This window comes from Spermophilus citellus, assembly GCF_964194105.1.
Source record: "Spermophilus citellus genome assembly, chromosome: 3".
Lineage (NCBI taxonomy): Eukaryota > Metazoa > Chordata > Mammalia > Rodentia > Sciuridae > Spermophilus > Spermophilus citellus.
The window spans coordinates 117,177,651-117,313,343 of NC_138184.1; the positions used below are offsets into that span (position 1 = coordinate 117,177,651).

Below are 135,693 nucleotides of genomic sequence, written 5' to 3' on the forward strand. Positions count from 1 at the left end.
AAGTTACAGGATCCCTAGGGCATTTTAGACACTTTCAAAGTATATTGGTTTGTTAATTCTGGCTGTAAAGGGAAAGTCTAGGAGTACAGAACTAGAAGTCTTAAATGCTTTTGAAAATAAATTTCTACTTTTTGTTCTTTTCAACAGGGTTTTACCTATTCTTGTTCTTTTGGTTTTTCTATGCAAGTGTCAGAATTAGCTAGTCAATTTTCCCAAAAGTATCTATTTGGAACTCATTTATATTTTATTTAAATTGAGATCTATATGGAGATAATTAACATTTCTTGAATCTTCTAATCCAAGCAGACATAAAATTTTCCATTTGTTTTGTCTCGTTTTCTATCAATTCTACATTGTAGCTCACTGCATAATGTTATTTCACTTCTGAAATTTATTCCCAACTTTTAAAATAAATTGTTGCTATTGTAAATGGTTTCTTAGAAATTATGAATTAACACTGTTTCTGCTTTACATAACTGCAATTGATTTCTTTACTGACACTGCGTACCTAGCAAACTTGATAATGTTTTATTCATTCTAGTAATTTATTCCTTTCATCTTCTTGATATAAACGTGCATCATCCATTGATAATGACAATTTCACTTTTCTTTTGTCTTTTTTCCCCTGTTTTATTGGTAAAACTTCCAAAACACCATTAAATCTAACTACTAATGTAAATCATCTGTTTCAATATTTCTTTATTTCTAAATATACCTTATTGTTTTATATATAAAATATTGCTTTGCTTTTATTTCTTTATTTTCTGAGAGAGATATAATAATAACAATGCCTTAGTTTTTATATGACAGAAATTGCATTTCTTTTTCTCTCAAACATCAAAGTAACTTGGAATTATAATTTCAGTTTTCTAATCTCTGTTTTATCTAACTTATGCTCTATTTCTTCATAGCATTAACTCTTTATTGATTTAAAAAAAAAACTAGTGTAAATCTGGTTGTCATTTTCTTGGATATACCTTTTTCTTCCTGGCAGTTACATGTCTGTATGTGTGTGTATATGTTTTCAGTGATATTCAGAAATTTTATGAATTGTATGCTATTATGGTTACCTTTTTTCCATGTGAATGGAGCAATCAAGTTTTTATTCCATCAGTGAAATCATCTTTGGATGATCATTATTCTTTAATATTCCTCTTTAATTTCTTACCAAAATCTATTTACACATTATGGGAACATCTAGATTTGATCTTCATGTCCTTTATATTCATTCTCATGGGTTTAATCCTTCAGCTGCTTTCAATCTGAAAAAGCTGGTGTTTGCATTACTTTGATGATTGGTATTATCTTTTTGTATACATTAACAACCTAAGAGGAGATCATGTACCCCAATATCTTGCCTAGGGCTACAGAGGCTGTGCCTATGCCTGGTGATTATTTTCTTACAAAGGTCTCATTTTGTCTTAGTGAATGGTAGTCAAATTCCATCATGAATTGTGTCACCTCCTGATCAGTGTATTTCTGATGACTTCTATCCTTTATCATGGGGACAGAAGGACAGGATCTTTATTTAGACTGTGCTTCTAGTTTGGTGAATTGTGAAGGCTTGGCTCCTGACACACCTTCCCACTGGTCCCATAATGGCTGCCCTGTTCTTCTGAAGCTTGACAAGTCATTTCAGGCATCCAGATTCTAATTAAGGCATGTGGACAAAGCACGCAGAGGGCTCTTGTACACATCTGGATGAAAATAAAGCCAGGGGTGGGAATAGGGATCTGACAATAAACTCTGCTTTAGAGTGGGGAGTTACAGACAGAGGAATGAGCTTTCTATCCTGCTTCTGTGTTTTCCTCAAAATTCTCAGATTTTAGGCATTTGGAAGAAGTTCCTTTTTAATTAATGCAATCCACCCCTAGGTATTTGGAAATGAATACCCATGGCTGTGTTGTATTCAAACTTATTTGCTAACTTCAGAGTTAATGATTCCTTGACCTAATCTAAAGAAATAAAAAGAAAAAACAAAAACAACAAAAAATTGCCCCAACCATCGGAAAAAATTAAATTTTCTAGAGAAAACCCAATGAAGTCATAGAATTAAAAAGCAATTCAAAATAACCAGGATTAAGATTGTTGAATATCAAAAAGTAAAGAAAAATCAACATTCTGCTGATCAATAAAAACTAAGGAGGCCATATGAGTTTTTTAAAGCCTCACTCAGAGTAGCAACCTACCGTTAAGATTTTGAAGATTAAATCTAATAAATGAACATGGCGGCCAGCGAGGAGGCAGCACTTTCAATGCCTCTGCGGTAATGGGATCAGAAAGACTCATCAATACACCTACATGCGTCCTGCTGAGAAACTCCTAGCAAAATTCCGCTGAAAGGAGACCTGCCTGGAACTAGTAAGTTTAATTGGAGGTGTCAGCTTGTCCCAGACGACTGAATCTCGGCAACGCAGAGCAGGGGCACAGTCCCGCCGGCTGCTGCCAAATGGCTGCAGCCCACACTTTGCAGCGAGCTTGGGAGCCGGCGCTGCCTGCCTGGGCCCACGCTGGCCCAGCTCTGTGAACCGCCGCCGGCCGCTGCCCACACGTTGAAGCGAGCTTAGGAGCGGGAGCTGCCTGCTTGGAACCCGCCGGCCCGGCTCTGTGAACCAGCGATGGCCGCTGCCCACACGTTGCAACGATCTTGGGAGTGGGCGCTGCCTGCCTGGGCCCCCGCCGGCCCAGCTCTGTGAATCGCCGCCAGCAGCTGCCCACACGTTGCAGCGAACTTGGGAACGGGCTCTGCCTGCCTGGGCCCACGCCGGCCCGGCTCTGTGAACCAGCGACGGCCGCTGCCCACACGTTCCAGCGAACTTAGGAACGGGCGCTACCTGCCTGGGCCCACGCCGGCCCGGCTCTGTGAACCGCCGCCGGCCGCTGCCCACACGTTGAAGCGAGCTTAGGAGCGGGAGCTGCCTGCTTAGGCCCCCGCTGGCCCGGCTCTGAGAACCGCCGCAGGCCGCTGCCCACACATTGCAGCGATCTAGGGAGCAGGCGCTGCCTGCCTGGGCCCACGCCGGCCCGGCTCTGTGAACCGCCGCTGGCAGCTGCCCACACATTGCAGCGATCATGGGAGCGGGCGCTGCCTGCCTGGGCCCACGCCGGCCCGGCTCTGTGAACCGCCGCTGGCAGCTGCCCACACATTGCAGCGATCTTGGGAGCGGGCGCTGCCTGCCTGGGCCCACGCCGGCCCGGCTCTGTGAACCGCCACCGGCCGCCGCCGGACGGCTGCGGCCCACACGTTGCAGCGAACATGGGGACGGGCGCTGCCTGCCTGGGCCCCCGCCCGTCTGGTTCTGTGAACTGCCACCGGCCGCCGCCAGGTAGCCGCTGCCCACATGTTGCAGTGAGTGTGGGAACGGGCGCTGCCTGCCCAGCCCCTGCCGGCCCGGCTCTGTGAACCGCCTCTGGCGGTTCGGGGCTCCAGACGACCACCCTCACCTACCAGCCGGGTGCTGCAAACGACCCCCGACGGGCTCTGCGAAAGGCCCCGCCCACACCACGAACAGCAGGAGTGGAGACCCGCCCAGTCCGGGAGGAAGAACTGCTGCACAGAGATTGACTCCCGCCTACTGAGAGGAGAAACTTGGCCCGGTGGGCATAGCTCCATCTACTGGAAGAACAGATAATCGATCTCTAGGACTGCATTTATAAATTTTTTTTTTGCTGTCTTTTTAAATGTTTTTTTAATCCATTTTATTTTATTTTATTTTATTCCATTTTTTTAATTTCATTTTTCATTTCTATTATTATTATTTTTCTTTAAATTCTTTTTAATTTTCTTTTTTCTCTTTCCTTCTTTTCTTCTGTCTTTACATTTTTTTTCAATTTTCTAATTCCCCCTTCCTTGAATTCTACCTGCTTACTCTCATTCTCTTTAGTGACTTCCTCCCTTCCCTTCTAATACCTTTCCTCCCAAGCATCAAATAAATTTATAGGAGTAAACAGTAACTCAGCAGTCAAACAGAACAAGAAGCAACATGAGCAGCATGAAAAAGCAAGGAAGAAAAGGAGTGCAAACAATGCAGGGCAGCCTAAATATTCAGGAGGATATAGAGTCATCAGAAAAATGGTCATATAAAGAACTCAAGGAACACCTTAGACAGATGGAATGGAACCTTAAAGAGGATACGAGACAGCAAATTCAAGCAGCGAAAGAACACATTGAGAATGAATTACATAAACAGATAAAAGAAGAAGTTAAGCATCTTTATCAGAAGATAGAGATTATAAAAAAGAATCAAACGATAATCTTAGAAATGAAGGAAATTATAAACCAAATTAAAAACTCAAAGGAGAGTATCACTAATAGAGTGGAGCAAATAGAAGCCAGAACGTCAGATAATGAAGACAAAATATATCATCTTGAAAAGAGTCTAGCCAACTCAGATAGGCTGGTTGAAAATCACGAGAGAAACATCCAAGAGATATGTGATAACATAAAAAAACCAAATTTAAGAGTCATCGGGATAGAGGAAGGGATAGAGATTCAAACCAAGGGAATGAGTAACCTGCTAAAAGAAATAATTACAGAAAACTTCCCAGAAATAAAAAAGGAAACAGACATACAAATTGTAGATGCATACAGGACACCGAGCATACAAAATTACAGTAGACCAACGCCAAGACACATTGTTATGAAGATATCCAATATACATAACAAAGAGAAAATATTAAAAGCTACAAGAGAAAAGAGGCAGATTACATTCAGGGGTAAACCAATAAGGTTAACAACGGATTTTTTATCACAGACGCTGAAAGCGAGAAGATCCTGGAACAACGTATTTCAAACACTGAAAGACAATGGATGCCAACCAAGAATTCTGTATCCAGCAAAATTAAGCTTCAGGTACGACAATGAAATAAAAATCATTCATGATAAACAAAAGCTAAAAGAATTTGCAGCCAGAAAACCAGCATAGCAAAGCATCTTGAACAAAACACTACTCGAGGAAGAAATGAATAACAATAACCAAAGCCAACAGTGGGAAGTACCTCAGTAAGGACAGACGGTGGGGGGAAAGCTAACCATGGAGAAACAAACTAAATTAAAAAAAAAGAGATAAATAATCAAACATGGCTGGAAGTACAAAACATACATCAATAGTAACTCTAAACGTTAATGGTTTAAACTCTCCAATAAAGCGACATAGACTAGTAACATGGATTAAAAACACAAATCCAACAATATGCTGCCTCCAGGAGACACATCTGATTGGAAAAGACATACACAGGCTGAAGGTGAAAAAATGGGAAAAAATATACCACGCACACGGTCCTCGTAAGCAAGCAGGGGTGGCCATCCTCATATCGAATAAAATCGACTTCAAGACTAAATTAACCCAAAGGGATAAGGAAGGACATTATATACTGTTAAAAGGAACCATCCACCAACAAGATATAACAATTATCAATATTTATGCACCAAATAATGGTGCTGCGACGTTCATAAAACAAATTCTCCTCAAGTTCAAGAATCAAATAAACCACAACACAATAATTATGGGTGACTTCAACACACCTCTCTCACCATTGGACAGATCCTCCAAACAAAAGTTGAATAAAGAAACTATAGAACTCAATATCACAATTAATAACCTAGACTTAACTGACATATACAGAATATATCAACCATCTTCAAGTGGATATACGTTTTTCTCAGCAGCACATGGATCCTTCTCAAAAATAGACCATATATTATGCCATAGGGGAACCCTTAGTAAATATAAAGGGGTGGAGATAATACCATGCACTTTATCCGATCATAGTGGAATGAAACTGGAAATTAATGATAAAAGAAGGAAGGGAATATCCTATATCACATGGAAAATGAACAATATGTTACTGAATGATCAAAGGGTTACAGAAGACATAAAGGAGGAAATCAAAAAATTCTTAGAGATAAATGAAAATACAGACACAACATATCGGAATCTATGGGAAACAATGAAAGCAGTTTTAAGAGGAAAATTCATCGCCTGGTGGTCATTCCTCAAAAAAAAGAAAAAACCAACAAATAAATGAGCTCACACTTCATCTCAAAGCCCTAGAAAAGGAAGAGCAAAACAACAGCAAATGTAGCAGAAGGCAAGAAATAATTAAAATCAGAGCGGAAATCAATGAAATGGAAACAAAAGAAACTATTGAAAAAATTAACAAAACTAAAAGTTGGTTCTTCGAAAAAATAAATAAGATCGACAGACCTTTAGCCATGCTAACGAAGAGAAGAAGAGAGAGAACAAAATTACTAACATACGGGATGAAAAAGGCAATATCACAACAGATGCTACAGAAATACAGAAGACAATTAGAAATTATTTTGAAAACCTATATTCCAATAAAATAGAAGATAGTGAAGACATCGATAAATTTTTAAGTCATATGATTTGCCCAGACTGAGTCAGGAGGATACACACAATTTGAACAGACCAATATCAATGGATGAAATTGAAGAAGCCATCAAAAGACTACCAACCAGGAAAAGCCCAGGACCGGATGGGTATACAGCGGAGTTTTACAAAACCTTTAAAGAAGAATTAATACCAATCATTTTTAAAACTTATGGTGCCATTCTCAACTCTGAATTTCTTTACTCCTGTGGTGGGTATGTGCTCAAGGACAGATAACTGGACAAAAAGTAATCCTGTTCCCCCCCAGATAAGGTATGGGGAGAGGAAGATGAAATAAAAAATGTTGATTTTAAAATAAACTTCAGTGGCAGAGCATCATGCTGGGGTTTTTCATGTTAAGTTTTTAATTTAATTTATACTTAACTGAACTTTATTTGTCCATGGTGGGTGGGTTGTATTGTTTAAAAGGGCATCACTTTTATACCAGTTAATATAGACAATCATATATTAAATCTGTAGAACATTATATTTTCCACTTATACAAACTTATAGTAAAACTTATAGTAAAACCAATTTGTTTCAAATTCATCCACTTCAGAGTTCTAGAAATTTGGAAATCAACTGAAAGGACTCTTTGTGTCAGAGTTGGGGAGTTGACCACCTGGGAGGATAAGGAGGTGTGGAAAACAGTATATGATGAATGGGGAGGGAGATGAAGCTGGAAACAGAAGCAGGATCCCATATGGGGGAGCTCCCATGGGACCTGATGATGCTCAAAAAACACTTGAAGAAACAAAAGAGAAATGGTAGGAGCAAAAGTAGGGCTCTTCTGAGCCCTTTTGTTCCCTGACAACTAGGTAAGACACTTCTTGAGGGTAAGGATGTCCAATGCTCACTGTCCTCCCTGCCCCACTCCCCACTGAAAAATGGCTCCCTAACAACTGCAGACAAAAATAGAAGTTCCTGAGGGTGTAAGGGCCTTTCCTGGGGGCTGCCCTGTGAGTTCACCACACAAAGTTGGGAACAGACAATTCAATGGTGGACCAGTCTTTCATGGAAAACAACATGCTCATGAGATGTCACATGATGGAGTCCCTTATTCCATCAACTGCCAACCACTCTACAAGCACCAGCCCAAGAATTCCTGATGCTCAGAACCTGGTGACCTCATCTTTAGAGAACAATGGGACTGGGCCTTCTGGGGACTCCCATTGGTGGGCAGAGTAGTGGGTGAGTTCACTCTTTCCAGAGCCATAGTCCTGGTAACCAGAGTGAAACTTACAGATTCACAAAAGGAGGACATGGGCCTTCCAGGCAGTAAGTAAACCCAGACCTTTGAGTGTGGGGGACAAACTTTCAGGGAAGACCCTTTGAATGAATGGGGGTGGTGGCTGCCTGAATGGAGTGCTATTTAATTAAGAGACAGACTCCTCTAGGAAACTAAGGACTCCTCGAAGGCAGAGACCATGTTCTGCCCAAGCAGAAAAGATACACTTGAGGTCCTTGCCCTTAGTGAGGCTTCTGGGTCTGAGTGACTGTATGGGTCCTGGACTGGGAGCCTGTTAGAGTCTGTAAACAAGTCTGGATGGCGCTTGGCATTTTGCCAGAGGGAGTGGTTTGTGAAGTAACGCCAGGGAGCCATTAAGTGTGGAGATTTCTTATTGGTTGACTGCTGCATCTAGTTTATGTTAATTAAGATAAGCTGTGTGGAATGTATAAATACCTCTGTTGTCCTACAATAAACGGCTCCCACTCCTGCTGTATCAATGTACACAAGTTCTTCATCACCCCCTGGTTATTTTGCTGCAGCCAGACTGCGGCAGGAGCCAGAAGGCCTGACTTGAGTCTGGGCAGATCATGGCCCCTCGACACCTAGTGTTCCTTATCTGTAAAAGGCTAATGGGGTCGCTTACATGCCCTGCAAATATAGCTTTGACTGAATGAGGAAATTATTAGGCATGTCTTTGAGAAAGGTGGGAGGGAATGAGAGGATGAATGAGCCAATGAGATACAGTTCAGGTCCCAAGCTAGAGCTGTCAGTCAGCTTGCCTCTTTTCTTTTTTTTACTGCCTCAGAGTGGGTGCCCTGGTACTTTGGATTGTTGGGGCTCTGCACCGTGATAACTGTTGGCTGCATCCTCTTACTGCACTGGAGGAAGAACCTGCGGAGGAGGCAGCGTGCCCAGCAGTGGGTGGAGGTGATGAGAGCTGCCACCTTCAGTTACAGCCCACTGCTGTACTGGGTCAACAAACTACGCAGACATGGCATGACGGCCACCATCAGAATAGACCCTCCCCGGCCTGTTGCCTGTACGGATATTGAACTCCAGATTCCGGTTCTTCCATCGGATCCACTCCCCCATGAAGACATGCGTCACACCTTCAGAGGTGGAAGCCCCAAGGAGGAAGCCGCTGTTCCCCTCCAACCTGCTCTGGTGGTTTCACAGGAGCCCTCACCTAAGGGGATGCCAGAGCGCCAGACCCCATCGCCCTTCCCGATTGTCTTTGCAGAGATCCCCTCTTTCCCTCCCCTCCGCACCCTGAACTTTCCTCCCATGCTGTCCCACTCTGCCTCCTACCCCTTTCTCGAGGCTCCTGAAAGGCAGGTCCACTACTATTCCCTTCCTGCACTGGCCCAAGGGGTGAACTGCCCCAATATGTAGACTTTGACTACAGGGTTGAAGCCTCCTCTCACTGAAAGGAAGAGCTTCAGGGGCCAGGTATTAGAAAAAGGAGTCAAAGACTGTGATCCTGATACACAGGTCATAACCTTTATAGATGTTACATAGTAAAGTTTTGTTTTAAAAGTCATAGTCATTTGCGTCTCATTTGCCAGTAGGAAGGCAATGTCCTTCCCCTGTGTGATGGTGCACAAGTCTCACCAATACAATGAGAACTGGAGGCTGGCTCTGAAGAGACACATTGAGCCAATACTTGTGGATGAGCTCAATTCCCTCCATCAAGTATTCAATGTGTTCAAGACCCTGGGCTAGGTCCCCAAAGGCACTGCTCTTCTGCAGGATGGGAAGTAAAATTGCCACAAGAGTAACAGTTGCCAATGGCACAGGGCTACGGCAGTCCACAGTGGCTATGCCACTGGCCAAGCAAGTCATCATGAGGTCAGTGAACCACACCACACTATGTGCTGACTGGGTGATATCTATGATGTGTCGATTCTTAGCTGGTTGTTTCTCTACATTATTTCTAACAGAACAAGACTGCAAAGTGATTATTATGATTTTTCTTTTACTGATGAGGAGACAGGTTCCAAGGGCATATGCCATTTCTTTTTTGATGTTATTTTTGCTGAGTCTCTTCTCCCATGTACATCTGTCTGGCATTACAGGTCCTGGTCTTTCCACCCCATGGTACCCTTCCTTAATCATATCTTCTTAAAACATCCTTGGTGAATGAATGCTTCACTGTGTGTAGAGTGTCATCAGCTTGGCCTACAGATTTGCTTACTGGAAGGGCACCTAATATTATATGCAGTAACACATCCAAAGAGTGTATCCTAAGATATCCATGGCTGCACAAAATTGAGTCCCCTGTCATTCTACTACATGAGAATATTAATAATTTTTATACTTTCTGGATAAGGTCCAAAAAGGAGACACAAAGATAACTATGAGATATTTGCCCCAGTTTAAAGATAAGAAAGCCTGATTCTGTCCCACAAATTTGTCCCATTTACTCTGAAAATGAGCAAACCACTTAACCATATTTCATCTAAACTTTAAATGTACATGGCCCTGAGAGAAGTGCCTGTTTTTGCCTATTTTGTGGTGTATGGTGTGTGTGATTGTGATTTTCAGAAGTTAGTAAACATGTAGCTAATGTTTTCTTTTTTTCCCCCATGTCTGGTCTCAAGGGCTTACATCCAGCAATGCGAAGAAAGCCTGAGTCCTATCTCTATGACCTCTGGCAATATATTTTAAGCCATTTTCTTTTATTTTTTTAAAGTTAAGTGGAACCATTTCTTCCTTGTGTAAACATGATCTTATGCTGTTTCTCAAAATACAAAACAGGACTAAGCAGATCTTCTCTGGAGAACAGGGGCAGAGGTTCACTTCTCCCTCACCTTGCCCCCTCTTCACCTTGCCCCCTTCAACCCTGCAGATATCTAAAGCCCACGACCTATAGTCTTCACTTCTTCTCACCCAATAATACTCTAATTCTGAAGGTAGATTCTAGAACACTAATTTGTGTCAATGATCAGTTAGACCCTGCTTTCAAAGGAGGATAGAATCCATAAACACAAATCAAAGATTTTCTTTCTCTTAAGAACCAGGGGAGTGGGGGGAATCTTTGTAACACACAGTGACAGAAAACAAAAATGTTTTATTCAGATAAGTTAAAATGGCTGTCACTAATATGAAATGAAGCTCAATCTGAGTTATAAAAACCTTGAATTCACCCCCTATACTGAACCAAAATTGCTTACATGCTACCAAAATAGCTCCACTAGAACAAAAGTAGATTTGCATTACCTCATATGAGAATACAAGTTAGGTTAGGTTCATATAACAAAAAATACATGCTCTATAAAATCTCAGGATACCCAAATGTGTTCTGGTTTGGGTATGAAAGAAACCAAATCTACTTGGTGTTGGTAAGCAAGCCAAGGAGATGCATAGCAAACAAAAAGCTGTCAATAAAAAGTGCTTGACAGGACATTGACCCCATGGGAGTCAAAATTCTCCACTGTGATCAGCAGGGCCAGCACAGGAGGTTGGAGGGGTTATGTGTAGCAATGCAAAGAAAGGAAACTGCAGTAGAATGCAACACAGCCAGCAGCAGAGGAAGGGTGTCCACTCCTCAGCTTTGTTGTCTCAGACCCATTCCTGGGTACTAGGAAAGTTACAGCATCTTGAAGCCAGGCACTCTATTCCTCTGGGAATTCTACAAGATCTGTTGCCTCTCTTAATAATAGAGAGGCTCTTTAAGTAAACATTATGATGCCAGTATATGTGTGTGTGTGTGTGTGTGTGTGTGTTTATATATATATATATGTATATATATATATATATATATATATATATACATAAATCTTTATATATATATAAATAAACATAAATCTTTATATATATAAAAGGGTCAGGAAGCAAGCAGTGCTTTGGGAAACTGAAGAAAGAAGATTAGGAGCTGCCACACAGAATAGCTAAAGGATTGCAAATGAAAGCCAAACTCAGATCACTACCCAATCTTTCTCAGAGAGCTGAGGATATGGCAGGTGAGGCTTGACTACAGCTCAACACACACTAGGCTCAGTAAGTGAGGACCCTATACAGATATAAATCCCACATTAACACTAAGTAATTGGTTTCTGGGGGTTGTAAGCTAATATTCTAGTCTAGAACAAAGGAAGTTGAGATAATGACCTGTGTCTGCAAGACATGGTAGTTTCTCAGGCAGGATGACAAGGGATCACAGGCCTGAGCACAGAATGGGTGCATGTGGCAATGACCCAGCGATTCTATTCCTAGACATATATTGGGGGAATAAAACATATCTACAAAACCCTAAACAATAATATTCACAGCAGTATAATTCCTAAAATTCCAAATGTGGAAACAATAACCAACACATGAATGGATAAATAAAATGGGTTGTGTCCATACAATGGAATATTACTCAGTCAAAAAAGAAATGTATTGCTACATGCTACAACATGAACAGACAAGGATAACATTACACTACAAGAAGCACACACAAGGCCACATATTATGATTTTGTTCCTAGGAAACATCCCCAAACCAGCATCACTCCTAAAAGACACTCCAGTCCCATTAGTCATCACTCTCACTCTCTTCTACTCTCAGCCCCCAGTAACCACTAATCTACCTTTCATCTCTATGGATTTTCCCATTTTGAACAGTTCTTATAAATTATATAAGATGTGGCACTTTTTGTCACAGTATGGAAACAAAAGAGTGGCTCCATATTTGCTGAACTAGTGGAGAAGCAGTATAGAAAGAAAGAATTTATGATCTAAAAAAGGTCACACAATTTTAGAGGTAGGAGAAAATTTGAATGTCATCTAGTCCACATATCTAATTTTCTAGGTGAGAAAATCTAGATCCCCCAAAATCCTGGGCTGACCCAGGGATAGTCAGACATAGAGTGACAGAAGTGAGAATTAAAACACAAAGGGTTTAGTTTACAATGTAGGAGTTTTTGTAGACTGATTCTCCAAAATAAAATCCTCTTTTTCTTTCACTTCATCTAATATGATGCAGTGATCAGTACCTCCTTAGGTGTAGGGCTTGCTACTTGCTTGTATCTAAACATGGTTGGGTCTATTTCTCGAGTTTTAGGCCAAACTTGTTTCAAGAAAAAGACCTAAATTATTTTCTCAATATAACCAGGCGCCTTTCAACCTCTAGTATTTGGTTTCTACCATTGTTTCTCCCTTTGAGCATGTGTTTTGTGGACATTTCCTACTAAAGTACAAGCTCTCTTAATTTTGAAAGCTCACAAGCTGGCAGCCCCAGGAAGTATGACTCTAGAGCTCACCCATTCTCAGAGAATAGCTCTGACATGTATTGTATCCCCTTGTTCTGATTCATTACCTAAAAACTAAAAAGATATTTCACAACTATGGACTTTAGGAACAGAACTCTAAAATGTCTTTTGCTTATATATTTGTTTACATACTGGATACACAAAAATGTGAATCTCCACAGGGCATCCATATCATTCACTCTTGTTTGATATGTTTTCTCTGTGACGAGGAGTGATGATCTTTTTGAGAATAAAGATTTCTGTGATCCTTTGAGGGAAAAAATTGACTCCAGCCTTACCTCTTGATCTCCACCTCACTCTATTTTATAATAAAAAATAAAGATTAAAAAAAATTCTCTCTCTCTCTCTCTCTCTCTCACTCTCTCTTTAAAAAAAAAAGTGAAAAAACAAAAACGATACATCATTTTATTAACTGACTAGTAGTGATCAGCAGGATAAAGGAAGTTTAACCTTTGTTTCTAAAGTCCCTTAGTATACTGCAAATTAAATATGCAACTGCTGACCTCACTATATTAGATGTAGTGAAGCAATGAATTTGCTATATCATCAACATATTCACATCAAAATATATACCGAAGAGTTGCAAAGGAAAACTGTCGCGTCTACCCGCCAGCAGGAATGACGACAACAACAGGATTCTTCTTTAACACGCTTTATTGGGAGCATCCATTAGGTATAGATGAGAGGAAAGACCCCGAGCCCGAAAAAACCACCCCTTATATACTTCAACTGCAGCCCTGCTCGTACACCATTGGACAAAGAGCGCATAGCAACACAGCAGCAGCCAATAGAATGATAGACCCAGCACTTGCACACAAGGCAAGAGACACCCAGTTCCAGCTTGTGCAAAACAACAAGCACTTCTTGAAAACAGTTTGTTCCAGGAGCTGGACAATTGATACATTCCATTCTAGGGAGTGGCTGAAAACAAAGAACTGGGTCTCAGCCCAAGAATTAGGCTCACGCCCACACAAGGCAGCACAGCAAAATAGCTCACCACAGAAAACAAAGTTAATCTATTAGTTTATCAACTATAAGAAAATGACTACGATGTGCAACTGAAGTCTTCCTCGTACAAAAATGCAAACATGTTTCACTTTCAGTAAGATGGACAGGAGAAAAACATATTTAGTTTATGTGTTGTAGAAAAGATACCAATTTTAAAAAAAGTATAATATAATAGTTGAAAAGATCAGTAGAATAAAGAGAAGAGAACAGAGGGAAGGAGTAGGAGAAGGAAAAAGGAAGTACTGGGGACTAAATTAGAACAAATTACATTCCACACTTTTATGACTATGTCAAAATGAATCCTAATGTTGGGTATAACCAAATAGAACCAAATAAAAAGAAAAAACAGAGAAAGCCTAATACTGAGAAAGCAGTTTCAGGTGCCATTAGATTCAAATGGAGCAGTATAAATAGACTCTCAAATAATGTTGATCTATATGTTGACATCTTGAATTAAACAATATGTCTAACCCATGAAGCAATGTGGTTAGACATTCTAAACTGTAGCAGGAACCTGACTTCCTTTATTCCTCTCCCCATCTCACTCTCATTTCTGCCCAACTTTATTAAGAATTAGGGCCTATCATCTTAGTCAAGGACAACCTGGGTTCCAAGGTCACAATAAGGTCACAAGGTAGAGGGAGTACATTTTGTAGAGCAGGAATAGTGAGATTATAAATAGAATTGGACTAAGGAAACTGCTTTCTCATGGTGTTTCTCATGCTGGAAAGGTTGGGCCCTGCCTTGGTCATGGGAGGTTTGGTAAAATATGGTTTGAGAACAACTGCATAACCTCTGAAATGACACCACTTAAGAGATAACTTTGTGCTGAAAGCAGAAATGAAGAGGCTGAAATATTAATCACAAAATTGTTAGCAAGAAAATCTAAAATATGTTTATATTAGTTTGTTTCATAGTTGAAATAGAAATAAAATTAAGCAAACAACAACAACAAAAATCTTCTACATTTGTGAGTCAGTCCCTGGACTTAAGCAGCAGGCAGAGAAACTGGGGGAAGCAGGAGGGAGGAGAAGAAATAAAGCCCTTACTAGCTGTTGGCATAATTCATAGTAAATTCTGAGTTAAGAGAAAAAAGGTCACTCCATTAATGAGCTCCAAGAAGCCTCCCTGGGGGAGGGATGGTGCTGTCAGCTGCCTGTTCCTGCTTAGAGCTCTGCCCAGATGTATGTTCAGGATGAGCACACAACCCAGGTTTCCTGAGACAGTACTGTTGATGTCTCCTATTCAGGCACAATTACAAACAATCAATATCCAATTTCACTCTCCAAAGTGTCATGATTTAAATTATAGGGTCCCTCAATGAAAGGGTGACTGAGTTTCTAGCAGGGATTTTGCTGCTTTACCTGTAAATTAGGTCACGAACCTCTCCCAATCCACTACTGACCTGGGGTTACACAATGTGCAAATTCCTGCATGTCCCCATGTAGACAGAGTATGGAAGAAGCAGCAAATATCATGGTGAAGGCACAGACTGGAGCCAGACTCTCAGGGTTTACAGCTCTAACCCCTTATACTTAAAAGCAGTGAAACTTGGGACTAGTTATTTAACATCTCCCATTTGAAACAAGGATGAGGATGAAAGTAAGTGCCAGAAAGGATTAATGAGTTAACATTTGTAAAGTGCTTAGAACAGTGCCTGGCACCAGGTAATCATTCTATGAATATTTACCAAATAAAAATAAGTATGCAGTTTTGTCTAAGAGGGAAATAATTTTATACAAAGAAATGGTGATGCAAGGCAGAAAGGCTCTTTTCAAAACTTTTTAGATCCCCTCCCTATTCAGATACCCCTCACTGACATAAAAACCCCATGCTTTATCTGGGGTTGTTGCTCAATGGCAGAGTGCTTGCCTAGTATCTGTGAGGCACTGGGTTCGATTCTCAGCACCATATATCAATAAATAAAATAAAGGAATATTGACACTAAAAAAAAATAATAAACAAAACAAAACAAAACAAAAAAACATGCTTGATCCTGGATGAAGACAGCTGGCGACAGGGTTACAGGGTTCCAGAGGGTGGAAATAGAACACTCACTGCCACAAGGCCTCCCTTATTACCTTATGATCAACTACACACTAAATTTCTACATTGAAATTGGCTCAAATAGAACAAAGAAACAAAGACAAATGTCCCAGGTTGTAGCTAGCAGTCAGAAAGAAGCCTGAAGCCAACAAATACCTCTCTCAATTATTTTAAAACACTCAACATGAAGAGTACCCTTTGCTCCCCAAACACTCCATAATCGCACATTTATGTATGTGATTCAGGACTTCAAAAGCATCAAAAGTATGCCAATAAAACACATTTAGAGCAATCAATTTAAGATGAGAAATCACAGATATAAGTCTCACATATAAAATTCCATGTGATAAACTATAAAGAAATCTCCTTAATTCCTCCACCATACATTAGGTACCCAGGATAATCACTGCATGCAAATAGGGTACCCCACACCATCCCACAAACAAAAAAAATTACTAGTTGTATATCTGTATGTCCGGATATACAACTCTATGAAAGCATCCTCTTAGTCATTTAGGTTTTAGTTTTATGTCATGGTTCTGCTTTTAATGATGTTTCAACCTTCAGAAAGATTAGAACTCCTGATTAAGATGATAAATTCCTACACAACAAAACAGCTGTTTGGAAAGAACCAAGTCTCCAAGGCTCTTTAGGATACACACAGACACAAAACCACAGAGAAAAAAAGGCCTGGGAGACAAGGGTGGCACAAATGCAGAGGAAAGGGAAGGCTAGTTAATTATATTAAGCAGCGATTAAAAACAAAAAGGATTACAAATGTAGACACCCATGCATTAAGGTACACACATGTTTGTTTTGTTTGTTTTTATGTAAATAGCGGTCTCTGATTCATTTCTCTGTTGTTCTCTATGTTGAGTCACCAAGGGGATGTGATTCCTAAGGTTTTAAAATTCTAAACTAACGGAAAGATTTGGAGCAGGGAGGCATTCCACAAAAAACATTAAATACTAAACGAAAGAGATATTTCAAACAAAAACAGGAAGTCTGCTATGGTAGAGCCTGGAGCAAGGAAAAACTTTTCCATCAACCTTCTTTTCCAGAGAACTAAGACTTGCCCTCTAACATTTTCTAACAATTTCTTTTTAATACACGGAAAAAACAAAGTCGTCATTTCCAGTATCACTCAACTATTAAGGGAGAGTTTTTACAACTGTCTAAACTAGGACATTAAAAAAAGTATGTTAATCATTTCTCATTTACATTGACTTCATTAATGTAACACAGATTTCTTTCCAAATAAACAGGCTCAGTAGGGAGTTAAGTCCTAATTCAGATCCTCCACACTGGAATTCCACCATGGCCCATTTTAAAGAACCCGCTTTAGCTAGAAGGGGGTGGCCCCTGTCACAGGATGCAACTTTTCAGGCAGGAGGAGCCGCAGTCCCCACGAGGGTTGTGGTCACTGGGCGCCGCTTCCACCCTCTAGCAGTTCAACAAGTTCCCTAGGCTTCTGATCAGCACCCACCACCCGAGCTCTCGGTGGAATTTTCTTGTCACACCTGAAGACTCTGCGCTTCACTTTCAAAAGCACTGATGTTTCTTCCTGCTGCTCATCTCGGCTATTTTCTCTGGCATTTGCGTGACATTTCTCACCACTTCCCTTCCGCCTACTAGCAACTCTCCCCCTCTCCCGCCCCAGTCGTCCCACCACAACCCCGAACCGCTTCGCGTCCCGGACTCTCCGCGCCTGCGCTGCTCTGCTCGCGGGGACCCCCGCCCCCCCAACTCCCACCGATCTCCGGCCCTCCGCAGCAGGGAGGGTGGGCAGACAGGGCACAAAGGTCACTCCCGAGTGCTGAAAACCGGAGCAAGAAGCGGAAGAAATAAGCTTTCCAAGAGGGGGCTGGGGATAGGGGACAAGGATAGAAGGAGGAGGACAGGGAGAAGCAGCGTAAGGGTCAGGAGAGCTTCCCTGTCACCGGGGTTCCTCCACCTTCCCGCACCCGGACATATGCAGGTCCGTGGGGCTGTAGTTCTCGGCCGCTCGACAATTCGACTCCCCCAGGAAGTCTCCCGGGGTAGAGAAGCCTCGTAACTGCGTCCCCCCTTCTGTCCTAGCATTGTCCGCGCCACACCAGCGCTTCGGGAGGCGCCGGGATCGGCTCGGTCCCTACCTCCACCAGCAGCCCCAACAGCAGCGCCGCCACCCTAACGGGCAAGCGGCTCATGGCTCCTCCTTGTCCTCTCCGGGTGCGCCCGGCTGCCGGCTCGCAGGCGGGTCAGGGGCAAGTCCCCAGAGCGGTGGGCAGATGGGCTGACTCCAGCCGGGAGCCGGCGCGCGCAGGCTGGGCCAGCAGCAAGCTACCCCGGAGGTGGGACGCGCGGCGCAGATCTCGCAGCGCTCCGCCCCCGGCCGGCGCGCGCTCCCGACCTACCCGGATTCCTTTTCTTTCTGCACGCCCCCTCTCCGCCCCCTGGTTTCTACCTTCTTCTCTCCCTTCCTTTTCTGCCTACAGCAGGGTGGGGGGTCGAGCACCCCGCCCAAGTGTGATGGGGAGGACAAAGGGCAAGGAAGGTTGACTGTGGAATAAAGGCTCCCTGCACCTCACCTCTCACTTAGATGTTGATATTTTTCTTCCAGCATATCTTCCTGCCCTGACACCATTGACCCCACCTTGAAGTACCCCTCAAAGCCGTTGGATTTTTTCACAGCACAATTCAGTTGCCATTTATTTGTAAAGATATTCAATGAACATTTGTTGAGATTTGTAAGATGTATTAAATCCTGAGCTTACGGCAGATTGTGTAGAGGTGGACAAGAAAAACGCTCCTGTAGTCTAGAGGGAGAAACACTTAACTATCAGGGTGCTGAGTGTAGAGTACAGGATAATAGAAGAGCATAAAGGTCAAGGACTACCCATAACTAGCGATGGAAGGAGGAGGATTCATGGAAATAAATGGCACTTGAGGCAAATACCCTTTACCTCACTTTTCCAGTCTTCTGTGCACCACCAGACTGTCCCTATTAGAACTTAAAAGTGAGGCAGAAAAGAACTATACCACAAGGCTGCCAAGGGTCAGTCAGTATATTGTAGTGACTTGGTCTTAATTACAATTCTTTTTAGGGCAGAAGTAGGACTGAGGATGTACCCCAGTGGCAGCGCACAGTTTCCGCATGCACAAACCTCTGGGTTGGTTCCCCAGCACCACAGTTAAAAAAAAAAAAAAAATTAAGGTCAGAAATTAATTTGCAGAAAATAGCCAAAAGTGTGTTGTATGAAAGAGACCCAAGTGTTCCCATTTACCCCATGGCAATGTAAATGATCAGTGTCCTGTAAAAATTCAGTGTGCCTTGCTGGGGTTAGAACTTTAATTTTCTAATGTTTCATTCTCTTTCCAAGAATTTCCTTCCCCCAACTTTTCAACTGGCTATATACTAAGGAGACGGGTTTTCTTCTCTGAAGGAGTTTGCTATCCTACTGGTTTAACAGTGGTCCACTTTATGCTTGGACTGTAGCCCTTGCTGCTTTGCCACTGAAACTTATTTTTTTTAAAGGACATGTTTCTTTCTCCTCTCCTTGCTTGTCCCTAATCTCCCCTCCCCAATCTCATGGGAAATAGGATTACCTTTGTTCCTCATTTTGGGTGGATTTATCTGTCCTTGAATACATACCCACCATAAGAATAAAGTAATCCAGACTTTGGGTATGGTACCAGAAGATCTCAGAAATGACTATTACAACTCCAACACAGAACATGTGGAATGTAGCCTTTGAATCACTTCTTTAAAAGCCCCTGTTCCTACTGATGGGCAGAATCAGTCTCTAGGACAGGAGTCCCCTGTGTTTCTCCTTTGCCAGCAAAGCAATAAATCTTCTTTTTCTTTTTTTCCCAAAGCTGGCCATGTCTTCATTATTGGATTAGCATTGAGGACAAGGCCCGACCTTTCAGCAACACTGGTTCCTTCATTAATGGGTTAAGATGGAACTTTGACCTGTGTTCACCATGTGTTTATATGCATGTTATGTTTCTATTACATTTTGAATAATATACTAATACCTGATCCAATCCACTTCCTACATCTGTGTTAGTCAGTTTTTCCTCACTGTGACCAAAATACCTCACAAGAACAACTTTGAGGAGCAAAGATTTATTTTGGCTTATGGATCTCAGAGGTGTCAGTCTGTGATTGGCAGCTTCACTGCATTAGCCTGAGATGAGCAGAATGTCATGGTGGCAGGGCATGGAGGATGAAAGCTGCTCAGCCCAAGGCATCCTGGAAGTAAAGAGGGAGTGGGAGAAAGAAGCCTGAGAGAAGATAAACCTTTCCCAGGGCATGACCCCAATGACCTACTTCCTCCGACTAGGTGCCACCTCCCAGTAATCCATTGAGCATCAGTGGATTAGTCCCAGAATGAGGTCAGAGGCCTCATAATCCAATCACTTCCCCGAAGCCCCACATCTGAACACAGGAGACTTTGGATGGTGGGGGTGGTGGGGGCAGTATTTCAGATACAAACCAAGAATACTCTTTATCTCCACCTTGAGAAGATTGTTTTGATGAGTTCAACTTAATATAATTTGAATAAAAATATCCAGAGTGTGAATTTAGAATGCTAACTATGCTTTCCCCCATTCTGATACCCTTCATGTGTCTTTTCTGTCTAGTTTTGAAGGACATGGTGATTGCTTGGTATTGGTGGAGTAAGAGAGTGAGAGGTAAGCCAGGCTGTTTCCTGTTGCACAAATTGTAAGGGCATCAAGTATCACTGAAAAAGTAACAAGACAAGAGAACTGTATTTACCAGAACAACTTTCAGAGCAATAAATTCTCTGATCAGTTGTTTGGGGGTAGGACTGGACACACCTCAGGTAAGAGCTAGCAAGACAGGACCTAGAAGCTGAGACATTTGTGTTACCAAAGGAAGGGAATAACAGACTGAACTTGACCTGCAGCTGCCCTGCAAAACTTTCTGGGGTCTACATGAATGGTGATTAACAGGTGATGAATTTTAAATAACAAAGATTTATCTACATCTACTTTGATCAGAACACTAGTCTAGATGTTGATACACTTGAGCAAGATAGATAATGCAGTGGGGGAAAAACTGGCAGAGTGCCTGCGCTCGTGTAGACATCAATCTAAGGAGGGATGACAAATAATAGAATAAGTAAATAAAAGTGTGTGTCAGATGGAATTAAGTACCAGGAAGAAAAATAAATTAAATAAAGCATTTGGGAAGTAGGACTGAGTGTTACTAAACATAGGGGTGTCAAGCCAGATCCCTGTGGCAAGTTGCCAGGAGCAGAGACATTCAGGTAGGAAAGGAAACCTAACAAGATTATCAATCAAAGACTCTGGGATAGGATCAGAGGGGCTGGATACCTAGACTCTCATAAAGATAGTGAGACCTGAATTCAAAGATGAAGTAAGGCAGGACTTGGTGGCATACACCTTAATCTCAGCAGCTCAAGAGGCTGAGGCAGGAGGATCGTGAGTTCAAAGTCAGCCTCAGCAAAAGTAGAGGTGCTAAGCAACTCAGTGAGACCCTGTCTCTAAATAAAATACAAAATAGGGCTGGGGATGTGGCTCAGTGGTCCAGTGCCCCTGAATTCAATCCCTGGTACTCACCCAACCCCCACAAAAAAAGATGAAGTGGGGGCCTATATTTGTAGTCCATTATAAAGACTTAGGATTTAGTTCTGAGAAAAATGGAATATAATTTTAGTGTTTTAAACTGAAAAGGAATATGAGCTAGCTTAAGCTTTAAAAAGATCATTCTGTGTACTATGTAGAAGGGTTGGAAAAGGTTGAGTGAAGGGCAGAGACTGCAAGAGCGGTAAGGAGATTGATATGATTAATGTGAGGTCATCATCAAATTCCCTGGTCTCTGCCCTCAGCATTCTGTATCATAGTGGTTTAAGTGACTATCTCTTCATCTAGGCTCCAGACAAGAGATGAAGGGACTTATAATAGAGAATGGGAGAAGAGATTAGATTCTATCCATACTGTATCTGAAGGCTGACACATGGCATTTTTGATTTTTAAAAAAACTACAAAATGTTCAGTGAGATGTCCAGTACAACATACCTGCAGGATATTGTTATCAAGAATCAGATTTCAGAGGCTGGGGTGGTAGCTCAATGGTAGAACACCCACCTAGCACATGCAAGGCCCTGGGTTTGAGCCTCAGTACCACATAAAAATAAATAAATTAAATAAAGACATTGTGTCCAAATACACCTAAAAAATAAATATTAAAAAAAGAATCATATTTCAGGAGCCCTATTCTAGGTGAACTGCAAGAAAAGGGTGATCCATTTAGGTAACTACAGTTATAAACTCAGAATATACCTTAATAAAAATGAGTAATGCTGCCTGAACAGGATTGGTAAGGGTCATCTGAAATGCCTTCCAAAGTCATGTAGTGGGGGATGAGGACAGGAAGAGAAGCATTCAGGCATTATTTCTAATTTGAACACATGTAGAAGTTGCCTTCTCAGAGGTCTCCTTATCTGACTAAAAGCGGCAACTTCTGGCAAATGAGTATGCTATACATTTTCTTTTCAGTCAAGTCTACTCCCAAGAAGAAACCCAAAATAAATTTATCATAACTCCCCTCTCAGATGTAGTTTCTTGGCAATAAATAAGATGGAAAGAACACATGGTTTTGGCATAAATGTGTATTAATGAAAAGTTTTCAAATCTTCTTTATTCTCCCCAAATCCCATTTATTTTTCCTTTTTCCTTTTCTTTTTTTTAAATTTATTTTTTAAACTTTTATTTATTTTTTTAGTCATACATGACAGTAGAATGTAATTTGACATATAATACATACATGGAATGTACATACATCAATCATATTGTCTTTTCTTTTTCTTAAGAGGAGGAAAAGTTTATCTTGGTTCAGGATTGAGGTCTCCATCCATAGGTTGTTGACTCCATAGCTCTAGGCACAAGGTGAGGCAGAGTACCACAGGGAAGGGTTTGGTGAGAAACTGCTCCCCTTGAGCAGCCAGGATATTTGTCTCTCTTAAAGCAACCTATTTGTGCTGTGTTTTGTTTTGTTTTGTTTTTGAACAGAAATCGTTTTCCCTCCTCTCCTTTTTCTTTACCAAGTTAGAAATAGAAGCTTCTAACTTTGACCATTTTGTGAACTGGCTAATTATTTTATTAGTTGTCCCTTTCATATAAATAAACCTTTTAATCTGTCATTTATTAGTTTAATTTGTAAGCCCCAGGTGTTAAACATACGAGGTGTTACAGTTTGGATCTGAAATGTCTCCCAAGGCTTGGTCCCCAGTGCAGCAATGTTCAGAGGTGGGGTTTTGGGAAACTGATTGGATCCTGAGAACTCTGATCTCACTGATGGACTAATCCATTGATAGATGCATAATTTAATGGACTTTTGGTTGATAGTGGAAACTGTGGGAGGTAGGGCCTAGTTGGAGGAAGCAGGTTACTAGATGGATGCTTCAGAAAAGTATATTATGTCCCCCAGCCCCTCGTAGCTCACTTTCTCTTTGCTTCCTGGCTGGCTGTGAGGTGAGCATCATCTTCCACCCCAAGCTCCCACTTCTGCTGCCATGTTCTGATTCGCCTCAGGCCCAAAGGAATGGAGCCAGCTGACCTTACACTGAAACCTCTGAAACTGTGAGCCACAATAAATCTTTCCTCCTTTAAGTTGATTTTCTCATGTATTTTGTCACACCAATGGAAACATTTTATTTCCTGACAAGGGTGATAAAGGGAATTGGTGAATGGTGAATAAAAAAATGAAAAATGACAAGATTGGATAAGGCATGGGGAAGTTTGGAGATATTGATTTAGTCAATGATGTTTTCAAGCTTTTAATAATTAGAACAATGTGATAGTTTGGATACTGCATAGATTGGCTTTGTAAGGGTAGCCTTACTAAGATCTTTTAATTTTTTTCTTTCACTAGGTATAAATACATTACAGTTTTTTTCTTTCTTTTTCTTTTGGTACCAGGGATTGAATCCAGGGCCACTTAACCACTGAGCCACATCCTCAATTCAGCCTCACTGCTTGAATAATTCAAAGAGCTATATGTTAAAGGATTGGTCACCAACCTGTTGTACTAGTGGAAAGTGGCAGCAGTTTTTAAGAGATGAGGCCTAGTTGGAGGAAGTTAGATTGTTGGGAGCGTTCGCTTGCAAGGGATATTCGGACCCCTCTATCTTCCTCTCTCTCTGCTTCCTGGCCACCGTGATGTGAGTAGTTTTCTCCACCACTGTCATCCCATCATGATGCTCTTTATTCTTACCACATGTCCCAAAGTGACAGAGACAACTGACCATGAACTGAAACCTCAGAAACAATGAGGCCAAATAACAGTTTCCTCTCTTTAATTTCTCTCAGGTATTTGATATGGTGATAGAAACCTGACTAACGTGTGCCTTTTTCCACTATATTTTTTTTATTAAAACAACATAATTTAATAAATTCTAGTACCAAGCAAGAAAATTTTCAGTATTAGGTCACACGCTATGCTTCCAGTACCTTTAGAAGATGATACAGAACTTAATCATTCAGAAACTGGAAATAAATATCATGGTGCATTTTCCACAGATTAGGCATTACCCCTTGGAGAAAAAAATAATCTTTAAAAACCTGTCAACTAGTGGGAGGTGGGACTAGAGTGGGCTTGATCTGTCTCCAAAGCCTATTCATCCTCTTTAGGCCAATGAAAAAATTCCCTTATGAGCAGTAACTAGGAAAGTGTTTCCAAACAGCCATCATTACCCGCCAGGCAGCCCTGGGCTGTGCCCTGGGAGGAGGCGCCTGTGGAGCTTTGGGGGTCTTCCTGGATCTGCCAGGTTCTCTCCTCCATTGGCGGGTCCCCCTGTGACCACTGCCTGGTGCAGACCAATAGATGAGCCAGGTGACCCCCCAGTCTCCTGGGACGACCTGCGCTCCTCTCTCACCTTATGGAGGGTTTGCCCCTTAATCTCTGTAGACTTCAGTCCTCTCTACAGACCAGGGCAGCCAGTGTCCTGGACCTCAAGACTGGCCAATCACCAAAATGTGCCAGGTGTGCCCAGCGCTCCCCTGGCTGTGCTCACCTGGTGAAAAGGAAGGAAAAGCTGGTTGTTGCCCCTAAAGGGGTTTAAATCTCATTAGGGTGAGACTCCACTCTCTCCCCCATGAACTCTGAGTCCCTTGAGATGGGAAACATGACTTCCAGCTTCTAATCCTGGAGGATGGCTGGCACAGGGCAGTTGCCTAGTGAAAGGCTGAATGAGTAATTGAAGTAGCACAGATTTTTCAAGACCAAAAGAGCATGAACAAATATCCAGTCAACAGAGTGGCAACCATTTACTCTGAGTGAGCCTGAGTAGAGAAATATTAGGCCAAATGGAATTTGTTAAGCTGGTGAATAATAATGTATTGAAACAAGCTCTGTGACATGTCTAAGTCACTGGGTGAACTCTGTCAAACCAAGTTCCCTTGCTGAGCTTCACTTTCCTTTTCTTTATGGCTTTATATTTACATTTTAATCCATGATCACTTTGAATTAATATTTGTACATGGTGTGAGTTTTAGGGTGAGGTTCTTTTCTCCCCCCCCCCCTTTCTTTCCTTTCTCTCTAGCTGGGACATTCTCTTGTTCTACCACTATTTCTTGAGAAGACTGTCTTCCTTTGCTAAGTTCACTTTCCTCTTCTTTCAAATGAAGGAGTCGGATTTATACTAGAGGAAATCACTGTTCCCTTCTAGCTTTACGAATCTTTTCAACCCACTTTTCCTGATGTGCACTTCCTGTGAACAAAGCTATTCTTCATATCATATATATGTAAAAAAGGTCATCTAGTTGAAATTCAGAATTCATGTTGGATATTGTTCAGTTGATAGGAGATTTTCCTGTAAAAACTATGCTTTTAGAAGTTTGATGAAAATGCATAGAAATTCTTAGTATTAAAAAAAGAAAAATCATTAGTCTATCATGTATGTCTTTTTTGGACATGTATGACTTTTGTGGGTTTTGCTTTACTTGGAATGGAGGGTGAAAGATGGTTTACTTCTCAATTAAAAAGCAACAACTGGTTAATCTTTGTATTGGATTCACAAACTGAAGGGGTAAAATAGTAATTGTGTCATGATTATAAAATAGAGTGAGGTGGAGATCAAGAGGTAAGGCTTGAGTCAATTTTTTCCCTCAAAGGATCACAGAAATCTTAATTCTCAAAAAGATCATCACTCCTCATCACAGAGAAAACATATCAAACAAGAGTGAATGATATGGATGCCCTGTGGAGATTCACATGTTTGTGTATCCAGTATGTAAACAAATATATAAGCAAAAGACATTTTAGAGTTCTGTTCCTAAAGTCCATAGTTGTGAAATATCTTTTTAGTTTTTAGGTAATGAATCAGAACAAGGGGATACAATACATGTCAGAGCTATTCTCTGAGAATGGGTGAGCTCTAGAGTCATACTTCCTGGGGCTGCCAGCTTGTGAGCTTTCAAAATTAAGAGAGCTTGTACTTTAGTAGGAAATGTCCACAAAACACATGCTCAAAGGGAGAAACACTGGTAGAAACCAAATACTAGAGGTTGAAAGGCACCTGGTTATATTGAGAAAATAATTTAGGTCTTTTTCTTGAAACAAGTTTGGCCTAAAACTCGAGAAATAGACCCAACCATGTTTAGATACAAGCAAGTAGCAAGCCCTACACCTAAGGAGGTACTGATCACTGCATCATATTAGATGAAGTGAAAGAAAAAGAGGATTTTATTTTGGAGAATCAGTCTACAAAAACTCCTACATTGTAAACTAAACCCTTTGTGTTTTAATTCTCACTTCTGTCACTCTATGTCTGACTATCCCTGGGTCAGCCCAGGATTTTGGGGATCTAGATTTTCTCACCTAGAAAATTAGATATGTGGACTAGATGACATTCAAATTTTCTCCTACCTCTAAAATTGTGTGACCTTTTTCTAGATCATAAATTCTTTCTTTCTATACTGCTTCTCCACTAGTTCAGCAAATATGGAGCCACTCTTTTGTTTCCATACTGTGACAAAAAGTGCCACATCTTATATAATTTATAAGAACTGTTCAAAATGGGCAAATCCATAGAGATGAAAGGTAGATTAGTGGTTACTGGGGGCTGAGAGTAGAAGAGAGTGAGAGTGATGACTAATGGGACTGGAGTGTCTTTTAGGAGTGATGCTGGTTTGGGGATGTTTCCTATGAACAAAATCATAATATGTGGCCTTGTGTGTGCTTCTTGTAGTGTAATGTTATCCTTGTCTGTTCATGTTGTAGCATGTAGCAATACATTTCTTTTTTGACTGAGTAATATTCCATTGTATGGACACAACCCATTTTATTTATCCATTCATGTGTTGGTTATTGTTTCCACATTTGGAATTTTAGGAATTATACTGCTGTGAATATTATTGTTTAGGGTTTTGTAGATATGTTTTATTCCCCCAATATATGTCTAGGAATAGAATCGCTGGGTCATTGCCACATGCACCCATTCTGTGCTCAGGCCTGTGATCCCTTGTCATCCTGCCTGAGAAACTATCATGTCTTGCAGACACAGGTCATTATCTCAACTTCCTTTGTTCTAGACTAGAATATTAGCTTACAACCCCCAGAAACCAATTACTTAGTGTTAATGTGGGATTTATATCTGTATAGGGTCCTCACTTACTGAGCCTAGTCCTTGTGTTGAGCTGTAGTCAAGCCTCACCTGCCATATCCTCAGCTCTCTGAGAAAGATTGGGTAGTGATCTGAGTTTGGCTTTCATTTGCAATCCTTTAGCTATTCTGTGTGGCAGCTCCTACTCTTCTTTCTTCAGTTTCCCAAAGCACTGCTTGCTTCCTGACCCATATACACACACACACACACACACACACACACACACACACACACATACTGGCATCATAATGTTTACTTAAAGAGCCTCTCTATTATTAAGAGAGGCCACAGATCCTGCAGAATTCCCAGAGGAATAGAGTGCCTGGCTTCAAGATGCTGTAACTTTCCTAGCACCCAGGAATGGGTCTGCGGCAACAAAGCTGAGGAGTGGACACCCTTCCTCTGCTGCTGGCTGTGTTGCATTCTACTGCAGTTTCCTTTCTTTGCATTGCTACACATAACCCCTCCAACCCCCTGTGCTGGCCCTGCTGATCACAGTGGAGAATTTTGACTCCCATGGGGTCAATGTCCTGTCAAGCAGTTTTTATTGACAGCTTTTTGTTTGCTGTGCATCTCCTTGGTTTGCTTACCAACACCAAGTAGATTTGGTTTCTTTCATACCCAAACCAGAACACATTTGGGTATCCTGAGATTTTATAGAGCATGTAATTTTTGTTATATGAACCTAACCTAACTTGTATTCTCATATGAGGTAATGCAAATCTACTTTTGTTCTAGTGGAGCTATTTTGGTAACATATAAGCAATTTTGGTTCAGTATAGGGGGTGAATTCAAGGTTTTTATAACTCAGTTTGAGCTTCATTTCATATTAGTGACAGCCATTTTAACTTATCTGAATAAAACATTTTTGTTTTCTGTCACTGTGTGTTACAAAGATTCCCCCCACTCCCCTGGTTCTTAAGAGAAAGAAAATCTTTGATTTGTGTTTATGGATTCTATCCTCCTTTGAAAGCAGGGTCTAACTGATCATTGACGCAAATTAGTGTTCTAGAATCTACCTTCAGAATTAGAGTATTATTGGGTGAGAAGAAGTGAAGACTATAGGTCGTGGGCTTTAGATATCTGCAGGGTTGAAGGGGGCAAGGTGAAGAGGGGGCAAGGTGAGGGAGAAGTGAACCTCTGCCCCTGTTCTCCAGAGAAGATCTGCTTAGTCCTGTTTTGTATTTTGAGAAACAACATAAGATCATGTTTACACAAGGAAGAAATGGTTCCACTTAACTTTAAAAAAATAAAAGAAAATGGCTTAAAATATATTGCCAGAGGTCATAGAGATAGGACTCAGGCTTTCTTCGCATTGCTGGATGTAAGCCCTTGAGACCAGACATGGGGGAAAAAAAGAAAAAATTAGCTACATGTTTACTAACTTCTGAAAATCACAATCACACACACCACACACCACAAAATAGGCAAAAACAGGCACTTCTCTCAGGGCCATGTACATTTAAAGTTTAGATGAAATATGGTTAAGTGGTTTGCTCATTTTCAGAGTAAATGGGACAAATTTGTGGGACAGAATCAAGCTTTCTTATCTTTAAACTGGGGCAAATATCTCATAGTTATCTTTGTGTCTCCTTTTTGGACCTTATCCAGAAAGTATAAAAATTATTAATATTCTCATGTAGTAGAATGACAGGGGACTCAATTTTGTGCAGCCATGGATATCTTAGGATACACTCTTTGGATGTGTTACTGCATATAATATTAGGTGGTTACCACCAGCCCTTCCAGTAAGCAAATCTGTAGGCCAAGCTGATGACATGCTACACACAGTGAAGCATTCATTCACCAAGGATGTTTTAAGAAGATATGATTAAGGAAGGGTACCATGGGGTGGAAAGACCAGGACCTGTAATGCCAGACAGATGTACATGGGAGAAGAGACTCAGCAAAAATAACATCAAAAAAGAAATGGCATATGCCCTTGGAACCTGTCTCCTCATCAGTAAAAGAAAAATCATAATAACCACTTTGCAGTGTTGTTCTGTTAGAAATAATGTAGAGAAACAACCAGCTAAGAATCGACACATCATAGATACCACCCAGTCAGCACATAGTGTGGTGTGGTTCACTGACCTCATGATGACTTGCTTGGCCAGTGGCATAGCCACTGTGGACTGCCGTAGCCCTGTGCCATTGGCAACTGTTACTCTTGTGGCAATTTTACTTCCCATCCTGCAGAAGAGCAGTGCCTTTGGGGACCTAGCCCAGGGTCTTGAACACATTGAATACTTGATGGAGGGAATTGAGCTCATCCACAAGTATTGGCTCAATGTGTCTCTTCAGAGCCAGCCTCCAGTTCTCATTGTATTGGTGAGACTTGTGCACCATCACACAGGGGAAGGACATTGCCTTCCTACTGGCAAATGAGACGCAAATGACTATGACTTTTAAAACAAAACTTTACTATGTAACATCTATAAAGGTTATGACCTGTGTATCAGGATCACAGTCTTTGACTCCTTTTTCTAATACCTGGCCCCTGAAGCTCTTCCTTTCAGTGAGAGGAGGCTTCAACCCTGTAGTCAAAGTCTACATATTGGGGCAGTTCACCCCTTGGGCCAGTGCAGGAAGGGAATAGTAGTGGACCTGCCTTTCAGGAGCCTCGAGAAAGGGGTAGGAGGCAGAGTGGGACAGCATGGGAGGAAAGTTCAGGGTGCGGAGGGGAGGGAAAGAGGGGATCTCTGCAAAGACAATCGGGAAGGGCGATGGGGTCTGGCGCTCTGGCATCCCCTTAGGTGAGGGCTCCTGTGAAACCACCAGAGCAGGTTGGAGGGGAACAGCGGCTTCCTCCTTGGGGCTTCCACCTCTGAAGGTGTGACGCATGTCTTCATGGGGGAGTGGATCCGATGGAAGAACCGGAATCTGGAGTTCAATATCCGTACAGGCAACAGGCCGGGGAGGGTCTATTCTGATGGTGGCCGTCATGCCATGTCTGCGTAGTTTGTTGACCCAGTACAGCAGTGGGCTGTAACTGAAGGTGGCAGCTCTCATCACCTCCACCCACTGCTGGGCACGCTGCCTCCTCCGCAGGTTCTTCCTCCAGTGCAGTAAGAGGATGCAGCCAACAGTTATCACGGTGCAGAGCCCCAACAATCCAAAGTACCAGGGCACCCACTCTGAGGCAGTAAAAAAAAGAAAAGAGGCAAGCTGACTGACAGCTCTAGCTTGGGACCTGAACTGTATCTCATTGGCTCATTCATCCTCTCATTCCCTCCCACCTTTCTCAAAGACATGCCTAATAATTTCCTCATTCAGTCAAAGCTATATTTGCAGGGCATGTAAGCGACCCCATTAGCCTTTTACAGATAAGGAACACTAGGTGTCGAGGGGCCATGATCTGCCCAGACTCAAGTCAGGCCTTCTGGCTCCTGCCGCAGTCTGGCTGCAGCAAAATAACCAGGGGGTGATGAAGAACTTGTGTACATTGATACAGCAGGAGTGGGAGCCGTTTATTGTAGGACAACAGAGGTATTTATACATTCCACACAGCTTATCTTAATTAACATAAACTAGATGCAGCAGTCAACCAATAAGAAATCTCCACACTTAATGGCTCCCTGGCGTTACTTCACAAACCACTCCCTCTGGCAAAATGCCAAGCGCCATCCAGACTTGTTTACAGACTCTAACAGGCTCCCAGTCCAGGACCCATACAGTCACTCAGACCCAGAAGCCTCACTAAGGGCAAGGACCTCAAGTGTATCTTTTCTGCTTGGGCAGAACATGGTCTCTGCCTTCGAGGAGTCCTTAGTTTCCTAGAGGAGTCTGTCTCTTAATTAAATAGCACTCCATTCAGGCAGCCACCACCCCCATTCATTCAAAGGGTCTTCCCTGAAAGTTTGTCCCCCACACTCAAAGGTCTGGGTTTACTTACTGCCTGGAAGGCCCATGTCCTCCTTTTGTGAATCTGTAAGTTTCACTCTGGTTACCAGGACTATGGCTCTGGAAAGAGTGAACTCACCCACTACTCTGCCCACCAATGGGAGTCCCCAGAAGGCCCAGTCCCATTGTTCTCTAAAGATGAGGTCACCAGGTTCTGAGCATCAGGAATTCTTGGGCTGGTGCTTGTAGAGTGGTTGGCAGTTGATGGAATAAGGGACTCCATCATGTGACATCTCATGAGCATGTTGTTTTCCATGAAAGACTGGTCCACCATTGAATTGTCTGTTCCCAACTTTGTGTGGTGAACTCACAGGGCAGCCCCCAGGAAAGGCCCTTACACCCTCAGGAACTTCTATTTTTGTCTGCAGTTGTTAGGGAGCCATTTTTCAGTGGGGAGTGGGGCAGGGAGGACAGTGAGCATTGGACATCCTTACCCTCAAGAAGTGTCTTACCTAGTTGTCAGGGAACAAAAGGGCTCAGAAGAGCCCTACTTTTGCTCCTACCATTTCTCTTTTGTTTCTTCAAGTGTTTTTTGGGCATCATCAGGTCCCATGGGAGCTCCCCCATATGGGATCCTGCTTCTGTTTCCAGCTTCATCTCCCTCCCCATCCATCATATACTGTTTTCCACACCTCCTTATCCTCCCAGGTGGTCAACTCCCCAACTCTGACACAAAGAGTCCTTTCAGTTGATTTCCAAATTTCTAGAACTCTGAAGCAGATGAATTTGAAACAAATTGATTTTACTATAAGTTTTACTATGAGTTTGTGTAAGTGGAAAATATAATGTTCTACAGATTTAATATATGATTGTCTATATTAACTGGTATAAAAGTGATGCCCTTTTAAACAATACAACCCACCCACCATGGACAAATAAAGTTCAGTTAAGTATAAATTAAATTAAAAACTTAACATGAAAAACCCCAGCATGATGCTGTGCCACTGAAGTTTATTTTAGGATCAACATTTTTTATTTCATCTTCCTCTCCCCGTACCTTATCTGGGGGGGAACAGGATTACTTTTTGTCCAGTTATCTGTCCTTGAGCACATACCCACCACAGGAGTGAAGAAATTCAGAGTTGAGAATGGCACCATAAGATTTAAAAAATGATTATATCTCAGATTAACAAGTGAAGTAGGACCAGACACACCTGAAATCACATCATTAAAAACCGTCTGTTCCCCCTGAGGTGTAGAATCACAGCCTCTGCTATAAGACCCCTGTGTTTTTCCTTTGCTTGCAAAGCAATTAAACTTCTGTCCCTCAACTGGTATATGAATAAACAAATGGGATATATCAATCTAACAGAAAATATGTGTGGATTTGTATGTGTATATATACATTATATTTACATAAGATTTTGATATTAGGAATGGACCCCAGTATTCAGTTATTGAATAAACACTGTAGGAAGCCTAAACAATTAAAAATTGAGAAATAATTTTCTTTCTGAAAAAAATTTAATAGCAATTTTTACTTATTTTATATATCTATATTATTTGTTGAGATGTGCATATATATGTTTGTATATAATATATGTATAATATAAAATATATAATACATATACATATGTATATGACTACATATATTTATTTGTACATATCTATACCTATGTATCTATATATTTGTACATATATATCTAAATATATATATCTAAATATATATATCTAAATATATATATATATCTAAATATATATATATATATATATATATATATATATATATATATATGATTGCTAAAATTAAGAAATCAAAACCAGTTGACTGGTATGTATTTTAGACCCAGAGCTCAGGCCCTGAAACAATTTGCTTCATGTGCAGAGCTTGACCTTCACCCTGTTCTGCAGTTTCTTCTGCTTGCTGATTGGGAAACACAGAGCTATCTAAAAGTTCTCTCTCTCTCTCTCTCTCTCTCTCTCTCTCTCTCTTTGGTATACTGAACTTTGAGGAAGATTGCAGGTATGTACTCGTAAAAATGCTAAGATTCATACAAGGAAAGAGGGCTAAAAGTAAATTTGGGCCTTAGGGCTTAAGAGGGCAGAGGAATAAGCAACACGCAAAGGATGTAATCAGAACACAACTTTATTCTCCCCTTCCCACCCCCCACATTGTCAAGGTAAAATTTTTCTGTGGTCTTTGTTCTTTCCTTCCAAGATAATGTCTGTGACATGCCACAGGGTTCTTTTGCTTATTTCGGCATCCATAAAACCTCTGGTAACATCACTCAGGTGAAATTTCAGTTTAGTTTAACCAGTACTGTATTAAAACACAGCAATAACCTTAAATGCAAAACAACTTAAACCTTCTTCTACATCCAAATTTATCTTAATACTTCCAGACATGGGAAGATTAAAGCTGGAGGAGAGGCATACATACACAGCAGAAAATTTTCCTTTGGCCCTGCTCTGGTGACTTATCAGGATACCTGTGGGAATGGATGAGATTGGAAACTTGTCTTTTCTCTAAGGTGGCCTGTGTCAATTCTTTAGATTTCTATCCTCCATTCTAATATGTGCTGCACATCTTACTTGCATTTCTCACTGCATGGACAAATGCATCCTTCTCTAGACACACTTGTTAATTGCTTATAATTAATTTTTAAACCTTTTGGCATCTCATGGTACATTTCTCGCTTCTTTCTTTCTATTGATGTCTCCCAGCCTCCCTCAAGTGGTCCTGTATGTCTCTTTGATTGAAGTTCCTTGGAAAACACTCCTCCATCCTTTGTTCTGGGAAATGCCAAACAAGCAGTTTACATTGATTTATACTTTACATAGAGTGGTTACCAGCCCTAATCCTTAGTCCTTGGGTTACTTAAATTTGAGTCCACCATTTTCTACTGTGTGTTCCAAGTTTGGAAACGTGTCAATTCCCAAGCAGGCACATGGAAGCTGCCCACTTAGATGTTAAGACCCATGATGCACTGAACTACTTTCAAAATATTTCTATCTGAATCTCTACTCCCTAAGTATATAAGCTTTGAATCTTTTTTTTAACTTTTACTAAACATGATGCCAGGTTTCAAAACCAGAATTAAGCAATCCACTTGCTCACCTTTTTGAGTGTTCTTATTTAAGAATATTGGATCGGGCTGGGAATGTGGCTCAGGCGGTAGCGCGCTCGTCTGGCATGCGTGAGGCCCGGGTTCGATCCTCAGCACCACATACACACAAAGATGTTGTGTCCGCCGAGAACTAAAAAATAAATATTAAAAATTCTCTCTCTCTCTCTCCTCTCTCACTCTCTCTTTAAAAAAAAAAAAAAAAAAAAAAGAATATTGGATCATTGATCTACATTATCTTCAACCAAATGAGATAAAAAGCTTCCACCTGGTGAAATGTTTTATATTATGTTAACTGAATATGGCTCCTGTGGAAGGTTGCAAAGCAAATAGAGAAAGAAAGAGAGGGAAAAATTTCTTTCTGATGTAATTAAGTTCTTCCCTGATGCTTTGGACTTAGAATCCTGAAGAAACCTAGAAAAAAAGTAAATACTGCATCTGGAATATGGATAAGGGAAAAAAGAAAATCTCTTGCCTTTGCTGAACATAGATACAATTATCCAATGAAGTCACTTATTTATTTAAATAGTAAATTTTTCATTTGGCTTTTATTCTAATCATGTCTACTAAAACATACTCATAATAAACACATATTTCAATCCTGAAAACATTTTTTTAAGTTTTACCCATGGAATATGAGAGTTTTGTAATGTTAGTACTTAGGTCAACCCAGATTGAGTTCTTTCTGTTACCACTAAGATAAGATATAAATTCTGCTAACAATGTGTTTGCTATAACAAACTTACATACATGGATTCCTTCCTTGCACTAACATACAAAATACATTTGCCCAAATGCACTTTCTTTAGCTAATATATATAAAAATGCTTATTCCTTTATGATACTGAAACCACAAATATGAGAATGATACATTATTCTCATACGGCCCTAATTCTAATTTATTTCTCATTAAATTTTTGGTGCACTAGTATTAGCTTTCTCTCCGTATATGTATATATTATTAATATATTATTAATTATTTTGGGCAAGTTATCTAAAATAATTTCATTACTATGTCAATAGGGACACATTGACAGGCAAATATAAACAATAATTATAGTGACTTTGTCATTCAAAGTTTAATTAATTACAAAAGTATTCATTAATATGACTTATGCAAGACTAGTTTCATTTCATTTAAATTCTTGAATTGATACAAAAATTTCTCATGAAATTGGTAGATATATTAATGCAGGAAGAAGACTATTAATTTCTGCATTAAAATATAAATCCCTGGGTGAAGTCAAATATGTATGGAACCAGCATAAGTTTATGAGTGTGTGTGCGTGTGTGTGTGTGTGTGTATATATATATATATATATATATATATATATATATATATATATATATATTACTGAATTGATATTTTTCCAATTTGGTTTCAGTATTTTTTACATAGATCTTTCAAGATAACCTCTTATGATTGATTGATAAATGAAAACTATTGCTAGCTTTTCAATTTTTCTTGTGTTTCTAAATATGTGAAAACAAATTAAACCAAGAAAATAAAACAAAGCAAAAACAACATATCCTGAAAACAAGTTTAGTGCTGGCACAACATACCTAAAATTAATTTACACATTTTTTCATATTTAATATATTAAAATGTAAAAACAAATTATTTTACTTAAAATAATTTTTTACTAAGAAACATGGAAGTATTAAAATGCAAAACATGAGAAGTTTTTAAATATTATAGAAACTTTAAATGAAATGAAACAATTAATTCATTGTATTAATTCTGTGGGTTTTCTTAAAATACTTTCAAATTTTAACTTCACTCAATGCACAAGTTAGGCTAGTAAATTTAATTTTGTTTATTATCCCCACCCCCCACCGTCCAAAACCAAAGTAAAACAGGAATATTCTAAGTCATAATAATCCTATAATAAGATTGAAAATGTTCTTAAAAGAATATTCAATAGAGATGAAATTAACCAAGCAAAATGTCATTATCTGATAAATTTTGTCCATACAGTCTCATAATTCAGATAAATAACATTGGGGATTAAGTACGTGTTTGCCTGAATTCTCTGAATATTTACACTAACTTTAATCCTCCTTTTGAGCCAGGCTCAGTGACACATGCCTGTCAACCCAGTGGCTTGGGAGACTGAGGCAAGGGGGTCATGAGTTCAAAGCCAGCCTCGACAAAGGCCACGCACTAAGCAAGACCCTGTCTCTAAATAAAATACAAAAAAGGGTTGCGGATGTGGCTCAGTGGTTGAGTGCCCCTGAGTTCAATCCCTGGTATGCCCCCTCAAAAAAAATCAAAACACCTAATCCTCCTTTTGATTATATAGCTCCAGATGTGGTAAAATTATGAAACAAGATTAAGTTTAGAATTAAAAGAGAATTTACAGGGCAAAGTTTCCAAATTAATATTTCATTTATTTTTTTGATGGGAATTTAAATTAGTATAGCCATCATGGAAAATAGTATGGTAGTTCTTCAAAAAATTAAAAATAGAACTAGGATATGATTTAGCCATCTCACTACGATGTATATATCCAAAGGAAATGATATTTGTATATGGAAGAAACATCTGCACTACCTGCTCATGGCAGGATTATTTTCAGTAGCCAAGTAATGAAGACAACTTAGGTGTCCATCAAGTCATGAAACAGCATGTATTTCATATACAAAGTTAAATACTGTTTATTCATTAAAATAGAATGAAATCCTGTCATTTGCAGCAACGTGGATGGAACTGCAGATCACTATGTTAAATGAAATAGGCCAAGCACAGGAAGATATATTATTGAACTAATATTTTGAATCTAAAACAGTTGATCTCATAGAAGTTGAGAGTAGAATGGGGGTTACCAGAGTTTGAGGAGAGTAGAACAATGCGAGAGATGAGAGAAATTAAGTGATGATAGTAAGTTACCATTAAATAGAGTAAGAAGTTCTGGTGTAATATTGCTCAGTAGAGTGATTATTGATAACAATAATGTATGGTCCATTTTAAAAAGCCAGAAAAAGAAATTTTGAAAGTTATTACCATAAAGTGATAAATATCTGATGAGATAAATATGTTCAATTTGAATTAAACTTTATGTAATTCATAATTATATTGAAAGGCACAGTACATCATTAATATGTAAAATTGTATGTCTTTGTATGTTTGTTAAAATATTTTTAATTAAATATTTAAAAATATTTAAGAGCACATGTCTGTATTCCCAGTGGCACTAGAGGCTATGGCAGGAGGATGGTAAGTTCAAAGCCAGCTTCAGTAATTTAGCAAGAAAAAAGAAAAAGAAAGAAAGAATAGCAACAATGGGCTGGTAACATGACTCAGTTGTTAAGTGCTGCTGGATTAAATTAAAGTTATCAATTGACATTTTTATAAAGGCAAAAAATACAGGCTGATGCAAAGAACATATATTATTTACAGTTTTTCATGATATTTTTCCTGGCATTAATATATTGAAAATATTGTGTAAGTAAGGAAATTTTTGCTACTGAGCTGCAAAAATAATGAATAGATAAATGAGGTGAAGAAATGTATATATAACTGCCTTACAACTGTTGTTTATTTGAAGAAATGTCAATTGAAAAGTAATTACAGTTGTTGGTAAAAAACAAAAATACTCATTCACCTCGAATATCTCTGTATAAAAAAGTACAAGCACAAATCAAAAAGTGAAATTTATAAAAGGAGAAAAGGGGGAGCAAACAAAAGATCTCCAGTTATTCACATAATGCTTTGGATACATTAATTGTTTTATTAGGTTTGTTCACTATTACTATATTTTTTGTACTAGATGGCAACAGAAGGTTTGATTTAAAATGTAACACTGGTAGAATGGAAAATAGTTTTCAATAACCCTTGAGCACATTTATGTACCACCTTAAGATACTTTAACGAAATCTGAAACCTCTTGTGTTTGGAATGCAATGTGAATATGTGTCTTCACTGTAATCACAACACATAATTTCTCCTTTTTTTTCCCTCACCCAGTGAAATCCTTTAGCAGAAGATGCATGCAGATCCTGGCAGTGATAAGCTGAGCTGAAAGACTTGGAGTGACATTCACTTGATACTCAGTATTTTTTACAAATTAAAAATTATCATGTGTGTCTACAGAGTCTTAATCTAAAATCTAAAAGAATTACCTGTCCAATTTTGATTTCTACTTTGAAATAAAAATATATACTCAGAAAATAGGTCTTGGAAGTTCAGGGAACCTATACTAGATTTGCCCCAACTTTCACCCCCCCCAGAAAAAGATCCTATCAGAGGCATAATATTGTCAAACTGTAAAAAGTACAAGGCGAAAAGAATAATTTAAAACAGCAAGTAACACCTAGAAAATCTGCACGAGACTAATAGCAATAATTTTTTAGCAAAAATTGTAAGGGCCAGAAAACAATGGGGTGTTGGGTTCAAAGTCATAAATAAAGCACAAAAACAAAAAACAAACAACAGATACCCAAGATTACTATTCTTAGCAAAGCTTTTCTTCAGGAATTAAAAAGATACAATGACTTTTCAAGACAAAAAAAAATGAGGAAATTTATTATAACTACATAGTCCTTATCATAAAAACCCAAAGTGCCACATTAGAAGTGAAAGATGATAATTACTGTCAGGGATATACAAAAAAATACCAAACTCACTGCTAGATCAGAAACACAAAAGAAAAACAAAGAAGAGAATCAATCATAAATGAAGAAAACCATCCAACCACAAACATGAAAAAAAAGACAGGAAGACAGGAGAATAGGGTCGACCAAACAGTGCAAAAAAAAAAAAAAAATAGCCTAAGGACAGGAGTATGTCTGTAGTAATCTTAAACTGAAACATTAAGTTCCCAATTTAAGTCAAAACTTGATGAATGGAAAAAAAAGCAATGTCCAATGATATTCTGCTTCCAAAAAACCCACTTCATTAAAAAACATTAATGTAGACTGAAAGTAAAGGTATGGAAAAAATTACAAGGTAAAGAAAAACCAAAAACATATAGATGTACCAAGATTTATATCAGGTGGAATAGACATCAAGTCAAAATAAAATATGGAGGATTAACTTTAATCAAGGAAGAAAATAATATCTACATAGGAAACTACAGAACACTGGGGAAAGAAATAAGAGGTCAAATATAAGATGAAAGTAAATATATACCAAGTTTATGAATAAGAACAATTAACATTTTTAAAGTGCATACTACCCAATGTGTCTACAGATTTAATGCAATTTTTATAAAAATACCAATGAAATTTTTCACATAACTAGGGGGAAAATACAATATTAAAATGTTTACAGGATCCAAAAAAAGAAAGACCTTCAAATGTCAAAGCAATCATGAGCAGAAAATACAAAACTGGAGTCATTTATAACACCTGACAGCAAAATATGCTACAAAATTATAGTAACCAAAGAGCATGGGATTAACATAAAATAAACAAAAAGTTATACAACAGATTAGAAAACCAAGAAATAAACCTATATTCTTAAACAGTCCACTTATTTTAACAAAGGCATCAAGAACATACATATTAAAAAATCTTAGGTCATATTAAAAAAATTAATTCAAAATGAATCACAGACTTAAATGGAATTACATCAAACCAAAAGCTTCTGTACATCAAAATAAAAGGATCAGCAGAGTGAAGAGATGGTTCAGGTAATGGGAGAAGATATTTGTCAAATATGTATCTAAAATGGAATGACCTGATTTACATTTTTCAAGACATCCATGAGAATGATCAAAGAGTATATTGAAAAGTAATCTACATCACAATCTCCAGGAAAGCAAATAAAAGGCACAATGATCTTACTCCTTTTAGAATAGTAATTACCAAAAGGAAAAAAAAAAAAAAAGCAAGTACTGATGAGAATGCAGAGAAGGGTAACTACCATACACTCTTGGTGGAATGCTTTCCATTTTGGAAACCAGTATGGGTGTTTCTCAAAGTCTAGAAATGGAACAGCCATATGGTCCAGCATTTGCACTGAAAACAAAAAGTGCATAAATGCACTCTACTGTCATGTATAACTAATTAAACACATTTTTAAAAAAGTTTTTAAAAAGGTAGTAGCAAAACAAACCTTGGCATTGGCTCACCAAACTTGTAGGGGAAAGAGGAAATGTCACAATCGTTCATTCAACAAAGTTTCATTGAATTTCATTGGTCCACTTTTTTCACAGTACATTTCATTTCCTATTTCCTAGGAAAGGACGCAAAGGCACAGACACTTGAAACTGAAACTGTGTCTGCCTGTGCTTGGAAGAGTTCTGCCTAACATTGTATCAACCACAAAGGGAGCAGAGTGTTCTTCTTTGAAACAGAGTGAATTGTAGCAAGGTGAAGCTGCTAGCATGTTTCTGTTCTGTTCTTGCAAGCTCTACTCAGCCAGCACATGCAAAGCCAACTTCAGCCTTTCCCCATCATATCCATGGCAAAATATTGAAATTGTTCTAGGAAGAATAAGTTGTAAGTAGGATCACCCAACATTGAAGAGGAAAAAAGTGAACAGGATGCATTCAGTAAAGTTCCATTGGAATTCTTTCCTATTATTTTCTCACAATATTCCTTTCCTTTGAGTTTGCCCACTTCCTTGGCACTTATACTTAAGAATGGCACAGATGCTTGAAACTGAAACTGCCCATGCTGGAAAGAGTTCTGTTGAATGCTACTTGAACAACAAACAAAACAGAGTGTTCTCCTTAAAACAGAGTGAATTCATGCAAGGGGAAGCTGCTCACTGATTCTGCTCTGTACAGGCAAGCTCTTCTAAGCCAGCATATTCAAAGTGCAGTTCAGTCCTTCAATATCATGTTGCAGGCACATTATATAAATGGTGGTAGCAAGAAAACCTTGGGACTAGACTCATCAAACTTTGAGGAAAAAGAGAAAATGGTATGTGCATTCAGTCACTAAGGTTTTCTTGAAATTTTTTGGTTCATCTTTTTCACAATACTCATTTCATTTGCATCTCCTGCTTTTTATGAGTTGATGCTCAACACTGGCAAAGATGCTTGAAACTGAAACTGAATCTGCCCATGCATGGAAATATTCTCATGAATGCTCTTTTAACCACAAACAAAGCAGAGGTTTCTCCTTTAATATAGAATAAATTGCAGCAAGTTGAAGCGGCTAGCACAAACTTCTTCTGTTTCTTGCAAGCTCTACTCATCCAGCACACTCAAAGTAGACTTCAGATTTTTCCGACCACAGCAATGGTAACATATTCAAACTGTTTTAGGAAGAAAAAGTTGTAAGTAGGCTCACCAAATAATGAGGGGAAAGAGGGAAGAATGGGAACAGGATGAACTCACTAGGTTTCACTGGAATTATTTTTTATAACTTTCTCACAATATTCCTTCCCATTGCATTTGCCCACTTCCTGTGAACTGATGTTTACCAATGGCACAGACTCTGAAAATAAATCTGTCTTTGCTGGGAAGAGTTCTGTTGAATGTTCCTTGAACAACAAACAAAACAGAGTGTTCTCCTTTAGAACAGAGTGAATTCATGCAAGTACAATCTACTAAAACACACTGATTCTGTTCTGCATTGGCAAGCTCTTCTAAGCCATCATATTCAAAGTACAGTTCAGCCCTTCAACATCATGTTGCAGGCATATTATTTAAATGGTGGTAGCAACAAAAAACCTTGGGACTAGGCTCACAAACTTTGGGTGGGGGAAGGGAATGTTATGGGATTCATTCACCAAATTTCATTGAAATTTGTTGGTCCACCATTTTCACAATACTCCCTTTTAGTTGCATTTTCCTGCTTTCTCCAAACTGTTGTTTAACAATTGTGCTGAGGCTTGAAGCTGAAACTGAACCTGACTGTGCAGTGAAGAATTCTGTTGTATTCTACTTCACCCACAAACAAACCTTGCAACCACCATTTAAATGGTGTGCATGCAATGTAATGTTGAAGGGCTGAACTGCACTTTGAATATTCTGGCTTAGAAGACCTTGCCAATGCAGAACAGAATCAGCATGTTTTAGCAGCTTCTACTTGCATGAATTTACTCTATTCTAAAGGAGAACCCTCACAAGCTAGCAAAGTCCTTTTCCATTGAGCTACCCCAAACCCTTGAAGTTGTTTTAATCCAGGACTTTATTTTTCAAGAAGCTAGAATCTATCCTGTTGAAATTTAACCATCAAGAAAGACAGGGCCTGTATCTCAGTCTTTGTGAGAAGGAAGGAGAACACTTGTAATAATGGTAATTAGTAATCACAAATTGCCTAATCCTGCCAACCAATCTTACCCAAATCCACAATGTTTTCTCAAACTATGCACTTGTTAATCCCAGTGATTAATAATGTTTTCCTTCAGCAGTTTTGACTCCTGTTATAATTGTCTAAAATAGAGTCTCCTAAGCCTCTTTCCTGGTGAAATTTTTCTTTGAAAACTGTCTCTAAATCAGACACAAAAATTTATTCAGGCAAGCAGACATACAATCAAAGAAGAATGCAGGTTATCTCAAAGAGTGATGACTTTGGGGGAAAAGGAAGAAATACACATTAAGTGGAGAAGGTAAGCCATCTAGAGAGTGAGAAACATTGGGGTAAATCAAGGAATACACATTCAAGGGAGAATATGGACCATTTACTGTAGGAGAGAAAGGAACTCTTTATTCTAAGGTGTTAATATTTATAGATAATAGCTAGGGGCTGGTCTAGAGGTGGAGTTATGTGATTAGTCAGCAGTTTTACAAGTGCTTTCTAATTTTCCCTCCTGTCATATTACTTTTTGCAGGAAAGGGCATGGGCCAATGAGGAGGTTTGGGTTTCTCATGAATTACTTGTTTTGCATTTTAAGGTTCATGGATTAAAAGGCTTCCTGCATTGTTAATGTTCATGGGCACTTCTCTTTTGAGATTCAATATATCTTCTTTTTTCTGACAAATTCCTATGTCAAAACCAGGTTTCTGGTTTTTCCTGTATTTCTGTCTCAAAAACAGGTTACTATTTCTAAAAAATATATATATATGCATTGTCCTCACTTATTTTCATCTCTATAATGCAGTTTTATCCACATCATAATAGCTTTATTAAAATAAGCAAGCACAACACATAGACATGAGCAGATGGAGAAAAAAATAGTGATCATCTCAGTTTGAACAATGTAAAATCACTCCCCTTTGGGTGACAGAAACTCCACCCATAACCTGGCCCCCTTCATGCTCAGAAACTACTTTCTTAAACTAGATAAACTGGGTGTAACCAGCTTAACCATTCCACTTTCAAAACATGCGAAGAGTACTAAAGCATCATCATCTGAGGGAACTTAATTCACTTTAATTTTTATCGTGACTTTAACGTGCATAGATTTCACCTCGATATAAATGTAAAGTCTTCAACATGGCGAACCTGTATAAACACACTACTGATGCAGATTTTCCAATGTGGCCAAACCAGTGTAGACTCACTACATCATGGCCCCAAAACCACAGTAACCACCCCAATACATAATACATGAGGAGAGAGACTCCCAGACCAAATATACAATCTTTCCATTTGGAAAGACACAGGCCCAGTACTCTCTGGATGACTCCTACTTCACATGGATCACTCTCTTTGCTTATTCTGTAAGTTTCTTAAACAAAATTTTCTTTGAGTAAGTGAGAAGTAATGTTGCCCTGCAATAGCTTTATATCACTTATAATGCTAAGAAAATATATCTGCATATGATTATAATTTTAATTATTAAATATATGTACCCTACTACCTTGTATCACACTTTTAAATAATATTACAACCTTGAAAGTACAGATATTTAAATCTTATGTAAATAAAATATAATTTGAGTACCTCCTAAAAATAAATGTTATGCTAAATAAATCAAATTTATCAAATAAATTTATCTTCATTATCAGAACAATAACATAAAACATTACACATTTAACTTAATGTTAATATATGTTAAAAATTATCTAATGAATTTAAATTATATGAAATTAAATTTTAACAAACACTTACACTTCACTTTTGCCTGCAAATTTCCAGTGGGTGGCTAAATGTGGGATTAAAGAATTGGCACCTCTGCCTCCAATATGCATTAATCTCCTTTGTTCTGAGTCACCTTGGATTCTAGGAACAATGTTTAATCCTACAAATATCTTGTGATGAGTGAAAACTACCCCCAGGCAATAGCAACTTTGTAATGCTGGAAAAGATCCCACCTGACCAATCCTGAGATAATGATGGACAAACACACTTGATCAAGATCACCTGCTTTGGCAATTGTGAGAAGCCTCCCTAGAGGCAAAGCCATATCTAAATCCATAACATATATTCAAGTAAGAAGGCAAAATATAAATTTTTAAACATCACCTTTCTTCTTTGGGAAGAAAATGTAAGTGGAAAGGAAAAAAAATGGAAAGATTTTTATAAGGTTGTTTTAATTCAAAGAACATACAGAATAATGACAAAAGGCAAAAAATATCTTGTTGAGAATCTTGTCACATCTATCAGTTTCTTTTTCACCATTTTTGTGCTAACCTTTGATGGAAACGTGATAATAATAATAAAAGTAATTTATCTTTTATATTGCATCATCTCTTAGAAGAAGGAGGGGAAAAATCATGCACTGAAACTAAAGAGAGTTGTATAATCTGGGAAAAAATCTTGGATTTACTCAAGTACCACTGAATCATGTCACTACTGTTACAGGGGGTGTCACCCTGTAAAGTGTCTCCTGGTCAGCTTGTTTAATTGATTGTCATGAGAGAGAAATGGTAATCAGGGTAGGACCTAAGAAAGGTCAGCAACAAGTGACATGTGGGCTATATGCAGGAGACATAATGAGGGACTAGTAACTTTGACTAAGACATTCTTCAGTTAAGGTGTATCCTATTCTTCTTTAAGGTGGGCTACATGAGAATCCTGTCTTTGGGGAAATTCAACTTTTACCCTAAGTGAAGCTATATATCTGGAGTCCCAAATAGAAGCCTTTTGATTCAGTATTTGAGATCAACGTTTTAATCTGGTTTAACTCAGGTCTCTTAAAAGATTGATATCATACATATAGATTTAACTGGAAAAATTTAGACTATACAGCATATGCTTTATAAACATTTTCATTTATGAAATTAAATAGGCAGGTTGCAGTGGTACACCTCTAATCCCCAGCAATTTAGGAAGCTGAGGCAGGAGGATTGCAAGTTCGAGGCCAGCCTCAGCAAGTTAGTGAGGTCCTAAGCAATTCAGCAACTCTCTGTCTCAAAATAAAAATTAAAAAGGGCCAGGTATGTAGCTCAGTGGTAAAACACCCCTGGGCTAAATCTCTATCACCTAAATCAAACCATGTTTATTATTATTTATTTATATATTTAGGCACCAGGGGTTGAATTCTAGAAACATATTTTATGTCCATAAGATGTCATCTGATGGAAAATCTCTAAAAGTTGTTAATATATATTTCATATGAATGATAACATTTCTATGTTCTGGAAGAAAGAAAATTTGCAAAGTTGCATTATTGATATTATCATAGGGATCAAATCACATTAGATAAGGGCAAAGTGGCTGCTGCTTGTGAATCCGAATTTGAATTCTGACCCACACTGGCAAGCTGTACTATATTCTAGTTTCTTCATCTGGAAAATAAGAGTAATAGTAAACACACAAGCTCAGGATTAACAAAGTATTTATAGTAAACACTCTATATGTGGAAGTGATTAATGTATGATATTGTCAAATATCAGAAAGGAAAGTAATTCTAGTTTTATGGTAGAGCACAGTGTCTACTGAAAACAAACAGAATTATTTGAACAGTAATTGGAAAAAAATGCATTTGTATAAAATCACACACATACTCTAAGCAGTAAATAAGGAAAACATTTCCTTTCTTTGGGATCAGTGCAGTTTTAAAGTTTATCAAATAATAATAAAACTGCATTAATTTATTTACATATTATAACATACTTTAGCTCATTTTAACATTAACAATACTTTTTCATTAAAAAACATATTAAGACAAAAATATATAAAATATGCTTAATTAAATATGTTGATAGCAATATTTCCTTCTCAGAATTAATCTATAAGCACAATTTTCATCTTATAAGATACAATTTTTAAATGTTGCAATTGATTTTTTTAATTGAAGGTCAGCTTCAATGTGATACATTTATATGAAATTAACATCTGAATTTGATCAAAAGTATAAAATGTTCTTTTGAAACTATGAAGTACATTCCTTTTAGAAATACTTCATTATTTATATTATTTCAAATGCATACATAGCCACATTAAGAAAGAATGAAAGATGAAAGGGGAAGAGAGTGAGCAGAAGACAGGAAAAGGGACAAGAAGTAAAACTAAGCACAAAAAAATCAACAAAATATTTTATATCAGGGAAAAATTTTTCAGATTGAATTCAATAACTACTAATTTATAACATGTTGCTATTCTTTTTTTTTTAAAGAGAGAGTGAGAGAGGAGAGAGAGTGAGAGAGAGAGAGATTTTTTTTTTTAATATTTATTTTTTTTTTAGTTCTCGGCGGACACAACATCTTTGTTGGTATGTGGTGCTGAGGATCGAACCCGGGCCGCACGCATGCCAGGCGAGCGCGCTACCGCTTGAGCCACATCCCCAGCCCCTATTCCTATTCTTTGTTTTAATGCAATATTTTACTAACACGTGTAATCATATATTTTGAAAATTGTCATCTTCATAATTCCATTAATATTACTGAAGATCAAAGAACAGAAACGGTTAGCTATGATGTCCCAAGTATTTGAGTGCTGAACTCTGGTCCAAATCACTCCCACCTGAGAACTGAAAGAGGGTATTCAAGATTGCAGAAGACTGCAATTGAAATCTATTCTCAGGGAATTTCAAACACACAATGGACTGTATTGCAATTTACACAGCACTAAAAAATTGTTGAATTTATTTTCCTGAAACAAAATTTTGTAGCCTTTGATCAACCCTTCCCCCAAATCACTACATTGATAATTAGTTTGTGAGGTAATGTGTATGCTAATTATCTGGATTTTGCTATGCTACAATGTATGTATATTTCAAAATATTATGTTTCACAATGTAAATATTTGTATAATTTGTCTTTGTCAATTTAAAATACGATTAATTTTAAAATTATTTAAAAAAGATAGCATTTAAATGAATAAAGTCATAAAGCAAGATTCAACTTCTTAAACAGGTTGATAAATATAAATATCAGTGATATATGAAAAGGCATAAAATTTTATATATATTATATATATATGGTAATATTTTATACTTTTATTCAACATATAAAACAAATATTTTATATATATATATATATATATATATATATATATTTATATATATATATAATCTCCCAATGACCAAGGTTCTCTCCTCCATTGGCGGGTCCCCCTGTGACCACTGCCTGGTGCAGACCAATAGATGAGCCAGGTGACCCCCCAGTCTCCTGGGACGACCTGCGCTCCTCTCTCAACTTATGGAGGGTTTGCCCCTTAATCTCTGTAGACTTCAGTCCTCTCTACAGACCAGGGCAGCCAGTGTCCTGGACCTCAAGACTGGCCAGTCACCAAAATGTGCCAGGTGTGCCCAGCGCTCCCCTGGCTGTGCTCACCTGGTGAAAAGGAAGGAAAAGCTGGTTGTTGCCCCTGAAGGGGTTTAAATCTCATTAGGGTGAGACTCCACTCTCTCCCCCATGAACTCTGAGTCCCTTGAGATGGGAAACATGACTTCCAGCTTCTAATCCTGGAGGATGGCTGGCACAGGGCAGTTGCCTAGTGAAAGGCTGAATGAGTAATTCAAGTAGCATGAAACAGATTTTTCAAGACCAAAAGAGCATGAACAAATATCCAGTCAACAGAGTGGCAACCATTTACTCTGAGTGAGCCTGAGTAGAGAAATATTAGGCCAAATGGAATTTGTTAAGCTGGTGAATAATAATGTATTGAAACAAGCTCTGTGACAAGTCTAAGTCACTGGGTGAACTCTGTCAAACCAAGTTCCCTTGCTGAGCTTCACTTTCCTTTTCTTTATGGCTTTATATTTACATTTTAATCCATGATCACTTTGAATTAATATTTGTACACGGTGTGAGTTTTAGGGTGAGGTTCTTTTCTCCCCCCCCCTTTCTTTCCTTTCTCTCTAGCTGGGACATTCTCTTGTTCTACCACTATTTCTTGAGAAGACTGTCTTCCTTTGCTAAGTTCACTTTCCTCTTCTTTCAAATGAAGGAGTCGGATTTATGCTAGAGGAAATCACTGTTACCTTGTAGCTTTACGAATCTTTTCAACCCACTTTTCCTGATGTGCACTTCCTGTGAACAAAGCTATTCTTCATATCATATATATGTAAAAAAGGTCATCTAGTTGAAATTCAGAATTCATGTTGGATATTGTTCAGTTGATAGGAGATTTTCCTGTAAAAACTATGCTTTTAGAAGTTTGATGAAAATGCATAGAAATTCTTAGTATTAAAAAAAGAAAAATCATTAGTCTATCATGTATGACTTTTTTGGACAAACTTAATGGATTGTGGGTTTTGCTTTACTTGGAATGGAGGGTGAAAGATGGTTTACTTCTCAATTAAAAAGCAACAACTGGTTAATCTTTGTATTGGATTCACAAACTGAAGGGGCAAAATAGTAATTGTGTCATGGTTATAAAATAGAGTGAGGTGGAGATCAAGAGGTAAGGCTGGAGTCAATTTTTTCCCTCAAAGGATCACAGAAATCTTTATTCTCAAAAAGATCATAATCCTCGTCACAGAGAAAACATATCAAACAAGAGTGAATGATATGGATGCCCTGTGGAGATTCACATGTTTGTGTATCCAGTATGTAAACAAATATATAAGCAAAAGACATTTTAGAGTTCTGTTCCTAAAGTCCATAGTTGTGAAATATCTTTTTAGTTTTTAGGTAATGAATCAGAACAAGGGGATACAATATATGTCAGAGCTATTCTCTGAGAATGGGTGAGCTCTAGAGTCATACTTCCTGGGGCTGCCAGCTTGTGAGCTTTCAAAATTAAGAGAGCTTGTACTTTAGTAGGAAATGTCCACAAAACACATGCTCAAAGGGAGAAACAATGGTAGAAACCAAATACTAGAGGTTGAAAGGCGCCTGGTTATATTGAGAAAATAATTTAGGTCTTTTTCTTGAAACAAGTTTGGCCTAAAACTCGAGAAATAGACCCAACCATGTTTAGATACAAGCAAGTAGCAAGCCCTACACCTAAGGAGGTACTGATCACTGCATCATATTAGATGAAGTGAAAGAAAAAGAGGATTTTATTTTGCAGAATCAGTCTACAAAAACTCCTACATTGTAAACTAAACCCTTTGTGTTTTAATTCTCACTTCTGTCACTCTATGTCTGACTATCCCTGGGTCAGCCCAGGATTTTGGGGGATCTAGATTTTCTCACCTAGAAAATTAGATATGTGGACTAGATGACATTCAAATTTTCTCCTACCTCTAAAATTGTGTGACCTTTTTCTAGATCATAAATTCTTTCTTTCTATACTGCTTCTCCACTAGTTCAGCAAATATGGAGCCACTCTTTTGTTTCCATACTGTGACAAAAAGTGCCACATCTTATATAATTTATAAGAACTGTTCAAAATGGGCAAATCCATAGAGATGAAAGGTAGATTAGTGGTTACTGGGGGCTGAGAGTAGAAGAGAGTGAGAGTGATGACTAATGGGACTGGAGTGTCTTTTAGGAGTGATGCTGGTTTGGGGATGTTTCCTATGAACAAAATCATAATATGTGGCCTTGTGTGTGCTTCTTGTAGTGTAATGTTATCCTTGTCTGTTCATGTTGTAGCATGTAGCAATACATTTCTTTTTTGACTGAGTAATATTCCATTGTATGGACACAACCCATTTTATTTATCCATTCATGTGTTGGTTATTGTTTCCACATTTGGAATTTTAGGAATTATACTGCTGTGAATATTATTGTTTAGGGTTTTGTAGATATGTTTTATTCCCCCAATATATGTCTAGGAATAGAATCGCTGGGTCATTGCCACATGCACCCATTCTGTGCTCAGGCCTGTGATCCCTTGTCATCCTGCCTGAGAAACTATCATGTCTTGCAGACACAGGTCATTATCTCAACTTCCTTTGTTCTAGACTAGAATATTAGCTTACAACCCCCAGAAACCAATTACTTAGTGTTAATGTGGGATTTATATCTGTATAGGGTCCTCACTTACTGAGCCTAGTCCTTGTGTTGAGCTGTAGTCAAGCCTCACCTGCCATATCCTCAGCTCTCTGAGAAAGATTGGGTAGTGATCTGAGTTTGGCTTTCATTTGCAATCCTTTAGCTATTCTGTGTGGCAGCTCCTACTCTTCTTTCTTCAGTTTCCCAAAGCACTGCTTGCTTCCTGACCCATATACACACACACACACACACACACACACACACACACATACTGGCATCATAATGTTTACTTAAAGAGCCTCTCTATTATTAAGAGAGGCCACAGATCCTGCAGAATTCCCAGAGGAATAGAGTGCCTGGCTTCAAGATGCTGTAACTTTCCTAGCACCCAGGAATGGGTCTGCGGCAACAAAGCTGAGGAGTGGACACCCTTCCTCTGCTGCTGGCTGTGTTGCATTCTACTGCAGTTTCCTTTCTTTGCATTGCTACACATAACCCCTCCAACCCCCTGTGCTGGCCCTGCTGATCACAGTGGAGAATTTTGACTCCCATGGGGTCAATGTCCTGTCAAGCAGTTTTTATTGACAGCTTTTTGTTTGCTGTGCATCTCCTTGGTTTGCTTACCAACACCAAGTAGATTTGGTTTCTTTCATACCCAAACCAGAACACATTTGGGTATCCTGAGATTTTATAGAGCATGTAATTTTTGTTATATGAACCTAACCTAACTTGTATTCTCATATGAGGTAATGCAAATCTACTTTTGTTCTAGTGGAGCTATTTTGGTAACATATAAGCAATTTTGGTTCAGTATAGGGGGTGAATTCAAGGTTTTTATAACTCAGTTTGAGCTTCATTTCATATTAGTGACAGCCATTTTAACTTATCTGAATAAAACATTTTTGTTTTCTGTCACTGTGTGTTACAAAGATTCCCCCCACTCCCCTGGTTCTTAAGAGAAAGAAAATCTTTGATTTGTGTTTATGGATTCTATCCTCCTTTGAAAGCAGGGTCTAACTGATCATTGACGCAAATTAGTGTTCTAGAATCTACCTTCAGAATTAGAGTATTATTGGGTGAGAAGAAGTGAAGACTATAGGTCGTGGGCTTTAGATATCTGCAGGGTTGAAGGGGGCAAGGTGAAGAGGGGGCAAGGTGAGGGAGAAGTGAACCTCTGCCCCTGTTCTCCAGAGAAGATCTGCTTAGTCCTGTTTTGTATTTTGAGAAACAACATAAGATCATGTTTACACAAGGAAGAAATGGTTCCACTTAACTTTAAAAAAATAAAAGAAAATGGCTTAAAATATATTGCCAGAGGTCATAGAGATAGGACTCAGGCTTTCTTCGCATTGCTGGATGTAAGCCCTTGAGACCACACATGGGGGAAAAAAAGAAAAAATTAGCTACATGTTTACTAACTTCTGAAAATCACAATCACACACACCACACACCACAAAATAGGCAAAAACAGGCACTTCTCTCAGGGCCATGTACATTTAAAGTTTAGATGAAATATGGTTAAGTGGTTTGCTCATTTTCAGAGTAAATGGGACAAATTTGTGGGACAGAATCAAGCTTTCTTATCTTTAAACTGGGGCAAATATCTCATAGTTATCTTTGTGTCTCCTTTTTGGACCTTATCCAGAAAGTATAAAAATTATTAATATTCTCATGTAGTAGAATGACAGGGGACTCAATTTTGTGCAGCCATGGATATCTTAGGATACACTCTTTGGATGTGTTACTGCATATAATATTAGGTGGTTACCACCAGCCCTTCCAGTAAGCAAATCTGTAGGCCAAGCTGATGACACTCTACACACAGTGAAGCATTCATTCACCAAGGATGTTTTAAGAAGATATGATTAAGGAAGGGTACCATGGGGTGGAAAGACCAGGACCTGTAATGCCAGACAGATGTACATGGGAGAAGAGACTCAGCAAAAATAACATCAAAAAAGAAATGGCATATGCCCTTGGAACCTGTCTCCTCATCAGTAAAAGAAAAATCATAATAACCACTTTGCAGTGTTGTTCTGTTAGAAATAATGTAGAGAAACTACCAGCTAAGAATCGATACATCATAGATATCACCCAGTCAGCACATAGTGTGGTGTGGTTCACTGACCTCATGATGACTTGCTTGGCCAGTGGCATAGCCACTGTGGACTGCCGTAGCCCTGTGCCATTGGCAACTGTTACTCTTGTGGCAATTTTACTTCCCATCCTGCAGAAGAGCAGTGCCTTTGGGGACCTAGCCCAGGGTCTTGAACACATTGAATACTTGATGGAGGGAATTGAGCTCATCCACAAGTATTGGCTCAATGTGTCTCTTCAGAGCCAGCCTCCAGTTCTCATTGTATTGGTGAGACTTGTGCACCATCACACAGGGGAAGGACATTGCCTTCCTACTGGCAAATGAGACGCAAATGACTATGACTTTTAAAACAAAACTTTACTATGTAACATCTATAAAGGTTATGACCTGTGTATCAGGATCACAGTCTTTGACTCCTTTTTCTAATACCTGGCCCCTGAAGCTCTTCCTTTCAGTGAGAGGAGGCTTCAACCCTGTAGTCAAAGTCTACATATTGGGGCAGTTCACCCCTTGGGCCAGTGCAGGAAGGGAATAGTAGTGGACCTGCCTTTCAGGAGCCTCGAGAAAGGGGTAGGAGGCAGAGTGGGACAGCATGGGAGGAAAGTTCAGGGTGCGGAGGGGAGGGAAAGAGGGGATCTCTGCAAAGACAATCGGGAAGGGCGATGGGGTCTGGCGCTCTGGCATCCCCTTAGGTGAGGGCTCCTGTGAAACCACCAGAGCAGGTTGGAGGGGAACAGCGGCTTCCTCCTTGGGGCTTCCACCTCTGAAGGTGTGACGCATGTCTTCATGGGGGAGTGGATCCGATGGAAGAACCGGAATCTGGAGTTCAATATCCGTATAGGCAACAGGCCGGGGAGGGTCTATTCTGATGGTGGCCGTCATGCCATGCCTGCGTAGTTTGTTGACCCAGTACAGCAGTGGGCTGTAACTGAAGGTGGCAGCTTTCATCACCTCCACCCACTGCTGGGCACGCTGCCTCCTCCGCAGGTTCTTCCTCCAGTGGAGTAAGAGGATGCAGCCAACAGTTATCACGGTGCAGAGCCCCAACAATCCAAAGTACCAGGGCACCCACTCTGAGGCAGTAAAAAAAAGAAAAGAGGCAAGCTGACTGACAGCTCTAGCTTGGGACCTGAACTGTATCTCATTGGCTCATTCATCCTCTCATTCCCTCCCACCTTTCTCAAAGACATGCCTAATAATTTCCTGATTCAGTCAAAGCTATATTTGCAGGGCATGTAAGCGACCCCATTAGCCTTTTACAGATAAGGAACACTAGGTGTAGAGGGGCCATGATCTGCCCAGACTCAAGTCAGGCCTTCTGGCTCCTGCCGCAGTCTGGCTGCAGCAAAATAACCAGGGGGTGATGAAGAACTTGTGTACATTGATACAGCAGGAGTGGGAGCCGTTTATTGTAGGACAACAGAGGTATTTATACATTCCACACAGCTTATCTTAATTAACATAAACTAGATGCAGCAGTCAACCAATAAGAAATCTCCACACTTAATGGCTCCCTGGCGTTACTTCACAAACCACTCCCTCTGGCAAGATGCCAGGCGCCATCCAGACTTGTTTACAGACTCTAACAGGCTCCCAGTCCAGGACCCATACAGTCACTCAGACCCAGAAGCCTCACTAAGGGCAAGGACCTCAAGTGTATCTTTTCTGCTTGGGCAGAACATGGTCTCTGCCTTCGAGGAGTCCTTAGTTTCCTAGAGGAGTCTGTCTCTTAATTAAATAGCACTCCATTCAGACAGCCACGACCCCCATTCATTCAAAGGGTCTTCCCTGAAAGTTTGTCCCCCACACTCAAAGGTCTGGGTTTACTTACTGCCTGGAAGGCCCATGTCCTCCTTTTGTGAATCCGTAAGTTTCACTCTGGTTACCAGGACTATGGCTCTGGAAAGAGTGAACTCACCCACTACTCTGCCCACCAATGGGAGTCCCCAGAAGGCCCAGTCCCATTGTTCTCTAAAGATGAGGTCACCAGGTTCTGAGCATCAGGAATTCTTGGGCTGGTGCTTGTAGAGTGGTTGGCAGTTGATGGAATAAGGGACTCCATCATGTGACATCTCATGAGCATGTTGTTTTCCATGAAAGACTGGTCCACCATTGAATTGTCTGTTCCCAACTTTGTGTGGTGAACTCACAGGGCAGCACCCAGGAAAGGCCCTTACACCCTCAGGAACTTCTACTTGTGTTTTCAGTTGTTAGGGAGCCATTTTTCAGTGGGGAGTGGGGCAGGGAGGACAGTGAGCATTGGACATCCTTACCCTCAAGAAGTGTCTTACCTAGTTGTCAGGGAACAAAAGGGCTCAGAGGAGCCCTACTTTTGCTCCTACCATTTCTCTTTTGTTTCTTCAAGTGTTTTTTGAGCATCATCAGGTCCCATGGGAGCTCCCCCATATGGGATCCTGCTTCTGTTTCCAGCATCATCTCCCTCCCCATCCATCATATACTGTTTTCCACACCTCCTTATCCTCCCAGGTGGTCAACTCCCCAACTCTGACACAAAGAGTCCTTTCAGTTGATTTCCAAATTTCTAGAACTCTGAAGCGGATGAATTTGAAACAAATTGATTTTACTATAAGTTTTACTATAAGTTTGTATAAGTGGAAAATATAATGTTCTACAGATTTAATATATGATTGTCTATATTAACTGGTATAAAAGTGATGCCCTTTTAAACAATACAACCCACCCACCATGGACAAATAAAGTTCAGTTAAGTATAAATTAAATTAAAACTTAACATGAAAAACCCCAGCATGATGCTCTGCCACTGAAGTTTATTTTAAAATCAACATTGTTTATTTCATCTTCCTCTCCCCGTACCTTATCTGGGGGGGAACAGGATTACTTTTTGTCCAGTTATCTGTCCTTGAGCACATACCCACCACAGGAGTGAAGAAATTCAGAGTTGAGAATGGCACCATAAGATTTAAAAAATGATTATATCTCAGATTAACAAGTGAAGTAGGACCAGACACACCTGAAATCACATCATTAAAAACCGTCTGTTCCCCCTGAGGTGTAGAATCACAGCCTCTGGTATAAGAGTCCCCTGTGTTTTTCCTTTGCTTGCAAAGCAATTAAACTTCTGTCCCTCAACTGGTATATGAATAAACAAATGGGATATATCAATCTAACAGAAAATATGTGTGGATTTGTATGTGTATATATACATTATATTTACATAAGATTTTGATATTAGGAATGGACCCCAGTATTCAGTTATTGAATAAACACTGTAGGAAGCCTAAACAATTAAAAATTGAGAAATAATTTTCTTTCTGAAAAAAATTTAATAGCAATTTTTACTTATTTTATACATCTATATTATTTGTTGAGATGTGCATATATATGTTTGTATATAATATATGTATAATATAAAATATATAATACATATACATATGTATATGACTACATATATTTATTTGTACATATCTATACCTATGTATCTATATATTTGTACATATATATCTAAATATATATATATATCTAAATATATATATATATATATATATATATATATATATATATATGATTGCTAAAATTAAGAAATCAAAACCAGTTGACTGGTATGTATTTTAGACCCAGAGCTCAGGCCCTGAAACAATTTGCTTCATGTGCAGAGCTTGACCTTCACCCTGTTCTGCAGTTTCTTCTGCTTGCTGATTGGGAAACACAGAGCTATCTAAGTGTTCTCTCTCTCTCTCTCTCTCTCTCTCTCTCTCTCTCTCTCTCTCTCTCTTTGGTATACTGAACTTTGTGGAAGATTGCAGGTATGTACTCGTAAAAATGCTAAGATTCATACAAGGAAAGAGGGCTAAAAGTAAATTTGGGCCTTAGGGCTTAAGAGGGCAGAGGAATAAGCAACACGCAAAGGATGTAATCAGAACACAACTTTATTCTCCCCTTCCCACCCCCCACATTGTCAAGGTAAAATTTTTCTGTGGTCTTTGTTCTTTCCTTCCAAGATAATGTCTGTGACATGCCACAGGGTTCTTTTGCTTATTTCGGCATCCATAAAACCTCTGGTAACATCACTCAGGTGAAATTTCAGTTTAGTTTAACCAGTACTGTATTAAAACACAGCAATAACCTTAAATGCAAAACAACTTAAACCTTCTTCTACATCCAAATTTATCTTAATACTTCCAGACATGGGAAGATTAAAGCTGGAGGAGAGGCATACATACACAGCAGAAAATTTTCCTTTGGCCCTGCTCTGGTGACTTATCAGGATACCTGTGGGAATGGATGAGATTGGAAACTTGTCTTTTCTCTAAGGTGGCCTGTGTCAATTCTTTAGATTTCTATCCTCCATTCTAATATGTGCTGCACATCTTACTTGCATTTCTCACTGCATGGACAAATGCATCCTTCTCTAGACACACTTGTTAATTGCTTATAATTAATTTTTAAACCTTTTGGCATCTCATGGTACATTTCTCGCTTCTTTCTTTCTATTGATGTCTCCCAGCCTCCCTCAAGTGGTCCTGTATGTCTCTTTGATTGAAGTTCCTTGGAAAACACTCCTCCATCCTTTGTTCTGGGAAATGCCAAACAAGCAGTTTACATTGATTTATACTTTACATAGAGTGGTTACCAGCCCTAATCCTTAGTCCTTGGGTTACTTAAATTTGAGTCCACCATTTTCTACTGTGTGTTCCAAGTTTGGAAACGTGTCAATTCCCAAGCAGGCACATGGAAGCTGCCCACTTAGATGTTAAGACCCATGATGCACTGAACTGCTTTCAAAATATTTCTCTCTGAATCTCTACTCCCTAAGTATATAAGCTTTGAATCTTTTTTTTAACTTTTACTAAACATGATGCCAGGTTTCAAAACCAGAATTAAGCAATCCACTTGCTCACCTTTTTGAGTGTTCTTATTTAAGAATATTGGATCATTGATCTACATTATCTTCAACCAAATGAGATAAAAAGCTTCCACCTGGTGAAATGTTTTATATTATGTTAACTGAATATGGCTCCTGTGGAAGGTTGCAAAGCAAATAGAGAAAGAGAGAGAGGGAAAAATTTCTTTCTGATGTAATTAAGTTCTTCCCTGATGCTTTGGACTTAGAATCCTGAAGAAACCTAGAAAAAAAGTAAATACTGCATCTGGAATATGGATAAGGGAAAAAAGAAAATCTCTTGCCTTTGCTGAACATAGATACAATTATCCAATGAAGTCACTTATTTATTTAAATAGTAAATTTTTCATTTGGCTTTTATTCAAATCATGTCTACTAAAACATACTCATAATAAACACATATTTCAATCCTGAAAACATTTTTTAAGTTTTACCCATGGAATATGAGAGTTTTGTAATGTTAGTACTTAGGTCAACCCAGATTGAGTTCTTTCTGTTACCACTAAGATAAGATATAAATTCTGCTAACAATGTGTTTGCTATAACAAACTTACATACATGGATTCCTTCCTTGCACTAACATACAAAATACATTTGCCCAAATGCACTTTCTTTAGCTAATATATATAAAAATGCTTATTCCTTTATGATACTGAAACCACAAATATGAGAATGATACATTATTCTCATACGGCCCTAATTCTAATTTATTTCTCATTAAATTTTTGGTGCACTAGTATTAGCTTTCTCTCCATATATGTATATATTATTAATATATTATTATTTTGGGCAAGTTATCTAAAATAATTTCATTACTATGTCAATAGGGACACATTGACAGGCAAATATAAACAATAATTATAGTGACTTTGTCATTCAAAGTTTAATTAATTACAAAAGTATTCATTAATATGACTTATGCAAGACTAGTTTCATTTCATTTAAATTCTTGAATTGATACAAAAATTTCTCATGAAATTGGTAGATATATTAATGCAGGAAGAAGACTATTAATTTCTGCATTAAAATATAAATCCCTGGGTGAAGTCAAATATGTATGGAATCAGCATAAGTTTATGAGTGTGTGTGTGTGTGTGTGTGTGTGTGTGTGTGTATATATATATATATATATATATATATATATATATATATATATTACTGAATTGATATTTTTCCAATTTGGTTTCAGTATTTTTTACATAGATCTTTCAAGATAACCTCTTATGATTGATTGATAAATGAAAACTATTGCTAGCTTTTCAATTTTTCTTGTGTTTCTAAATATGTGAAAACAAATTAAACCAAGAAAATAAAACAAAGCAAAAACAACATATCCTGAAAACAAGTTTAGTGCTGGCACAACATACCTAAAATTAATTTACACATTTTTTCATATTTAATATATTAAAATGTAAAAAGAAATTATTTTACTTAAAATAATTTTTTACTAAGAAACATGGAAGTATTAAAATGCAAAACATGAGAAGATTTTAAATATAATAGAAACTTTAAATGAAATGAAACAATTAATTCATTGTATTAATTCTGTGGGTTTTCTTAAAATACTTTCAAATTTTAACTTCACTCAATGCACAAGTTAGGCTAGTAAATTTACTTTTGTTTATTATCCCCACCCCCCGCCATATAGTCCAAAACCAAAGTAAAACAGGAATATTCTGAAAACTGTGAAAACTAGAACCAGAGACACATGCTGTAGTACCAAAAAACTCAAATGAAACCTCCTAACCAGACCTAGATAGATGAACTACTCTTCTTAGTTTATTTTCTATTTTCCCTTCTTATTAAAAGTTGACAATTCATTTTCCAAAACCAACTCCTGAGGTAAACATGGAGATCCACATAGCCCAACCTCCTATATCTCATTTCTATACCTATAGTCCAAAACTTGGTACCTCCCTACAAGGAGTATAGATACACTACAAGTCCCCATCACACTCATACTCCATTCTTGTCATGACAGCCAGGCTTGAAACAAAGAGTCTTCTGGTTCTTGGCGAAAACTCAAGACTCCTCAAATAATCCCATCAAATTCTCTTCCAGAAAGTACTAAAGAAAAGGCCACTTTGGGCTAGCATTGTAGCCCAGTGACAGAGCACTTGCCTTGTACATATGAGGCACTGTGTTTGAGCCTCAGCACCACATAAAAATAAATAAAATACAGGTATTGTGTCCATCTACAACTAAAAAAAAAGAAAGAAAGAAAAAGAAAAAAGAAAAGGCCACTTCAAGAAAAGTTTCTCATATACGATAAAACTGCTGCTGTGGGTGCAGGTAGCACCTTACCAAACTCCACATCAGAAAGGTCTCCCCCATTGGGAAAGTCTCGGGAACTATTCCTAGTTGACAGCTTGCTGCCACCACTCGATCGGGAATCAGAAGCACAAGCTTTGGCTACTGACTGCACGAGGTGCTCATCATTTGCATTTCGCCAACCCCACCAGCTGACCTCTGGCTGTCCACAGCGGGCAATGACAGCTCCATTGCTCTGGTGCCTGTGCCGGGAACAAGAGAAAACAACTGTATCATCCTAAGGGTACATATTTAGGGAGGCCCATTCAAATGCTCTGCACTCACATAGAGAGTAAGGTACAAAAGTTTAAGCACATTATTGAACAACCTACTCTAGGTAAGTCCTGAACTGGCTTCAAGTTGTCTCAATATGAAAGAGGGCAAAAAATGTATACACCAACAATAACAACAAAACCAGTATGTATCTTTCTCAAGTACCATACCATCACAGAGATCTCTGTAAAGTTACTTACAAAATGAATAGAGAAATATTCATTTAGAGAAAATAAATGAATACTCATAATTTCAATATTTGAATATTGTATTTCTAGGAAATAAAAAAATGATCTACAAATACTACATTAATTTTCTAGTCAATAACTAACTCCTCCTTTCTGATATGGTACCTAAATACCCTAGAATAATATATGCTGAACTAGAGGGGAAAATGTGTTGCTTCACTGACTCCTGAGGGTCTACTGCAGCAACTATGCACTCATGGCCGGCTTGGGCTTCCTTTTTTTTTTTTTTTTTTAAACAAAGAGATTGAACCCAGGCGCACTTAACCACTGAGCCACATCCCCAGCTGCCCCCTTACAGTGCGCTTTTTAAACATTTTATGCAGGGTCTTGCTAAGCTGCTTAGGGCCTCATTAAAGTTGCTGAGCCTTCTTCCCCCCACTCTCCCCGACACACCCCAAACAGATCCTACCTTTGGAACTGAAAACACTTGCCTAGACAAAATCTGAGATTTCATGAGTCAAAAATTGCTCTTATTTAGGCAGATAGCTCAATAAGCCCACTATCCTTCCTCAGGCTCTTAGTAAAAGAATAGCAACCTCAACAAATCATACTCTGACAGATCTTTTTTCCCAAAGCAGAAATCATACAGTCTACTTTAAGATGCTATTAAAACCCAAAGTGTTTTCTAATTAGGCAATTATAGCAATTAAAAGGTTAGAAAAATTATTTAGCACTAAAAAGGAATAAAGTTCTGATACATGCTACAACACTGATGAACCCTGAATATGTTATGCTAAATGAAATAAACTAGACACAAAAGGCCACATATTTTATGATTCCATTTATATGAAAGTATCCAGACTAGGTAGATAAAACAGATTGCTGGTTACCCAGGGGTAAGGGCACTGAGGAGGGAACAAGGAATGACTGCTAATGGTACAGAATGTCTCTTCCAGGTGATGAAAATGTATTAAAATTGATTGTAGTGACAGTTGAACAACTCTGAATATAGTATACTAAAAGTCATTAAACTGCACACTTTAAAAGTGTGAATTTTACATGGCATAGCTCAATTAAGCTATTTGTTATTGTTATAAAACTAATCAGTTGGCAGTAAAAATAAATTATCAGAATAAACAGATGATAAGCAAAAAATTTAAATGTCCCTATTCTATAACTCCAAGGAAAATACTTATGTTTTACTTTCCTTTAAAATTGTTTTTTTAAACATGTATAAGCATACACACAAACATATATATGACACAGATGGATTTAAATAAAACATACTACTGAATCTATGTTTTTTCCAGGGAACAAAGTGAGAAAGACTATTGTTTTTAATCCTAAAGCTCATGAGCAATAAATTCAATTTGGCAATAATCAAATTCCCTGAAAATACCACTTTACTTATAGTTTTTAAATCCTCCCTCACCAGGACAGACAAATATTGCTAACACCCTGAACTGGCTCATGTGCTGAATGAAGCCAAACTGGACATAAAATCTCATTGGCCAGGTGTGGTGGTTCACACCTGTAACCCCAGCCACATAGGAGGCTGAGGCAGGAGAATCCCAAGTTTGCAAGGAGGCCAGCTTCAGTAACTTAGGGAGGCCCTAATCAACTTAAGCAAGACCCTGTCTCAAAAAAAAAAAAAAAAAAAAAAAGAAAAAAAAAAAAGAAAAATTGGCTGGGAATGAAGCTCAGTGGTAAAGCAGTACCTCTGGATCCAATCCCTTGTACCAAAAACAAATAACAAAAAAAAAAAAAAGAAAAGAAAAGATAAGAAAACCTCATTGATTTTTTAACAATGCCTTGCAAATAACAGGCACTGGATAACCACTGAGGCAAATGACTGCAAATCTTCACAGAAGAGGTTGGTGGGACCTTTCCTGAGCATCCTCTTCCTCCACAATGTTTCCCAGCACTGCCCAAGAGGAACAGTAGATGGCACTTTTCAGTCTAGGTCTTGGATTTTAAGGGTCAATGGCTATATTTCAACTGGACTACTGCCTTCTAAAATGCTTTAGACTTCATGAAAGAGAACTCAAACATTACAGTTAAAACTCACTAATTAAACAGTATTTCTATCACTTTAATAAAGAGAACGAGGAAAATTACAGAAATTGAGATAGCCAATGGATGAGCCTCACTAAAACACTGAAAGCTTCAATTTTACACAGAAACAACTGTTTTGAAGTATCCCCAATTTATAGGTTAGGCAAGCCCTCTACATGATTAGGAGTTACTAATAATCACCACATGCACAAAGTGGGGAACTGTGAATCGCACTACAGACGGTGCTCTTTGCACCATCTTGCTATGTTAGAGCAATCTCTGTCTTCAGTTATAAATCCAATTAAGTGTTCTCTCATCACAGCAGGAGAAAGCCCTAATCAGGCATTGGTTCAACATGGTGCTATCAAGTAACTGGCTACTGGTAACCTCAGGAATCATTACCACAAAATACAAAATGTAACACACATACATACACACACACATACACACACACACACACACACACACACACACGTAATGTATTTACTGAATTTGGTGTCTGTCATATTCAGAAGCACTCTGCCACCTAGGCTGGTAGAACAGAGAGTGACAGAGTGTCCCAAACATACTTCATGTTTCCCTTTAAAAAAAAAAAAAGCTGCCAACTAGCAACCCAGTTTGGCACTCAGATAAAAGATATGTTCTATAGTTTGAGTCATTTACATCAAATAAGAATATTAGTTGAGAATTTTTTTCTAAGTTTTATATTCTATAAAGGCCTAAAAATAATGTATAAAGTAAAACATAGCCAACATGCAAAATTCCTTTTTACTTTTATTACATAAAAGTAATTGGAATTCTTATCTAATAAATATGATGTAGATATATAATAAATCACTAGATAGGTAGTGTGTTTCAATGAATATGTAATATTTTCTGAAGACATAAGGATTTCTAGTCATTAAACAAAAACTAATGAAATCTGTATCAGGAATTATAAGTTTGCCTTTCTAAAATAAAAAAAAAAACAGCTAAATAATATTATTAATCCACTTGATTAACTGGTGTATTAAAAATAGATGATTGTGAAAACACCTAGAAACATGAATAATATTAAATGGAAGAACCACATATAAAACTGTATATCAATGATTACAAGTAAAGACCATTCTTTAATATAGAGTGGGCATAAATATTCCTATATTATAATAGCTGATGTGGTTATAAATAACTTTTAAAATTTCTTTCATATAAATTTTCTGGATTATGATTAGTATACTTTCTTAAGTAAATATTAAAGGATTACAAGGTTTATGATGCTTTAAAATTAACCTTCATCTAATTTTACTGTTTCAACACTAAATATAAAGGAGAAATTACAATTTTATTTTTAAGCAAGATTCTAAAACAGTAGTTTTAATCTAAATTTTGTATTTTATAATATTCAATATAAGTTAAATTTAAATTAACCATAACAAGTTAACAGAAAAAAAATCAAAATCTATTGCCAAATAAACAAGGTCAATTCATTAAAAAAAAAAAAAGATATATGTTCTGGGGCTGGGGTTGTGGCTCAGCAGTAGAGCACTCGCTTACCATGAGCAAGCTGCTAGGTTCCATTCTCAGCACCACATAAAAATAAATAAATAAAAGAAAGGTATTGTGTCCAATTACAACTAAAATATATATTTTTTTAAAAAAGATATATGTTCTGAGACAGAACAACCAGTTCCAGAAAACCTATCTGGCTTTACAAAAGCTATACCATGAACTTTCATTTGTAATCTTGAGTAAGAGTTTTCACTTTTATGGTCTCTACAAAGGGAAAAAAGCTCTAGAGTTCATGCCCTCTAGAACAAATTTTAGAAAAGAAAAAATGCTTCTTATTTTTATTATACTCTAGTTTTTCTTCAACTAGTATTCTTAGGCTTCTCTGCCAAAAGGGAGATTCAATCACAGCCTTTAACTTAGAAAATGAGAGTACTTCCCCCTTATGTTCAAAGCCAGCAATCCTTGCAAATGCCTGATCTAAAGCAGTTGCTGGCCAGAGCAGTGGCTGGCTTCTTCCCCCATTCTAATGGGACTGATCATTGATTAAGAGTCATAAATCCCTTCAGTTTTTACTGCTCTCCAATTCTTGTGTCATCCTTACCACTTGAGTGATAGGTAAATTTGGTGACCTACTATTTTAGGACTGTCTGAAAATAAGAGTGATGAAAACTGAGATTGAAAACTTAATGGGTTCTACTGAGCCATAGCAAAAATCTTTCCATCTGTATTCAGGTTGAGCATCAGAATTTGCCTTCAATGAAGTAAATGAAAATCTGGTTATCTCCATAAGATCTCCACAAGGAGAGAAATCCCTTCCTATAACCTCGATATTTCAGTGGAATGCCTCCTGGCATCAGAGAGTTTCTAACTAATCCATTGACTTGGACCAATTAGTCTGTAAAGTGGAAAAATGAAATGGAGAATGCTATAGGATGTAATAATTACTTCCTAGAAATTTTAACATGATAGTGTAAAAACTGAGATAGTCACTGAATTACAAAAGCAGGACTCAAGTATACAATCTACAATCTGCTCCAAACATTTCTTAAAGAAGAAGCCCAGTGTTTATAGGCCCTCATTCAGATGTCACAGTACATCTGCAAAGTAAGACCTATCTATCATTCCCCTTCTACTCATTAGGAAAAGACTGGGGTCAGCTAGGAGACTTACTCAAGGGCACAGCAAAGAATGTCAGAATAGGCTTGACCTCCAGTCTGTGTCTCCAAAACTTGTACTCCATCACCATTCTACCATCTCCTTCTAGAACTTGCATTCCTTGGTTCTCACAGCTTGGATATTTGAAATCTTCAACCAAGTTCAGCCCCACCCTTTTTCTCTAAATGCTCTCTCAAAACAAAATTGTTCCTCATGCTAAAGTGTCAATCACAAAGATAATCACAGATGATTCAACACTATTCTCAAGACTCAATTTCTAGGACTCACCTCTCTCAATCCAAAAGCCCTGCTAATATCTAAAGCTAAATGCAGTACCAGCACATGATCTTCTCACAGAATGAACTAGGAAGGATCTTGAAATAACAAGTCCATCTGCTTTTCTATTAAAATTTTCTCATCACTGTCAACTGAATCACCAGCTAATGCGCAGGATGCATTATCAGTGTGTTACTAGAAAAGCAGCTTTAGCAATAAGGAAGCACAGACTTGCCTGGAAAGTTCTCTGAACCGTTCCCTCCCTAGATTAGCAATAGCAGAGACAGCAGACCACAAGTAACGAACAAGCAGTAGCACCAACAAAAGCTGGGGCTAATCCATCTTACACTTACCTGTAGACAATGGCAGGGATACGTTTCCAGGACCTGAAGCTTGCTACACTTTCTAGCTCTTTATCAGTGATCCAGGCAGGCACTATGAGCTCTTGTGGATAACTACCACATAACCTAATAAGAAAGATGAAAAGGGGGATGGGGAAGGGAGGGAAAGACAATAGGTGAGCCAGCACAGAGATTCTGATCATGCTATTACAAAACCACTTAAAAGGCAAGGAGGCATTAGTTGAGTTTTGGTCTCAATAGAATGAAGCACGATAAATGTTTGCTTATATATCTCTTGGATTGTTGCTTTTGATGTTACCTTTGAGAATCTGGCAATCTATCCAAGAAAGCAGGATGTAGGGGAGTTGAGGAGCACTCTCCTTATTTATTATAATTCTCTGTTGTAACAAATACGTAGGTAATTTCTATCTACACAAGACCCAATTATTGGGGCAGGGGGTTCACCTCTAACAGACCTTTAGTCATTCAGACCTTTGTTGAAGGAAATGTGAAAAAGGATAAAGGTTCACAATTTCAAGTTTCCAAAGACCTCTTATGAGTAATTCACTCTTTGATTTGAACCAAACAGATTGTCCTAATTACAGGTAACAGGAGCAGCCATGAGTATAAAGAAATAATACCACATGCCAGTGTAGGTGCACACTCACAGTCTCCTTGAGAGCCAAGTTAGTAATGTGAATGAGCTAATAATCATAATGTCTATAAAACACACTTCAGAACAAATTATATTCAAGAAGAAAAAAATCTTTTTTTTTTTTTTTTTTTTTTAAAGAGAAGATGTTAGCTGCATGCCAGTCAAGCTGGTGTCACAGGAAGCTGTGTTTCTGATAGGTTTGTATTTACAGTACAGTCTCTCTCTGTGGGTAACCCAATCTTCCTTTTTAACAGTGAAGCTTGCCACAGACTTTAATCCAAATCTTAACACACACAAACTCTACCACCTCCACCACCACCACCCTCTACTCTAGACTATTCTATGCATTAGAGGAAGAAATAGAAAAATGCACTGGATTGGGAATTGGAGATTTTTATCACTTTGCACCCTTCTCCTTATGATAACCGTTTTCTTAATTTCCAGAAGACAAAAGTATCACGAATTAAAAAGCCACTCAACTAAGAAAACAGCTATGATCAAGAGCAGCTATACAAACTTTCTAACACCTACTCCATAAATTTAACCTGGGACACAATGATCATGATTAATATTCTAACCATGAGTTTCATTCCTTTCATTCTGTTTTAAACTCAAGAGATTTGGCTCTCATTCTTCCTTTTATAGAACTTTACAATGACCCAAAGACTGGTTTTAGAGTGGAACTAGTAGACTCAAAGACAAGAAGTTAATTTTTTAAATCCATATTAGGGATTTTGTTTTTAAATAATTTTGTGTGTGTGTGTGTGTGTGTGTGTGTGTGAGAGAGAGAGAGAGAGAGAGAGAGAGAGAGAGAGAGACCTGCACAATGTATAATGAACCTATTATCTTCCTAATGACCAATATACGAGCTTTAAAATGCTCGCACGCATTCTTGCGCAGTACCCAGGATTGAACTCAGGGGCACTCAACCACTGAGCCCCATCCCCAGCCCTTTTTTCTTTTTTGAGAGACAGGGTTGCTTAGCACCTCGCTTTTGCTGAGGCTGGCCTTGAACTCGAATCATCCTGCCTCAGGCTCACAACCACTGAGATTATAGGCATATACCTCTGTGCCTAGCTTAATTCAGGTTTTTGACTCACCAATTTTTCTGAACATTATGTTCATTGTCCTTTAGGTACAACATTATCCAGAAGTCAGCCCTTAAGCAAGAACTAGCTGCTCACTCTGAGTAAGCAATTCCATTTTAGAAAAGGGGGGTTATAATCAGCAAAGCCTATAGTAATCTCGGGTTCTAAGGCTCTCCCTTCTCCAGTCTTCACTCTCCTTCTCTGCTGTGACTTGTCACTGAGAATAAGTAAAGATATGACAGACAGATCTGCAGACTGTGATTCTTCACAACACCCAGGCTTTTAACACCATGGGTGAGGTCCATGTTAAGAGCAGTATACAGGGGTGGGGTTGTGGCTCAGTGGTAGAGTGCATGTGTGAGGCCCTGGGTTCAATCCTCAGCACAACATAAAGATAAATAAATACAGGTATTGTGTCCATCTAGTACTAAAAAAATATTTTTTTAAAAAAAGCTGTATACAGTAACAAGCTATAGTTTTTTTCAATGAAAAATGAAATACTGTGATGGTCAGACACAAATAGACCAGGAAAATAGCTATCATAAAGTGAGGCAGCTCAAAGAACCAAAGGATGATTAGTGCTGCAAGGAAACTTAAGAAAAGGATATTTTAATTTAAATTTTCTGGACAATTTTGTTTTACAGAAACTCAGATAACCGAAATCACAGTAGTTAACTGTCTTCTCCCCACCAAAGCACTTACATGTTTCAAGAAAACAAGTAATAGCTAAATATTTAATAATTATTACATGAATATTTAATGGGGAAATGATTATGAAGTTACTTTTATATCAACATATTAAAAGACCAGAATATTACTTGTGTCCATTTCATAAGATTCAGAATGAAATTAAGTCACAAAAACTAGTTTCTGAAGGTTTTGTCACTGCTTTTCATTGATTGTAATTCTCATGTGATGCCAAGTGATGATGTGCTTACCTACAGGTACACACAATATGATCTAGACATACATGTGCAAAAACAACAGAGGCCTGGAGGGATAGAAAGGAAGATTCCCGGATCACTTTCCACTCCAGTGGAAGCAACAGAATGAAAGGCTCAAGAAGTACTTTGATGATCATATGGTTAAACTTAATAAATAAAACCATTTCAAAGAAAATTCTGGGTTCAAATGTTCTTCCACATGAGAACTGGGGTTTCTGCAAAGGTGTTGGTTGTCAAACACAGTTTACAGGGACCCATATAACTCACTTATATTTCTCATTGATGTTAGAAATCCTCCAGGCGTTGTTCATATCAAAACCCATTCGCTCCACTTCATTCTTAAACCTTGACGTTACATGCTCCCCTAGGGACCACAGACAGCAGAAAGGAAAAAATGAATATCATTTTGCAAAACAGAATAAAACCATGGTTACCTTGTTCCATTACAGTTAAAAATATGTTAAAAGACAGGAATTGTATAAATAAGTCCAAGTTAAGATTTTTATAAAGAAAAAGGAAAGAAATTTAACTTTGATCAAGAATTGACTTATGTAATCTCTAATATCAACTATGAGGGCAACAGTGCATAGCTCATTTTACAGAGAACAAACAGACTGACAGATTATTATGGCTTATCTCTCTGGCCCTAAAACACATGTTCCTTCTTTTGACCATACTGGTCACTTTCATACTTCCACACTCAGACTGACATAATAAATAAAATTAATTAACAAGATCACCAGGAGTAATAATGATCTACAATACTTCATTTGAAACCTACTGTGTCTCATTTCAGAACTTGAGGATTTTCTGAATTTTAAGATGGTGCATATATTATACTATCAGGTTCATGATCTCAACAGGAGGTAATAAAGCATTGATTTTTTTTTCTTTTTGTATACCAGGGATTGAACTTGGGGGCACTCAACCATTAAGCCACATCCCCAGCCGTATTTTGTGTTTTATTTAGAGAAAGGGTCTCACTGAGTTGCTTAGGGCCTTGCTTTTGCTGAGGCTGGCTTTGAACTTGCAATCCTCCTGCCTCAGCCTCCAGAGCTGCTGGGGTTATAGGCATGCACCACCATGCCTTGCTGAATTTTTTTCCCCCTCAGTGAACTACATGGGTAATTCATACCAAGTGGGATTAATAAAGCTACAAGTAGTTTCCTGTCAGCTCAGATCAGGTCAGGTCAAGTCACCAAACAGTAAGAGAAGCCTTTTGGTTTTTAGAGACTTTGAGATTACAGAACTACAGTAGTAGTCATGGAATCCCAATTGCCATTACCCAAATGCACCAGGAAACACAATACTAAACTAAAGTGCTTGCTGGGCTCAGTGGCACACATCTGTTATTACAGAAACTTAGGATGCTAAGACAGGAGGATCCCAAGTTCAAGACCAGCCTCAGCAACTTAGCAAGGCTGTAAGCAACTTAAGGAGACCCTGTCTCAAAATGAAAAACAAAAAAGGCCGGGGGTATAGCTCAATGGTAAAATGCCTCTGGTTTCAATTCCTAGTACCCAAAAATAGGTAAAATCTGGCTATTTTGCCCTGATGAATTTGGCTTTTTTCCTCATATGAAAGCAAAAAGGTAAAAATGAACCTAACATAAAAGTCAGTAAGTCTGAAATATCTTCTTCCCTAAAAACACATTTACTAGAGAAATAAAATTATTAAAGCAAAAACAAAAACATTAGCAAACCCCTAACATACACAACCTGGTGTTACAGGTTGTAAAATAAATGCTGGTGAGGGCTGAAAGAAATCACAATGACAAATAAAAGCACAAAACAGACTGCTTTGATGATCAAAGCATAAAGCTTTCCTCTCCCTGGGAGAGGAATTACAGAATAGGAAACAGCAATTACTTGAATGAAGGACAATTCTATAAAACTACTTCCCATTTAAACTGCTTTTCTTGAGCTTAGACTGGGTATTATGTGTTTCCTGAAGGAGAACTATAAAAAGATGATGTTCAGAGATGCAGAGAGAAATAATAGCTGAATCTGCTCCATTTGGAAAAGTTTTAGAAGCAATGTAGTAGGTTTCCAAATAGGAAAAAAAAGCTATCCAAATGGGGTGCCATCTGTCAACAAATTGCAAGGAATATTGACCATGAAGAACAAAACAGGAAGTCTTTCATTCAAAAATCAAAATCTAAAGGCTGTAAAACTGGCAACTTCCAAATTCAGTAATGAAAGAAAAGATATTCCTCCTTCTTCCTGGTAACAGGTCCAAAATATTGCAAAGGCAAAAATACCTTTATTAAGGATGTTTTACATTAATCTCTCCATCTTAGCCAACATAAAGATCTTGTGATTCAAAAACAATCACTGGCAATAACCTACTATAACTACTAGCAACAATTTGCCACATAGAACCAACAGTTAAAGAAGGGCTTAGAATCACCATCCAGAGCACAAAATTCTGATCTTTACACAGAAAAATAAATACTGATTAATGACCATAGAAAATTTGTTATTTTATGTTATCCTATAAATCAGTGATCTTCACAAACTTTGAAACTGACTATCATGACCCACAATATGAATTACATTGATGTTTACATCACAACACAGTTTAAAATATTTTTACATTTATATTTTTGAAAGATTTTCACAAACAATACCCTTACCATGTGTGTGATGCATTTTGACATTTCTCATTTTAATTCATTTCTTTACAATTTGATTTCATGACCTATTAGTGAATGCTTTTTTTAAAAAAATCTGGGCTGGGGTTGTGGCTAGTAGCAGAGCGCTTGCCTCGTAGATGTGAGGCACTGGGTTCAATCCTCAGCACCACATAATAAAATAAAAATTTAACAGCAGATCTTATAGACAAGAGTAATTCAGCTTTTGAAATTTGTGTTAAATGTTCACTATGTTTATTTAGCCAGAAAAGTGAATAAAACATATTATATTCCTCATAAGAATTTCTACCTCAGCATTCCCATGTCTTAATTTATTCAACATTGTATACGTTGTAATATCAGAACTTATTTTAAATATTGTGACTATAAGGTTTTTGTTTGGCTTTATATTTCCATTTCAACTCTTCCTGTCTGCGTCCTTCACTCCCAAATGGGGATCTGTCTCTTGTTAATGCTTAGTATTTCTTTACTACAATTATAGACAATCCAACAATTTTCATTTCACTGGAGATAAAACTTACTTTAAAAAATAAGTTCCCTCTATCATAATCACAGAATCAATCTACATTCAAAAAAAATTCTTCCCCCCAAAATCTAGCTCATTGGGTGATTCTAGGTATTAAAACCCACAATACACACATGTCAAAGGCCTAGGATAAAAGAGATAGGCTCTTACCCAGCATGTGAGGAAGCAAACCCTACCAGACTCAGAGGGGTAAAAACTACGTCTCCAAATTTTCAAATATGGAGGGAAGAATCACCCTTTTATATGTACAGAGATCCCAGAGAGTCCTCTAGGTACATACTTCCTGGGCTGTATTCAAGCCTGGATAAGACTGAGACTTATATGCCGTTAATGGAAAAACAAGAGGCACTTAATGGGCATTTCTCACCTGATGCTAAACTAGTAGTTGAACTGCCCAATCATCTGTCAAGACTCTAGACTAATGCTCTAATACAGAGGCATCACCAAGAAGCCAGCTGCAGTGAGGAGCAGGAAGCTGAAAGACATGGGAGAGAAGCTAAAGCTTTGAATCCACTCCTTGTATAAAGTGTGAGATGGGGCTAAGGACAGAATCAAGGGTTTGGTGAAAACTTTTACAGGTTTCACCACTGAACTCCAATAGCAATGCTAAGACTTTTTCCAAAGCTGATTAAGACCTAGAGTTATGGCCACAGTATCGTTGGCTTAACTAAAATTTATATTAGTACCAAGATAATCATGTGATTTGGCCATTTTCCTCCTCTCTGATACATTCTAATCTTATCAAGCTAGGTGCAAAGAACTGATAAAAGGCTTTATTAACTGCTGAAAGACTATTAACTCTCAGGCTATGCTTGTGATCTCACATATTGAGGCAGATTATACAAAGGCATCACTTTAAAAAATCTCAAAAGTGTTGTCTCACCTTTCAGATGACTTATTAGAATGTGGCTGTCTGGTATGCTCATAAACGGTGAGTAATGAATGCTGTAGCCACAACCAACACTCAACAATAGTGGGTGGAGACAGGAGAACTAGGTGAACTGGCTTTTAAAAATACCACGAGTATTCTGTTTCTTATTGAAAGCAAATTTTTCTTCTGTAGTCCATAGTGAAAATACATGAAAGGACAAAAGCCATAATACAACACACTTAAGGTCACTAAAATACAATACATTCCATGTGAGCAGGGGCAGGTTGATTTCAGCATGGACCCTGTGTCTTGGGAAGGAACAAAGGGTAACCTTTACTCAGAGAATCTCCAACATTGGTTATGACAGCATTACCTTGTAAGTTGCATAACTTTCAAAGAGTCTTCACAAGCATTGCACATAGGAGGCACCGAAAACATTTACTGAACTGAACTCTGTAGCATTAAAAGATTTGCTCTTTAGGACATCCAGCTGAATCAGTACGGACAGAAAGAGTATGAATATCCCAGTTTGAAGAACAAAGGAGACCCAAGTGCAGAAAGGATGAATGACTTATCTGATATTATTTTCAAATAAATAGTATAGGTTTAAATTCAGGTTTTTGAACTCCAAAATCAGAACTTTACCACTTACATGTATAATAAGCCTGTGGGAAGACAGAGGACACTGTAGATATCTCTAAGTCCTGATGGCCAAGAAACCAGACATTATCAGGAAGAGAAAAACTTGGGGACCCCTCTTAGGGCAAAGCTACCCATAATTAAAAAGAGTGGGGTTCTGACTTAGCACATGTTAGGAATGCCCTAAGAGTTGGCTTAAATACAAAAGAAACTGAAAGTATCAAGGGAATAAATAAATCTTCTTAAAAAGATGGGGACTTGGGGCTGGGTTATGGTTCAGTGTAGAGCGTTTCCCTAGCATGTGTGAAGCACTGGGTTCAGTTCTCAGAACCACATCTAAATAAATAAACTCAATAAAGGTTCATTGATGACTAAATTTTTTTTTTTTAAATGAGGACTTTTCAGTGAAAGGAAAGGACAGAAGAAAGTAAGCCTTATTGACAAAAACTGACAACCCCAAATTGGGAAATGTCTCTTTAGAGTTAGGGATCCTAAACAAATCACAATTCTTATATAACATTATGAAGTATGATGCACTCTTAAATAAATTCATTATCCTAAGAGATGGTGGAAACTAAAAATTTAATAAATAAGAGGCAATGATTAAAAACTCAGAAAACATAACACATAAGATTCATACACTTTGTTGCCTGTAAACTTTACCATTAAAATCCTCCAAACTTGAAAAGAGCCATAAACAAATCCAAAAATAAATTTAAAATATGACAGCATCTCAAGAAAAATGAAAAACAGGAAAAAGAGGGGGCACCTATCAAGAAAGGAAAGTGAGAAACTTTCAAGGTGGGGACTGTTTCTTGTGAATGACTGGGTTCCACCAGCCTAGACAGGCTCAGTATACTGTGGATTCTGAGGCTGCCCCCAAGGCTCCATGAAGGTAGGTACCTCTGTTCTTCACACTAGGTAGCTATAGCACCCCACACCTTGGCTTTCAATAACTGAGGACTGGTTTTAAGTCCTACCTTGCTTACTGACTAGTAGTAGAACATGGCAACAGGTTTTACCTTTAAGCTCCCCATTTCTTGTGTTTCTTTCCTTTTTCTGAGTCTCCATTTCTTTGGCTCCTAAAACAAGGATACCAACCTATCCTGCCTGATTGATGAAGTCATAAGAATCAAGCAAAAGTATATATCAAACATCATTTAATGTAAGACAAGGCTTATGTTTGTCATAAGCATTTTGATTAAATAGGACAAGAATCTGAACCAAAAGCTTCCCTTCCATCATTGATGGGTCATGAAACAAAGTAATATAAACATAGTCCCTTTAGCCTCAAATGTTTTAAATGACCAGGGCAGACACCAAAAATTGAAGATTCAGTATTAAAATTTCAGGTTTAAAGAAAAAAGTCCAAAAAGTAAGGGAGCTTACAACTTTCCACTGCTTTTAAATTCAAGACACACTGAAGAGTTGTTGTTGGACCAGCAAAGTTCCACTTATGGGAGCATAATATTTACAGAAAACTGAATGCAGAGAAATAACATGATCTTGATCAAAGCCACTTCAGAGGGAGAAAGAAACTGAAAGAGACAAGGACTATATGAGGATTCAGGAAATCTGGGTTTTAGTACTGGCTCAGCGTCTCTGTATTTGTCAGTGAGGAAGACAAATTTGCCTTTCTGGATTTCTTGTTTTTTCATCTTTGGGCAGAAAGGGGTAACTACTGCTAATTTATGCCTTGAAAATTCTATGAGAGCAAAAAGCTATTTTGTATTCCCTATTCTCAAACCTGTGTACCTCTATTCATGCTACTTGCTATCTAATGTTCCCCATTCTCTAATCAATGAGCACCTATTCAACCTTCAAAGCCTACTCAAAAGCCTTTTTTTTTTTTTTTTGGACTGGGGATTGAACCCATAGGTCCTTAACCACTGAGCCACATCCTCAGTCCTTTTTTATATTTTGTTTAGAGGCAAGGTCTCCCTGAGTTCCTTAGGGCCTCACTAAGTTGCTGAGGCTGGCTTTGAACTCATGATCCTCCTGCTTCAGTCACCTGAGTCACTAAGAATACAGGTGTGTGCTACCTCACCCGGCTCAAAAGTCATTTAATGTGAAGTCTTCCCAAACTTATACACAAAACTCGAAACTCCCTTCAAATGGGATTCCATAATACCCATGAACCTTATTATAGTTGCTTTTAGGTATAGAACACAATACCAAATCTTTTATTCTTCCCTTCCCCTGACAACAATATGTTCTTAAAAGGATTAGAAGAAAATAGGCACCTGCTATGATCCATAAAATATACATTGATTGGAATATAAGAGTACTAAGACACCCCATTTTGTATTAAGGTTACCTCCAGCCCCATTTTAGAAAGGGTTACCTGGTCTGCACAGGTCTCCATGTTGCTCTTTTTCACTGGCGTAGACCTCCATGCACCAAGCATGATATGCAAATGAGAAGAGATCTTCTATTTTAGCAGGAGGTCTGATTGCATTGTTCAGTCGCTTAAGCCAATCTTGACACTGTTCAAAGGTTGAGAACTGACACCTTTGTAAAGTCAAACAAGTATGAATATAATCAGATGACAGCTGACTATGAAATCTAAGAAAAGGCACCATTTTGAGAGTGTCTATTTATAGTGAACTACTAACTGAACAGAAAGCATCAAAGGCAATCATTTACATATTCACTACTGTTTATAATAAGAAACAGTTCCAAAAATTTTTAGCCAGCAGTGTAAAATATCAAAAAGACGAGAGCTTGGGGCTGGGATTGTGGCTCAGCGGTAGAGTGCTCGCCTCGCACGGGGGTGACCCAGGTTCGATCCTAGCACCACATAAAAATAAAGGCATTGTGTTGTGTCCATCTACACCTAAAAAATAAATAAATATTAAAAAAAAAAAGACGAGAGCTGGACATTGGAAAATCTGATAATCTAATGAAACCTCTCCTTATAATGATTAATTATAATAATTAAAATAAAATTGCAGTTATTGTCTTTCAGAACGAGATTTCATTCTACTTCTTCAATCAGTATTATGGTTGTCCCTTTCAAGAAATATATTTAGAAGAGTCCTTTTAGTTTTGTTATGACATTTTAGACCAAGGTTAAAAAAAAACACACACACACAAAAATACTATTTTTAGCCAGCTAGGGAGTAATCAAAATTTGTCTGTTTAGCAATGAGGACAAATCAGCATGTCTGGATACAAATAAGACAGATTACATTGAAATTTTCAGCTGTGAACATGCAGAGAACAAAACAAATTCTATTTTATCAATTGTAATTTTCATTATGTACAATTAAGAGGTTAAAATAATAAATGCAAACTGTTTTTTTTAGCAATTAAGTATTTGAGGTTTAAGACTGAGTAATAAGCAAACTTTGTAAAACTATGAGTGATAGTCACTATCATCATAAGTAAACCAAATCTCACTGGCTAACATGCAACTTAAATATTTACTTGAAAACTAATAAGGACAGCATTTATACCTCTTCCTTGTCCCAATCAATCTGACTCATCGACATGCTGACATACAATGCTTATTGATATCTCAAAACAGGTCAAAGGGATAAAATAAACATATTCAGAATTTAAAATTTCTAGAGCTACTAAATTTAAAAGGCACATTTCAGATATCATTCTGCAACCATTATAGTTAAAATTAGATGAGATACAAATAATCAATGAGTGGTAAATTTATGGAAAAGTTTTGATGAGAAGCAAGACATTTTCTCAGAGTGTTTCCCTAGACTATATTAGTTGTAAGGAAGAAAATATAGAAATTACACAGAAATCAGATGACAGCTTGATTGAAATAATCAAAATTCACCAATGAGGGACAAGTAGACTGTTCACCTCTGGATGTAACACAATAATGCCGTGAAAAGGACTCAATACAAAATTCCAACTGAATACACAGTATTCCAGCTGGGAATGTATAACATCAATTTAATCTTGATGAAACATAGGACAAACACAAAATAAGAAACATTCTATTAAAAGAAAAGACCATATTCTTCAAAATGTATATGTCACAAAAGACAAAGAAAGGCTGTTGTGGAAAATGTTCCAGATTAAAAGAAGGCTACTGAATTATGGCAACTAAATGTATTTATTATCTGAGCTACACTGGATTCCCACACTGAATGAGGTGGGTCAACTATCAAAATTGGAACATGGATTTGGGGTTGTGGCTCAGTAGCAAAGCGCTCACCTAGAACAGGTGAGGGACTGGGTTCAATCCTCAGCACCACATAAAAATAAATTAATAAAAATAAAGGCATTGTGTCCACTTACAACTAAAATTTTTTTAAAAAGGGAACATGGATAGTAGACTGGATAACAGTATTACCAATGTAAAACTGTGATGTTGAGAATGATACCATGGTTATGGAAGAAAACATCCCTATTCTTAAGAAAGCACTTTAAAGTATTTTGGGATTAAGAATCATGTTTACCTCACTTACTCTCAATTTGTTCAGGAAACTCTCCTCTGTTCCAAACACCCCCCACCTAAACACACACACATCATAATACTCAGAAGGGTTCTGGGAATGATAAAGCAAATTGGGGTAAAGTGTTAACTACAGGTGACTCTGTTGTTCACATGTTATACTATTCACCTTTTATGCTGTTTTTATTTTTGCACTTTAAAAAACTTGAAATTATTTCCAAATGGAAAATAAAGCATTTGTCAACATAAGCAAAATATTGAAAAAAATATTGTAGGAACTACTCAGAAAATATTCCTAACAGTGCTTACTTTCAAGAAGATATTTTGCCACGTTTACCAAACCATATATTCATTTTTTTAAGGTGCAGATGGACACAATATCTTTATTTTGTTTTGTTTGTTTGTTTTTACGTTGTGCTGGGGAATGAACCCAGTGCCTCACCCATGATACGCAAGCACTCTACCACTGAGCCACAACCCTGGCCCCTTCATTCTTTAAAAAACATTTTCCACACAAAACAAACTGCACAAACGTACCTTATAACTTTGCAGTCTTTGCAAGTCAAATGAAGCTGAAATATATCTCGGCATTCAACGCTTTCTATAAGCTGTAATGGAACCTGTAATTTAAAAAGATGAAGTCCCTTAGTCAAAAAGGTTCTTCAATGTACCCAGCAAGACTGATTAGAAAGATCTCCTGGGGGAAGAAGCAAAAAAAAAAAAAAAAAACCCTATAAATTTAGCAGAATTAATAGTACCCAAGTGATCAACTACAAAGTGAATTAGGGCTTTCCTTATTCTACATAAATAGTCTCAAGCCATGTCATGGCAAGGGGAGGAACAAAGGGGAGGAACCACCTCTGGAAAAACAGTGTAATTATGTCACTTGAACATCAAACTCACAAGCTCATCTCTCAAAGTACTACTTTTACAGTTTTTTGCTGCCTATGATTTGCAATGACACAGAAACTGAAGGGTACTGGAGTAATAGTCCAGTCTTGCTTATAATAAAGAATCACAGAACACAGTGCAAGTGAGACTATTGGAATATTGACAAATGGAGTGGGCTTATGGCTTAGTGGCAGAAAAGAGGCTTGTGAAAAAGCTGGAAGTCTGAACTGCCTGTAGGTTGCAAAGAAGAGACAGGACAGTAGCTCCTGGTCCAGCTCTCAACTCAGCAGGATAGACCCACAGGAATCAGAAGGAAGGGAGAAGGTCACACAGTGGTCAAGACAGTAGGTACAACTTGCTTCAAAAGACCAGTTGAAGAACCCTGTTTGCCAAGTAGGGCTTGAGAGATCTGAGCAGGCTGTAATGGTTCTCCCCCTGAAGATCTGATCAACAGAGTGTACTTGAACACAGGATTGTATGAATAATGAATAGGATCAGAGACAGGAGGGAAAGCATCTGAACAGGGTGCAAATCTTAAGGGTGACATGAGGATCCTTCTCCCTCTGTCCCCAAAATCATCCTGACTCAATAACTGGCTTCAAAAAGCAGTTTCCAAGCCTTCAAAACAGAAGCTGGTAAATTAATAAGTGGATATTTTTATCCTTTGGAAAAGTAGTGGATCACTTGTCTTTTACACTATATCAAGCCCAGCCAAAATTTGGCTCTAGGAGTTGCAAGCAGCCTCCCAACAATTCTTGGTTAGCTTGAGAAGGATACAGCCTCCTCCAAAGCAGAGACAAGAGTTGTGCCTGCACAGGGTGGCTCTCATGTCAGCTGAATCAGTTTCAGAAACAGGCTTTCTGCAAACCCTGCCTCACCATGCAGCTGCCATAGTCAGCAGAGAACTCTGAGAACAAGGATGCAGAGATCAAAAAGAAGCCCAGTGGTGGAAATCTGAAACAAAGAAACAGAAACTGGGCCAGGGATTAAAAAAGAGAAGAAAGCAAAATAATATTGCTCAGATGAATGGCTGTGAGTTTTTACCTCAGGGCTAAATAAAGCCTCTTGCTTCTAAAATCTATAATCTATAAAAATTCCCTTACAGTTGTAGTAAGACTGGGAATAAGGACAAAGACTAAGAAATCTTGCCTGTGTTCTGAGAAAAAAAAGAAACTTTTGGCTCTCGGTTTTTAAGTCCTTAACCCCAAGGTGTTGTGAGAAACTGCAGCCGATGTGGCTAAAATTCTTTCAAGACCTGTACATCTAAGAAGGAAATAAAAAAAAATGTCAGTAGAGATAAATTATAAAGAAGGAACATGGAGATTAAGAAGATAGAGATTAGAAGATGACACTGATTTGTTCTCAGTCCAGTCCTTTTGGTGCCCTGTAATAGACTCTCATTACTTTATTTATTTATTTATTTATTAAATGTACTCCCACTATACATTTAGATACTGATGGCTTTAAAAGTGTACATCTGACACTCAAAACCAATTTGTTCCAAGCACAGGTGCAGTAACCACCTAGGATTCTCATTCTACCTTGCCCACTCACCCCCACCCCCACCCCCACAAAAAGTGGCTAGCTGACAGGCAAATGAGAAGCCTGAATTCTAGGCTTGTTTTTCTAAAATTTTACCACTTAAAAATTTGCCTGCTTCCTGGCTTCCTTGAATGAACCTCCAGACCCCTTATATGCCACCAGCCTCTGCTTTCTAAATTTCAGATGGTCACAATTTACTAGGTCTCATGTACAAGACCTGGGGTGAAGTGATAGTTTTAAAAATCCACACAGAGAGGCTGCTCTCCCAGTAGTCACCTGCATCCCAGGTCCTCTTCAGTTGCCTTTCCTTATAGCTAGAAAAGGTAAAAAACACTTATGCTATTAGCTGTTGGGAGAATATTATCAGCCTGTGCTACATTATTACAAACAATAGACAAGTTTTACATTTCTACTATTGGACCAGAGCCCAAGGGCCTGAGTCCAAACTCCAGGAATACGAATTAAAACCCCCCAGAGCATGCAAAATATCTGCTACCTAAAGTGCATTCAATAAAATTTGTATGAATCTTAACATTGCAGTTTTAAAGAATAATATAAAAATGTTGGTTCTATGTTTCAAATCAGATTAGAGATACTAGACAAGACACCAAAACCAACAATGTGTTCTCAAGTCAGATATACAGAAAATTGGATTTTAATACTCATGCAAACTATCACATGCAGGGGAGTTTAATATGTAGCAAGAACAAGGACATTTAAAAGAGAAACACCTAATTTTGTATCAATAAATGCTTCCTTTTTTCACTTCTCCGTTTGTCCTCTCTGATTTGTCCTCTCTTCCTTCTAAAAAGGCAGAATTTGCCACCTTTTCCTCTTTGACATTCAACTATACTGTTTTTCTACTTTAAGACCTACCACATGGCTCTAGTTTTCTTAACATTTCTCACCTATGGAAATGTTACCATTTCTATGACTAAACATATGCACTACTCAACCTCATAAACAAAGAATCAAATATTCAAGCCCAGTCTATTTCCTAGCCCAGGTTGGTTGAAATACACTATAAGCAAGCAGCAAAGTCTGGGTTAGAATTCTACGCTGCCTTTTAACCCAGGTTCCTTCGACCACATATGGTGTGACTTTCTTTCTTCCCCTAAGACTGACTGCCCTTCTGTTTAATACGAGATTTCCTTCACTTTACTTTCAAAAACAAAAATTTGGTTTCTCCACCAGGGATCATCAGGAGAAAAACAGAATTTAAAATAAAGATTCCTCAGAAGCAATTCCATCTGCAAAGGAAATAGAAAATCACTTTCAAACCTTCTCCAGACCAATGATTCGATGTTTCAAACAACTCATTTTCTTTTTGCTTCTTTCTCTTCCATCTTCTACCTGTCAGGTAATTCTATCTTTTTACACTGCATTTGGTCTAACAAATTCCACCAAACTCATGCTCAAACAATGCATAAAACACTTGGTACTGTTAATCAAATCCTCAAAAGGCCAAAAGTTACACTTTACAGGCACCAAAACCCAAGAGCATCAATCCACAAAAGCAAAAAAGAAGCAATTTAAAAATTTAATAGACATGCATAGGTATTAAAGACCCATAGTACTGTCATATTCATGAGAGATCTGACATCATCATACTCTACTTTAACTCTTGAATTCATTCTGGGTGTGTGTGTGTGTGTGTGTGTGTGTGTGTGTGTGTATGCATGCATGTGTATTATTTTCAAGCACCAGGATTTAGAAGTGGAATAATTTCTACCTTTTTAAAGACAAGCACTCTTTTCATAATCTGAATGAGAAGTATTAATTTGTACATATGAAGTAAAACTGACAGTAACACAGTAAAAATAATAATTCTAATGATAAAATATAAAATAAAATGGAATATCTAGGCACCCAATCTAATCAGAGGAGGAAAAATACATAAATGCAAGCTATCTCCTTCCAGCCCTGATTTCAGATGCCTCAACTATTATATGAAATGCTATGCCAAAATATACTCAAGTATTAACAATAACCTCCTCCTGGTAATATGGGGAATGAAGGTGATTGTTGAAGGAAAATGCAAAGTGCAAAGAAAAGGTTTTCTAAACTACTATATTTCCACACTTTTTTCCTAACAGGCATTGACAGATTGGCTTGAAAAATGGAAGTTTAATGTCCTCTTAAATACAAATGTTGATTTTACAAATTATTTCTGGCTAAAACTCAGATTACATTTCCATCACTTATGTATAAACTATGGGCCTTAATCTTCACCCCACAATCTGTTCTCATCAAAGCATACCACTAGAACAGGAAAGCAAATCATGCAGAGAAGACACATTTTGATGATTTGCAAACTGTACATCTGACACTCAAAACCAATTTGTTCCAAGCACAGGTACAGTAACACCTAGGATTCTCATGCTACTTACTGGGATTTCAGAAGCAGCAGATTGAGAAGCAGTCTATTGAATTATACAACAAAAAATTGTTTTAAACTTTCATAAATTCCACTTGAACATTTCTTTGTTTATATATTATTTAAGTTTCAAAGAAATATACCTGCATATATATAAATATATAGTTTTGGAAAAAAACTAAGAATGGAAGCAATTCATACCTTAAATGTTACAAACAAACTCTATTACAGAGATTGTTTACCCTAGGAATTGGAACCTTGATATTTAGTGAATATGTGTAGATTAAGGTAATGATGTTCATGGTATCTAAATCTACTGACACATTTTACTCAATGTGCTGTGAAATTAAAAGAGAATACATGATATCAGGTAGCTTTTTAAAACTTGATGGCAAGTCATTTTCTAAAGTGCTAAATGATGTAAAGTGGGGCATACTACAACACAGAAAGGCACATTTCGAAACTGATGGCTTAAAGATTATTACATCCAAATCAAACACATTTAACAGGGGTTTCTTGATCTCCTATGTTTTACTAAAGTATTTATTTGCTGAGGAAAGGACAAAGGGAGGGAGGTGAGAAACAACACTATCAATAACCCTCTGATCTCCACCCATGTCTGATGCAGGAGAAGTCATTATTTCCTGGAATAACTTGAGGTTCCAAAAATCTAATGCTATGATGAGATTAACATATTAGTATGGAGAAAGGCTGATCTATCTAAATAGGAAGTGTTTATAGACACTACAATGTCAAAATATTTTTGCACAACCATCTTTTTGTGCAAAGCCATTATTTTGGGCTTTTAAGTGACATGTAGGCTCTAAGCCTTAGAATTATAATGCTAGAGAAAACATGTATACGAGGAACTGGGTCCAAAAGTAAGAGCAGTGGTAAGTTTCCTTAAGCATAATACTTCATCTGTGAAAGGGACCCACAATTCCAGTAAACAACCTACACCTAGAGCTACTATTTGAGACAAAAACCACACATACACACAAAATATACAGGCCTATTCCCATAGAAATACATTGTTTTAAAATTAACTATAAATTCAAAAAGGGGAAAAATTGTTCAATGTCTATTTCAAATTCATAGTAACTTCAATTAACTTAATATCTATTAGATAGCAAAACATCAGGAAACAAACTGGATCCTGGAGATACAAAGATGAAAACCAAAAAATTACAATATGCCTAGTAAATATTGTAAAGATATGTTCAAGATAAAGAAGAGGCCACATGACTATAATTAACTGTCAGGAAAGGAATGAGGACTGAGCAAGGCTTTTTAGAGGAAGTTATCACCTGAAGTGGGTTTTGAGAGATGAAGAGACGTTTGCTGAGCAGGAAAGAAGGGAGAGATAAGAAGTAAAACTGAAGTAAAGAGAAGTATGAGGTATGACTGACCAGTCCAGGGAGGCTGGTTTTACTAGTACAAAAGGTGAGAAGAGGGAAGAAGAACGTAGAAAAGCTAGCAGGGACTCAAAGATCACTGTCTTACATCATGCAAAGTAATTTGATTTTCATCTTAGAAATAGAAAAGAAACACTGAAGGGCTTTAAGATAGTGAATGGCAAGACACTCGAACCAACCATTCCCAAAATAGATCTAAAACCAGTTAAAACCCAAAATGCTGATAATACAGTATGGCATGGGAAAATGCAATGACATGAAACTATCATTTTCACATGCAATTTACTTTTACTGAAATAACTTCATTGATTCCATCCATTTAAAACGCCGAAAGAACACAAAATTAAATTGTGTAGTTCTATTAATTATTACTTCCATAGTAGATGACGGAAATTTTTGATGGCTGAGATTTTAGAATTTCCACCTTTTCTTTTCCATCATACACTCAAATCCAAATGGATCCTCCTGATCATATGCTATATGGTATGGAAGATAAGTATTGCCTCATTCCTTGATGAATTTGGCACATACTTTTAACTGATGGACAGAAAATTGATATAACAGCTAAGATTGTAGCCCAAATCTAGAATCCAGAGGAATTCAGGTCAAAAGGGCTCCTGAATATAAATGCTTAACTACAAAAAGAGATTAGATTAGGTGAAATTAGATAACACATACTAAGAAAATGGCAGCCACTGACTCATGGTAAATCAAAGAGGATTTGGGTAACTTTTGGACTGGTGAGTAAAATGAATAAAAGTGACAGATCTCAAAGAACCAAAACACAATCTGAATGAAATACAATACTGACCTCTTATTAGGTGTTATAATATATTTCTCTGCGCTAGCACTGACATGCAGAAAACCACAATACCAGCAAATAAAGAATGCATTTGTTTTGTGCAAGTACAACTTTTGTGCCTCTGTGGGTTTCATTTAAATCTACTAATGACAGCAGTACACTGAAAGATCCAGTTCACTGAAAAGACCCTCATAATTGAAAAAGGGTAAGTATACCCTTGAGAATTCCTTTTCTTCGGTAATATATGGTCCATTATGCAAATAAACATTGCACTTAACATCTATACTTATACCACTTAGGAGCCATTAGAGTAACTTCATCCTATAATGAGTCTGCAGTGAGCTCAAAGCACATATCATCTGACATTAAGGCCCAGGAAGTAGTTGGTAACTACTAACAATTGAAGAATAAAAGCTTATTCAGACTCTGTACTTTTATAAAGCTTAACATAAGGCATTACTTAGTGCAAATTATTCAGTTTTAACTAAACATTGAACACCTCAGCTGACAACTAAATACATCATTTTAAATAAGGCATAAGAATTGCTGACTAACTAAATGTCCTTCAAGTGCAAAACAGAGAAAAGCAGAGCACACAATGCTCACACACCCCCAAATCCTGTATGTCTCTGAGTACACTATAAAGTTTTTTCAACTTAAACTTTCTATGTCTACCTTAGAGATAGTAGTTAGTAATCACTTACATTAACAAGAGACTCCTTGAACTTGATGTGAAGTCTATAATTTGAAAGGGCAATGATGGCATCCTCAGCACGACCCACATACTCTGTGCTCTCTCCATGAAGTTCAAGGAAAGGAACCTTTAAAATGAAGAAACTCTTCAGAGTTCTGAAGCAATTAAGGCCAAGTGTTTAAACAAAGGTCGGGTGAATAGATAGTGCATCCTCTTTAAATGGCCAGTCATCCAAGTTTAAAGTACAGTACATAAGTAAAGAGGACGAGATTATACCCACCTAATTCAAATATAATTATTCAAATCCTGGACTCCTAAAGGAATGATAGAGAACATCATCTCAAATAATGAATTCTAAGAACATAAGTCTTGCTACAATGGTTTCCAGGTTGCATTTCTATAGGTATGGCTTAAAAAAATATGTTTATAAGTCCATCCCTTTAATCCATTAGCTCTGCTACATCGTTACTATGATGCTAAATACATACATATTACAATCCAAAGTGGCCTATGATTACCTGAAGATTCTCATCCTCCCGAATCAGCTGCTTCCTGGGAAAGATCTGATTGGCCTGGATGCACTCAAGACTGTGCCGAGTCTCTTCATCCTGAAAAAACCAAAAATTTTAAAATAAATAACTTCAAAAACTTCTAGTTATCTATATTTAGTTTTTCTGCCATGTCTTCTCACATAATCACAGTAAGAGCCCAATGACCAAGGTAAATAGGCAGAAAAATGCAAGAAAAAAAATATTAATTCCCCAAACTGTTCCATCAACATATTAACTGCTACTATGGTTTGGATAAGTGTCCTCCAAAGGTCCATATGTTAAAGGGCTGGCCACCAGTCTGTGGTGCTACTGGGAGGTGGTACCTTTAAAAGGTGGGGCCTAGTGAGAGGAAGTTGGACACAGTGGGATCTGCCATTGAAGGAGATATTGGGACTCTAGCCTTTGTGTCACCTTTGATTTTTATGTGAAATTTTCATCAATCGAATCTTGAAAGAATATTTAAGAAAAAGTAAAAACTAAATTTCCCAAATTTGAAACATGTGTGAATACCAGCCCTAATTTACTCTGCCCTATATTCCCAAATAAATCTATTTCTGTTAAGGAAATTTCAAAAGAGAACAAAAACTTCTCATCTAAATTGCACTACAATTTAATTCACATTTTAAAAAGTAATGTTACAGGAAGACCCAAAAGAAATGTAATCTGTTAGAAAGCCTGACTCAAAATGATAGTGAAATCTGTTTACACAGATTTTTGAGGAGAGAGGGGAGCAGTGTTGGGAGTTGAACCCAGGACTTGATACATACATACATACATTTTTTTTTAACACAACCATTTTTAAAACAGCAAAAACCACATCATGTTCAACTTATAACCACTATTTACTGAACATTTAGCACATGCTACTTATCACAATGTTATAAATCTCCTCGGGGTGGGGGGGAGTATAAACAATTCTTAGGATTAGAGTTGCTGTTAAATAAAACCATATTACACTACTTTTATCAGTGTGGTTCTTCAAGTGAAGTCTGCAGATCCTATGAGGTCAAAACCACCTTCACAATAATATTAAGGCATTATCTGCCTTTTTCCTACTGTGTTGACACTTTTTCTAATACTCTAAAAAGAATAAGAAGGGTAAACTGAGCACCTTAGCACAATCAAGGCAGACATACCAATTTAACTAAAAATGACCTTGGAAAAGGCAGGAGAAAATTATATGAAATATTATGGTTGCTTCAAGGAAAAATATCTATGTGACTTTCAATTAACAATGAACTAGCCATTTTTTATGCACAATTTTTAATTGAAAGAATAACTGATGGACAAATTGTGGAAATTAAGACTTGGCCATATGGCAGATCTTTTTTCCAAATGACAATATATTTTTTATGCAAAAATTACAATACTGGAAAACCTGTCATCTGCCACCATGAATTTGATAGCTTTCCAATACTCAAAAATTTTGTGATAAAATCAGTGTGATATATCAAATATGATGTTTTAAAAATTCACTATATGTCAACAGTTGAAAGACCTGCATTGCATAATGAACCTATTATTTTCCTAATGACCAATGTATGATATTTTAAATCATGCATGGATAAAAGTGCAAGATAAGGGCTGGAGTTCAGGGGTAAAGTGCTTGCCTACCACACACAATGCCCTGGTTTTGATCCCCAGAACCAAACACCTGCCAAAAAATTACAAGACAGATCAAAAACGGTTAAAATAGAACAAAGAGGTTCACTTATAGTTTTAGATTCACACTGCAACTAAATTAAGGAACTACCACTTGTCAAGTTTTGGTGTAGTATTAAAAGAAAATACACGTGATTATCTAAAACACTTTTAAAATATTCTTCACTTTTCTAACTACCTATTTATGTATGGCTGAATTTTCCTCACATTTGAAATAAAACATATTTTAATAGACTGAATGTGAGAGTAGATATGAGAATGTGTCATCTATTAAACCAAGCATTAAAGAGATCAGAAAAATTACACAATTTTTGGATAAGAAGTTATTTTTAATTAAAAATATTTATATTGCCATGTAATTTCTTACTTTTAAATGAGTTTATAAGCATTTGAGAGATTTCTCAGCTTTAATTTCTATTACAGTAAACACAGCAAACATAACCCACATAAACAAGCCCTCTTGGGAGTCCTTAATAATTTATCAATGTAAAAAAAGATGCTGAGACCAAAGGGTTTCAGAACTTCTATTCCAGACTGCACTCTAATACTAAGTAACAATTAAAGCTGTATAATTGGAAAAGCCAAACTTGTCCCAAAACTATTCTCCTATTGTTAATCCATGACAGAAAAAGCCACTCAGAATTTAACAATGACCTCAACCATCATTCTAGCAATCTTTGCTACAAAATGACTAAACCATTTTATTTTGAGACATGAGCTTTTTAAGGGCCTTTTAAAAAGATTAATATTTAAAATTTTTAAATAGCTTCAAATTATAAAAATATAATTTTACAAATGGTTTATAAAATGCTATGAAAAATTATGAAACTTCCATTATTAAATATACTTTTATTATTATTATAAAAAACGTATTTCCCTAGGATTACAAGCATCCCAGGATAATTGTTAAGAAACTATAGCTGATAATCAAATAATTTTAAAAGCAAAATTATATAAAAAAAAAAACAACTTTTGTTTATTATGTATCCAAAATAAAAATGTTTAATGAGGGCTGGGGTTGTAGGTCAATGGTAACGTGCTTGCCTAGTATTTGTGAGGCACTGGGTTCCATTCTCAGCACCACATATAAAAAAAATAAATGAATAAAGGTCCATCAATAACTAATAATTTTTTTGAAAAAATACTTAAGTGATGCACTTTAATAAGGCTGATATGACAGAGCTTAGTGGTCTCGGAAAGAGTAATTACCTAAAGTGTACTAAAGTCTGTAAATGGCTCCACTCCTATAAACACCAAAATAACTTGTTAGATGAAAAATGTTGAATTATGTCCCATCTGATTGAAATGTATGATATGTCAAGGTCACTGTACTGTCATGTGTAACTAATTAAAACAAATTAAAAAAATAATATAAAAAAAGAAAAATGTTGTGTTGATCTGTACTATATTATGCCTTTCCACTCATTTCGTTTGAAGTCAATTAATGAGTGAAAGAACAGGGGGAAGTGATTTGTTTTAAAAGAACCCACTTTTCTACCATAAGTACTGGCTTTAAAAAAAATCCTACTTTCATTATTAAAAGGTATCTCTTGACTTAAAGAAGGCTTAATGTTTACACTTAAAGGGAATAAAAGGAAAAGAGAGAGAGAATCCTGAATCAAGAAAAATGTTCTCATGAACCAACAGGGAATAGGTAGGAATTGCTATAAAAGAGGGAGAGGGGACAGCTTTTAAAAATTCTTACCTGAAAGTACACTTTAAACATACCTTCTCAGCATCACATTAACTAGCTTTTTAACTCACATAAATGTATAAGGCCTAAACTTTTACTGTCTTTAAGATCATTTTACAGAGGCACTCATTATTTCTTTATGTAATTCCTTGACCCAGTTTTCCACGGACCCTCAAAAACAGCTCAGAATTGAAATAATGTAGCAGGCTTTTTAAAAAGAGAAAGAAAAGGAAAAAGGAAAACAAGGGAAAGAGAAGCCATTTACCTATTCATTCTTGCTAGCACACTCACTTTGGTGCTAATCCAGACTAATGTACCTAACCAAAGTAGCTACTGAACACTGAAAGAAAATCGTTTTCAACATATGAGAACTGACAATTAAGCCAGCAAGACAAGAACATGTAGTACTTATTTTCAGTTAAATCAAATAAATGCTCTTTTTAAAAAATACTTCCTCAGCTCATATTACCTATAAGGCTTCAGAAAAAATGTCCCCCTGGGCTGGGGTTGTAGCTCAGTGGTAGAGTACTTGCCTGGCAAGTGTGAGGCACTGAGTTCGATTCTCAGCACCACATATAAATAAATGAATAAAATAAAGCTCCATCAACCTCTAAAAAAAGACTTTAAAAAAAGAAAGAAAAATGTCCCCCTTTACACAGAACTGCATTTAACCTCAAAGATTTAATTAACATTAGGACCAACTAACTAACTGCCTAATTTTATTATAGTCTCTGTGATTTTACAGGTATAAAAGGAAACCCAACTTGACACAGTTAATAGGGAGGGAAACTGGGAAGAGGCAGAACTGGAAAGTAGTGGTGTGATAAAAAGCTGGGAACAGATTTTGCTTAGGCTATATGCACTTATTCATTAGTATTAAAATATGCATTCCACGTTGTTGATTTCCTGGTATTACTCAGGAATGCCAGGTGATGTAGAATCTGGTATTTCTTTGGCTCCACCTAGCTCTATAAAGTTAGAAGGGTCACTTGCAAAATCCCGAAAAGGGATCAGTCAACCAGAGTTTCAGGCTGGTTTCTGCTACTGGCTAAATTATGCAGGTAAGAAAGTTAAGTACATACTTCAGAGGAGAAGTCAACATTAAATATAAATATTTAAAGCACATAAGAGAAGCCTGCTGACCAATTAAGTCCTATGAACTAAATCTATATATATAGTGTTCATGTTCAAAAAATGTAAAAGTAATCACCGGTCTTCTTACTGTCAGTATTGTCCATACATTATTCTTGGGGCTAGTATTTATAGTCATTGAAAATATATTTCCCAAAAAAAAAAGAAAATATATTTCCCTTGCTATAATCCTTGAAATTTGGTCAAAACAATTAAAAGGGCTAGGAAGCACAGAGTAGGAATCAGATAAAACAAGTAGCCATAAACTGATAGTTACTGCAACTGATATATATGAGAGTTCACTACAAATTCTTTCCTCATATAGTCTATGCTTAAGATTTTCCATACTGAAAATAAAAACATCTTTTCATAATTCCTGGTCTCTCAAAGAGACTTAAATATCATTTTAGATCTTTTAAGATTACAAGAGGCAGGAGAGAATGTTACCTTCAGATTACTACAGAAATATACATCAAAAACAAAATTCAATGCTCCTTTCTTACACAAAACTAAGGATTAAGGATGTACAATCTGAATGTTAAAATAATATGGTATATTAAATATATACCATATGAGTGGATCAAAGGCTCAATAACTTGCAAGATATTATGTAGCTAGTAAAATGATCTTTAGGAATCCAGTAAATCAACATGGGAAAACGTTTAATGCACTGAATGAAATGAGAAAAAGACTTCATTATGTTATTGTAACTATATATGTAGATATATGAATGACAAGGACTACTTAGGAAAACATACAACCATAAGTTCTGGTGGTAGAATTACAAATGAGAATTTTAAAAAAAATTGTTATAATGTTTTATGTGGGGGGCAGGATGCACCACGGTCAAGCTGTTCGCCAACTATCACACATAGAGGTGTCTCCAGAGCATTTCTGCAGCACAGGGGCAGGAAGTACACAAGGAAGATAGTTGGGCACCAAAGAGATCCCAGCAGCACCAAGAAGAGGACCATGCTATTTGTTTCTAGCTATGTGGTATAAGATGAAGGACAAAGTCTCCATATAGAACAGATCTGCTTTCATAAGCCCATAATTTGATAAACATTAGCATTGGCATAGCATACCATATAAATACAAGGCAAGCACTTTTTCAATTCATTAAAAACTGAGACCCAGCACCACCAAAAAAAAAAACAAAAAACCCTGAGACAGGTAGTAAAATAAAATGTAGTCTAGAGAATTAACAGTAAAAGTTCATCAATGTTTGGGTACAAGAAATTAGAAAGTTGTAATGCCCAGAAACTAAGAAAAAAAGAGTCTACCTTTAAGAAGGGAACAGTTACCTTTCTCCTCTTTTTCATATGACATTTCTGCACAACTACTTTTTTTGTTTTGTTTTACTATGTTTTTAATTTTAAAAGCATTTTCCATACACATCCCTAATCAAGCTTGAAATTAACATGGTCTTTTCAATTCCTTTTTTGTGCACCAGCATGAAACAGTTTGGATCTAGGAAACACCATAAGGTAGAAACAGGACAATATTACAGAGAATCATTTTTCTCTTAAGATCTGAAGTGCTGTTTATATGTCCTCAAGATTAATAAAAATGTGTTGGCTTGTTGCTCCATCTTCTCTGCCTTTCCTGGACCCTAAATGGTCCGGAAATCACTGAACTGTCCATGATATGTTCTTTTCAGTCAAAGATTCAAGCAGGGGAATGCAGATCTGCTGCCCTACTACCGAACCAAAATACTGCTTTGAAGAGACATAGATAGGCTGGGGATGTAACCCAGCGGTTGAGCACTTGCCTAGCATGTGCTAAGCCCTGGGTCCAATATCTAGTACTGAAGGGCAAGAAAAGAGGGTGGGGGGAAGAGAGCAAGACTCGTAGGAAATATAGGGAATTGCTTTGTGAGGTAACACATGTTAACTAGCGCAATGTAGCCATTCCACAATATAATACACACTTCAAAGAACATTGCACACAATATACATAATTTTGTCAATTAAAAAAAGTAAAGACAATTCAGATGAAAAAATCATTGTCACTATATCCTACTTCCTAGAAATTTCTTTTTCTCTCTTTTCTTTTTTCTTATTTTGGTACTGAGGATTGAGCCCAGAGCCTTGGGCTACTACTGAGCTATACTCCAGCCCAGTTTCCTAGAAAAGGAATGAAAAACCTAGAGTCCAGGAACCATATGTTATTCTTTGGTTCCATTCATTAGCTGATTTAAAATGAGACTTAGTGTCTAGGTCACAGAATTCAAGTTAAGAGAAATGAAATTGCTCGATACACTGGAGTACCCTATCATTACTAATAATAAAAGAAGAGAGATTCTAGGGGAAAGAAAAATGATTTGTAACAAAAACAGAAATAGGTAAGTATGGATTAGTGTTCAGCTGAATTGTCAGAATTGAGTTCAACTCCAATTTTCTTATTTCCTTATACTTACCATGACAGGAGGCCCAGATTAGGAGGAGAGATCCCCGTCCCTTCTTCAGTGTCTGGCAAAGTTCTTCTTTCTCTTATGCTGAGATCTTTTATTTAAAAGAGAGAGAGAGAGAAAGAGAAAAAGAGCAAAATTGGCAATAGTTTTCCCCTAACTGGCATATCCTAATTAAAGGGACTGCACATATACAAACTAAAAAACTGAACAGAATCACTCAAGAAAAAGTTGAATGTCACCCTGTCAGTTCTCACTAGTCAATTCCAAACTTGATAATGCCTTTGCAAAAATCTTTCTGGACTTAACCTAGTTCTGAAAAAAAGTAGCAAATGCTAACATTCTTACACTGATAGTTGTTAAAAACAAAAAGGCTAAATCTTGGATGAAAGTAATAATTAAAATCAACCTGCAAATGAGAAAACAATATTCTTATAATTTTCAGAATGTTTGTAAGGATCTTCTGTCTATGGGAAGCAAACATATTTAGCAAGCAAAATATGAACAACCTGTTTGTTATTCCAATATTCTATACTCACCTGTGCTAATACTTCCTATCTATCTATCTATCTATCTATCTATCTATCTATTTATTTATTTTTGGAGGTACCGGGAATTGAGCCCAGACTGTTCTCTCACCAAGCTATACCATCACCCTTTTTTATTTTTTGAGATGGGGCCTTGCCAAGTTGCCCAAGCTGGCCTCAAATTTGTAATCCTGGCTTTTGGGGAGGCTGAAGTGTGAGGATCTCCCATGTACTACAGTGCCCAGCTCCTCTTACCTGTTTTATTAAGAACAAAAAAGAGAAAGGGGAAGGATACCCTAGTAGAAATGCAAAGATAGGCTATTAAAGTATTATCTTTAGTAAATTGCTCTTTTCTTTGAATAGATTAGTCTCATGTAATTCTGATTTGCTAAAGTTCAAAAAACAGAGGCTATCCTGGTTAATATTCAATATAAACCATATAAGACAGTGTAAATGACAAAACAGAGGACAGTGTAAATGACAGAAAAGGGGACAAAGAAGTAGCAGGGTCCATATCATACAACGGTTTTGGGGTATTGTGAGCAAGAATAACATCAAATGATTTACTTTCAAGGATTATTCTGGCTAGTGAATCTAGGTAGGGAATAGTTTAGACTATTGGGAATGAGGAAGAAACAGGTGGAAGGTAACTGCAATGATCCAGCCAAGAGACAAGGTAATAGTAATGGAAATGGTGGGATGTTGCTAGATTCTGGATATACTTTGCAAGTATCATCTTCAGGATTTGAGCTCATGAATTAAATTTAAAAGAAAAGGAAGTCTTTTTTTTTGCCCCAGCAACTGAAAGCAAGGATTTACTGATGGGGAACATCCATGCAAAGACGGGAGTGAAGAAACAAAGGAGAATCATAAGTTCTATTTCAGACGTATTACATTTGAGATGCACATCAAATATCCAGTTGAAAATGCCAAGTAAAGTGCTAGATAAACCAGACTAGAGATCTGAAAGATGGAAGTCAGAAATATTAATATAAATGTGAGAGACATTAGTGTGTGAACAGCATTTAAGCTGTATAAGTTTAAAGAGAGGCCAGGAAGATCATGGACAGGAGCTTGATATAATCCATTGTTTAGAGAAAAGACCACAGGGTTCAGTAATAAGCCAAGTCACAGTCATCATTCTTGACATTCCTTCAAACCCACACCAAATCTTTGTGATTTGATAATGACCCAAATTGGCATAAAATTATTTCCTTTGTTCACTCTAATAAATATACTCAATACCTACTATATTCCAGGCATTGCTAGGCTTTAGAAAGACAACCGTGCATAAAAAGTCAAGAAGCGGTCTTCCTCAAGAGAAACAAACAGGATCTAATGTTAAGTTGTTAGCTAATGAACGCTACAAAGAAAACAGAGTTAAGGGTAAGAAATAACAGAATATGGTACTTGAAATAGGAAGTAAAGATGTTGTAAGAGGGAAACTGTTAGAATTAAAAAGGAGAGAGGTATTATGCACAGTGGCCTACACCTATAAACTCAGCAACTCAGGAGGTTGAGGTGGGAGGACTGCAAGTTTGAAATCAACCTCAGCAACTTAGTGAGCCATAAAAAAAAAAACAATGAGCCAGATGTGGTTGTTCACACCTGTAATCCCAGCACTCGGGAGGTTAAGGCAAGAGGATCGCAAATTCAAAGCCAGCCTCAGCAAAAAAGCCAGGCACTAAGTAACTAAGTGAGACCCTGTCTCTAAATAAAACACAAAATACGCTGGGGATGTGGCTCTGCCCCTGAATTCAATCCCTGGTACCCCCACAAAAAAATAATTATGAAATTCTATCATTTGCATTAATATGGATCAAACACAGGACATTACTTTAAGTGAAATAATTCTGACACAAAAAAGACAAATAATGCATATTCTCACTTACATGTAGACTCTAACAAGTTGATCTCCAAGAAACAGACAATAGAATAATGGCTAACAGAGCCTAAAAGGTGAGGGAGAGAGGAGAGAGGATGGTTAACAGATATACAGAGGTAAAACTAGATAGGAGGAGGAATAACTTCTAATGCTCTATAGCACCATATGGTAATTGTGGTCAACAACAGTTGATTATATCAAAATAAAGGATTTAGAACACAAAGTTCCCCCCCACACAAAGAAATGATTAATGTCTGAGGTGATAAATGTCAATAATAAGTCTGATCTGATCATTACATATTGCATACATGTACTGAAATATCACACTGTACAGACTATACTCCATAAATATGTTCAATTACTATGTGTCAATTTAAAAATACACATGTTGAGACTGTTATAGAGAAACATTTTAAAAACTTGAAGTTCTGGACATCACAAAACCAAATTTACTGTTTATACAATAAACACCAATGTGCACTCTGTGACTTTGTGTGTGTGTGTGTGTGTGTCAGGGGTGGGGGGGCGGTAATATAGATTGAACCCAGGCTAAGCAAGCACTCTATCATTAGGCTACATCCCTAGCCCCACCTACCCACCCACCCCCTTTTAATTTTTACTTTGAGACATGGTCTTGCTACGTTACCTAAGCTAACCTTGAACTTACAATCCTCCTGCCTCTACTTCCCAAGTGGCTGGGACTACAGGCTTGCACCACAACACCCAGCACATTTAGTGTCCTTTAAGGTTTATTTTTTTCCCCAGGAAAAAAATGCACAGAAAACTCATACAGGCATCACAGAGTAAGATGACCAGCTGAACTGTACTCATCTAGTGACAATTCACTAAAATTAAAATTCCAATTACAAAGTAAATTGTTGTAAGAATTGTAATGCATTCTTCTGTCATATAGAAATAAAATAAATAAAAAAGTAAACTGCTGATCAGCAGTTACATCATATACACATATGCTAACTTTACAGTTAAGGCTAAATTTTTAGTAAGCAAGGAAATAATCACAATGAAGATCTGCCACTTAACATTAAAAGACTAAATCAATGTAAAAAGTCTTCATCCAGAAGTGATGCCTTTGATTTCTGTACCAAATAAAGACTTTGAAAACAGCGTACTACACTGCAGGCAGTCAAAAATTACCCAAGAACCCATGTCAGATAGTTTGATATGTATTGGTTCTTACACTAATGCAGTTTTTGTTCCAATGACAGACAGAAAAAGATAATAATTATAAAGTATGTTAAATGTGATGAAGGAAACAATTAGGATGCTGAGACAAAGAATTAATAAGAGGATGCAAGAGACTACATCAGAAAAGCTGGCTGGGATGTGTGGGGGGGTCAAACTTCTGGTATAGATAACAGCATAGTATTCCAGAAAGACTGACATATTTGAAGAACTAAAAGGAAGAAATCATTCTAGCTAAAATATATTGAATCAGAGTGAAAGTAGCCCAATTTAAAGTTGAAATGTATAAGGAAAAGATCATGTAAAGATTATATTCCAAGCACAACAGGATACCATTTACAGGTTTTAAACAGAAGAGTGACATGAAGATCATGCTGACTATTATGTGGTGACTGGATTAAAAGACGGAAAAAATAAAGAAGACAATCGGGAACGATTACAGGAAGAGGATGGTGTTTTGATTTAGAAGAGTGGAAGTACAGACAGAAGAAAGACAAAGATCTGAAAGGTATTTTGGAGTATAATAACATAACAAAGGTAAAAACATGGATGTAGGGGTTAAGGGAGAGTGGAGAATTTACAATTCAGGAAAGAAAATAAGTAGATAAAATAAAATCAGAAAATCGGAAGTGCTGCTTTAAGAATTTGAGAAAAATTCAAAATTGCCATAGGAATTCCAAATTCACAAGTAAAAGCCAAGATCATGGGTAAGTCTGCAACCAATCTGAATTAAAAAGTTTTTAAAGGTTCCTTTTAAAACTACAAAGAACGGTCATGAACAATCCTTAGGAAATATTCAAGGGTTATTGCAACACCTCACTTGCATAACTTGGGCCGTATTGTGGTAGTTATACTTTCACCACAAAAGGAAGAAGTTGAATCATTACTGTTAGTCTGATAAACAATTAAGACATGTGAATTTGCTTAGGTCTAATAGTAATGGATGGTCCATGTAAGAAATTTTAAAAATAGCTATAAAAGGTAAACAAATACCCTCTTATGATGCTGGTGGGAATATAAAATGGTGCAGCCTCTTTGGAAAACAGCCTCATATTTCCTCAAACAATAAAATAGATTTACCAATTGACCCAGCAATAGCAATCCTAGTATTTATCTGAGAAAACAAAAAAGTATGAACACATAAGAACTTATACATACATGTTCTCAGCAACATTACCGAAATAACCAAAAGGTGGAAACTATTTGTTCAACTATATGAACATTTGGATTAACAAAATGGTATCCAAACAATGGATTATTGTTCAGTCTTGGAAAGGAATGAAATATTGATAAACTTTGAACACATGATAAAAGAAGCCAAACACAAAAGACTACATGCCATAGCAGGATTATGTTTACATGAAATGTCTAGAACAAGGAAATTCTATAGAGATAGAAAATTAATTAGTATTTGCTTAGGGCTGGGAGAGATGGAGGGCAAGAGACAGTGACAGCTAGGGGATATGAAGTTTCTTTTCTGAAGTGATGAAAATGTTCTAAAATAGGCAAGTGATGGCTACAGAATTTTGTGAATACACTAGAGTCACTGAATCATATACTCTACATGGTGAACTACACAGTATGTGAATCTTCCCCCCTAATCCCACAAACCATCTTGGGAATCAAACCCAGGGATTCTCTACCACTGAGCTACATTCCCAGCGCTTTTCCATTTTTATTTTAAGACAAGGTCTCACTAAACTTCCCAGACAGATCCCAAACTGGCAATCCTCCTGTCTCGTCCTCCAAAGTAGCTGGGACTATAGAACCACACTCACCAGAATTATATTTTAATAACTGCTTCTTAAAAAAACAAGAACCAGCAAGATTTTTTTTTTTTTTTTGGTACCAGGGATTGCACTCAGCAACACTCAATCACTGAGTCCCATTCTCAGTTCTATTTTTTTAAGATAGATAGATAGATAGATAGAGAGAGAGAGAGAGAGAGAGAGAGAGAGAGAATTTTTTAATATTTATTTTTCAGTTTAAGGTGGACACAACGTCTCTATTTTATTTTTATATGGTGCTGAGGATCGAACCCAGCGCCCCGTGCATGCCAGACAAGCGCGTTACCGCTTGAGCCACATCCCCAGCCCCTATTTTGTATTTCACTGAGTTGCTTAGGGCCTCACTGTTGCTGGCTTTGAACTTGTGATCCTCCTGCCTCAGTCTCCCGAGCTGCTGGGATTACAGGCGTGCGACATGATGCCCAGCCAAACCAGCAAGATCTTGAACTATGAGACAAAGATTGAACAGAAATGGTACATATAGCAGAAAAAAAAAATGAACACTGAACAGTATTAAAAAGACAGGAAGTAGGCAAGTGTGTTTATAACAAGAGTCATCTGAGGTACACAGGGAACAGGTTATTAGCTATAGAAGATTTGTTCAAATCCATCTCTAAAGAGCCCTACATGCCATGCTAAGAAGTTGGATCCATGTTCTAGGGCAATGATAAGCCAAGACAATGGTTTGGATTTAATAACTTAAAAGCAAAGCACAACTTTTCAATGAAAGGGAATTATAATTCCCTAAATTAAACAGATTTATAAGGCTATAATAAAGATACAGTAAGGGACAGATACTGCCGGATTAATATCCACACTGGAGAAAGATCTAGAAAAATCTTTAGAACTTGTTTTTCTAATTAAACTTCACACTTGTACTACTACCTCTAGTACTAAGAGGCATTAATTATCATATAAATATATACCAATTTTAAGAAAATTCAAAGACTCAAGTTTTCAATTTTAAAACTCCAGATTGGTAAGCGCTGTTTATTTTAGAAGAAATACTTGCTGCAACTCATTAACTCTCAATTTAAATACAAATTTCCAGGCACAGAACATTACCACAATTACATATGGAAAAAGTAACTCTCCCTGTATCCTAATGAAGGAAAAATAAAATTAAAATTACAGACACACACACACACACACACACACACACACACACACACACCCCATATTTAAAGACATTAAAATGAACAGAAAACTTCATCTAAGTAATTATGGACAAGACAGACAGACTCCCCACCACCATCATCATTCTGTAAATCAATTTTTCCTGCTTCAAATCAGCAGAGAGAGAATATTGGAGGGGGGGTATATCTTACCAAATGAAGTTTGTACTGAGAACTTTTTCTATCAGAAGGTTTCACAAGGAAATCTGCAAAAGAAACACATTTTATAATGACAAATATTTTAAGAATCAAGATAGATTTCACTACCAGATTTTTCTGTACAAGTTAGAACATATGATGGATTTTTCTTGCTGCAATAAAGACTGTTCAGAAAATACTCTTTATTGCAGCGAATAACCACAAATTTTATAATATTTAAATCACAGAATTAAGACCCAGCCAGGCCTTCGCATGCCTTCTGCAACAGTAGAAATATACAAAAAAGAGCTTTCCAGGAACCTCCTATTTTAGGGCTTTTCTTCAGTCAAGAAAGCGTCATTTCTGACAGCTTGTCAGGGAAATCTCCGCAACTTAAAAGAACAGGTACGTTAAAAACTAAGGTCACAGCTACTCTGGTTTGGACTTCCTAGTTAAAGTTTTTGGTACATATAATTGCCTTCTACCAATGAATCTTTTTTAAGAAAAAAGAAAGGGGCACAAAGAATTTGTTCTCTACTAGGCAACAATTCTGACTTTTACAGAAATAAAAGGCCTAATTGACCTAATTCCTTTGTGATTATTTCTCTCAATATTTATAGACACAATTCTTTTGAGCTGATGGTTCAAGTGACATGAAGTTATATATGTGAAGAAGAATATAATGAATATTGAAACTCTAAAGAATCAGAAAAAGAACTATTTCATTAGAAAATGAGGGTGGCATTCAAGGAAGCTAGCCAGCTATGTACGATATTCTAGTAACCTCCCAAGAAGATATATGTCCATCAGATAATTAGGGTTGTGGCCGGGTGTGATGGTGCACACCTGTAATCCCAGAGGCTTGGGAGGCTGAGAGAGGAGGATTGGGGGTTCAAAGCCAGCCTCAGCAAAAGCTAGGTACTAAGAAACACAGTGAGACCCCGTCTCTAAGTAAAGTACAAAAAAGGGATGGGGATGTGACTAGTGGTCAAGTGCTCCCGAGTTCAATCCCCAGTACCTCCCCCCACCAAAAAAAAAGATAATTGGGGTTGTGGGGTGGAATTAAATTCAACACAAAATCACTACATCTATTCTAAGAATTATCTGACATGTTTTAGAAATTACTTATTCTGGCAGATATATGTTCATTAAGTGTTCATGTAAAATTTCCACATGAAATTCCAAGAAATGAACCAAATAAAAAGACAGATTCAACGAAAAGGCTGAGACAGGTAGGCTTCAATTACAGCAAAGAATCTTCTTCCCAATAACCAAAATCAAACCACAAGCAAAATACATTGCCCATGTCTCTAAGGACTATTTGTCACATAAGTGCCAGGAGTCTAAAAGAAGCTCGGCAGGAGACAAGCGTGAGGCACTGGGTTTGATCCCCAGTACCACATAAAAATAAACAAATAAAGTAAAGGCATTCTGTCCATCTACAAAAAGAAAAAAAAAAAGGTGATGAGTGCCTTCCTATGATAAAAGTCAGATGTACCTCAAAGTAGTTATGTTTTGGGGCCTTGAACATAATCTTAATTTTAGAGCTAGAGAATTTAATATGGTTATGTTGGGTGAGGTAGGGGTTAATTAACTCTTAAATGTTAAAGTTACTCTTAAGTTCCATCACAAGGGAATACAAAAATTAAATCCTTCTGGCGAGATGCAGTAGCCAGCAGCTCCAGAGGCCGAGGCAGGAGGATCGCGAGTTCAAAGCCAGCCTCAGCAAAAGCAAGGCACTGAGAAACTCAATGAGACCCTGTCTCTAAATAAAATACAAAAAAGGCTGTGGCAAAGTGGTCAAGTGACCCTGAGTTCAATTCCCAGTACCCAAAATAAAAAAAATAAATCATTCTGAAGCTATCTGAATTAAGATGTAAGTTTTTTACCATTACATATTACACCATATGAATATGATTTTATCTATTTTAAGAGATAACCCTAAAGAATAAAAATCAACACAGTTGAATATTAAATACTATGACACAAGATGTTATTACACAGCTTGATCAGAGAAAGAAACCTAACACAATATACTCAATGAACTCTCTTTCTGGAAGATAATGAGGTTGACTATGAAAGTCATTGAGGCCCTGAGAAGGCCAAGAAGGAATGGACAAATTTAGTATCTACTCAGTATAGTTTGTGATTACCTATGTGCCACCTACCACACTAGCTTCAACAAGGGCAAAGAGGTACACCAATCTGGATGATTTATATAATCTTTTGAAGCCATTACATTTTTTAAAGAATTTAACCTTTATTTTTTTTTATTTGCTTTTATGTGGTGCTGAGGATCTGACCCAGTGCTTCATACCCATGCTAGGCAAGCGTTCTACCACAGAGCCACAACTCCAGCCCCAACTTTTTAAAAAAATTTTTTAAGTTGTTGATAGAAATAAATGAATAAATAAAGATCTATGTGGTGCTGAGAATCAAACCCAGTGCCTCACACATGCCAGGCAAGTGTGCTACCACTGAGCCACAGTCACAGCCCCAATCTTTTAAAAAACATAAAAACTAATCAGTAAATATAAACAAGGGTCCCTCTCCTGAGAGAACCTACTCTCTCCCTTTACTGTGTCCCCTTCTCTCCTTTCCTATCCTTTCTAATAAACTCATGCCTATTATTCTGAAAAAATAAATAAAACAGGAAAAACTAAAACAAAGGCCAGGCATCCTAAAATGTTTGGGGGGATGGGAGAGGGGGACAGTGGAGAACTTTTTTTTTTTTTTTAACTGAAATACATTTTAAAAATGGAGTAATTTTCAAATAGCCCTGTCACTTTTCAAATGCAGGCTATTAAGAGTTCAAAACTTTAAGAAGGCAAGCAACATTAAATAATTTTAAAACAATCTTATTTACTATGGATATGAAAACAAATGGATCTGCTTGCACATGCACTGAATAGTTAAAAAAAAAAAACAGATTTGGAACACACCTTGAGTGTGGAGGCAATACTAAATAGTAAATCCGGGAATATTAAATTTTAAGAAATGATTTTACAGCAAGGCACAGTGACACAGACCTTAGTCCCAGCTACTTTAGAGGTTAAGATGGGATCACTTGAGCCCAAAATTTCAGAACCATCCTGGTCAAATAGCTAGATCCTATGTAAAAATAAATAAATAAATAATTTTTTAAAAAGATTAAAAAAAAAAGCTTTATAACTGTCACTGGAAGGGATAATTTTTTTCTTTTTTCCTTATTTATGTCTATTAACTTTTTAGATATTCAAAACTAGGATACCTGTAGTAGGTTGGGCAGGATTATTCCTTGGTGGAGAGATGATTTAATCATTGGCATTAAGTCAAACACAAGCATTTATCATCTGGGTAAAGCAACTATGGCTTAAACTTATTCCCTCAAACTCAAGTTTCCTAAAAACCTTTACTGCTTAAGACAAGTATAACTAAAAATACAAACAAGGAGAAAATCAAAAACATTACTGCATCCACCTACTATGCTTAAGTGGTGAAGATTCATGCATTCAACAAATATTTTTGGATGGGAGGTACTACTCCAGACACTGGTGATGCAGCAATGAACAAAATTAAGTTCTAATCCTTCCGCAGCTGCCATTTTACTATCAACTACGACCTCACAGGCCTGATTGTTCACTGTTTGACTTTTTTCCCTATTTATACTTTGAAAACAATAAAACAAATTGGCAGTATTTAGTTCAATATGTAACTTTATGATCAGTGTACTACAGTTTTCTGCCAGCTGTGGGACACAGATAAGCAGTTAAAACATTATCATTTCCTAAACAAAAAACTACCTCCCTCTCTGGGGCAGGGGCAGAGGTTGGGGGGGGGAGGGGCTTATCAAGTTGTCAGAATCAGCTAGACTTCATGTTATAATCACATTTCTGTACCAAAAGAAACTATAGTGGTACCAAGACTCTTAAACCACTAACATTTATGATAATGTCACTATAATAAGCATAAGCTCGTGGAGCACAATGGCACATACCTATACTATAATCTCACTTAGTTGAGAGGCTGAAGCAGGATGACTGCAAATTCAAAGTCAATCTTAGCAACTTTACAAGACCCTATCTCAAAATAAAATTATAAGGGTTGCAGGGGCTGGAGTTGTGGCTCAGTGGTAGAGCATTTGCCTAGCATGTGTGAGGCACTGGATTCGATCCTCAGCACCACATAAAAATAAAAATATTGTGTCCATCTACAACTAAAAAAAAAATTGAATTTAAAAGGGTTGGGGATGTAGCTCAGTGATAGTTGCTGGACTAGCATGCACAAGGCCCTGGATTTAAAAAAAGGTAAAAGCTTTGTTTCAACAGATAATAACCAGAAGATCAATTCTGTCTGGTTCTGTACTACATTAACGGTGGCGTTTGGCCCATTTCTCATTTACATAAATGGACTCTTTTTATATATATATAAAATGTGGAAGAGGTTCTGAACACATTCCTCAAAGAAGGCTCTGCAAGAAAGAGAATTTCAAAGTCAGCTGGTAATCAATGTTTAAGCTCATTTTTCTTCATTTAGCCACTGAAATGCTAGCAAAAGTTTTTCCAAATGTGAACCCCAAAACATGAGAAATTAAACACAAAGTGATCATTGTGCTCTGATATTTTTTAGACATTAAGATACTTTACAACACCTTATTTTTTTTCACATCAAGAAATAGGAAGGGGGGAAGCCCCGCGTTATCAGAAAAGATTAACTATGATGAATTCAATAATAACTGGGTACCCTTTAAAACAATTTCACAACCACTTCTCTTTAAACTTAATCCTCATGGCAGGGGCAGGTGAGGGGACATATCAAGCATATATGATGACTTGATCACCAAAACAGATTAAAACCAATCACATAACAAATTTTTTTTAAAGTGGGGAGGGTTAAGAATTCTTATTTCATTCTTTGTACTAAGGATTGAACCCAGGGGCGCTTAATGTGGGGATGAATCACATTCCCAGTCATCCCTCCCCACCTTTGTATTTTATTTAGAGACAGGATCTTGATGAGTTGCTTAGGGCCTTGCTAAATTGCCGAGGCTGGCTTTGAACTCATGATCCTCCTACCTCAGCCTCCTGAACTGTCGGTATTACAGGTATGTGCCACTGTACCACGCAAGAATTTTTTTTTAATTTAAGAAAGAATTTTGAGATAGTATATTCTGACTTGCTCTTTATAATCACTTCCATGCATAACAGGTTCACTTCATACTTGAACTCAAATTTATTAAACTATTAATAGGGTTATACGTAAATTATATAAATAAACCATAATGTTATTTTCTAACTGCATGTCCAGAAGAAAGAACATGGGGTAGGCCTCATTTTACTACTGAAACTGAGAATTAAAAGTCTAATTTTATAAGGCAGTATTTTAAGTTCACCATCTAAAATAAAGAAATGTTCCCTATCTCCTAAAAGAAAAAGTTAAAACCTTTAGAGCAAAAGGAAATATTTAAGTCTTGGTTAATTAAGAAAAAAGATAGGAAATTCAGCAATCACTATAAGTTGAATTAAAAGGCAAGCAGATATGTACAACCATAATGCACCAATTTTAAAATGGAGGAAAAAAAAAAAAACAAGATCAGAGTGCCAGAGGTAATTCAATACTTGTAACTGCTATGGAAAGATCAGAAAGACTAGCCACAAGCACTGGAAAAAGGTTTCCTGACTTTTGTTCCTTTTACTAGTTCCAAAGTCTACCTGTGGGAAGGCAATTCCTGTACACTCATTAATGTCCTGTTACCTGTTCTCAGTTAATCACTGATGAAGAGGAAAGAAATAATTGTGGTTCACAAGCCCTCCCTCTTTCCTCCCTACCTTGATCCAAATCAGAATCCTCACCAGCAATGCAGAGCTCAAATCTTTTTTATTCAAATTTCAGAAATTCACAGAAACTTAATATTTCTCATTATAATCTTACAATTACTTCTGCCCTCTCTTAACATATATTTAACACTAAACCACTAAATCTGTACTTTTAACACTAGGAGGCAGGATGGACAAAGTTTTAATTGAATTTTCTTGGATTAAAAAACCAAAATGACCATTTCCGATGAAAATAAGTCATTTTATAGACTCTCAAAAAAAAAAAAAAAAAACAGTTTCTTGCTAAGGTGTAAATTAAGAGCTCCTTTTTCTTTTGTACTCAACAGACAAAAATTAACCAATGAGATAGGTAATAAACACCAAAAATTTGAATTTTTAAAGAAAGTCAACTAAAATCCTAGGCAAAATTTATGATTAAAAACATATCAGGGCTGAGGATATACCTCAGTTGGCAGAGTGCTTGTCTCACATGCACAAGGCCCTGGGTTCCATCCCCAGCAAAACACACACACACACAAAATCAATGTCATATTGAAACCTAACAAATTTACACTGCTATACCAATATGCTTTGCTTCTGAATTCTGCCATAAAGTAACAAAATAATCTCCAAACCCCACTCAACATTCCCCTTTCATCTCAGTTAACAGGTTTCTTTTCCAGAAAGATAACCTAATCTGAAAGTCAGCTTGCCTTAGGAACTCAAAAGTATGCCTGTGTATAAATAAGCATGTATTTCCTATTTTGCCTAGATATCAGCAGTTGTCTATTTTGTTGAGATATTAAACATCAGTTTAGGAAAAATTTGGAAGAAAACTACACTTGAAAAATAGCTATCAATACCCCACACCTAACCAATCTATACATTGTTTATGGGTATATAAATATCTTAGTAGACATGCTAATGTTCCTCTCTTTTTTTGGTAAACAAACAGACTCTTAAAAGTTGTGGCTCCTTCTACTGGGTTTTATGCAGAGAAATAGGCATCAAAATGAACAAGGACCTGAAAGCTGAATGAAAATGCAGAGTCATCCTTTAAACACATGATTTAACATCAAAAAGAAAAAAACATTTCAATTTTTAATCACTGTTATCACAATTAAAACCTGTAGGGTCTGAGGTTGTGGCTCAGTGGTAGAGCACTTGCCCAGCATGTGTGAGGCACTGGGTTGGATTCTTAGCACCGCATATATACATGAATAAAATAAAGGTCCACTGACAACTAAAAGGTATTGAATTAAAAAAAAAAAAAAAACTATACACCTCCAGCCATCCAGGAACTAATTCAGAGAGGAAAAACAAAATTCAAAACATAAAGGCTGTGTGAAATGAAAAGTGCCTACCTACTCTTTTACTAAATAAAATTTATATTCTGGAAATTATGTAGGGGGCTACTCTTATTTCTGAAAATAAGCCAATAAAAACTCAACCTTAAGTAGCCACATACCACAGTGCAGGATCTGTTTACATAGTGAACTCAAATACTCTTGTTTGGCACTGGGGATCAAACCCTGGACCCCGAGAATGCTAGGCCAGTGTTCTATCACAGAGCTACATCCCCAGTCCTCAAGTGGCTTTCTCAACAGTTCTCCTTAGATAATTAAATAGGCAAGAGACAGAAACTGTCAACCTAAACACCATCTTCAACTCAATACATTCCTAGAAAAAGACCCACCCTTTTAAACTAGCAATATTTATCTCATGTAAACAGAAGGATACATGTAACTGCCATTTATACACAGGAAAAAGTTAAAAAGAAGAATTCATCAACGTAAGAAAAGGAAGGCAAAATACTAAATTAAGCAAGGGCTAATAAAAAAGTTGGTAAGTGGGCTGGTGGTATGGCTCAGTGGCAGAGCGCCTGCCTCGCACATGTGAGGCAATGGATTCAATCCTCAGCACCACATAAAAATAAACCAAAAAAAAAAAAAAGATTCATCTATACTTTAAAAATAAATAAATAAATGAGTTGGTAAATACAAGGGATTTCTCTCTTGTGCTTTTAAATAACCACACTTAATTCAAGGAAATTCCAAAAAGCCTAGGTTCAAGCTGAAGATAAAAACCAAACTTTGACTTTAAAAACATTCTTAAACCATCATTTTGTTTAATCCATTAACCTGAAAGAAGGGAGCTTAAAAAAAAAAGTCTACTAGTTAAATCATTTACGTTCATACTAAACATTTAACTACTGGTGAAATAGCTTCAATAAGATCAATAACCTCTCAAATATTCAGCTTCAAGAGAAAATTTTTCTACTCACATAGAGTAATCTGAGTATACTGTTCATACAGAAAAAATATAAGTACTATTCAATTTTTTACAGAATTGGAATTTGTATTTCCAATAGTCATATGAACATAACTACTGGTAATATCACATGTTCCTAAGTCAACCTGAGCCTCTTCTTATGTTTCCTGAATTTTCCAACATGAAAAGTTTGTCAAAGGAGATTATATCTGAAAGCACAGAAAAGAATAAAACTCAGTTCTCTATTAAACATCATGCCTATGATTGAACATATTATATACTACTTCTGTTTTTAGTCAAGACACACACACACACATACTCAAATACAAAGAAATAAAAGAATCTTAAGAATTTACGCTTCTTTTCTGATGATTTACATCCAACAGTTTCCTGACTTACATTTAAGCTAAATCCTACATTCTATAGTTATTTTTTTCAATAAAAATACTCTATTACTATTTGCTTCCATGTTGTGGTAAACATGCCACTGGTGATATCTGAGATAATTTAAATGGAACATACAGCAAACCCTTTAAAAGAAAAAAAATATATATATTTAGGCAAATGAACACTGAAAAAAATTCTACATTTTATTGAATCTGAGATGTCACTGAATTCAAAACACCATTAAATTCTTACTCCACTAAGGAAGAAAAAATTCACCATTTCAACTCTAACCATTTTTAAGATGTATTCCCTTTGGGTATACAGATACTGCAAAAAAAAAAAAACATGTAACTTATATAGTAGTGAGAGGTTTAGATGACACTGTTCTATATGCTAACACAAATTCTTCGGATATAGAAACTGCTATAACTGTATTTCCTCAGGATGCTTTCTGTGTTCCTTCTTTTATCTACATGAGACCTATTTTTCCAGCCCATTAACTATCTAAACTCACTCATAAGCAGGCCTGACTGGCTCACATGTGTGTCAAGTCTTCCCTCACAATTTTCTCTGGAGATTTTTAGCTACCAAAGAGCTCCCCACAGAACAACTCTCCTCTAGGCTGTCAACCTAGCACCTCCAACTACATATTTCCTAATCAGAATACATATCCTGCCTCTCTTCCCTACAAAAATTACCTTTCCCACATAGTGGAAAGAGATGGACATCATTACCCTAGGTACACATATGATTGCACAAATGGTGCATCTCTACACTGTGTACAACCAGAGAATTGAAATGTTGCGCTCCATTTGTATAGGATGGATTGAAATGCATTCTGCTCTCATGTATAAATAAGTAGAATAAAAATAATAATTTTAAAAAGTAACCTTTCCCACTGGGATTCAGTCATTCTAGCTCTTCCAGGCTAGAAACCATTTGACTCTACTTCCAATAAAATCCGATACCAATTTCCACTGCTTTCTTTGAAATGTTCAATTTCTAATTTCCATCTCACCAATTTCTATGTCACCACTCATTACCACTTGGTCTAAACAAATTGATTCTCAAACATTGTTGAATTAAATTTAATGAGAGCTTAATTACCATTACAACTGAACTTACAACAAAACTGGTTCTGATTAATTCTTCTTTTAACATCACCTAACATATCTTGTCAGTAGAAATTTCTCTAAAGAGTCCCTTCTTTAAAACATGCCCTATGGCATATCCAGATTGACCATGAGGCTGCTTTAAAATTTTTTACCCATGAGCTTTTCTCAATGCTATTACTTTTGCCTGATTTACACATCCTACTTTATTCTCATGGATAAGTCCTTATTTATAATACTTCAATTCTTGACTTGAAAACTACCATCCCTACAAAAGCTTCCCTGCAGAGTTCACTATGGAAATTCAATAGAATTCATTTTGTTTGTAAGACTTACTACATGTTATCATAATTATTTACATTTCTATCTGTCCCACTTAGATAGAAAATGACCTGTCTAGAATGCAATCTAACTCAATATTTGAATCCAAAGGCAGTACTATTTCTTAAACATGAGGTATAGCAGATAAAAAAGAGCACAGATTCTGGCATCAAGATGGTTTGGGAAGTGAATTATGGTTCCAAAATTTACTTATGTCACTTTGGGAAATATCACTGAGTTTTCTCACCTGTGAAATAAAGATAATATTAGAACACAGAGTTATTACATTAATGTCTTCAAATCAATGATCAATGAATACTAATTCTATTGAAGAAGAAGAACTCTTTTCATATAAAAATAAAGATTTAGGCAAATAATAGAAATTAAAATTAACTAGGGCCTCTATTAACCTACCCATTCAATAGATGCCTCAGACACTCCCACTGTCCATTTAAAGTCTCTAGGTTCTAGATTGTACCATAAATTCTTTCTTCACATAGAATAAGCTGTCAGGAAAGATTAGTTAAGTTTCCATTATTCATTATAAACTTTGAAAGTCCAAAATAATGAGATAATATATAATTTGTTGAAGCAAGAATTTTAGTCATAGGTATCCAAGGCCAAATAAGATATCACTTAACCAAGTAAGTCAAGCAACATTAACCACTATTCTCTACACATTCTCAATTAACTCTCAGGGTATTGTAGTATTCTTATAATATTTGCCACAATCCACAAGATCTCCCCCAATAAAGGACCTTCCCTTTCAGCAACAAGGTCTTCCTCAAATAAGGATCTTACTCTTCTCTAGGACATTCTATGTTCATTCCAAATTCCTTGCCATTGTTTATGCTATTTCCTATATACCTAGACTGCCTTTTCTCTACCAACCAGATTTTCATACCTCTTCTAGTATCCCAAGCCACTAAACTTTTACTGTAATTTTGCAGGTACATATGATTTAGCATTCTTTATTCTCCCGCATTCTTTTTCCCTCCCCACCCCCAACCCAAACTACTACAAGCTCCCTCAAGAGATATGCAAGATGATTAATTAATGAAATAATATTTAGCCTTCTTTAAGAGTTCTAGGACAGATATTCAAAATTCCTCTCATACACAATTAAAAATACCTATAAACCAGGCATGGTGGCTCATGCTTGTAATCCCGGCAACTCAGGAGGTTAAAAGGAGGATCAAAATTCAAGACCAACTTAGTGAGGCCCTAAGCAACTTAGGGAGACCCTGTCTCAAAGTAAAAAAAAAAAAAAAAAATTAAAAGGGTTGGGAAGGCTCAATGGTAGAGTACACCTGGGTTCAATTTCTTGTTTAAAACAAAAACAAAACAAAACAAAAAAACCTAGAGCTATAGGTGCTGAGAGAAGTAGGACACAATTATAATTCTAGGGGACAATTTAGCAAGACCCTGACTCAAAATAAAAAGTTTTAAAAGATTTTTTAAAGACTGGGGAGGTAGTCCATTGCCAGTAAAACATCCCTGGGTTCAATTCCCCAATACTATTTTAAAAAATAAAAATAAGGGGCTGGGATTGTGGCTCAGCGGTAGAGCACTCGCCTAGCATGTGCAAGGCCCCTGGGTTTGATCCTCAGCATCACATAAAAAAAATAAATAAATAAAATAAACATATTGTGTCCAACTACAACTAAAAAATAAAATATTTTAAAAAATAAAAATATGCAGCAGCAGCTACAGGTGAAAATTCTCATTATAATCCATAGAACTGGAGAGCTTTCTTTCTTTAAATATATTTTTAGTTGTAGATGAACACAATACCTTTATGACTTTTATTTACTTTTAAGTGGTGCTGAGGATAGAACCCAGTGCCTCATGTGTGAAGCAAGCACTTCACTACTAAGCCACAACCTCAGTCTCAGAAATGGAGTGCTTTCTACTTTTCATGTTCTAGCATTAAGCCAATAGATAATATATGATCATAATTAAAAATAAACTGTCATTTCTCTAATATGCATAAAGATTTTAAGAAATGGAAACCAGGCTGAAATGTTAGTCCTCATCTTTTTTTCAGTAGTGTTTTTTTTTAAAAAAAAAAAAAAAAACTGTCCTAACTAGTATTAATAAAATACCATTTTTATAAGGATGGCCTTTGTAAAGATAGAAATACTTTTTTAAAACAAAGATAAAGAATATGAAAGTTACAAACGTAACAGCAAGATGGTGGTCTTATTCCTCTCTAAACTCTATGAAGCCACTATATAAAATTAGAAGGCCTTACAATCTTGCTCTGATTAGACCATTCCATTCCTTTTTATGTTCCATTCTTTGGGCAACAAATTTGCTTCAGCTCAAAAAATGACTTCTGCTGGGCATGCTGGTGCACACTTGTAATCCCAGTGGTTCAGGAGACTGAGGGAGGAGGATCAAATGTTTGAAGCCAGCCTCAGCAATGTAGTGAGGACCTGAGCAACTTTGCAAGACTGTCCCAAAATAAAAAATAAGGGCTAAGGATGTGACTCAGTGGTTAAGTCCCCCTGGGTTCAATCCCTGAAAAAATAAGACTTTCCTGTCCCTATCCTTTCTCAATCTTCCTTGAATTGACAAAGGACTATAGTTTCTTTCAACTTAAGACAACTTTTCAATCTTATGTATTTATTTAATGCTTTCTGGTAACTGGCAGAGAACCTGAAAGGTACTGTATCCACACGAATAAGTGACTCCATAGCATCAGAAAGCATAGTAATCCATGGTATGCTAGCCCCCACAAAAAATAATTTATATCTACTAAGTTTTTTTAAATATAAAAAACACACTTTTATAAGAACAGAGACAAAAACACTCCCAATCAAGCAACACACAAGCTTAATTTCACATTAACAATCCGAATGTAACCAGCTATAAAACTCGTATTATTGGCAGTTACCTTTTATTAAGCACTTCCCAATGTCAAGCACTCTTGAAAAGCTTCACACACACACCACACACACACACACACACACACACACACACACACACTCATACATATATTATAATATGTATTATATTCCCATTTAACCCCACAATAATCCTATGGGGTAGTGTTCCTTATTTACTATATACAGCTGAAAAAAAAAATACAGAAGGAAGTAAGTTTCCTGCCCACATCAGCTAAGTAGAAAAACAAGAACTCAAACACAGGCATTCTGGCTCCATAATTTATATTGTAAATTCATTCTATTCCATACCACTCTCATTAAGTAAGTTCACTATTTTGGCTAACCTTGACATTAAGTAATACTGCTTACAGAGAAAAGCAAATAGGAAGCCCTTAAATATTGACTATAAATTTCTTATACACACACACACACACACACACACGCACACACGCACGCATATATATATAATTGCTGAGGGCCATTACCAAGTAGAAATGACGCATCAAAATTTCCTTGCTAGCGTACCCCATGTTAATGATTTCTCTGTTGACATTGCATGTAAGGTGACCTTGCTCAAAGACCAAGGCGGATCCGGGTTTAGAGCTGATCAGGTTTGAGGAAGTATCCCGGTCCTTGGGTTAAGGGCGTTCCCAGTTTAAGACCTTGGATTTTAGGGAAGTTCGATGTTGAGGATTATTGCTGCTGGAATTAGGGCGTTCCTGCTGCCTGAGCTCCCATTGAGTTCTCGTGAGATTCAGGGAGAATTTTGGGAGAGGGAGCCTCGTGGAGTAGGTGAATTGGGTGGCAGGAGAACTGGGATTGCCCCAGAGCGTGTGTGGAGGCCGGTGTGAGTTCGGGAATAAAGAATTGCTGTTTGAATCTACAAAGCTGTGTGGTGGCTCCTGATCTTGTGCCCAGCCAAGACTGCAGCATTTGGTGGCCCGTACGGGGAGCGTCTGAAACTTGGAGGTAAGTGAAATTCCTCGCCCCTGAGGGAAGGCGAGAGAATGGGTGACTATTTTAAAAAACAATGTGTTCTTGTTTTGATTTATTTCGTTTTTGTTTCAAACTGCCTGTTCCTAGAAATTTCTCAGGCAAACTGGGAAAAATGGTTGGCTCAAGGTTTGAAGTTTGTCCGCCCTGAGGAAGAGAAATTTGATACAACGATTTTTTATTTAGTTTTTGTTTCATTCAGTTGCGGTTTTGTTTTGTGTTATCTTATTGGGTTGCGTTATCTTTATAGAAGATTAGAAATTAGTAAAAAAGAAACTGAAAAGGTGTTAAGTAAATTGTTAGAGATTCAGACCATGGAGAAAGACATTTTAGATCAAGCAAAAGAGATCTCTCGAGCTAGTCAGAGAGAGGAAGAAAATTTAAAGGAAAAGGGGTTATTAGGAAAAAGGCCACAACAAGAGGCTGTTACTAACTCGGTTTTATTACCAGAGGGCGTAATTCAACCAACAGCCCCACCGATGGAAACAGCTGAGTGGCCCTCAAACCCCGTAGTTGATAAGTGGGATCCTGAGACAGGACCTCAAAGATTAGCATGCCCTGTACTTGAACAGGTAGGAGGGCAGCGAATTCACCTTTCTTTAGATTTTAAAACAGTGAAACAGTTAAAGGAGGCTGTAACAACCTACGGTCCCCAAGCTCCCTTCACGGTAAGCATGATCGAATCCATTACTAACTTGGACATGACGCCAGCAGATTGGGCTAGCATGTGTAAATCTGTGCTAAATGGAGGACAATATTTGTTATGGAAAGTTGCCAATGAGGAATTTTGCACGGAGACAGCTAGGCGAAATGCAGCAGCCGGTTACCCTCAAAGAAATCTAGATATGCTTTTAGGAAAAGGACCTTATGAGGGTCAATGGCAACAAATTGAATATGATCCTGCTATATATGCACAAATTGCTGCAAGACGCAGTTAGGGCATGGAAGACTTTACAAGGACATGGAGATTCACAAGGTCAGCTATCTAAGGTAATACAGAGACCTAATGAACCTTACGCTGACTTTGTAGATAGGCTTATTCAAACAGCCGCCAAAATTTTGGGGGATACAGATCAAGCAATGCCATTAATAAAACAACTTGCTTATGACCAAGTGAATCGTTGCTGCAGAGAGGTTATTAGACCATGGAGACATGAAGACTTAAATACATATATTAAACTATGTAGAGATATTAATGAACAAGGGCAAGTCTTGGCAGCTCCAGTACAACAGGCTTTAGATGCCAGGCCAGAAACATGCTATAATTGCGAACAAACAGGACATTTTAAAAGGAGTTGCCCTGTAAGAGGAGGTTTTAACAAAACTAGAAATCAAAGGAATAAAATACCGGGTATTTGCCCACGATGCCGTAGAGGGAGACATTGGGCTAATGAATGCCGTTCTCAAACCACCATAGAAGGTACTCCGTTATCAAAAAACGGACAAGGATCAGGTATTTACCCACGATATCGTGGAGAAAGGCATCAGGCTTCATTGCCAAAAAACGGAGTGAGGGGCCCAATGCTCCGGGGCCCACAACCACAAATATACGGGGCAGTGGAGGAACCCAGCAACACCATCAGGGTGGTGCCCAGGACACATTGTCCATTAAATCCCTCATCAGACAAACCCGAGGGAGCGCAGGGTTGGACATCTGCGCCTCTGCCAGAGCAGTATTAACTCCAGAGATGGGAGTTCAAATCATTCCTACAGGAGTAAAAGGACCTCTTCCCCAAGGAACAGTAGGCTTATTATTGGGACGTAGTTCATCTACATTAAAAGGACTTATGATAAGTCCTGGGGTAATTGATCCCAATTATGTAGGTGAAATAAAAATTATAGCTAGTTCTCCAGGAGGTATATCAGTAATTTCACCTGGAGATAGAATAGCACAGTTGTTAATAATACCCAGCCTACATAATAAGTTCTCTAGTCATAATGTAGAAAGAGGTTCTAAGGGATTAGGCTCCACAGGTGTAGATTGGGCTATGTTGTCTTTAAATTTAGATTCTCGCCCGATGCTAAAACTAAATATTCAAGGTCACGAGTTTAATGGGCTACTGGACACAGGTGCTGACCTTAGCATCATATCTCGTCGAGAATGGCCAAAACATTGGCCATTACAACAAGCCACTCAAACGCTTCGAGGCCTAGGAGTGGCGACTAATCCCTATAGAAGTTCTATGGTATTAGATTGGAAGGATCCTGAAGGATGTGAAGGAACTATACAGCCATATGTTTTGGATCACCTTCCTATTAATCTATGGGGACGAGATGTCCTGGATCAACTAGGTTTGATGTTAACAAATAACATCAATTCTAATGCGCCTAATACTAGGGCTAGACAAGGTGTTAAGAAAGAAAAAAGATTAGGAAAACAAGAACAAGGTTTAGCAGCACCAGTCCAATTAGATCTAGGAACAGACAGACATGGGTCGGATTTTCAGAAAGGGCCACTGAGACAATCAAAATTACTTGGAAATCAGAAAGACCAGTGTGGGTTCCTCAGTGGCCCTTGACTAAAGAAAAGATACAAGTAGCCCATGATCTGGTCAAACAACAATTAGCGGAAGGACATTTACAACCTTCCGTATCTCCCCATAATACTCCCATTTTTGTCATCAAAAAGAAATCGGGTAAATGGAGATTATTGCAAGATTTAAGAGCCATTAATAATGAGATGGTTATTATGGGACCTGCTCAATCAGGGATTCCTCAATTGTCTGCTTTACCAAAAACGTGGCATGTTTTAGCCATAGATATTAAAGATTGTTTTTTTTTTTTGATTCCAATTCATCCCGAGGATAGTCCACGTTTTGCATTTACTATCCCTGCATTAAATCATGAAGGTCCTGATGAGAGATATGAGTGGAAAGTACTCCCTCAAGGTATGGCTAACAGTCCAACTATGTGTCAAATCTATGTAAATAAAGCAATCCAGCCACTTAGAAATCAAAATCCTGAACTAAAAATATTTCACTATATGGATGATGTATTATTAGCACATAAAGATAAAAACATATTGCTGGAATGTTATGCCACACTTACGAACTTATTAAAAAATTATAATCTAGAGATAGGAATAGATAAAGTACAATTAAATTTTCCAATTAATTATGTAGGAGTTCTATTATCCTCAACCATGGTCCATCTGCCGAAAATTCAAATACGAGTAGATCAACTCAAATCACTCAACGATTTTCAAAAGTTATTGGGAGACATAAATTGGATAAGGCCTTATCTAGGCATACCAACAGGAGAGTTGGGACCTTTATTTGATATTCTAAAGGGTCCATCAGATCCAAATTCACCCCGAATGTTAACTCCTAAAGCTAGAAAGGCATTAAAAATTATTGAAACATATATGGAAAATATGCATCTAGATAGAATTGATATAAGTTTGCCTTTATTATTTATTGTACTACCAACAAAAAATATTCCTACAGGAGTATTTTGGCAAGAAGGTCCATTATTGTGGATACATTTATCTTATTCTCCTAACACTATTCTTACTAGGTATCCTGAGGCTGTAGGACAATTAATACTCAAAGGAATAAGAGCAGCAAAGGGAGTGTTTGGAATTTCTCCCAATAAAATTATTACTCCATATACTATGGATCAAATTGATGAGTTAGCTAATGAGATAAATACTTGGGCAATAATCATGTGTAAATCTAATGTTTCATTTGATAATCATTTGCCATCGAATCCTTTGTTGTCTTTTTGGTCTAAGCATCCTGTAGTTTTTCCTAAAATGACAAGGAAAACACCTATCATGAATGCTCCAAATATATTCACTGATGGGTCTTATAATGGTACAGCAGCTGTAGTTACCCCTGATCAAACTTTTACATTTTTAGTACCCAAACAATCAGCTCAAAAGGTAGAGCTTAATGCAGTTTTACAAGCTTTTGTGATGTTCAAAGATTCTGTATTTAATTTATTTTCTGATAGTCAATATATAGTTAATGCTATTAATTCCCTTGAAGATGCTGGTAGGATTTCCCCTTCTTCTACTGTTTTTTCTTTGTTTTCCACTATACAAAGTCTAATATGGGACAGAAAAGATCCATTCTTTATAGGACATATTAGGGCACATACAGGATTGCCTGGAGCCCTTAGTTTGGGCAATGATTTAGCAGATAAAACTACACATGACGTACATATTTTCTCTACATTAGAAGAAGCTACAAATTTTCATAAAAGGTTTCATGTCAATGCTAATACTTTACAAAAGCGTTTTAAAATAACTAAGGAACAAGCCAGGCATATAATAAAACAATGTCAAAATTGTGTGACCTTTCTACCACAAGTTAATCTTGGAGTCAATCCTAGAGGACTGATACCTAACCATATTTGGCAGATGGACGTCACACACTTGCCAGAATTTGGAAAATTAAAATATTTACATGTTACAGTTGATACTTCTTCTGGATTTTTGATGGGCTCCCTTCATGCCGGAGAGAAAACTAAAGATGTTATAGCTCATTGCTTACAAAATTTTGCCACTGTGGGTGTTCCTAAACAGTTAAAAACTGATAACGGTCCTGGTTATACTTCTGCCTCTTTTAAACAATTTTGCTCATCATTTGGTATTACTCATATAACAGGAATCCCATACAATCCACAGGGACAAGGCATAGTTGAAAGAGCTCATCAAACTATTAAAACGTACCTATTAAAGCAAAAAGAGGGAATTGGAAAGGGGTATATATCCCCCAAAGATAAACTTAAAATAACCCTTTTTACTCTAAACTTTCTAAATTTGGATTCATCAGGACTTAGTGCTGCAGAAAGACATATGTATCCGAAAAATGTACATAAGCCTAAGGTACTTTGGAAAGATATTCTAACAGGACAATGGAAAGGTCCCGACCCAGTTATTGTCTGGAATCGGGGTTCCGTTTGTGTGTTTCCACAGGGAGAACAGCAGCCGATTTGGATTCCAGAGAGATTAACTAAAGCAATTTCTACAGAAAAAGAAGATGATTTGACTCAAATCCATAACAGCTGATATCCAGAGCTCCAGCTTGGCTATTCTTACATCTGTGACAGTGATTAACCACGGTGCTTTTTTCAATATCTATTTTATTATTGCATTTTTCCCACATCGTAAAGTTCTATTTTATTTTTTGAGCTCATACAAACCTAGGTTAATGTTTTTCTGATCAGTTTTATTTTTTGACTATGTTTTATTTTTTGACTGTGGAGTTTTTAAACATTGCAATGGAGATTTCACCTAGGTATAGCTACAAGGCCTTTATTTACTATTGTCTTATGTGTTGTATGTTGTGTGCACATTTCTGTTTTGTGTTGTATGTCTGTATGTGTGTATGTCCATATTTCATTTATGAGGAGCGCTCATGAAAAAATGGATCCGAATTTTTTTTTATTCACGTGATTTAAATGGTTTAATTTAAATTAGGTAAACAGCTGTTAATGATTGTCTTTAAAGGTGGTTAACAGATCTGTTTACTAATTTAAATTAGGTAAACAGCTGTTAAGGATTGTTTTTAAAGGAGGTTAACAGATCTGTTTGTTTACTTTCACCTTTCCTTTTCATTATATTTAATAATTCTGTTCAGGATAATGTCTCTTTAGCGTCATTGCCAGAATTCCCAACTCCATCCCAGTGCCGGTGAAGACTAAGATAAAACCAAACTACAGCTTCTATGATAGCCATCACAGTAAACTGTATAAACTGATGCATCAATGAATATAACTCAACAAGTAATGCTCTATCAAGGACTTGATTTACTTTGGGAGGAAATGGACATATTGATAGACTCCTCCGATTTGAACTGCCTGCAGAACTTGCCTGGACTATATATCAGTTGCATGCATTGTGAAATATCGTCTGATGCAGCGAATTATGGTACTGCTGGCATATCTTTGCTGATGGTATCACCAGTGATGCAATCTCCTTGCCAGCGCACCCCATGTTAATTGTGGTAATGCTGGCATATCTTTGCTGATGGTGTCACCAGTGATGCAATCTCCTTGCCAGCGCACCCCATGTTAATTGTGGTAATGCTGGCATATCTTTGCTGATGGTGTCACCAGTGATGCAATCTCCTTGCCAGCGCACCCCATGTTAATTGTGGTAATGCTGGCATATCTTTGCTGATGGTGTCACCAGTGACGCAATTTTTCCAAAAGAGCCGTCAATTGCCTTGGTGTCATGGCATTTCTGTATCTTCCTCCCTTCTACTAGTGATGGTCTAAAATTTGGGGGCCAACAGAGGTGAGGCAAAGAACCTCACCCCCCCACTGGCACCAAGGCTAAATTTGGGGGCCAACAGAGGTGAGGCAAGAACCTCACCCCCCCACTGGTGCATAGGCCTATCCACAAGCATGGCTGAATGCTGGACCGGTAGTCAGTGACGGGTTGATCTGATTGCAGTGGATTCAACCTAAGACAGGAGGCTGACGCCTAAAGGTCAGTTTTCCCATGACGGGTAAGAACCATATGTTGAATTGGACAACCTACCAGGCACGGTCCTTAAGCCACATTGCTTGTTGTTTAATTAATCAGAAGGGGGGAGATGCTGAGGGCCATTACCAAGTAGAAATGACGCATCAAAATTTCCTTGCTAGTGTACCCCATGTTAATGATTTCGCTGTTGACATTGCATGTAAGGTGACCTTGCTCAAAGACCAAGGCGGATCCGGGTTTAGAGCTGATCAGGTTTGAGGAAGTATCCCGGTCCTTGGGTTAAGGGCGTTCCCAGTTTAAGACCTTGGATTTTAGGGAAGTTCGATGTTGAGGATTATTGCTGCTGGAATTAGGGCGTTCCTGCTGCCTGAGCTCCCATTGAGTTCTCGTGAGATTCAGGGAGAATTTTGGGAGAGGGAGCCTCGTGGAGTAGGTGAATTGGGTGGCAGGAGAACTGGGATTGCCCCAGAGCGTGTGTGGAGGCCGGTGTGAGTTCGGGAATAAAGAATTGCTGTTTGAATCTACAAAGCTGTGTGGTGGCTCCTGATCTTGTGCCCAGCCAAGACTGCGGCATATAATGTATATACATTATATATATATTATATATATGTATATGGTAGTTGGATACAATACCTTTATTTATCCATTTTTATATGTTGCTGAGGATCAAACCTAGCACTTTGCACACGCTAGGCGAGCGCTCTACCACTAAGCTTCAACCCCAGACCCTACATGTCCTACTTTTATTTATACAGATTCATTCTCCCACAAAACAAGATTTTCATCAATAATTTACTACCATCCAAAGTATATTATTTACTATCTATCTTCCTAAAATCCTAGACTCTTTACAATCCCTTCTCATTTGTCAAGATAATTCTGAACTAATTCCAAGGGCTGACTAATTATCTGTGAACATAATGAATATAGTCCCTATTTTATCATCTATATTACTGATAAGAAGACTAAATAATAGAGAGTCTAAATGTAATCCTTATAAAATTAACCCATATCTTTCTCCCACCCATCTGGAAAAAAAAAAACAGTAACAATGAAAGTCACATACTGTTATGTTTGGACTATTTAGCAATAAGGTATATTTTCAACCTTATGGATGAGCATGCTGCTATCAATAATTACAACCTTTCCTAAAGTAAAAACATATCCATTGCTTGTATCTGTTGCACAGATCTTTGTATTTCAAAGTTATATGGTTTATTATTTCACCTTTAAGGTCCTAAAAAATTTATCATTTAACCAGATATCTTTTTCCAAAAATTTCATTAAGAAATAACTGACAAACTGCATATATTTAGAGTGTACATATTTCCATGTTTAAACTGTGGTAAAACATGTCTAATATTTACAATTTTAAACTATACACTTAAAAATGCTTAAAAGTTTTAAGTACATTCACACCACTGCGTAACCACTGCCCCTATCTATTTCCAGAACTTTTTCATCATCCCAAAGTGCAACTCTACACCCATTAAATTATAATTTCACATTATTTCTTCCTCAGTTCCTGGTAACCACCATTCTACTTTGTTTCTATGAATTAGTCTATTCTAAGCTTGTCAAATAAGTGAACTAATGGTATTTGTTCCTTTACGTCTTTAGCTTTTAGCATTATTTTCAAGGTTCCTCTATATGTAGCATGTATCCACATTACATTCTTTTGTCAGACTGAGTATTATTCCATCCCAACAAAATATAGCACATTTTGTTGGTTAATTCACCTGCTGAGGGCCATTTAGGTTCTACCTTTTGGTTACTTTGAATAATCCTATGAACAATGGTGTCCAAAAATCTGTTTGAGTTACTGATTTCCCTTATGTTACCCATACCAAGAAGTGGAATTGCTGAATAATTATTTTACCTATATTTTAACTATGTTGTTTTCTATTGTTGAACTGTAGTTCTTTATGTAGAATAGATATTAATTTCTTGTTAGATACATTAAAAAACATAATTTGCAAATATTTCCTCTTTTGATTTGTCTTTTCACTCTATTAAGTACCTGGTGATGCACACAAGTTTCTAATTTTGATGAAGCTCAATTATTTTTTTCTTTTGTTGACTGTTTCTGGTGTTATATCCAAGAAATAATTGCCAAGTGCAATGTCATGGCAATTTTCCCCTATTTTATCCTAAGAATTTTATAGTTTTAGCTCTTGTATTTAGGTATTTGATTCTAATTACTCAGCTACCTTTAAAAGCCCACATACCATACTTTCAAACAGGTGAGACTTACTAGAATTTGTTATAGAAAGAGACAGGAAGGTATGTATACAAAGATGTTAAATTTTGTTCTATTTATGATTTTTAAATGGAAAAAGGTAAATCTCTATATTAAGACAATGGAATATTATACCCTTCCAAACAAAGGAGTGGGAAATGACCCAGGTTAACCAAATCATAACCTATTCCCTTGACCATATCACCCAGAAGGGAACCAATCAGAATCCTTCTCTTCTAGAACTATGGTTCCCCAGTTGTGCACTAAGGCACACTGGGATACTACAGTAATTTCACAGGGACATTACAGGACTGCATTAATTTTTTAGGGAAAGAGCAATAATTGACATCTACTGGATGATACAAACTACATCTGAGGTAATTCACAGTTTCAAAATTAGCTCACAAAACATTCTTTTCAATAATATCATTTCCTTGAGAAGCTGGGTTTTTAGTAGCTGATCTGATAAAAAGCAAGTACCCCGTAAAATCAATGTGGAACAAGAAACTGAAGTGCTAATGTCTAATATGATTCCAAGGATACAGAATTTGTACAATATCCAACAGGCACACCAATGAAAATTTTTTTTTTCAAATTATGTGTATTAATTTTTCAAATAGCTGTTATTAGAATATGAATATTTAAGTTGTTTAGGCCTCACTACTTAATAAAAGGAACTATTAGTTATTTCTTTGGTCTAGTGATGCCACTGAAACAATCAGACACTAGGAGGAAGAAGAGAATTTGAACTGTACATCACAAACCAGGGGAAGCCTGAAAGAATGGCACCAATGCCCTGAGAGATGCAAACCTATCATATTTGAGACACTACACCTCCACTTCTAGTCCTCAAGATCCCCAAGCTGCCTGTTTCAGTTCTTCTTTCAATTATGCAAGATGTTTCAGTATGGTGCCAATAAATCCATCATTTCCCCTTTGGTTTATTTGTTGAAGCTCTTGAGTTTGTCATCAATAACAAAGTCCTGAAAAACAAACCTATCTGAATCAAATGTATCGGGTTTTATAAAAACAACCAGAGACAGGATTAGAAAATTACTGTAATTCCAATACAAATCTTTGTTTACTATTTTCTGTATCAACTAAACACAGGATACTTTTCCTATCTGAATGCATCACAAATTTTAGTTTTTAAAGTTATAGAATTTTTGACAAAAATACTCATTTGAATAAATTTTTATAACCACGGTAATGTAAGTTATAAATTATTTTCTCCTTACACTAACATTAGAAATCAGGATTGGGGGGTAGGCCAGTGGTAAGAGTGCTCACCTAGCATGTTCAAGGGTTCAATACCTGGGTTTGATACCCAGCACAGAAACACAGAAAAATAAATGAAAAGAAGAAAATTAGGCAATATTCTATTTGATCCAGAATTCTAATCTACTCAAAAATTACAGCTTCAAAGAACAAAAACAAATGAAACATTCTATGATACAAATATTAAAAGAAGTCATATATTTTCTTAACATTTAAACAATTCATTTCCAGAGATAAATTTATGTGAATACTGTATTGACTTTATGGAGAAATCTGCTATCATTATAATTCACACAAGTGACTTCAGCAATGAGCATACTTTATATATAGTTCATTAACTGATGATCATTCATTCATTTTAACTGATGATCACTCATTGTAAATTATGACTGAAATAAAACTGTATTTAACAAGTACAAGTAAACACGTCTAAAAATGAGAAAACTAAATCAGAAATCTACCAATTAAAAATACAATTACAACTAATCTAAGAGTTTGTACAGATTTACTAACAATACAGTTTTATTAGGATGAAAAGTAACTTCTTAGCTAGCTAATATGTCACAAATCTACTCTTCTGGTATTCCACCTGGTCACACTAGCTTAAAAAAAAAAATCCTAACAATGAACTTACTCTTTATGTCCATCTTGAAGAACACAATCTACCATTTTGCTTCCCTACAGTATCCATATTCATTTTTATCCTGTGTATTCATATTCCTTGTTCAAAAAAAGTTGAAATTTCTCTAACTGATCTGAGACAATTTGTATGTATTCAGGTATTTGGCACTCCTCTGTAACATCAAGTGTAAATGTTTTACCCCCATAACTTATATTTGACTGTATTTATATTCCCCCTAGACAAATGCTTATGTTTATGGAGCACTGTTTATAATTTATAACACTGTTTTTAATTTATAATTTGCCTACTTATATTATTTAAATAGTTAAAATTTAAACATTTAAAAAAAAACCTTCCTTAAGAGTAACTGTAATCTTATATGAGACTGACTAAAATTTCTAGGGTGAAATATACAGGTCAGTGTTTTAAAGTTAAATAGACATCTCTGAAGACTATCATTAATACGCATTTAAACCTCCCCAAGAAAGAAACTGGGATATTCAACCTATTGGGTTGTAAAAGTTCCTACAGGTCTAAAGATGAAGAAAGAAAGAGAAACAAACATTAGACATTTACTTGAGAGAAAAAAATAGATGGAGACAGAATTCAGTAATCTGGATTATGTTTGAGGTAAAGCAACTGGGGTTTGTAAACAGTCCATTAGTGTCTTTCTCTGTCAGGCAAGAAGAAAAGGGGGGAAATTAGAGTAGGAAGTGAAGGAAGAAGGGAAAATCCGGCTCCCAGGGGAAAAAAAAATAGAATAAACTGATCTTTTTATCATTTTATCTATGCACAAATTTAGGTTAATCATTTCTCCCTCCCCAATGCAAACTATGAGTTTCCTAGTTATCCAATAAACCTCTGCTTTTAATCTTCTCCATGTATTTAAATCAGTTCATACTGAACTACTTTTATAAACGTTGTAACCCTAATGCTTTGACAACCTATTTTCTAAATTATTCCTATGCTATCCAATAAGCAGATATGAGGGCCCCTCCAAGTTTCTTTAAAATTCTACTTTCAGAGTCTGGGGTTGTTGCTCAGCAGTAGAGTGCTCACTTAGCATGTGCGAGGCCCTGGGTTTGATCCTCAGAACCACATCAAAATAAATAAACAAAAATAAAGTATTGTGTCCAACTACAACTAAAAAGTAAATATTTTTTAAAAATTCTAATTTCATTTCGAGATTTCATGTAACCTGAACAGAAAAATAATTTGTCAAACATTACTATAAAATATTTTGGGTTACCACTGGAATGAAATGGCGATTTTCAGTAAATTCATTCCATTTTCATTCCAGCACTGCTGCATGTTTCTCCTGCTTCCATTCTTTACCTAGTGCTTCTCAACCGAGTAATAGAAGGATCAAGCCGCTTTTCACTATAAAACTAATATTATACAAGTTGAAATATCTTTGATCTCAGGATGAAGTCAAAAAATACACTTGGTCAATATTTCACGGACTACCTAAACATTACACTTCAAGCTCTAACATATCCATTCACACAACCCTGACACCAGTGTATCTTATAACTGGAGGTAACTCTCTTAAACTCTACCCAAGTAGTTAAAAGCTCAATCTTTCACTGAAACTCATACACACAAATCTCATTACAGAATTCCAAGCAGAAAGCCAAAATATTGGTTATAACACTTCCAACAAAACCAAAGTACAGGCTAAGTATCCCATACCCGAAATGCTTAGGAGTAAACATGTTTCAGATCCTAGAGCTTTTCCAAAATTGGAATATTTACATAGACTTTACTATTTGAACATCCCTAATCTGAAAATTAAAAATCTGAAATACTCTCCTATCTGAAATGCCAGCAAAGTTTCAAACTTCAGAGCATTTTGGTTTCAGATTTGAGATTCTCAGTCTAAATCAAATTGGCACTCCTGTGGAGGACAACATGCTGAATTTTAAAAATCAAATATATTTTAGAATACATATTTTAATATATACTAAAAAATATATTTTCTTAAAAACAAAGATCTGCTGGGCATAGAGGCACATGCCTGTAATCCCAGCAGCTCAGGAGGCTGAGGCAGCAAGTTCACAAGTTCAAAACCAGCCTCAGGAACTTAGTGAGGCCCTAAGCAACTTAGCAAGACCCTGCGTCTCAAAATAAAAAATAAAAAAGGGCTGGAGACCTGGCTCAGTGGCTAAGCACCCCTGAGTTTAATCCCCAGTACACCAAAAAAAAAAAAAGAAAAAAAATTCTATGGGACAGTAAGCTCTTACCAAAAATCAAATTCTTGATATATGGAAGGAGAAAACCCTACTCAGGCAAGTTCATCACAAGGTAATACTAAAATCTTCCCAGATTTTCAAAATTTTAAAATATTGAAGATAGCAAGTGTTTATGATAATGTGAACCAAGAAGAATTCTTTTTTTAATATTTTAAATATTTATTTTTTAGTTGTACACAATACCTTTATTTTGTTTATTTATTTTTATGTGGTGCTGAAGATTGAACCCAGGGCCTCATGCCTGCAGGGTGGGCACTCTATCCCTGAGCCACAACCCCAGTCCAAGAAGAATTCTTACATACTGCCATTGGAAATGTGAATTAACAAAACACTTTGGGAACCAACAAAACATGAAAGTTAAAGATAGATAAATACTGCAGTCTCAGACTGGGGTTGTAGCTCAGTGGTAGAGCATGAGCCTAGCACATGTGAGTCCCTGGGTTCAATCCTCAGCAGCGCATAAAAATAAATAAATAAAAGTACTGTGCCCAACTACAAGTAAAAAAAATTAATATATTTTTTTTTTAAAAAGAGAAATACTGCAGTCTGGCAACTCTGTTCCTCAGTAATACACTGAGAATTTACACGAATATTTATAGCAGCAAACCTAGAAACATCCCAAATGTCCAACAACAATAACATTCATAATGTGTACTATACGTTGTATCTCAATGCTACAGCACTTGCCTAGCATGTCTGAGGCACTGGGTTCAATTCTCAGCACTGCAAATAAATAAATAAGAAATATTGACAGCTAATATTTAAAAAAAACTAGAGCAATATGCAACAACCCATAGAAACATGAAAAAGAAAAATATATACAATATGTTTTTGTTCAAAAACAAGAAAAACTCCTCTTTGTTAGGGATGTACATAAGGGTTACGATACAAATAAAAGCTAATGATTAAAATAAAAAACACTAAGGACAATTGTAACTACTAAAAGAGTAAGAGAGATGATTAACAAAGAACAGAGATGGGTTAGTCGTCTTCTGATTGCTTGGCAGTGACATAAGTATTCACTTTAGAATCATGCACTACACTGTACATCTGCATTTCATGCATTTTATGTTACACTTCACTATAAAAAGTGTTCTAAAAAAGACAACTTGGGAAAAGAAATAAATGCATGGGAATGATAACGAGTCTGTGATGGTATAAGTTTTGGAGCAAGGGAAAGATATTTAAAGTCTTCAACCAATTCTGGAAGAAAAACAGGGTTTAATTGGTTAGAAGAGGAAAAAAAGCAAATTGACTTTCAAGGCAACAAAGCAAAGCAGTTCCCAAAACTTTAATATGCCACAGAAGTAAGAAATGGTGCCTCATTTCCAAAAGTCATGTTGCCAGAAGCCACAGATGTCCTAAGGATAATAGGATTCTTTTGTAAGAACATAAATACTATCCTCCTCCAACTCAGTTCAATATCTCCCAATCATTCTGTATTTCCTTATGGGTTATAAAGAAAAGACAGCAAACTCAAAGATTTTGTCCCACAGTGATCAGAAACATGACTTCAAGTGAGGATACATGGTGTAGAATAACGGTATAGAATAAAACATTACAAAATTAACATACAAGTCAGAAAAAAATTTTTTTTACCTGAAACAACAAGTTCTCATGGTAAAGAGGATACATATATGAAGATAAATACATTAATGCCTGCCTTCTCTGACAAGCTCATCTTGCTGAACACACTTCTCTCCAAGACGTCAGGCAAAATTCCTTAGAAGAGCTAAAACCATCACTAACTTTTACATTTATGGGTACTAAAAACAGTGGCAAAGGTAAACAAGAAAAACACACTTATGGGCTGGGGCTGTAGCTCAGTGATAGAACATCTGTCTCACATGTGTGAGGCACTGTGTTTGATCCTCAGCACCACATTAAAAAAAATGAGTAAATAAAGATATTGTGTCCATCTACAACTAAAAATATAAATATATTTTTAAAAAGAAAAGAAAAACACACTTATCTTTGGGCTCACAAATGAGTAAAATCATATTCTCCTTAGATATAACTAGAAGTACATGTATGATTAACAATCAGAGACTGATTTCAGAGAGGCCTTAGACCTACTGAAGCATCGATACAGCAGAGAATGATGCCAAATTAAGAAGTATCAACTAAAAAACAGGCTTTTGAGAATGTATACCATCATTCAATGACTTTAAATCCTTTATATATACTTATGAAATATATTTTGATGTCTACTTGAGATCAAGAATTATATGTAGTAATATGATTCACCTACTTTATATTCTACGGACTAGCTTTTTATTTAAAAAAATTAAATGTTATTTGAAAGAAAAAAGTAAACAAGAACAAAAAGGAGAGAACAAAGAGCTCCTGAGCCTCAGAACTATGATCAAAGACAGTGGATGTCTTGGTACTCAGCAGGCATTCAACTGATACTCACAGCCATTTAAAGTGCCAGGAGCTGGGGATATTGCTCAGTAGTATAGTGATTGCCTAGTCTGCAGAAGGCCCTAGGTTCAAACATACACACACAAAAAAAAAGGTTAAAAAAAGGGGGGGGGCTGGGGATGTGGCTCAAGAGGTAACGTGCTCACCTGGCATGCGCGGGGCGCTAGGTTCGATCCTCAGCACCACATAAAAATAAAATAAAGATGTTGTGTCCACCAAAAACTAAAAAAATAAATATTAAAAAATTCTCTCTCTCTTCTCCGTCTTTTTTTAAAAAAAAGTCAACATCCTCCAAAGAAATATGATTCAGCACTGCTAAGGATCTTAAAATTGCAAATCCAATTGAGATACAAGATAAAGCTAAAACACTAGTAGAAATGATTACCAAGATGACAGAAAAAAGACATAACAAAAGCTTAATCTAATATCAAAACTTAAAAACAACAACAACAAAAAACTCAACTCAAAATGGATCAAAGACCACAGAATTTAGACCTGAGACTATACAAGTCCTAGGAAAAAAACATAGCATCAACACTCTTAAAGCTCAGGAAATAATGTCATGAGTTAATAAGTGTGACAGCATCAAATTAACAAGCTTCTGTACAGCAAAGGAAACAATAAGGAATGTGAAGAGAACCTACAGAATAGGAGAGAAACCTTTGCTAGCTACTCTGACGAAGGATTAATATCTAAAATATAGAGAGAACTCAAAAAACTTTACATCAAAAAAAAAACCTACTTAATAGGCAAATGAATTAAACATACTTTTCTAAAGAAATACAAATGGCCAACAAATATGTTGAAAGAATGTTCAACATCATTAGCAATTACAGAAATGAAAATCTAAACTACATTGAAATTTCATCTCATACCAGTCAGGATGGCAGTCATCAAGAATAAAATAATAAATACTAGAGAGACTGGAGAAAAAAAGAACACTTTTACACCATTGGTAGGACTGTAGATTAGTAAAACCACTATGGAAATCAAAGTGGAGACTCCTCAAAAGACTAGGCATGGAACCAACATATGCCCAGCTAAACCACTTTTCAGTATTTATCCTGAAGAATTAAAGTCATCTTACTACAGTGATACATGCATACCCGTGTTTACAGCAGCACAATTCATAATAACCAAACTATGGAATCAGACTAGGTATGCATAAACAGAAGAATGAATAAAGAAAATGTGGTATATGTACACAATGGAGCTTTATTTGGCCATAAAGAAAAATGAAAATTTCACTTGCAGGGAAATGGATGGGACTAGAGACTATAATCTTAACTGAAGTTAACTTAAACTCAGAAGGTCAAGTCTTATGTTTTCTCTTATATGCAGAGGCTACAGAGGGAAAAGGGAAACAAAGATGGAATAAATCTCATAAAAATCAAAAGAGAGATGGGTAGACAAAAGGGACCAAGGGGTAAGAGGTGGGGAGGGAAGGAGGGCAGAAGTGCTGGGAAATGATATTGGCCAAATTATATTGTTATATTGTGTGCCTGCACAGATATGTAACAATAAATCCCCTCATCTACAACAACAAGGAGCCAATGAAAAATGTGGGGAAGCTGGGCATGGTGGCACACACCTGTACTCCCAGCAGCTCAAGAGGCTGAGGAAGGAGGATCTTGAGTTCAAAGCCAGCCTCAGCAACTTAGTGAGGCCCTGAGCAACTCTGAGACCCTGTCTCTAATAAAATATTTAAAAAGGGGCGCTGGGGATGTGGCTCAAGGTTAAGCACCTCTGAGTTCCATCCCTAGTACCAAATGAGTCGGGTGGGGGTATGGATTAAGGTCTTTTTTTATTAATATTTATTTTTTAGTTGTAGTTGGACACAATACCTTTATTTATTTATTTTTATGTGGTGCTGAGGATCGAACCCAGGGCCTCGCACGTGCAAGGCAAGCGCTCTACCGCTGAGCCACAACCCAGCCCAAGGTCTTTTTTATATTTTTTAATATATATAGTTTTTTAGTTGTAGGTGGACGCAATCCTTTATTTTTATGCAGTGCTGAGGATCAAACCCAGTGCCTCACATGTGCCAAAAAAGCACTCTACTCCCAACCCACAGCCCCAGCCCCCTTTTTTTTGAACCCTGTTATAGACAAATACTAGAAAAGATGTGCTCTCAGTTCTTTTTCTGATACTCAGTATCCTGAAAATTAGCTCAGCTTTGGGAGAGCCCACAGGTTAGAAGCGTGAGTAGTATCAATTCTCAACAGAGAAACCCATGTAGTTACCAAAACATGGGTAAATAAAGCCTGGTGTCAATTAATTATTTTTGCGTAAATTATTGTCCTCTGTAAATCTTGGTCATTTAAAAAAAATTGACAAGATTTGTTTATATACAGCAGGGAAAACAATCCAAGACAGACATCACTTTCTAGCTACTCTTCTTAGAGCCTGTTTATTTCAACAGCTAAGACAATCTAATCTAGTGGGAGAAAGTCAGGAAATCAGGTTTTCCATTAAACTTTGAGGCTCACCATCCTAAGCTGGCATCTAGTACAGGAAAAAACGCCAAGGCAGGAAGGAAGTCTATTTGCCCTGCATTACTGGGCTGTAAGTTTATGTTGTTATGGGCACCAGCACAATAGAGCAAAAGTAAGAGCAAGGAAGTAGAAGCTGACTGGAGAAGATAATTTGGTCCATGTGACCAGCATATTAATAAGACTGAAACTACCTAAAAGTTCCTAAGCATACCCAAATAATTTGACTTTTCCCAAAAATTAACTACTGGATTAGGGTTGGTACTGTAAAAATAATACACAGGTTAAGGGGTCTTTCGTTTTTATCTAATCTAATCTTGGTCCACATTACAAGCTTACAAAATAGAAAGAGATATCAACCTATCTAAAGGATTTCAGAATGGATAGCTGATTTGGTCTATATCTTCTGAACTTTTCTTCTGAAGAAAAAGGGAAGAAAAAAGTATTCTAGAAAAATAGTAAACTTCATCAGAAATGCAAATTATTTTACAAAAGTCAGGACTTAAGGCATGATCCCCCAATTTACTTTATTCTACTCCCCACAATTTATGAAATTATATTACTCCTATTCTTTACATCTTTAGTCTAATGGAAGAATATGATTTCCTCTTTTACTCTGCATTATCACTTCACTTTCTGTTGTTTTAAAGCATTCCTGAGGAATTCTAGTGTTCAGAAACTGAAGACATACACTAGTATTTTAAATAATCTTGGCTTATAAGATACTTGCACAGCTTTAGAGTCAGCCTACCTGCCTCAAAACTCAATTCAGGCACTTACTAGTTTTGCAAAGTTGCTAAGTCGCTTTTTCTTTCTCATGATTCCAATGGCAACAGTATCTCATTAATGTTGCAAGGAATAAGTGAGCCGATATCCACATATTTTAGCTATTGCCACTAATGCCCTGTTGTGGATCAGTAACTAGTTAAACTATACACTTTCTAGGTATCCTTTTTGAGCTCTCAAAACAAATATAATCATCCCCCTTAACAGCCTAATTGTAGAATCAATAATTAAAAAGCCTTTTAAAAAGTGTTTATTGCAGAAGGATCAACTTCTAAGTTCACATGAGAACTACAGCTAAAATATACATAGAAATGCATATAAAAACTATGTAAATACTATAATACATATTCTTAATAAAACCTATTCTAAATACAAAGATTACTTTGTTAATCAAAATCAAATCCAAATAAATATCATTATGCTTTAACTTTAAATCTAGTATTTACTAAATTATGTACCAATCACTGGGCTATGTACTTTACACACAGTATCTCATTTAATCCTCATAGGGTTGTTGAGGTAGGTGCTACTTATCCGCATATCACAGTAGAGGCTTCAGCTTTCCAAAGAATCAAGTAACGTGACCAAGGTCATAAAGTTAGTATGTTTCTAGATTCTTATATATCAAAAAAAAAAAAACCAAACAACTCCCCAAGATGTGAAAATATTACCTGCATGCCCCACTTTCCCCCTAAACCAATGATAGGATCTTTTCAAATTCTCCAAATATTATATAATCTATAACAAAATTTTAAAACTTAGACACAAAGGAAAAGAGATTATTGTTATCAGTTTTACATTAAAATGTAAATGTGACAAGGGAAAATACCAGAATTTATACATATAAGAGGAAAAATGGGTTCTGAAATATCCAGACAGGGTACCACCTTCAAGTACTTTAATACAAATACTAAACATACTAAAAATTCTGATGACATATCTGAGGTACTATGTGAAATATTTTGCCAACTCTGAGGTATATCTAACATTTAAATTAAACTATAAAAACCCATAAAGAGGGACTGAGGTTGGGGCTCAGTAGCAGAGCACTTGGTTTGATCTTTAGCATGACATACTAAAATAAACATATAAAATAAGGTATGTTGTCCACCTACAACTACCAAAAAAAAAATAAAACAAAAACAATAAAGAAGTAGCTATGATTATATAAGAGAATGTCTTTATTCTTAGTAAATATATGTTCAAATAATTACAGAAAAAGGACACAGTGCCTCCAACTTATTCAGGAGACAAAAATGGAGAGAAATGCATATGAAACAAAATGCAAGCAACTGGTGAAGAGCACTGGGAGGTCCTTGTATTATTTCTGTAACTTATACTAAATTTTAAATTGGACTCTAGCAAAAACTTTTTTTAACCTGAAACAAATATGACAGAAGGTAAATATTTGTTAAATTAAGTTATAGATAGGTACATGAACATTCATTACATCACATTATCTTTTTCATTATTTTTCTTATGATAAAGAAAATCCAAATGATAAAAACTTTATACTCTAGTTCCAGTAAAATATACTCTGACCATGAGGAATGTTACTTAGGATGATGCTATTCATCATATGAATTATAATTTGCCTTCCTCTGATTGTAACTTTACTAATAGGTTAGGTAAGCCCCTATTTACAACCAAAAAAAAAAAGGAATATCCTGAAAAAGACTTTACTATAAAATGAAAACCGAGAACCAAAGGTTTTATCATGATAGAAGACAACAGTATGTTCTAAGAAAGAGAGGAAATCTAAGAAAAGAAACATTCTGTATCCTAATATGGATATAATTACATGCCTCTAAACATATGTAAAATGATACACAAAGGTTTTACTTTAAGAATACTAAACTTTGTGGATATTACATCACACTATTGTGCATACGTACTTAGAAAACATAGAACTTCTTGGTTCAAATCCCAAAATCTACAATTCAATAAACTGAAATAGATTATATGAGCACTCAGATTTATTACCAGTCCTTGTAATTCTCGTCAACCTATCTCTGAGTTTTTGGGGGTTTGTTTCATCTTGGTTTTAGAATAATCATTTCAGACTTTTGAGTAGGAGGCATACAGTAAGATCAAGGTACTTGCAAGGAAGAATGAAGAATTGGCTGTCAAGAGTTCTGACATAATAACATGAAATCTTGATAAATCTGTAAAATTAACTGTCTTACAAAAGATCTTGAAGTTTCCACCAACAGTTGAATAGATAGAGAAAATGCGATGTGTATATATACAATAGAATTGTATTTTAACCTTAAAAAAAAAATACTCAGCAAGGCACAGTGGCTCACACCTGTAATCCATGTGACTCAGGAGGATTGCAAATTTGAGGCCAGCCTTAGCAATTTAGCAAGGTTCTAAGCAACTCAGTGAGACCCTATCTCAAAATAAAAAATAAAAAGGGCTGTGGATGTAGCTCAGTGATTAAGCACCCATGGGTTTAATCCGTGGTACAATTTTTTAGAAAAGAAAGAGAGTGAGAGAAGGAGGAGACGAAAAGAGGAGAAAAGGCTAGGATTACAGGGGTGGGCCACTGTCCCCAGCTGCCACATGATCTTAATCCTGAAATTTTAAAAAGTTATCACAGAAGGAACAAGTAAAATGGTGTTTACTAAAAGTTTAGGTGATTAGGAAGGAGAGGCAGATGGAAGATGTTGGTCAAAGGCTATAAAATTCTAGTTAGTTAAAAAAAATCTAGTTAGATAGGAGTTTTGGGGTTTTTTTGTTTGTTTTGTTTTGTTTTGTTTTTTAATGTCCTAAATGGGCAAATATATAGAAACTGAAAGTAGGTAAGTAGTTGCTTGGGGCCAGGAAAGGGAAGAGTACCTGGAAGGAAACCCAGTCACTACTAATGGTTACAGAGTTTCATTTTTGGACAATAAAAATCCTAAAGTTGTGGTGATATCTTTCCAATGCAGCAAACAAACTAGAAACCACTGGCTTTTACATTTTGAATTGGTGATATATTAATATATTATTTGTGAATTACATCTCAATAAAGATATTTTCAAGGGAGGGTGCTAGAAATCCTTCACTGCCTCAGTCACATTCTGGGAAAAAAATAAAAATAAAGGTCCCTTAGTGCCCTTGGGGAAGACTATGGGAATAGAGCATTATGTTTTAAAAACATAGCTTTGGCCAAAACTTATTACAACATCACTTTGAATCTTGTCCTTTGTTCAAATATACATATATACAGGGAAAATATAAGCCTAAAAATATATTTAATGGTTAAATAACCATGAAACTAACTTTTTTTAAGGCAAGTATGGAAATGGATAGAGGTAGATTATTTCTGCTATCTTCCTTCCCCTGTCCTATATCTCATTTCAGAGATTCACTGTTAACCTTGTTATGTCAGTATTTCTACTGTAGAATTTAACACAAAAATTTCATCTAATAGTGAAGTAAGATTACCAAGTCACCATTTAGAAACAACTCTTAACTAAGAAAATTCAAGATTTAAACCAATAATTCTTAAAGTTAATAATTTTTAGTTTATGTTCTTAATAACAAACAATATAATCACAAACCCAGAAGTTGATAAAAGATCTGGAAATAAATATTTCTATTAAATTCTGTAAGAAGGGGAAAAAAAAAACTAACCCACGGCAACAAGGAGATCACACCAGTAATTCACTGGGGCAGGAGGGAGAAATGCTAGCCAATGGGCACCTGGAACCTGTTAGCAGTGATGGGAATATTCTGTATCTTGACTGGGCAATGATTTTACAAGTGTATACATCTTCTCAAAAAAAGTTAGGTGAATGTTGTTATATACAAATTTACATTAATAAAGTTCACTTGAAAAAGTAAAAATATGCAGATACAAATCAAGCTTCAAAATATTACCAGGAAATTAAATATTAAGAAACAAATTCGGGCCTGGGGTTGTGGCTCAGTAGTACAGCGCTTGCCTAGCATGCATGATGCAGTGGGTTCAATCCTCAGCACCACATGAAAATAAAAAGAAATAAAATA

The 135,693-nt window shown here is 37.0% G+C and overlaps 4 protein-coding genes across 5 annotated transcripts; 1 reads left to right on the forward strand and 3 right to left on the reverse strand.

Moving 5' to 3' along the window:
• Positions 1-7,654: 7,654 nt before the first annotated feature.
• On the forward strand, positions 7,655-9,015 carry LOC308643411 (testis-expressed protein 38-like; the record flags this gene model as incomplete). The annotated part of the gene is made up of 2 exons (XM_081283265.1): positions 7,655-7,670; positions 8,429-9,015. The coding sequence occupies 2 exons, from the start codon at positions 7,655-7,657 to the stop codon at positions 9,013-9,015; spliced, it is 603 nt and encodes a 200-aa protein (XP_081139391.1).
• Positions 9,016-30,117: 21,102 nt separating this feature from the next.
• On the reverse strand, positions 30,118-32,067 carry LOC308643412 (testis-expressed protein 38-like; the record flags this gene model as incomplete). The annotated part of the gene is made up of 2 exons (XM_081283266.1): positions 30,118-30,704; positions 31,974-32,067. 2 exons carry the CDS (start codon positions 32,065-32,067, stop codon positions 30,118-30,120), a joined length of 681 nt encoding a protein of 226 aa, XP_081139392.1.
• Positions 32,068-53,231: 21,164 nt separating this feature from the next.
• Positions 53,232-54,592, reverse strand: LOC308643413 (testis-expressed protein 38-like; the record flags this gene model as incomplete). The annotated part of the gene is made up of 2 exons (XM_081283267.1): positions 53,232-53,818; positions 54,577-54,592. The coding sequence occupies 2 exons, from the start codon at positions 54,590-54,592 to the stop codon at positions 53,232-53,234; spliced, it is 603 nt and encodes a 200-aa protein (XP_081139393.1).
• A 5,217-nt stretch (positions 54,593-59,809) lies between these two features.
• On the reverse strand, positions 59,810-99,466 carry LOC308644834 (phosphatidylinositol-3,5-bisphosphate 3-phosphatase MTMR3-like). Of its 2 annotated transcripts, XM_081286525.1 has the most exons (10): positions 99,414-99,466; positions 92,693-92,777; positions 85,755-85,844; positions 85,247-85,363; positions 82,339-82,371; positions 78,053-78,135; positions 75,437-75,603; positions 68,671-68,767; positions 65,729-65,842; positions 59,810-60,140 (listed from the first exon to the last, which is right to left on the reverse strand). In XM_081286525.1, exons 2-10 carry the CDS (start codon positions 92,693-92,695, stop codon positions 59,873-59,875), a joined length of 972 nt encoding a protein of 323 aa, XP_081142651.1. In that variant the 5' UTR covers positions 92,696-92,777; positions 99,414-99,466; the 3' UTR covers positions 59,810-59,872. The 2 variants fall into 2 exon arrangements, with proteins under 2 accessions (XP_081142651.1, XP_081142652.1); XM_081286526.1 differs by lacking the exon at positions 82,339-82,371 and having other exon boundaries at positions 59,821-60,140.
• Between the last annotated feature and the right edge of the window lie 36,227 nt (positions 99,467-135,693).

What these genes read in the sequence shown, in the direction of transcription:
- LOC308644834 (XM_081286525.1), bottom strand. An exon ending in GGGAGGATGAGAATCTTCAG is followed by an intron (nt 85,364 to 85,754) that starts GTAATCATAGGC and finishes TTCATTTTAAAG; the next exon opens with GTTCCTTTCCTTGAACTTCA. An exon ending in AACATCAATGAGAAATATAA is followed by an intron (nt 65,843 to 68,670) that starts GTGAGTTATATG and finishes CTTTCTTATTAG; the next exon opens with GTTATGTGGTAGTTATCCAC.